General features: G+C 44.6%; 3 protein-coding genes across 4 annotated transcripts; 1 reads left to right on the top strand and 2 right to left on the bottom strand.

The window, feature by feature from the left end:
• Nucleotides 1-48,108: 48,108 nt before the first annotated feature.
• On the top strand, nucleotides 48,109-65,268 carry LOC115147128 (RING finger protein 122-like). Of its 2 annotated transcripts, none has more exons than XM_029689145.2 (6): nucleotides 48,109-48,678; nucleotides 50,023-50,208; nucleotides 62,736-62,781; nucleotides 63,162-63,203; nucleotides 63,979-64,058; nucleotides 64,193-65,268. In XM_029689145.2, exons 2-6 carry the CDS (start codon nucleotides 50,099-50,101, stop codon nucleotides 64,305-64,307), a joined length of 393 nt encoding a protein of 130 aa, XP_029545005.1. In that variant the 5' UTR covers nucleotides 48,109-48,678; nucleotides 50,023-50,098; the 3' UTR covers nucleotides 64,308-65,268. The 2 variants fall into 2 exon arrangements, with proteins under 2 accessions (XP_029545005.1, XP_029545004.1); XM_029689144.2 differs by having other exon boundaries at nucleotides 48,126-48,678; nucleotides 63,976-64,058.
• A 15,124-nt stretch (nucleotides 65,269-80,392) lies between these two features.
• ppiab (peptidylprolyl isomerase Ab (cyclophilin A)) lies at nucleotides 80,393-87,674 on the bottom strand. The gene is made up of 5 exons (XM_029689157.2): nucleotides 87,500-87,674; nucleotides 84,263-84,293; nucleotides 83,316-83,404; nucleotides 82,714-82,886; nucleotides 80,393-80,934 (listed from the first exon to the last, which is right to left on the bottom strand). Exons 1-5 carry the CDS (start codon nucleotides 87,566-87,568, stop codon nucleotides 80,802-80,804), a joined length of 495 nt encoding a protein of 164 aa, XP_029545017.1. The 5' UTR covers nucleotides 87,569-87,674; the 3' UTR covers nucleotides 80,393-80,801.
• A 1,144-nt stretch (nucleotides 87,675-88,818) lies between these two features.
• On the bottom strand, nucleotides 88,819-110,258 carry LOC115147129 (zinc finger MIZ domain-containing protein 2-like). Its single transcript, XM_065004598.1, has 19 exons — nucleotides 110,206-110,258; nucleotides 109,874-109,965; nucleotides 108,569-108,683; nucleotides 107,977-108,167; nucleotides 105,883-106,054; nucleotides 105,069-105,317; nucleotides 104,769-104,954; nucleotides 104,089-104,178; nucleotides 103,567-103,803; nucleotides 100,843-100,977; nucleotides 99,133-99,285; nucleotides 98,813-98,918; nucleotides 98,520-98,677; nucleotides 98,328-98,395; nucleotides 98,150-98,218; nucleotides 97,672-97,910; nucleotides 97,480-97,595; nucleotides 91,497-91,733; nucleotides 88,819-90,585 (listed from the first exon to the last, which is right to left on the bottom strand). Exons 2-19 carry the CDS (start codon nucleotides 109,921-109,923, stop codon nucleotides 90,478-90,480), a joined length of 2,679 nt encoding a protein of 892 aa, XP_064860670.1. The 5' UTR covers nucleotides 109,924-109,965; nucleotides 110,206-110,258; the 3' UTR covers nucleotides 88,819-90,477.
• Between the last annotated feature and the right edge of the window lie 2,054 nt (nucleotides 110,259-112,312).

Here is a 112,312-nt window from a genome sequence, read left to right as displayed (position 1 = left end):
AGAGAGGCTACCTAGGCCAGTGGGTGGGGCCCAGTTGAGCCACGGTGAGAGAGGCTACCTAGGCCAGTGGGTGGGGCCCAGTTGAGCCACGGTGAGAGAGGCTACCTAGGCCACCCAGTTGAGCCACGGTGAGAGAGGCTACCTAGGCCACCCAGTTGAGCCACGGTGAGAGAGGCTACTTAGGCCACCCAGTTGAGCCACGGTGAGAGAGGCTACCTAGGCCAGTGGGTGGGGCCCAGTTGAGCCACGGTGAGAGAGGCTACCTAGGCCAGTGGGTGGGGCCCAGTTGAGCCACGGTGAGAGAGGCTACCTAGGCCAGTGAGTGGGGCCCAGTTGAGCCACGGTGAGAGAGGCTACCTAGGCCAGTGAGTGGGGCCCAGTTGAGCCACGGTGAGAGAGGCTACCTAGGCCAGTGGGTGGGGCCCAGTTGAGCCACGGTGAGAGAGGCTACCTAGGCCAGTGGGTGGGGCCCAGTTGAGCCACGGTGAGAGAGGCTACCTAGGCCAGTGGGTGGGGCCCAGTTGAGCCACGGTGAGAGAGGCTACCTAGGCCAGTGGGTGGGGCCCAGTTGAGCCACGGTGAGAGAGGCTACCTAGGCCAGTGAGTGGGGCCCAGTTGAGCCACGGTGAGAGAGGCTACCTAGGCCAGTGGGTGGGGCCCAGTTGAGCCACGGTGAGAGAGGCTACCTAGGCCAGTGGGTGGGGCCCAGTTGAGCCACGGTGAGAGAGGCTACCTAGGCCAGTGGGTGGGGCCCAGTTGAGCCACGGTGAGAGAGGCTACCTAGGCCACCCAGTTGAGCCACGGTGAGAGAGGCTACCTAGGCCACCCAGTTGAGCCACGGTGAGAGAGGCTACCTAGGCCACCCAGTTGAGCCACGGTGAGAGAGGCTACCTAGGCCACCCAGTTGAGCCACGGTGAGAGAGGCTACCTAGGCCACCCAGTTGAGCCACGGTGAGAGAGGCTACCTAGGCCAGTGCTAAAATTGAAGTTGATGACTCTCAAAGATCCGCCCTTTTTTTTCCAATTTTCACCTTAAAATGACATACACTATTCTAACTGCCTGTAGCTCAAGGATATGCATATTCTTGGTACCATTTGAAAGGAAACACTTTGAAGTTTATGGAAATGGAAGGGAATGTAGGAGAATATAACCCAATAGATATGGTAAAAGATCATACATTTTTTTAAACGTTCTTTTGTATTTTTTTGTACCATCATCTTTCAAATGCAAGAGAAAGCCATAATGTATTATTCCAATCCAGGTGCAATTTCGATTTTGGCCACTAGATGGCAGAATTGTATGTGCAAAGTTTTAGACTGATCCAATGAACGTTTCTGTTCAAAATGTTGTATCAAGACTGCCCAAATGTGCCTAATTTGTTTATTGATAACTTTTAATGTTCATTATTGTGCACTCTCCTCAAACAATAGCATGGTGTTCTTTCACTGTAATAGCTACTGTAAATTGGACAGTACAGTTAGATTAACAAGAATTTAACCTTCCCTGCCCTTGCTTTTTTCAATTATTACAAACAACTGACTTTGAATAAAACCAGAGTGTCTATGTATGAGGATGACTCAACACTATACACGTCAGCTACTACAGCGACGGAAATGACTGCAACACTCAACAAAGAGCTGGAGTTCGTTTCAGAGTGGGTGGTAAGGAATAAGTCAGCCATAAATATTTCTAAAACTAAAAGCAATGTATTTGGAACAAAACACTCACTAAACCCTAAACCTCAACTAAATCTTGTAATAAATCATGTGGAAATTGAGCAAGTTGAGATGACTAAACTGCTTGGAGTAACACTAGATTGTTAACTGTCACGGTCAAAACATATTGATGCAGTAGTAGCGAAGATGGGGAGAAGTCTGTCTATAATAAAGCGATGCTCTGCCTTCTTAACAACACTATTAACAAGGCAGGACCTACAGGCCATAGTTTTGTCGCACTTTGACTACTGTACAGTCATGTGGTCAGGTGCCACAAAAAAGGACTTAGGAAAATTGCAACTGGCTCAGAACAGGGCAGCACAGATGTACACAGAGAGCTTATATTAATAACATGCAAGTCAATCTCTCCTAAATGAAAGTGGAAGAGAGATTGACTTCATCACTACTTTTAATTATGAGAGGTACATGTTGAATGCACCAAGCTGTCTGTCTAAACTACTGGCACCCAGCTCGGACACGCATGCATACCCCACAAGACATGCCAAAAGAGGTCTCTTCACAGTCCTCAAGTCCAGAACAGACTATGGGAGGCACACATGACTACATGGAACTCTATTCCACATCAAGTAACTGACGCAAGCAGTAAAATTAGATTTTAAAAAACAGATTAAAAAACACCCTATGGAACAACGGGGCCTGGGAAGCAACACAAACGTTGGCACAGACACACAGTGTGTTGTGAAATCTGTGAATGTATTGTAATGTTTTTAAAATTGTATAAACTGTCTTAATTTTGCTGGGCCCCAGGAAGAGTAGCTGCAGCTTTGGCAATGTGGATCCATAATAAATACAAAATACAAATAATGAATTATGTGATGGCATGCTCCTCATTCACACACAAATCAATCTAAGGATGATTAGCTAATGGCTATATTAATGTGTTTTTCTGGACGGTTGACTTCTAGCAGTTGCTGTACTCCCCTGTTGTGGAGTTGAGACTATTCAGAGCCCCATAAACATCCGTCCAGAGGACCATTTCCCATTGTTGATGAGTCTGTCTGTGTGTGTGGAGGGCTGGGAGTTGGAGGTCCCTTATTAAACTACATCAGTCCTCAACTGAACCACATCCTTCCAAAACACACATAGATACAGACACGAAGGAACATGTGCGCAAACACACACACACACACACACACACACACACACACACACACCCCATCCCTTCTACCCACACCCATACCGGCATAAACAACCCATCCTATTGTATATTTTTAAAGCTAACAAAATAACCCAGGTTATTCAGTTCCCAACTTCCCTGGGTCCCCTTACGGGGGTGCTGCTCGGCTTGTCTTCTTCTCATTAGCAGGCTGGACCATGGCAGCTGTGTGTTCCTGCTCAGACTAACACACTTCCTGCGTGTCTGGCCGAGAGTCTGCTCGGAGGAGCTCTGGCTAGCGGAGTTAGCATGTCTGCCACGTCGCCTCTACTTAGCCTCATGGCTCCTCACTTAAACATGAACCCAGTTAGCTTTGACTCGGACAACTTCAAGGCCAGGCTTATGTTCATTAGGGAACTCGACAGAAAACTAGGTTCAAGTCCTGAAACCAGAACCGTGTTCATTAGGGGAACACAATGGAAATAGTTCAATTGATCTATTCACTTTCTGTAAAAGACAATATGTATAATTAAATTGAGGGTTCATATAAATGATCATAATAAAGCATATTAAGTAGCGGAATAACATTTTGGGAAATGGGGTCTAGACTTTATTTTCATTATTATTATAAATTAAATAGCATATCTAAAAGATATCATTAGTCTTGTTAAACTACGTATAAATTGCAGGAACAAGATTGAAAACAACTACATTTTACTAGGTTCCTCAAATTAAACAAAATCAAACTGGTAATCTCAATAAACAATAATACAAATGTAAAAGGGGGTGGGGTGACCAAAAGGGGGTGGGGTGACCAAAAGGGGTGGGGTGACAAAAGGGGGTGGGGTGACAAAAGGGGTGGGGTGACCAAAAGGGGGGTGACCAAAAGTGTGACCAAAAGGGGTGGGGTGACCAAAAGGGGGTGGGGTGACCAAAAGGGTGACCAAAAGGGGGTGGGGTGACCAAAAGGGGGCCCTAGGGTTGGGAACCCCTGCTATACATGACATCAGAGCTCAGGGTCTCTGGTGCACAGCTCTGTAGGGGTTTTGACTGACAGCCGTTCTGAACTTGAGCACCGCGACAAGAAGTTGCCCCCATCCCTCCTGCTAATTGGGCAACTTCAGCAAATGTTTTGTTGTCTGAGTTAGGGAAATGCTGTAAATTAAGAGGACTCAATGTATTTTGAAAGATGATTACAAGCAACCCAAACAACAAAGGTGCACTTCACATTTCCATATCATAAAACTGATGTAATATACAGTGTCAATGTGTATGAGCACTATGTTTGATGTACAGTTACAAGATGACATGACGATAAACCCTGGGTTGTCCTGAATGAGCCTATGTTTATTGTATTGTGAAGGAAGAGCTCAAAAAAGCACCTAATAGTTGAAGACTCTTTATTGAGTCATAAAAGTGCATTGAAATGTTTGTACTGTTGAAAAGCGATATCCGAAGTATAAATACAGTCAAGTATACAAAAATATGTTTGAAGCAAAATACCGTTTTTTTTTAGACACAACTGCAAACTTCTAAAAGGTAGGACATTCAAAGGCGAAAGCAGAGAGGCGGCATTATGAGGAGCTAGCACAGCAGAGCGGCTGGAAGCCTGAGAGGCACCCCCAAAAATGTCTTGGGGGGGGTGGCACAGGGAGAGTGTGGCAGAGTCAGGAGTCAGACCTGAGCCAACTCCCCCTGTTTACCGTGAGGAGCCAAGGATGGAATCAGAGCAGTCGGCGAAATTGAGGTGTGCGTCTGAGAATGTGGAGGAGTTATTGGACAAATTGGAGGAGAGTGAATGCAGGGGAGATTATGAGACATTTGAGGAGTTGTTGATAAAATTGCAGGCGAGTGAAGAGAGAGAGCTGTTGGTTTGGCGTAGTATGCATGGCATTCACCCTGAGGAGCGTGTTAGCTGTCTGATGCCACATGTGTCGGTTCCTAGTATTCATCCTGAAACATGTGTTAAAGCTCCAGAACAATTGATGCCGGCTATACACACCAGGTCTCCAGAGTACATTCACAATCCGGGGTGTTCTGTTCCTGCTCCCCGCACTCGCCCAGAGGTGCATGTTCCCAGCCCGGTACCACCAGTTCTGGCATCACGCACCAGGCCACCAGTGCGCCTTCAGAGCCCAGTACTCCCTGTTCCCGCTCCTCGCCCTGAGGTGCGTGTCCCCAGCCTGGTACCACCAGTGCCGGCACCACGCACCAGGCCTGCAGTGCACCCCGTCTGTCCGGAGCTGCTAGAGTCTCCCGCCTGTCCGGAGCTGCTAGAGTCTCCCGCCTGTCCGGAGCTGCTAGAGTCTCCCGCCTGTCCGGAGCTGCTAGAGTCTCCCGCCTGTCCGGAGCTGCTAGAGTCTCCCGCCTGTCCGGAGCTGCTAGTCTCCCGCCTGTCCGGAGCTGCTAGAGTCTCCCGCCTGTCCGGAGTTGCTAGAGTCTCCCGCCTGTCCAGAGCTGCTAGTCTGTCATGAGCCGCCAGAGCCGCCAGTCAGCCAGGATCCGCCAGAGCCACCATTCAGCAAGGATCTGCCAGAGCCGTCAGTCAGCCAGGATCCGCCAGAGCCACCATTCAGCAAGGATCTGCCAGAGCCGTCAGTCAGCCAGGAGCTGCCAGAGCCATCAGTCAGCCAGAAGCTGCCAGAGCCGTCAACCAGCCTGAGCTATCTCTCAGTCCTGAGCTATCTCTCAGTCCTGAGCTACCCCTCGGTCCTGAGCTAACCCTCGGTCCTGAGCTACCCCTCGGTCCTGAGCTACCCCTCGGTCCTGAGCTACCCCTCGGTCCTGAGCTACCCCTCGGTCCTGAGCTGCCCCTCGGTCCTGAGCTGCCCCTCAGTCCGGAGCTGCCCCTCAGTCTGGAGGAGTTTGTTTAGTCCAGTGGGGCCCTTTAGTAGGGTTGCCAGTCCAAGGTCGGTGGCGAGGGTCGCCGTTCCTAGGAGGACACTAAAGCGGACAAAGACTATGGTGGAGTGGGGTCCACGTCCTGCGCCAGAGCCGCCACCGCGGACAGATGCCCACCCAGACCCTCCCCCATAGGTTCATGTTTTGCGGCCGGAGTCCGCACCTTGGGGGGGGGTTATTGTCACGTTCTGACCATAGTTCTTTTGCGTTTTCTTTGTTTTAGTGTTGGTCAGGACGTGAGCTGAGTAGGCATTCTATGTTTTGGGTTTCTATGTTGGGTTTGTTGTTTGGCCTGATACGGTTCTCAATCAGAGGCAGGTGTTAGTCATTGTCTCTGATTGGGAACCATATTTAGGTAGCCTGTTTTGTGTTGGGTTTTGTGGGTGGTTGTCTTCTGTCTTTGTGTCTATGCACCAGATAGGACTGTCTGTTGGGAGGGGTGGGGTCTGTGGGAGGGGGTGGAGTCTGTCTTTGTGTCTATTCACCAGATAGGACTGTTTCGGTTTTTCACAAACATGTTGAACTCTAACCACGCTGCATTTTGGTCCTCCTCTCCTTCAACAGAAGAAACCCGTTACAACAAAAGTGTTTTGAAACATGAAGGCTTTAATGCACTTGCATGTTTCTCCATGTTTCCCTCATAAACAGCGGAGCAAACAATTAAAAGTTCTTACATCACATAGCTCCCTCGGCCTCGCTCGTGAAGATCTCATGTTAAAAATAATAAAAACTGAGGAAAAAGTGTTTTTGGTGCACAACCAAACACAAGCCTTGGGAGAGTGACATGTAGGCTAGAAGTGAGAGACTATAAGAACACAACTGACACAACAGCAAGAAACTGACCCTTCCCCTAACCTTAACCAAACCCTTAATCATGACCCTAACCCTAAACTTAACCTAATTTTGATCAATTCTGAAATTAAATTGGTTTGGGCGTCAGGCGTGTCCTTATAGCCTTTTCCAGGCTATAGACTATAGAGCAGGGGATGGGCAACTGATGGCCCACGGATCAATATCCAAAACCAAATTTCCCCAAAATGTCATGTTCTATGATACTTTTATTTTTATTGTCTAGGAACTCACACAAGGAGCTATTTCGAATTTGGTTGTGCATCAGTAGTTTTTTTCTTAGCATTAAGCATGAAATAAATTAAAAATTCAAAATCTACTTGCTTTAAAACGGCTACTTTTTCTCTACGCCAGGGGTTGGTACCGGTTCAGAGAACAGAAAATTGAGAGAACGATGAATGGAGAAAAGCACAGAGATATCCTTGATGAAAGGTCCTGAGTGCTCTGGAGCAGGTTAAGACTGGGGCGAAGGTTCTCCAACAGGACGACAACCCTAAGCACACAGCCAAGACAACACAGGAGTGGCTTCGGGACAAGTCTCCGAATGTCCTTGAGTGGCCCAGCCAGAGCCCGGACTTGAACCCGATCTAACATCTCTGAAGAGACCTGAAAATAGCTGTGCAGTGATGCTACCCATCCAACCTGACAGAGCTTGAGAGGATCTGCAGAGAAGAGTGAGAGAAACTCCCTGAATACAGGTGTGCCAAGCTTGTAGCGTCATATTCAAGAAGACTCAAGGCTGTAATCACTGCCCAATGTGCTTCAACAAAGTACTGAGTAAAGGGTCTGAATACTTATGAATTGTGATATTTCAGTTTTTTATTTTGTATAAATTTTCACAAATTTCTACAAACCTGTTTTGGGCTTGTCATTATGGGTTATTGTGTGTATATTGAGGAGGGACAATAGTTTTAAAATCCATTTTAGAATAAGGCTGCAACGTAACAAAATGTGGAAAAAGTCAAGGTTTCTAAATACTTTCTGAATGCACTGTATAATTTATACATATACCAAGGCCATGATGAGTCAGCAATCAGCATATAGCAGCAATATTTATAATGAGGTCATACACTGCATATGGTAAGAGTTCAATTTGGAAGACTTTAAAGTCTACACTTCACGTAGAAGGCCATTAAAATCACTATACACTTACAAATAATACACTTCAATGTCCTGTAACACTAGATCGATGACGTCAGAATCATGACTCTTCGAGCAAGTAAGCAAAAAAAATTCTGTCAGCGTTACCATCGGTCATTTAATATCGGTCATTTATTATAAAAAGGACAGCTTGAACGGTGATAACTTTGCACCCAAAATGATGGAAAATCTGTCTCCAAACTTAATATCTGATCCCAGTACAACTTGCTCCACCGTTTAATAACGCTCAGACTCTATAATTGGTCAAAAACGTTCTCTCATCCAGTACAACGCTTTGCCAGGTCTTACTATTTGCCAGTTCAGCAGTGAAAGTGCTGTCAGTTTAGAAGGTGACACATACATTACAAAATCCGATCGGAGGAGACAGGAGTCCATTAATTTTTAAAGGTTATTATCAGAGTCGGATGTTTTATTCATAGATCCCAAGAAGAAAGAAAGAGTGCCGCCCGGAGTGGCATTTGGAACGAGCCTCTCTGGCATGAAAAGTCTATGAGGCATGAACCAATGGTATCATCCATTCACATTTTAAAACATCGTTAAAAGAAGTCTATGAGGCGTGAACCAATGGTATCATCCATTCACATTTTAAAACATCGTTAAAAGAAGTCTGTCAGGCGTGAACCAATGGTATCATCCATTCACATTTTAAAACATCGTTAAAAGAAGTCTATGAGGCGTGAACCAATGGTATCATCCATTCACATTTTAAAACATCGTTAAAAGAAGTCTATGAGGCCTGAACCAATGGTATCATCCATTCACATTTTAAAACATCGTTAAAAGAAGTCTATGAGGCGTGAACCAATGGTATCATCCATTCACATTTTAAAACATCGTTAAAAGAAGTCTATGAGGCGTGAACCAATGGTTTCATCCATTCACATTTTAAAACATCGTTAAAAGAAGTCTGTCAGGCGTGAACCAATGGTATCATCCATTCACATTTTAAAACATCGTTAAAAGAAGTCTATGAGGCGTGAACCAATGGTATCATCCATTCACATTTTAAAACATTGTTAAAAGAAGTCTATGAGGCCTGAACCAATGGTATCATCCATTCACATTTTAAAACATTGTTAAAAGAAGTCTATGAGGCCTGAACCAATGGTATCATCCATTCACATTTTAAAACATCGTTAAAAGAAGAGGGAAGAGGCTCGTTCAGTAAAATGAAGAAATGCCAATGACAACAGAGGAGATGCCGCAACAGTGTCTCAGGAAAAAGTATACTATTGTACTATCGTTACCTCGCAATCCAACCAAGGTGCCTGAATTGAGTTGAAGAACAAACTATATACAGGGCCTTCAGGAAGTATTCAGACCCCTCAATATATACAGGGCCTTCAGGAAGTATTCAGACCCCTCAATATATACAGGGCCTTCAGAAAGTATTCAGACCCCTCAATATATACAGGGCCTTCAGGAAGTATTCAGACCCCTCAATATATACAGGGCCTTCAGGAAGTATTCAGACCCCTCAATATATACAGGGCCTTCAGGAAATATTCAGACCCCTCAATATATACAGGGCCTTCAGAAAGTATTCAGACCCCTCAATATATACAGGGCCTTCAGGAAGTATTCAGACCCCTCAATATATACAGGGCCTTCAGAAAGTATTCAGACCCCTCAATATATACAGGGCCTTCAGGAAGTATTCAGACCCCTCAATATATACAGGGCCTTCAGAAAGTATTCAGACCCCTCAATATATACAGGGCCTTCGGGAAGTATTCAGACCCCTCAATATATACAGGGCCTTCAGGAAGTATTCAGACCCCTCAATATATACAGGGCCTTCAGGAAGTATTCAGACCCCTCAATATATACAGGGCCTTCAGGAAGTATTCAGACCCCTCATATATACAGGGCCTTCAGGAAGTATTCAGACCCCTCAATATATACAGGGCCTTCAGGAAGTATTCAGACCCCTCAATATATACAGGGCCTTCAGGAAGTATTCAGACCCCTCAATATATACAGGGCCTTCAGAAAGTATTCAGACCCCTCAATATATACAGGGCCTTCAGGAAGTATTCAGACCCCTCAATATATACAGGGCCTTCAGGAAGTATTCAGACCCCTCAATATATACAGGGCCTTCAGGAAGTATTCAGACCCCTCAATATATACAGGGCCTTCAGGAAGTATTCAGACCCCTCAATATATACAGGGCCTTCAGAAAGTATTCAGACCCCTCAATATATACAGGGCCTTCAGGAAGTATTCAGACCCCTCAATATATACAGGGCCTTCAGGAAGTATTCACACCCCTCAAATGACCAAATCGCTCTCTAAAGGCCTCATCGGTGGAATGTTATTCATATTTTTCATAATTTCATAATTAATAAACAATTGTTTTTTTAAGCCAAAAAATCTGGTGTTTCTATGTCAAATGATTTTGTTATATTTCTGTCTTCTGTGATTTATATAAAGTGTAATATTGGGATGCAAACTCAAAATGCAATACATTTTAACTCTATATCTGACATGGTACAGGTGTCTTCTTTAATTTGAGCCCGTAACCATGTGTTTGCAGTGTATACTAGTAGATTTGTTTAAGACTACCAAGAAACACTCAACTGTGGATCACACAACTGATCACACAACTGATCCTGATTTAGCCCACTACTGTAAAAAGTTTTTGTCAACAATTTTTGTCAACAATTTACACAAAATAATTTGTAATGTCAAAGTGGAAGAAAAAAATTGAACATTTGTTTAAAAAAAACTGTTTTCTTAAACATTTTAACAGCTATATCTTAATTAGATAAGTATTCAATTCCCTGAGTCAACACGTTAGAATCACCTTTGGCAGCGATCACAGCTGTGAGTGTTTGTCTCTAAGACCTATGATATTTACACATTATTATTTTAGAAATGATTCAAGTTCTGTCAAGTTGGTTGTGGATCATTGCTAGACAGACATTTTCAAGTCTTGCCATAGATTTTCAAACTGATTTTAGTCAAAAATGTAACTAGGCTAATCAGGAACATTCACTGTGGTCTTGGTAGGCAACTCCAGTGTATATTTGGCTTTTTAGGTTATTGTCCTGCTGAAAGGGGAATTTGTCTCCCAGCATCTGTTGGAAAGCAGACTGAACCAGGTTTTCCTCTAAGATTTTCAAAGGGAAATTCAGTGTCTACTTTCTTTTAAAAAGTGTACCCATCTACCAATAGGTGCCCTTCTTTGTGAGGCATTGGAAAACCTCCCTGGTCTTTGTGAGGCATTGGAAAACCTCCCTGGTCTTTGTGAGGCATTGGAAAACCTCCCTGGTCTTTGTGAGGCATTGGAAAACCTCCCTGGTCTTTGTGAGGCATTGGAAAACCTCCCTGTTCTTTGTGAGGCATTGGAAAACCTCCCTGGTCTTTGTGAGGCATTGGAAAACCTCCCTGGTCTTTGCGAGGCATTGGAAAACCTCCCTGGTCTTTGTGAGGCATTGGAAAACCTCCCTGGTCTTTGTGAGGCATTGGAAAACCTCCCTGGTCTTCGTGGTTGAATCTGTGTTTGTAACTCACTGCTCAAGATGAGATAGTTGTTCAAAAATAATGTTAAACACTATTATCGCACACAGAGTGAATCCATGCAACTCTTTTGTGACTTGTTAAGCAAATGTTTTCTCCTGAACTTATTTAGGCCTGCCATAACAAAGGAGTTGAATACTTATTGACTCAAGACATTTCAGCTTTTCATTTTTTATGAATTTGTAAATATTTCGAAAAACAATTCAATTTTTACATTATGTGATATTGATATAAAACCATGATTTGGTTAAACAGTGCATTATCTTCATGATTCCTGTAAGGAAAGTGTTTGCCCATGTGCCTGTGCCCTCGCTGAGGCACACTGTAGGGAAAACAAAGCATTTGAAGCTTCGCCCCTTGTCCCAGCTTTCTGTTTATTTCATTTTTATTTCTCAACTCTCAATATTCATTTTAAAAGCAAATATTTGACAACCAGGATGATCTGAGATATGGAGTGGACGCGTGTGAAATGCGTATGTATTGTGAGGGCATACAGTAGGCCTATAGGTCTCATGGGTAGAAGCCTACAACTGCAAAGTTTTTTTTTAGGACATCAAATGTACTGTTGGATGAATTCATGGCTACTAGCAGTGGGTATTATGTTTAGTTATTATATTTATATTTCGTTAGTGAAATTTAATTTAATATGTTCTGAGTTTCCACTTCCTCAGGTGTTGAACTGCACATTAAAATTAGCCTATGATGTTAGTTTGTGCACATAAAGATGTAATTTATCCATTAATGAAATCCTATTTTGACAGTAAAATACAGCAACTGTAGTCTAATTGTCAACCCAAAATTCAAGACAATCACTGGATTAGGTTGCACATACAAATATCTTGAATCATGCTTGGAAGTGTTAGATAAAACTATTTATTTACGCAATACCTCAGTAGTTAATTCATTATACTTTTTTTTTTAAAAGCACAGACTTTATAAGATGATTAGGTTACTCATGATTTGGGTCTGACCAAATCATGGGCTGGTGTCACCAACTGTAAAAGTGGAAACAGTGGAAACTGTTTGTCTGGAGCCCTGTATTAGTAATTCAAGCTTAAGGTAGGTGTTGATTCAGGGGAAACCATATGAAGAGTTTTTTTCCAAGAACGCTATAGCCACACATTTTTCACATTTGTGTTTTTTCATCACAAAAGATTACTTATGGGTACATTTGTGTGTGTGTGTGTGTGTGTGTGTGTGTGTGTGTGTGTGTGTGTTGTGTGTGTGTGTGTGTGTGTGTGTGTGTGTAAAATATTACTGTTCTCTGTTTTTATTCATATATTGTCTCCACCCCCTCCAGGTGTCGCTTGTTTTCCCCAGTGTATTTATCCCTGTGTTTCCTGTCACTCTGTGCCAGTTCGTCTTGTAGGTTTTCAAGTCTACCAGCGTTTTCCCTTGCTCCTGCTTTCTATCTCTTTTTGCTAGTCCTCTGAGCCTGCCCCCGACCCCGACCCTGCCCCCGACCCTGAACCTGCCCGCCGTCCTGAGCCTGCCCCCGACCCCGACCCTGCCCCCGACCCTGAACCTGCCCGCCGTCCTGAGCCTGCCCCCGACCCCGACCCTGCCCGCCGTCCTGAGCCTGCCCCGACCCCGACCCTGCCCCGACCCTGAACCTGCCCGCCGTCCTGAGCCTGCCCCCAACCCCGACCCTGCCCCCGACCCTGAACCTGCCCGCCGTCCTGAGCCTGCCCCCGACCCTGCCCCCGACCCTGAACCTGCCCGCCGTCCTGAGCCTGCCCCCGACCCGACCCTGCCCCGACCCTGAACCTGCCCGCCGTCCTGAGCCTGCCCCCGACCCCGACCCTGCCCCGACCCTGAACCTGCCCGCCGTCCTGTACCTCTGCCTGCCTTGACCTTCTGCTTGTCCCTGTTGGAACATTAAATATTGTTACTTTGACAGTCTGCATCTGGGTCTTAATTTGATCGCTGATACTAGCTATCTTAAGATTAATGCATTTACGGCTCTGGATATATCTAGAGCATCTGCTAAATGACTCAAATGTAAAATATATATTTTTTACATACAGCGCATTCGGGAAGTATTCAGACCCATTTACTTTTCCCACATCTCATTATGTTACAGCCTAATTCTAAAATTGATGAAATAGTTTTATCACCTAATCAATCTACACACAATACCCCATAATGACAAAGCAAAAACAGTTTTTTTAGACATTTTTGCAAATGTACATAAAAAAAATAATGAAATATCACATTTACATAAGTATTCAGACCCTTTACTCAGTACTTTGATGAAGCACCTTTGGCAGTAATTACGGCCTCGAGTCTTCTTGGGTCTGACGCTAAAAGCTTGACACCTGCTTGACACCTGTATTTGGGGAGATTCTCTCATTCTTCTCTGCAGATCCTTTCAAGCTCTGTCAGGTTGGATGTGGAGAGTCGTTGCACAGCTACTTTCAGGTCTCTCCAGAGATGTTTGATCGGGTTCTGGGAAACTCAAGGACAACCAGAGACTTGTCCCGAAGCCACTCCTGCGTTGTCTTGGATGTGTGCTTAGGGTCATTGTCCTGTTGGAAGGTGAACCTTCGCCTGATTCTGAGGTCCTGAGCGCTCTGTTAACTAACCTCCAAATGAGCTTCAATGCCATACAACACTCCTTCCGTGGCCTCCAACTGCTCTTAAACGCTAGTAAAACCAAATGCATGCTTTTCAACTGCTCGCTGCCGGCACCCGCCACCCGACCAGCATCACGATTCTGAACTGTTCTGATCTAGAATATGTGGACAACTACAAATACCTAGGTGTCTGGCTAGACTGTAAACTCTCCTTCCAGACTCATATCAAACATCTCCAATCCAAAATTAAATCTAGAATCGGCTTTCTATTTCATAACAAAGCCTCCTTCACTCACGCCGCCAAATTTACCTTAGTAAAACTGACTATCCTACCGACCCTCGACTTCGGCGATGTCAACGATAAAATAGCTTCCAATACTCTACTCAGCAAATTGGATGCAGTCTATCACAGTGCCATCCGTTTTGGTACCAAAGCCCCATATACTACCCACCACTGCGACCTGTCTGCTCTAGACCCACTGGCTCCAGGTCATCTATAAGTCTAAGCTAGGTAAAGCCCCAGCTTACCTCAGCTCACTGGTCACGATAACAACACCCACCCGTAGTACGCTCTCCAGCAGGCATATCTCACTGATTGTCCCCAAGGCCAGCAGCTCTTATGGCCGCCTTTCCTTCCAGTTCTCTGATGCCAGTGACTAGAACGAATTGCAAAAATTGCTGAAGTTGGAGACTTACATTTCCCTCGCTAACTTTAAATATCAGCTATCTGAGCAGCTAACCGATCGCTGCAACTGTACATAGCCCATCTGTAAATAGCCCACCCAATCTACCTACCTCATCCCCATATTGTTTTTATTTACTTTTCTGCTCTTTTGTACACCAGTATCACTACTTGCACATCATCATCTGCTCATCTATCACTCCAGTGTTAATCTGCTAATTTGTAATTACTTTGCTACTTTGGCCTATGTATTGCCATTCCTCCTCACACCATTTGCACACACTGTATATAGACTTTCTTTTTTAAATTCTATTGTGTTATTGACTGTACACTCGTTTATTCCATGTGTAACTCTGTGTTGTTGTTTGTGTTGCACTGCTTTCCTCGCAGTTGTAAATGAGAACTTGTTCTCAACTGGCTTACTTGGTTAAATAAAGGTGAAATAAAACAATTAAAAAAATTATTGTATTGAATTATTTTAACTCTTCATGTCAGGTACTAATCTGGAATATAGCCGTTAGCTTGGCTTTTATAATTTATAAGTCTTAAAAGAGAAGAGGACCATGTCTCACCTGCCACTTCAAGGGAAAATTACTCCTCCTGACCTGCCAAATAGAAGCCAACAATCTCACCCACCCGCCGACACTACTAGTCTGTTCCCTATCAGATGACACTACTAGTCTGTTCCCTATCAGATGACCAGCGGGAGAAGTATACATCACTTGAGTTTATCGATCTTCAGTCCGATGCAGTGATTGGAGAACTATTCAAAACAATGTCACTGATGAGGTTCTATGCATCTCTTGATGAACACAACTTTCCAAAGATTAGGAGTCGAGATCAGAAGACGTTTGTACTATTTGGGTCAACCTATGTATGAGAACAGACATTTTCACTGATGAAATATAGCAAGTCAATGCACAGATTTTCTCTTACTGGTTCTCTCCACTCAGCAATCCTGCGCATAGCGTCATCAGAAACTATACCTGACTTTGCTGCACTAGTCAATGCCCATCAGAGACTTCACTCCTCACACTGATTGAGTAGTTTAAATGTAATGTTGAGGTCTCTCTCTTTCTTGTGTTTTTATATACCCGTTAAGAGGAGTTCTGGCCGTGGTGATGAATGCACAGTGTACTTTTCCCTCCGTGTAGTTCATTGCATGTTGAATAATGAAAATACCTACCAGAAGGAAAACATGGATGTGGTTTATTTCTGTGCATGTTAAAAAAAGTAAAATAAGTAGCATATCTGGACGTGATTTAAAGTAGATATATCTGTCAACACAGTCATACACATACACATGTTGTTGTGAGCCATGACCAGCCTTTCATAGCACTTCATGGCTACCGACGTGAGTGCAACGGGGCAATAATCTTTGCTTACTTGGGCACAGTGGTGGCTATGGTGGTCTGCTTGAAGCATGTACAGGGAGAGGTTGGAAATGTCAGTGAAGACACTTGACAGTTGGTCTGTGCATGCTTTGAGTACACGTCCTGGTAATCCATCTGGCCCAGCGTCTTTGTGAATGTTGACCTGTTTAAAGGTTTTGTTCACATTGGCTACCGAGAGCGTTATCACACAGTCATCCAGTACAGCTGGTGCTCTCGTGCATGCTTCAGTGGTGCTTTGCCTCGAAGGGAGCATAAAAGGCATTTAGCTAGTCTGGTAGGTAGCTCACGTCTGGGTTTCCCTTTGAAAATCCATAATAGTTTTCAAGCCAAGCCACAAGGTGAACGGAAAGGCTCTGGAGCAACGAACCGCCCTTGCTGTCTCTGCCTGGCCGGTTCCCCTCTTTCCACTGGGATTCTCTGCCTCTAACCCTATTATGGGGGGCTGAGTCACTGGCTTACTGGTGCTCTTCCATGCTATCCCTAGGAGGGGTGCGTCACTTGAGTGGGTTGAGTCATGGACGTGATCTTCCTGTCTGGGTTTGGCGCCCCCCCCCCCCTTGGGTTGTGCCATGGCGGAGATCTTTGTGGGCTATACTCAGCCTTGTCTCAGGATGGTAAATTGGTGGTTGAAGATATCCCTCTAGTGGTGTGGGGGCTGTACTTTGGCAAAGTGGGTGGGGTTATATCCTTCCTGTTTGGCCCTGTCCGGGGGTGTCCTCGGTCTCAGCCTCCAGTATTTATGCTGCAGTAGTTTATGTGTCGGGGGGCTAGGGTCAGTTTGTTATATCTGGAGTACTTCTCCTGTCCTATTCGGTGTCCTGTGTGAATTTAAGTGTGCTCTCTCTAATTCTCTCTTTCTCTCTTTCTTTCTCTCTCTCGGAGGATCTGAGCCCTAGGACCATGCCTCAGGACTACCTGACATGATGACTCCTTGCTGTCCCCAGTCCACCTGGCCGTGCTGCTGCTCCAGTTTCAACTGTTCTGCCTTATTATTATTGGACCATGCTGGTCATTTATGAACATTTGAACATCTTGGCCATGTTCTGTTATAATCTCCACCCGGCACAGGCAGAAGAGGACTGGCCACCCCACATAGCCTGGTTCCTCTCTAGGTTTCTTCCTAGGTTTTGGCCTTTCTAGGGAGTTTTTCCTAGCCACCGTGCTTCTACACCTGCATTGCTTGCTGTTTGGGGTTTTAGGCTGGGTTTCTGTACAGCACTTTGAGATATCAGCTGATGTACGAAGGGCTATATAAATACATTTAATTTGATTTGATTTGATTTGTGTATGGAGTTTGGAATAGTTTTGAAGAATAGTGTGAGATGTGAGATGCAGGCAGACAATTACTTCAAATCAAATTAAATTGTATTTGTCGCATACACATGGTTAGCAGATGTTAATGTGAGTAGCGAAATGCTTGTGCTTCTAGTTCCAACCATGCAGTAATATCTAACAAGTAATCTAACAATTTCACAACAACTACCTTATACACACAAATGTAAAGGAATGAATAAGAATATGTACATAACAATATATAAATGAGTGATGGCCAAACGGCATAGGCAAGATGCAGTAGATGGTATAGAGTACAGTATATACATATGAGATGAGTAATGTAGGGTATGTAAACATTATATAAAGTTGCATTGTTTAAAGTGTCTAGTGATACATTTATTACATCAATTTTTTTATTATCAAAGTGGCTAGAGATGAGTGAATATGTTGGCAGCAACCACTCAATGTTAGTGGTGGCTGTTTAACAGTCTAATGGCCTTGAGATAGAAGCTGTTTTTCAGTCTCTCGGTTCCTGCTTTGATGCACCTGTACTGACCTCGCCTTCTGGATGATAGCGGGGTGAACAGGCAGTGGCTCGGGTGGTTGTTGTCCTTGATGATCTTTTGATGTCTTTTGAGACTTTGATGTCTCTCGATATGTGAGCCTTGGGCAATAGTCCAAGCAGAGGCATTCATAATGAATGTGTGACTAGGAGTTGCAACCCACACCGACCCACCTGATCACACATATGCACACACACACACATATAGCAGTGGCGGTCAGTGCCATTTAAGATGAGGACGATTTGTTTTTTCATGAGCATGGCCTTATTTCTTTTACTGCATATTGGATGACTGTCATTCATATTCCATTTGCCCAGTTCAATGTAATGTGGAAAAAGTCAACAACGAAAAAGGGAAAAAAGGGTGAATACTTTCTGAATATATAACGAGTTATTTGCTCTTCAACTGTTTTATACTAGTGTAGAGACACTAGTGTTTTATAAGCATCTTGTAGGATTAATCTAAAACCATTTCAAATATTAAATCATTAGGGCTATGTTCTGCTGTTTGGAAAACTCAAAATGGGAAAATGTTTTTATTTCATTTTTTTGCCTAGTTTTGAGAAATCAATTACCAATAGTTTGAGCAAGAACAATTTAAAGAACAGTCAATATTGAGTACTCTGGTGAGAGTAGGACCTACGGAGATGGAAGGAAATATGAATGTTTGCAGGTTTAGACAACTTACTGCTAGAAAGAATATCATTGGCTGTGGGGATTATTGATAAAGTATCTAAAGAATATCATTGGCTGTGGGGATTATTGATAAAGTATCTAAAGAATATCATTGGCTGTGAGGATTATTGATAAAGTATCTAAAGAATATCATTGGCTGTGGGGATTATTGATAAAGTATCTAAAGAATATCATTGGCTGTGGGGATTATTGATAAAGTATCTAAAGAATATCATTGGCTGTGAGGATTATTGATAAAGTATCTAAAGAATATCATTGGCTGTGAGGATTATTGATAAAGTATCTAAAGAATATCATTGGCTGTGGGGATTATTGATAAAGTATCTAAAGTCACAAGAAATAAGTCATGTCATCAGGCTACCACATATTTACAATTGTCCTGAAGTTAATAACGCAGCCATGTAATAAAGGAAACTAAACTCAACTCCATGGTGAAGAAAGTTTCTGATGAGTTTTTCATGCCCATTGGTAGAGTTAATCAGACATTTTATTCACCATGAAGTTGAGTTTATTCAACAACCCCGAATGAGACCTTTTCAATGATAACGTGACATCGGAACTGTTTCAAGATGTGCGATTGGAAAGGCAAATGTGTTAGTTCTATGGAGTGAGTAAATGTCTAAGCTATATAGGAAAAACATCAACAGGCCATAATTCTTTATCAAAGAAGATCTAGTCATGAATTTCACCTTCGCTTGGAAATGGATCCCGAGTTGGTACGCCTCTTCATTGTGGAGGAGGACCCGCGAATCCACCACATCATCCACCAGATTGTACCTATTCTGTCCAGGCATCTTCAGTTGTATTCCCCTGTACCTTCTAGGCTATCAAACGCAAGTGGAGAAAACAATACTGGGAAGAGATTTACACAAGGGAAAGAATATTACGAGGCGAATCCATGATGGCATAGAGCGGCCTGCCATATCTCTCTCTCATATCGGCCATATCTCTCTCTCATATCTCTCTCTCTGATATCTCTGCGAGAGTGGCGCGCAAAGCGCAGGGAGAGAGCACCTTGTCTTGCTGCTGGCATTCATTTTATCTGCTTAGAAAAACGAGACATCAGTAACTCCTCTCAATGCCCAGAAAGGTAGCCTTCTTAAAGCCAATTTTTGCTTGCTCTGGAAATGTGATCCGAAGGCTCAGTGCGGTGGTCCCGATTGGAAAAAAGTTCCAATACCTGACATAACCCAGTCTACGACGAAAACATTGCCCAATAAAGCTCAACCATAAATAATCGTACACCCCCCCCCTTTATGTCCAGTCAAGCCCATTCCTATAAAATCACATCACAGTGTAACATGGTTTTTGACTTCTATTGATTTCAGAGAGTTGAAACTAAGCCTGGTGAATAGCCTAATGAAGCCACATTTATATTGACCATAGGCAACCGCTTGTTTGGCTACAGTTTAACAGCTGTAGAGCCTAGGGTAAAATGGGTGCTATAGCGTTGTAACAATGTAGCACAGTGTGAACAGAACCAACTATGACATTAACATTCTAGATGTAGATGAAACAGAAAACCAATGATGTGAAGCTGTTTCCAGGATGACTAATTAAGAGATGGAGTGAGTTAATATGGCCTGCTTCCACACACACACACACACACACACACACACACACACACACACACACACACACACACACACACACACACACACACACACACACACACACAGAGAGAAAGAGAGCTCTAACAGCAAATATGAATTTACCATATTAATTTGAAATATGTGCTACATTTATCATAGGCTAACAAATAATTAATTGGACAGTATTTGGAACCAAGTCTTTTTATAAACTTCTTTATCAGATCAGGCACGAGTATAAATCATAATCAGGCACAAGTTTAATTAGGTGTCATATTCATGTATAGCAAGCCTAATTAAGTGATATCTGGAATTTTAGTTGCAGTGCTTTAGAGTAACTAGCTCCAGACACATTAAAGTCTGTGTCTAGACTTGAACGTTCATGCAGCTTTTGTATTCTGATGATGGGTTTCTGACACATCATGCATCTACACCTACATTTAAATGTGTCTACTGTAAACACATTCTTTCCATTGTTTCCATTGTTTCCATTGTTTCCATTGTTTCCATTGTTTCCATTGCTTCCATTGTTTCCATTGTTTCCATTGTTTCCATTGTTTCCATTGTTTCCATTGCTTCCATTGTTTCCATTGTTTCCATTGTTTCCATTGTTTCCATTGTTCCATTGTTTCCATTGTTTCCATTGCTTCCATTGTTTCCATTGTTTCCATTGTTTCCATTGCTTCCATTGCTTCCATTGTTTCCATTGTTTCCATTGTTTCCATTGTTTCCATTGTTTCCATTGTTTCCATTGTTTCCATTGTTTCCATTGTTTCCATTGCTTCCATTGCTTCCATTGTTTCCATTGTTTCCATTGTTTCCATTGTTTCCATTGTTTCCATTGCTTCCAGACTCCCTTCTCTTCTATTTTATAGGTATAACAGATCACATCTGGTTTCCATTGTTTCCATTGCTTCCAGACTCCCTTCTCTTCTATTTTATAGGTATAACAGATCACATCTGGTTTCCATTGTTTCCATTGCTTCCAGACTCCCTTCTCTTCTATTTTATAGGTATAACAGATCACATCTGGTTACCTTCTGATTCAAGGTGTAGTTTTGTAATACTGGAACGTAGGCCTGCTCTGAATAGGGAGGGACCCTCTAACTAACTAACTAACTAACTAACTAACTAACTACTATAATTAACTAACGAACTAGCAACTACTTTGCAGTCATCTGTGTAAATGCAGTACCTTATCTAAACACAAGATGGTGACATGGATCAATACAGTTTTGATCCTGAAATATAAACAGAATGCAATTGTGTTCAACACCGAATGATTTAATTCTGATAAAACCGTCATTGAAAATATGACAATTTTACGAAAACATCTGAAACCCTACCTCTTCAAAAAGCATTTTAAATACTCCCAAAGAATCGCCCCCCCCCAACATTTTTAGAATTACATAGCAAATATTGAATATTGTTAACAAAGTCACCCTGCAATGATAAACATACCTCATAATGCCAGTGAGTAGCCTATGCTGCAAAACCTTGTGTGTTTTCAAAGTCTAAAATGTTAAGTTCTACAAACAATCTGCATTTTGTTATAAAAGGTAGTATAATATAGGCTACTGCTTGATTTCTGCTGATTTTGTGATTGATTGCTTGCTTGATTCATTGATCAATTGAGTGATTGGCTTCTCTAAACACAACTGCATTGCAGATACATTGCGTCAGACCGGCGTGAGCTGGCACGGCTTGGCTTCACCAGGGGTATCCTGAATTGTTCCCAGAGTAAGTGGCGCAGTGGGGCCGATTACTACGCTGGCATGGACATTACCTACTAGGGCATTGAGGCTCACAACTCGCCCTCCTTCGACATGAACGTAACCTTCTACCCCGCTGCGGAGTTCATACACAGGGCCCTCAGCAGCAGAGGGGAGGGGGTGTGTGTTACTCCACAAACACACACAAATACATACACACACACAATCAGCAGAACCCAGGCTTGAGTCAGCACAATCGATTAACCTGCAACATTTCAGGCGGGGCCCCCCTCGAATGGGGTAATTCAAGCAGGCACACACATGCACACACCTACACACCTTCACATCTGCTCACATGTAGCGTCATCCCCAAACGGGGTTTCTTTAGCTCAACTGCCTGGACGCCATCCTGGCTCTGCACTCCCCCCACCTCTCCAACCTCACCCTAGTGCTATCAGGCTAACATACTAACAGCGCTAAAGGCACTACTGTAGAGTTGTCATAATGATAAGCCAACTAGAAAATAAGGATAATCCATTTTTTATTACCAGAAAAATATGTATTTATCTGGTTATAACAGAGACCAAATGGTCAGAATCTGGTTTTAGGACCAGTTTGCAACCAGAGGACATGTGCCAATATTTTGACAATAATTGTCGGTTTTCCTTTTTTATCTTTAGGTAAAAGAGTCTGCTAAAAATTTAAAAAAAAGTTTGTTTCAAAATCTGGGTGAAAGAGAGCGCCACCATGTGGTGGTCTCCGATAGAGGTGCTGGTTTAGATATAGATGCAACTGCCCTGGCTTCCCGATAGAAATTATCAGTAGAACACAGGGATACATTTCACACTTTATTTCCATACACCAAACAGACACACACACAGCAAACAGAAAGAGGACTGATGATAGTGAATAGTAATAGTGGTTTTCAAATCAATTGTTATTGGTCACATACACATATTTAGCTAATGTTATTGTGGGTGTAGCGAAATGTTTGTGTTCCTAGCTCCAACAGTGCAGTCATATCTAACTAAATGCTTGTGTTCCTAGCTCCAACAGTGCAGTCATATCTAACTAAATGCTTGTGTTCCTAGCTCCAACAGTGCAGTCATATCTAACTAAATGTTTGTGTTCCTAGCTCCAACAGTGCAGTAGTATCTAACAGTCCAGTAGTATCTAAAAACGATTCACAACAATATACAGGTTATTTTCCTGGCATCATTCTCCCAGGGCCCTCACCTCCTCCTCACCTCCTCCCTGAAGGTTACTACTGTTGTGTTATCTGCAAACTTGATGATTGAGTTGGAGGTGTGCGTGGCCACGCAGTCATTGGTGAACAGGGAGTACAGGAGGCGGCTGAGCACACACCCTTCTGGAGCCCCAGTGCTGAGGATCAGCGGAGTGGAGGTGTTGTTTCCTACCTTCGCCCCCGCCCATCAGGAAGTCCAGGACCCAGTTGCACAGGGCGGGGTTCAGACCCAGGGCCACGAGCTTAATGATGAGCTTTGGAGGGTACTATGGTGTTGAAGGCTGAGCTATAGTCAAAAAACAGCATTATTATATAGGTACATATTCCTCTTGTCCAGATGGGGTAGGGCAGTGTGCAGTGCGATGGCGATTGCATCATCTGTGGATCTATTGGGGCAGTAAGCAAATTGAAGTGGGTCTTTGGTGTCAGGTAAGGTAGAGCTGATAAAATCCTTAACTAGCCTCTCAAAGCACATTTACCATTGCTTTCTTGGGTACAGGAACAATGGTGGACATCTTGAAGCAAGAGGGGACAGAAGACTGGGATAGGGAGAGATTGAATATGTCCGTAAACACTCCCGCCAGCTGGTCTGTGCATGCTCTGAGGATGGTCAAAGACACACTGAACATCAGTCAGTGATTCCAGAAGAATGATTGTGGAAAGGTTCAAATGTGAGTTGATGTGGAGGACAGGAGTTTACAGAGGCTGTCTCAACCTGCCCTCCTCCTGGAAACAACTGGAGAGTTGAGAGGCACAGTGGGGTTCTGTTGCTCCCAGGCTAGGCCACTGATTGGCTGACCAGGTCACATGACACAGGTCAGGAGAGAGTTGACCCAATTATTTTCAATGAGGAGTTTTCAATATTTCAAATAGGAATGCCAATTAATGAATGGCAATTAATGAATGGCAATTAATGAATGACAATTAATGAATGACAATTAATGAATGACAATTTATGAATGACAATTTATGAATGCCAATTGAAGGAAATTACATGGACCGTAGCCCTGCATCCAGACAAAGTCCCAAAAAATACAAGCCCTGAACCAACAATGCAGTTTTAAGAAAAAAATAAGTGTTAAGAAGGTATTTACTGAATAAACTGAAGTAAACAATAAATACATACAAATGAAAAAAATAAGAAAATAGAAAAATATCAAATAATTAAAGAGCAACAATATAATAACAGTAGTGAGGCTATATACAGGCGGTACCGGTACAATGAGCGGGGGCACAGGTTAGTTGAGGTAATTGAGGTAATTTGTACATAGAGTAGAGTTAAAGTGACTATGCATATATAATAAACAGAGAGTAGCAGCAGTGTAAAAATGAAGAGGGGGGGGGGGGGGTGTCAGTGCAAATAATCCAGATAGCCATTTGTTTAGCTGTTCAGGAGTCTTCTTGCTTGGGGATAGAAGCTGTTAAGAAGCCATTTGGACATAGACTTGGCACTCCAGTACTGCTTGCCGTGCTGTAGCAGAGAGAACAGTCTATGACTAGGGTGGAAGGAGTCTTTGGCCATTTTTAGGACTTTCCTCTGACACCGCCTGGTATAGAGGTCCTGAATGGCAGGAAGCTTGGCCCCAGTGATGTACAGGGCCATACGCACTACCCTCTGCAGTGCCTTGCGGTTGGAGGCCGAGCAGTTGCCATCCCAGGCGGTGATGCAACCAGTCAGGATGCTCTCGATGGTGCAGCTGTAGATTTTTTTTGAGTATCTGAGGACCCATGCCAAACCTTTTCTCCTGAGGGCGTGTCTTGGTGTGTTTGGACTATGATAGTTCGTTGGTGATGTGGACACCAAGGAACTTGAAGCTCTCAACCTGCTCCACCACAACCCGTCAATGAGAATGGGGGCGTGCTCAGCCCCCCTTTTCCTGTAGTCAACGATAATCTCTTTTGTCTTGATCACGTTGAGGGAGAGGGGTTATCCTGGCACCCCACTGTCAGATCTCTCACTGTCTCATTTTGGTCGGTGATCAGGCTGTTGTGTCGTCAGCAAATTTATGATGCTGTTGGAGTCGTGTTTGGCCATGCAGTCATGGGTGAACAGGGAGTACAGGAGGGGACTGAGCACGCACCCCTGTTGTTACCTACTCTCACCATCTGGGGGCGGCCGGTCAGGAAGTCCAGAATCCACTTGCAGAGGGAGGTGTTTAGTCCCAGGGTTCTTACCTTAGTGATGAAGTTTGAGGGCACTATGGTATTGAACACTGAGTTGAAGTCAATGAATAGCATTCTTGCGTAGGTGTCACGTCCAGATGGGAAAGGTCAGTGTGGAGTGCAATAGAGATTGTGTCATCTGTGGATCTGTTTGGGCAGTATGCAAATTGGAGTAGGTCTAGGGTTTCTGGGATAATGGTGTTGATGTCAGCCATGACCAGCCTTTCAAAGTACTTCATGGCTACAGACGTGAGTGCTACGAGTCGGTAGTCATTTGCGCAGGTTATCTTGGTGTTCTTGGGCACAGGGACAATGGTGGTCTGTTTGAAACATGCAGGTATTACAGACTCGGTCAGGGACAGGTTGAAATGATCAGTGAAGACACTTGCCAGTTGGTCACCACATGCTCAGAATACACGTCCTGGTAATCTGTGAATGTTGACCTATTTAAAAGTCTTTCTAACATGGGCTACGGAGAGCGTGATCACACAATAATCCGGAACAGCTGGTGTTCTCATGCATGCTTCAGTGTTGCTTGCCACGAATCACGCATATAAGTGATTTAGCTCGTATGGTAGGCTCATGTCACTGGGCATCTTGTGGTTGTGCTTCCCTTTGTAGTCCATAATAGTTTTGATAGCCCTGCCACATCTGAAGAGCGTCGGAGCCGGTAAAGTAGGATTCAATCTTAGTCCTGTATTGATGCTTTGCCTGTTTGATGGTTCGTCGGGCATAGCGCGATTTCTTATAAGCATCCGGGTTAGACTCACGCCCCTTGAAAGCGGCAGCTCTACCCTTTAGCTCTGTGAGGATGTTGCCTGTAATCCATGGCTTCTGGTTGGGGTATGTACGTCCGGTCCTTGTGGGGACGACGTCATCAATAGACTTATTGATGAAGCCAGTGACTGTTGTGGTGTACTCTTCGATGCCATCGGAAAAATCCCGGAACATATTCCAGTCTGTGCTAGCAAAACAGTCCTGTGGCTTAGCATCTGCATCATCTGACCACCTCCGTTTTGAGCGAGTCACTGGTACTTCCTGCTTTATTTTTTGCTGTTAAGAAGGAATCAGGAGGATAGAGTTATAGTCAGATTTGCCAAATGGAGGGCGGGGGAGAGCTTTGTATCCATCTCTATGTGTGGAGTAAAGGTGGTCGAGAGTATTTTTCCCTCTGGTTGCACATGTAACATATGCTGGTAAAAATGAGGTAAAACAGATTTAAGTTTCCCTGCATTGAAGTCTTGTTTGCTTATGGCCTTATACAGCTCGTTGAGTGCGGTCTTAGTACTAGCATCAGTTTGTGGTGGTAAATAGACAGCTATGAAAAATATAGATTAAAACTTTCTTGGTAAATAGTGTGGTCTACAGCTTATCATGAGATACTCTACCTCAGGTGAGCAAAACCTCAAGACTTCATTAACATTAGATTTTGTGTACCAGCTGTTATTGACAAAATATACACAGACCGCCACCCCTTGCAGGTGTTCTATCTTGCTGATGCACATAAAACCCAGCCAGCTGTATGTTTGCCATGTCGTTGTTCAACCACGACTCGGTGAAACATAAGATATTCAAAAATGTTCATGTCCTGTTGGTAGGATAGTCTAGATTGGAGTTCATCCAGTTTATTATCCAATGACTGCATGCTGGCTAATAGTACTGATGGTAGAGGCGGGTTACCCACTCGCCGTCAGATTCTTACAAGGCACCCCGACCTACGACCCCTATATCTCCACCTCTTCTTCATGCGAATGATGGGGATTTGGGCCTTGTCCGGTGTCTGAAGTAAATCCTTTGCGTCCACCTCGTTAAATAAAAAATATTCGTCCAGTACGAGGTGAGCAATCGCTGTTCTGATATTCAGAAGCTCTTTTCGGTCATAAGAGACAGTGGCAGAAACATTATGTACAAAAAAAGTTACAAATAAGAAGAAAAAACACACAAAATAGCACAATTGGTTAGGAGCTCTTAAAATGGCAGCCATCTCCTCCGGAGCCATTATTATAAGGAGGCTAGTGTTTGGAATTTTGTATGGAATTGAGAGTGATTGATTGTTTAATGCTTATATTTACACCAATTCTGAAAAAAATCCTGTTATATGATAATGAATACCTCAAGTAGCCTATATGTGTGTGACACATGCTCTGTAATGTGTGGTCTCCTCTCATACTCTTTGGCTGCATTTACACAGGCAGCCCAATTCTGATATTTTGACAAATTTTTGGCAAACAAGCCGATCTGATTCGTCAAAAGACTACAGAAACCTTGTCAAAGCATAATACAATTTACTCAAATACCGTTTCATGAGAATGAATTGGCTTTGGTTATAACCTGGTTGTAACCTACCAGTCTGCTCTTCGAAGTTAAAATTGTAAATGTCTACAAGAAAAACTAATAGGAATGTGTGTTTAAAGCTATTCCAATCTATTCTACTCCACTCCTGTTTCCTGTGTTTGTGTGTTTGTGTGTTTGTGTGTGTGTGTGTGTGTGTGTGTGTGTGTGTGTGTGTGTGTGTGTGTGTGTGTGTGTGTGTGTGTGTGTGTGTGTGTGTGTGTGTGTGTGTGTGTGTGTGTGTGTGGCGTGGGATGGATTACAGTGCCGGATCGAGGCCAGAGTTGGTAACTGATATTATTTCATGGCTCTCTCCAAGTTGCATCTCTCTTCCTGACCTCATTGAAGACAACCCTGCCCAGTGACATCCAGATGTGGCAGGGTTGAGCCACATGCAGCAGTCATTATTTGTATCCCAGTTAGAGGAAAAATAGAACATGACAGATTTTTGTTTCCTTCCACAATTCACACTTCCTGTCACAGGATGGCACATACTGTATGCTTACTATGATTACATCACCACTACACAGAATGTGTGTATGGCTCTATTGTCCATTATTACAATTGTATTGTATGGATGGTTGCAGCTTTATCCCACACTAAAGCTGAGTGTGCTTGAAGGCAGTTTGTGTTGTGTATAATGGTTATTTTTTAGTGCCAAGGTCATGTATAAATTGCCTGGCTGGGCTGTGGAACAGTGGAATTGTTAACAGGCATTACCTGTGGGATGCGGGGATTATGGTGCTTTAACTCCATGCTATCAATCAATCAGCATCCAGGATCCAAACAACCCATTTTATAAAGTCTAATAATCCTGGCTGGATAATCATACCCTGTGAGGGCCTGTGTGGGTGCAGGCTTTTGCTCCAGACCAAACAGTGCTGGTTACACACTTGATTCAACTGATAAACATCTTGATTGAAGAATATGATACTTTAAAACAGGTATGCAGGTATGCTACTGCTTGGGCTGGAGCAAAAGTCTGCACCTACACCAGTCCTTTGCGCATAAGATTGGACATCACTCCTTTATAGGGTCACAGGCTACAATGTAAGAATAGATTGTACACAGATACTGATGTTGTCACGCCTTGGTCATAATGTTTTGTGTTTTCGTAATATATTTTGGTCAGGCCAGGGTGTGACATGGGTTATGTGTTGTGTTCGTATTGGGGTTTTATAGCATTGGGATTGTGTATGATTAGGGGTGTGTCTAGTTAGGCTTGGCTGCCTGAGGCGGTTCTCAATCAGAGTCAGGTGATTCTCGTTGTCTCGGATTGGGAACCGTATTTAGGTAGCCTGAGTTTCACTTTGTAGTTTGTGGGTGATTGTTCCTGTCTCAGTGTAGTGTTCACCAGATAGGCTGTAATAAGTTTCACGTTCCGTTTGTTGTTTTCGTCTTTCAAAGTTATTTCATGTATCGTTCCGTTTTCCTTAATTTAAGATCATGAGTAACCACCACGCTGCATTTCGGTCCGCCTCTCTTTCAACAACAGACGAACGCCGTTACAGAATCACCCACCACACACGGACCGAGTGGCGTGGTTACAGGCAGCGACAGCAGGAGCGAAAGGAGGCACTTACGAGAGCTGAGAGACGCTGTTATGAGGACGTTATGGACAGCAGTTGCATGGAGTATACGACGTGGGAAGAAATAGACAGGTGGGCGGCCGACCCAGAGAGAGTGCCTGAGCCCGCCTGGGATTCGCTAGAGCACGGCGAAGAGGGCTATAGGCGAATGGAGTTAGAGAAACAGACACGGCGGCGCAGAGCGAAACCCGAAAGTCACCCCAAAAAATGTATTGGGGGTGGCTCAGAGGGAGAGTGGCTGAGTCAGGAGATAGACCTGAGCCAACTCTCCTTGTTGATCGTGAGGAGCCAAGGAGGAGACCAGAGCCAGTGTTGGAGGTGAGCGAAGCAGAGACTGTGAAGGAGTTAATGGGGAAAGTGGAGTGGAGAGTAATGAGGGAGTTGCTAGCTTGGTGCTATAGATACGATATTCGTCCGACGGATCGTGTCGGGGATTTGATAGCACCTGAGTTAGCGCTCTATACTCAACCTGAGGTGCGTGTTACTCGGCTGGTGTAGTTGGTGCCAGCCTCACGCACCAGGCCTCCTGTGCACATCCCTAGCCTTGCACGTCCTGTGCCAACACGGCTCTCAAGATCTCCAGTACGCCTTCACGGTCTAGACCATTCTGTGCCACCTCCACACTCCAGTCCTCCGGTGGCAGCTCCCCGCACCAGGCTTCCTGTGCGTGTCCTCGATCCTTTAGCACCAGTTCCAGCACCACGCACCAGGCCTTCAGTGCGCCTCGCCTGTTCAGCGCAGCCAGCGCTTTTCTCCTCTCCTGCGCTGCCGGAGTCTCTCGCCTGCTCAGCGCCGCCAGTGCCGCCAGTCTGCCCAGCGCCGCCAGTGCTCCCAGTCTGCCCAGCGCCGCCAGTCTGCCCAGCGCCGCCAGTCTGCCCAGCGCCGCCAGTGCTCCCAGTCTGCCCAGCGCCGCCAGTCAGCCCAGCGCCGCCAGTCTGCCCAGCGCCGCCAGTCTGCCTAGCGCCGCCAGTCTGCCCAGCGCCGCCAGTCTGCCCAGCGTCGCCAGTCTGCCCAGCGCCGCCAGTCTGCCCAGCGCCGCCAGTCTGCCCAGCGTCGCCAGTCTGCCAGGATCCGCCAGTCAGCCAGGATCCGCCAGAAGTGCCAGTCAGCCAGGATCCGCCAGAGGTGCTGTCAGTCTGCATGAAGCAGCCAGAGCTGCCAGTCTGCAAAGAGCTGCCAGTCTGCAAGGAGCTGCCAGTCTGCAGGGTGCTGTCAGCCTGCATGGAGCAGTCAGAGCTGTCAGTCTGCATAGAGCAGCTAGATCCGCCAGTCAACCAGATTCTTCCAGATCAGACAGTCAGCCATGATCTTCTAGATCTGCCAGTCAACCAGATTCTTCCAGATCTGCCAGTCAACCAGTCTCTTCCAGATCTGCCAGTCAACCAGAATCTTCCAGATCTGCTAGTCAACCAGAATCTTCCAGATCCGCCAGCCAGCTAGGATCTACCGGAGCCTACTACCTGCCTGAGCTTCATCTCAGTACTGGGCTTCCTCTCAGTACTGGGCTTCCTCTCAGTACTGGGCTTCCCCTCAGTTCCGGGCTGCCCCTCAGTCCTGGGCTGCCTCTGTCCCGAGCTGCCCCTCTGTCCCGAGCTGCCCCTCTGTCCCGAGCTGCCCCTCAGTCCAGTGGGGATCTGGGTGAGGACTATTAGGCCATGGTCGGCGGCGAGGGTAGATTATCCCAGGACGCGAAGGGGAGGAACTATGATTTTAATGAAGTGGGGTCCACGTCCCGAGCCGGAGCCGCCACCATGGACAGACACCCACCCGGACCCTCCCTATGGTTTTGAGGTGCGTCTGGGAATCCGCACCTTAGGGGGGGGTTCTGTCACGCCTTGGTCATAATGTTTTGTGTTTTCGTAATATATTTTGGTCAGGCCAGGGTGTGACATGGGTTATGTGTTGTGTTCGTATTGGGGGTTTATAGCATTGGGATTGTGTATGATTAGGGATGTGTCTAGTTAGGCTTGGATGCCTGAGGCGGTTCTCAATCAGAGTCAGGTGATTCTCGTTATCTCGGATTGGGAACCGTATTTAGGTAGCCTGAGTTTCACTTTGTAGTTTGTGGGTGATTGTTCCTGTCTCAGTGTAGTGTTCACCAGATACATTTACATTACATTTCATTTAAGTCATTTAGCAGACGCTCTTATCCAGAGCGACTTACAAATTGGTGCTTTCACCTTATGACATTCAGTGGAACAGCCACTTTACAATAGTGCATCTAGGTCTTTTAAGGGGGGGGAGGAGGGGGGGGTGAGAAGGATTACTTTATCCTATCCTAGGTATTCCTTAAAGAGGTGGGGTTTCAGGTGTCTCCGGAAGGTGGTGATTGACTCCGCTGTCCTGGCGTCGTGAGGGAGTTTGTTCCACCATTGGGGGGCCAGAGCAGCGAACAGTTTTGACTGGGCTGAGCGGGAACTGTACTTCCTCAGTGGTAGGGAGGCGAGCAGGCCAGAGGTGGATGAACGCAGTGCCCTTGTTTGGGTGTAGGGCCTGATCAGAGCCTGGAGGTACTGAGGTGCCGTTCCCCTCACAGCTCCGTAGGCAAGCACCATGGTCTTGTAGCGGATGCGAGCTTCAACTGGAAGCCAGTGGAGAGAGCGGAGGAGCGGGGTGACGTGAGAGAACTTGGGAAGGTTGAACACCAGACGGGCTGCGGCGTTCTGGATGAGTTGTAGGGGTTTAATGGCACAGGCAGGGAGCCCAGCCAACAGCGAGTTGCAGTAATCCAGACGGGAGATGACAAGTGCCTGGATTAGGACCTGATTAGGCTGTAATAAGTTTCACGTTCCGTTTGTTGTTTTCGTCTTTATAAGTTATTTCATGTATCGTTCTGTTTTCCTTCATTTAAGATCATGAGTAACCACCACGCTGCATTTCGGTCCGCCTCTCTTTCAACAACAGACGAACGCCGTTACAGATGTCTGGTTGACATTATAGGTCAATAAGTTGGAAATGGATTCAGTACAGTCACTTACACTGTATGTTTGTTTTATATGTACAGCAGGTTAATTAATATGCCTGATATACACGTTTGTCTTAACAGCTGCACACTGAATATATAGAATCCGCTGTCTGAACTTCAAGCTGGTTCAGATTGGTACATGCCCGCATCTCTTAACCTTTATGGGTGGGGGTGGAGAGAGGATATGAAGCTAATTTGAGATCAAAAGATTTGGCTCAGAAGAAAAAGAAAAAAATATATATTTTGCGAGAGTGAAGTAATGCAAGTTGAAAATTAAAATAATAATAAAACAAATATTGAATTGTATGAAACGTATTGAAAATGGTTTTGAATGCATTCAATTGATGTTTGCATCAAATCTTAAAGTTTATTTGGTCAAAAAACTTATTTTGACTCTCGGTTCTTGGGGTTCCTTCTTGTCCTTCCTTTATCCACCTTCCTTCAAGTCATCTTTTCTCTCCACCAAGTTTGGGTACTCCATTGACGTGGAGGTGGAGTTAGGGGGGGATGTGTGTGTCCAATGAGCCACAAGGGACTGCATAATCAATAGATTACTTGCACCACATCATAAAACAGCTTCCTGGTAATAAAGGTCATGGTGATCTGCTTCCAGCTAACTACTTCCTGTTTTTAGCTGTTGGTTGCCTATATTGAGAAACACTCTTTTCATGACACTTCGATACAGCTATGACTGGAAGTTACTTTTACGTAAGCAGGATTTTTTGGCTCACTATTCCATGTAGAACTGGTTTAACTCAACAACATTTGTGGGTTTTCAAGCATGAACGGCTCATTTCAAGTCTTGCCACAACATCTCAATTGGGATTAGGTCTGGACTTAATTGTGTGTAGGCCATTCCAAAACTTCACATTTGTTGCTTTTTAGCCATTTTCATGTAGACTTCATTGTGTGTTTTGGATCATCTAGCTGCATGACCCAGCTGCGCTTCATCTATAGCTCACCAACAGATGACCTGACATTCTCCTGATTAATTCTCTGATACAGAGCAGAATTCATTGTTCCTTCTATTAAAGAAGTTGTCCAGGTCCTGAGGCAGCAAAGCATCCCCAAACCATCACATTACCACCACCATGCATGACTGTTGGTTTAAGGTTCTTACTGTGGAATGCAGTATTTGGTTTTCACCAGGCACAATGGTACCCATGTCGTCCAAAAGGTTATACCTTTGACTCATCTGTCCATAGAACATTCTTCCAAGAGCCTTGGTGATCATACAGGTGCTTTTTGGCAAACTTGAGTCGACTTTTTGGACCAGATGGGTCGGTTCCCATTATGTCTACTGAAAACCAAACACTGTGTGTCAGCACACATGGACATGGCGTGCGACGTGTGTGTAGGGGGGCTATGGAAAGCCTCTGAGCGGTTATGTATGACTCCTTTTGGGTTTCAATCAGATCAAGCATAAACACCCTCATTACTGGTGTTTTGGAGGGGTTGGAAGTGTAACTGCGTTAGACCTGTCAAAATGCTTCTCATCTCTGTGGTAGGCTAATAACGTTAGAGCTGTCAAACTGCGTTTGACCTGTCAAAATGTTTCTCATCTCTGTGCTAATAACGTGATACGCCTCTGCCTGTAATATTTGATTTTGATTTATAAGTGCGTGTCAAGTTTACGATTGAAGCTGCTTCACTCTTACCTAGCTAGCTGTAAATAGCGTTAGTGTTATTAGCCTTAGCCTATTTAGCTAGCTGTAAGCGTTAGTGTTATTAGCCTTAGCCTATTTAGCTAGCTGTAAGCGTTAGTGTTATTAGCCTTAGCCTATTAAGCTAGCTCTAAGCGTTAGTGTTATTAGCCTTAGCCTATTTAGCTAGCTGTAAAAAGCGTTAGTGTTATTAGCCTTAGCCTATTTAGCTAGCTCGAACCAGCTAATCTGTCATGATGGATATCAGAAATGTACTTCCCTAAGGTACCCAAACAAAGGAGGAGAGCAATGAGCAGCAGCACCAAACCACCAAGACCACCGCCAAGCCAAGCAGTGATGATGCTCCCGAGCTCCAGATAGTTCCGTGTGCAAAGCCTACCCACCCTTCCACAAGCGCAGCCATGATAATGGCTCCATTTGCAGCCTCCACTTCCGACTGTTCCTGATGATCTTGGAACAGAGGAGCCAGCCTAGGTTAGCCTAGAATCCTACCCTAGCCGCAGATTTACTGGGCTACACACAATACCCCATATTTTTCAAATATTTGCAAATGAATTAAACATAGAAAAACATGTTTACGCTGCTGCTAATCTCTGCTTGTTACGTATGCATAGTCACTTTACCTCTACCTACATGTACATATTACCTTAATTACCTCAACTAACCTGTGCTCTTTGCACATTGACTCTGTACCAGTACCCCCTGTATATAGCCTCCACATTGACTCTGTACCAGTACCCCCTGTATATAGCCTCCACATTGACTCTGTACCGGTACCCCCTGTATATAGCCTCCACATTGACTCTGTACCAGTACCCCCTGTATATAGCCTCCACATTGACTCTGTACCGGTACCCCCTGTATATAGTCTCCACATTGACTCTGTACCGGTACCCCCTGTATATAGTCTCCACATTGACTCTGTACCAGTACCCCTGTATATAGCCTCCACATTGACTCTGTACCAGTACCCCCTGTATATAGCCTCCACATTGACTCTGTACCAGTACCCCCTGTATATAGCCTCCACATTGACTCTGTACCAGTACCCCCTGTATATAGCCTCCACACTGACTCTGTACCAGTACCCCCTGTATATAGCCTCCACACTGACTCTGTACCAGTACCCCCTGTATATAGCCTCCACATTGACTCTGTACCAGTACCCCCTGTATATAGCCTCCACATTGACTCTGTACCAGTACCCCCTGTATATAGCCTCCACATTGACTCTGTACCGGTACCCCCTGTATATAGCCTCCACATTGACTCTGTACCAGTACCCCCTGTATATAGCCTCCACATTGACTCTGTACCGGTACCCCTGTATATAGCCTCCACATTGACTCTGTACCTGTACCCCTGTATATAGCCTCCACATTGACTCTGTACCAGTACCCCCTGTATATAGCCTCCACATTGACTCTGTACCGGTACCCCCTGTATATAGCCTCCACATTGACTCTGTACCGGTACCCCCTGTATATAGCCTCCACATTGACTCTGTACCAGTACCCCCTGTATATAGCCTCCACATTGACTCTGTACCAGTACCCCCTGTATATAGCCTCCACACTGACTCTGTACCAGTACCCCCTGTATATAGCCTCCACATTGACTCTGTACCAGTACCCCTGTATATAGCCTCCACATTGACTCTGTACCAGTACCCCCTGTATATAGCCTCCACATTGACTCTGTACCAGTACCCCCTGTATATAGCCTCCACACTGACTCTGTACCAGTACCCCCTGTATATAGCCTCCACACTGACTCTGTACCAGTACCCCCTGTATATAGCCTCCATATTGACTCTGTACCAGTACCCCCTGTATATAGCCTCCACATTGACTCTGTACCAGTACACCCTGTATATAGCCTCCACATTGACTCTGTACCAGTACCCCCTGTATATAGCCTCCACATTGACTCTGTACCAGTACCCCCTGTATATAGCCTCCACATTGACTCTGTACCAGTACCCCCTGTATATAGCCTCCACATTGACTCTGTACCAGTACCCCTGTATATAGCCTCCATATTGACTCTGTACCAGTACCCCCTGTATATAGCCTCCACATTGACTCTGTACCAGTACCCCCTGTATATAGCCTCCACATTGACTCTGTACCAGTACCCCCTGTATATAGTCTCCACATTGACTCTGTACCGGTACCCCCCTGTATATAGTCTCCACATTGACTCTGTACCGGTACCCCCTGTATATAGCCTCCACATTGACTCTGTACCAGTACCCCCTGTATATAGCCTCCACATTGACTCTGTACCGGTACCCCCTGTATATAGCCTCCACATTGACTCTGTACCGGTACCCCCTGTATATAGCCTCCACATTGACTCTGTACCGGTACCCCCTGTATATAGCCTCCACATTGACTCTGTACCGGTACCCCCTGTATATAGCCTCCACATTGACTCTGTACCGGTACCCCCTGTATATAGCCTCCACATTGACTCTGTACCGGTACCCCCTGTATATAGCCTCCACATTGACTCTGTACCAGTACCCCCTGTATATAGCCTCCACATTGACTCTGTACCAGTACCCCCTGTATATAGCCTCCACATTGACTCTGTACCAGTACCCCTGTATATAGCCTCCACATTGACTCTGTACCGGTACCCCCTGTATATAGCCTCCACATTGACTCTCTACCGGTACCCCCTGTATATAGCCTCCACATTGACTATGTACCAGTACCCCCTGTATATAGCCTCCACATTGACTCTGTACCAGTACCCCCTGTATATAGCCTCCACATTGACTCTGTACCAGTACCCCCTGTATATAGCCTCCACATTGACTATGTACCAGTACCCCCTGTATATAGCCTCCACATTGACTCTGTACCAGTACCCCCTGTATATAGCCTCCACATTGACTATGTACCAGTACCCCCTGTATATAGCCTCCACATTGACTCTGTACCAGTACCCCCTGTATATAGCCTCCACATTGACTCTGTACCAGTACCCCCTGTATATAGCCTCCACATTGACTCTGTACCAGTACCCCTGTATATAGCCTCCACATTGACTATGTACCAGTACCCCCTGTATATAGCCTCCACATTGACTCTGTACCAGTACCCCTGTATATAGCCTCCACATTGACTCTGTACCAGTACCCCTGTATATAGCCTCCACATTGACTCTGTACCAGTACCCCCTGTATATAGCCTCCACATTGACTATGTACCAGTACCCCCTGTATATAGCCTCCACATTGACTCTGTACCAGTACCCCCTGTATATAGCCTCCACATTGACTCTGTACCAGTACCCCCTGTATATAGCCTCCACATTGACTCTGTACCAGTACCCCCTGTATATAGCCTCCACATTGACTCTGTACCAGTACCCCCTGTATATAGCCTCCACATTGACTCTGTACCAGTACCCCCTGTATATAGCCTCCACATTGACTCTGTACCAGTACCCCTGTATATAGCCTCCACATTGACTCTGTACCGGTACCCCCTGTATATAGCCTCCACATTGACTCTCTACCGGTACCCCCTGTATATAGCCTCCACATTGACTATGTACCAGTACCCCTGTATATAGCCTCCACATTGACTCTGTACCAGTACCCCCTGTATATAGCCTCCACATTGACTCTGTACCAGTACCCCCTGTATATAGCCTCCACATTGACTATGTACCAGTACCCCCTGTATATAGCCTCCACATTGACTCTGTACCAGTACCCCTGTATATAGCCTCCACATTGACTATGTACCAGTACCCCCTGTATATAGCCTCCACATTGACTCTGTACCAGTACCCCTGTATATAGCCTCCACATTGACTCTGTACCAGTACCCCCTGTATATAGCCTCCACATTGACTCTGTACCAGTACCCCCTGTATATAGCCTCCACATTGACTCTGTACCAGTACCCCCTGTATATAGCCTCCACATTGACTCTGTACCAGTACCCCCTGTATATAGCCTCCACATTGACTCTGTACCAGTACCCCTGTATATAGCCTCCACACTGACTCTGTACCAGTACCCCCTGTATATAGCCTCCACACTGACTCTGTACCAGTACCCCCTGTATATAGCCTCCATATTGACTCTGTACCAGTACCCCTGTATATAGCCTCCACATTGACTCTGTACCAGTACACCCTGTATATAGCCTCCACATTGACTCTGTACCAGTACCCCTGTATATAGCCTCCACATTGACTCTGTACCAGTACCCCCTGTATATAGCCTCCACATTGACTCTGTACCAGTACCCCCTGTATATAGCCTCCACATTGACTCTGTACCAGTACCCCCTGTATATAGCCTCCATATTGACTCTGTACCAGTACCCCCTGTATATAGCCTCCACATTGACTCTGTACCAGTACCCCCTGTATATAGCCTCCACATTGACTCTGTACCAGTACCCCCTGTATATAGTCTCCACATTGACTCTGTACCGGTACCCCCTGTATATAGTCTCACATTGACTCTGTACCGGTACCCCCTGTATATAGCCTCCACATTGACTCTGTACCAGTACCCCTGTATATAGCCTCCACATTGACTCTGTACCGGTACCCCCTGTATATAGCCTCCACATTGACTCTGTACCGGTACCCCCTGTATATAGCCTCCACATTGACTCTGTACCGGTACCCCCTGTATATAGCCTCCACATTGACTCTGTACCGGTACCCCCTGTATATAGCCTCCACATTGACTCTGTACCGGTACCCCCTGTATATAGCCTCCACATTGACTCTGTACCGGTACCCCTGTATATAGCCTCCACATTGACTCTGTACCAGTACCCCCTGTATATAGCCTCCACATTGACTCTGTACCAGTACCCCCTGTATATAGCCTCCACATTGACTCTGTACCACCCCCTGTATATAGCCTCCACATTGACTCTCTACCGGTACCCCCTGTATATAGCCTCCACATTGACTATGTACCAGTACCCCTGTATATAGCCTCCACATTGACTCTGTACCAGTACCCCTGTATATAGCCTCCACATTGACTATGTACCAGTACCCCTGTATATAGCCTCCACATTGACTCTGTACCAGTACCCCCTGTATATAGCCTCCACATTGACTCTGTACCGGTACCCCTGTATATAGCCTCCACATTGACTCTGTACCGGTACCCCTGTATATAGCCTCCACATTGACTCTGTACCAGTACCCCCTGTATATAGCCTCCACATTGACTCTGTACCAGTACCCCCTGTATATAGCCTCCACATTGACTATGTACCAGTACCCCCTGTATATAGCCTCCACATTGACTCTGTACCAGTACCCCCTGTATATAGCCTCCACATTGACTATGTACCAGTACCCCCTGTATATAGCCTCCACATTGACTCTGTACCAGTACCCCCTGTATATAGCCTCCACATTGACTCTGTACCAGTACCCCCTGTATATAGCCTCCACATTGACTCTGTACCAGTACCCCCTGTATATAGCCTCCACATTGACTATGTACCAGTACCCCCTGTATATAGCCTCCACATTGACTCTGTACCAGTACCCCTGTATATAGCCTCCACATTGACTCTGTACCAGTACCCCCTGTATATAGCCTCCACATTGACTCTGTACCAGTACCCCCTGTATATAGCCTCCACATTGACTATGTACCAGTACCCCCTGTATATAGCCTCCACATTGACTCTGTACCAGTACCCCTGTATATAGCCTCCACATTGACTCTGTACCAGTACCCCCTGTATATAGCCTCCACATTGACTCTGTACCAGTACCCCTGTATATAGCCTCCACATTGACTCTGTACCAGTACCCCCTGTATATAGCCTCCACATTGACTCTGTACCAGTACCCCCTGTATATAGCCTCCACATTGACTCTGTACCAGTACCCCCTGTATATAGCCTCCACATTGACTCTGTACCGGTACCCCTGTATATAGCCTCCACATTGACTCTCTACCGGTACCCCCTGTATATAGCCTCCACATTGACTATGTACCAGTACCCCCTGTATATAGCCTCCACATTGACTCTGTACCAGTACCCCTGTATATAGCCTCCACATTGACTCTGTACCAGTACCCCCTGTATATAGCCTCCACATTGACTATGTACCAGTACCCCCTGTATATAGCCTCCACATTGACTCTGTACCAGTACCCCCTGTATATAGCCTCCACATTGACTATGTACCAGTACCCCCTGTATATAGCCTCCACATTGACTCTGTACCAGTACCCCTGTATATAGCCTCCACATTGACTCTGTACCAGTACCCCTGTATATAGCCTCCACATTGACTCTGTACCAGTACCCCTGTATATAGCCTCCACATTGACTATGTACCAGTACCCCCTGTATATAGCCTCCACATTGACTCTGTACCAGTACCCCCTGTATATAGCCTCCACATTGACTCTGTACCAGTACCCCCTGTATATAGCCTCCACATTGACTCTGTACCAGTACCCCCTGTATATAGCCTCCACATTGACTATGTACCAGTACCCCCTGTATATAGCCTCCACATTGACTCTGTACCAGTACCCCCTGTATATAGCCTCCACATTGACTCTGTACCAGTACCCCTGTATATAGCCTCCACATTGACTCTGTACCAGTACCCCTGTATATAGCCTCCACATTGACTCTGTACCAGTACCCCCTGTATATAGCCTCCACATTGACTCTGTACCAGTACCCCCTGTATATAGCCTCCACATTGACTCTGTACCAGTACCCCCTGTATATAGCCTCGCTACTGATATTTTATTGTTGCTCTTTAATTATTTAAAACTTTCTCTTTTCCTCTTTTTTATTATTATATATTCTTTTACCTCAGTTTATTTTAGTAAATACTTTCTTATGACACTCAAGAAGCATTATGATCATCATAATCATATGAGCCAGATAGGCTTATCATGTACATGCCCTTATGTCAGTTATCAGTCAAAAAAGAGAGTGTCTTGTCCTGCTCCTGCATTTATCCCAGTCATCAGCAACAGAGCACTGGGGTAGGTGCATGTATGACATTAATGTGTGTGCAATTACAATGATAATTGAAAATGTATTTTTTTTTTTAAACGGAGTTCCCAGTTGTTTTGAAAGCACCATAAATCCAGAGAATGACAGACTTTTATGACAACATTTGCCCACAGTGGACCGCCGTGCCACCTTCCTGTTCAAGTGAGCAGCACAAGGTGTATGTCTTGTATGCTGCTGCATAAATATGCCAGGGAGATATGTATACCGTAAGAAAGTAAATGTATGTTGTGTAGTAAGCTGTTAGTAGCCCATGTGCCTCACTCTAATAATTTGGTCTATTTACCCCTCTTAATTTCACCTACTGTTCTGACTTGGTGGTGCACATGTAGCCTATAACTTGTTTTAGAGAAATGTAATCATCAAATGTTGTAAGAGTTTTCATTGTCTGCTTATATGCCCCCATTATATATCCTATGGTTCTGATTTGGTGTACAGGGAGAACACTGTAAGAACGGCCCATGTTCTGAATTCTGTCGCTGTACATTTCAAACGTGCAGAAGAAATAGTTATATTGACTACGTCCGTCCTAGCTCGCTCTTCAATGTCTTAATCGAAATGACAGATTGCCTCTTATCTAGCCCGTATACCATAGTTTGTACATCATAATTGTCAGGAGAAACCACATTTGTTAAAGCAAGTCAGCCATATCAGCTATGGTTTTTCAAAAGGCAGTAAATAAGGTGGAAAGAAGTGTTTCTCTGCAAGACAAGGCTCCGCCAGGTGTAGCAGTGGTAAGGTGTTTTTACTGCTGTTGGGACAGCTTTATGTAGGATCTAACAGTTTGTCACCGCTATAGTGCAATTCATGTATTGTTTAGTGTTGTGTTGTGCAGTGCAGTGGCTTTGCTGGCATGCATCCCACTTTTATTGTATTTTTCTTGCCCCACTAAGATTTACGCAAAAAAATTGCCATTGTGTAGGTGTCATAACCAGCCATAAAATAACGCAATATATGTCACAATGGGTGCAAATATAAGGGTCATGACAGTGTTATGACCACATTATGACAGGTTATGACAAGTTATGTCAGCTGTAATGACATTATGACATGGTTATGACCATGTGAATCATGAATCGTGATTTTCCATGTGGTTTTTCCATAGGGGTTGCTTCAGCGTCGAGGGGAAAGGAGCGAAATCGGACTACTATTATCTTTATCGCTGCATCATGCCGAAGTCAAAATAGGCTTTCCTGACTCTGAAGTCAGGAGGACTTTGAGTTAGCCTACTAGCCTGGCTAATACCTACATATGTCCAGCAGAGCTTGAGTTAGCCTACTAGCCTGGCTAATACCTACATATGTCCAGCAGAGCTTGAGTTAGCCTACTAGCCTGGCTAATACCTACATATGTCCAGCAGAGCTTGAGTTAGCCTACTAGCCTGGCTAAAACCTACGTATGTCCAGCAGGGCTTGAGTTAGCCTACTAGCTTGGCTAATACCTACGTATGTCCAGCAGAGCTTGAGTTAGCCTACTAGCCTGGCTAATACCTACGTATGTCCAGCAGAGCTTGAGTTAGCCTACTAGCCTGGCTAATACCTACGTATGTCCAGCAGAGCTTGAGTTAGCCTACTAGCCTGGCTAATACCTACGTATGTCCAGCAGAGCTTGAGTTAGCCTACTAGCCTGGCTAATACCTACGTATGTCCAGCAGGGCTTGAGTTAGCCTACTAGCTTGTGTTGGTGTTTCATACTGGAGAGGGAATGCAAAACAACGACGCTGGACAGAGTGGAATCAGGTGTATCAAAAAGGCCGTTTATTGGTCAAAGATATCTTGTCCTGCCGTTTATCATGCACGGACCTAAGCAATGCGACTCTGTGAAGAGTCAGAATAATTAGGCTGCTCAGCCAGAGTTTACAGCAGAATGTATACACAGAATAATGTAGGTGGAGTCTCGTCGTGTTGGTCTTCTGACTGGTCCTGAAGAGTTGGAGGTGGGCTTTGCTCTAGCCAGAGCGGGCCCCATTGGTGCACAGCAAAGTCCTTTGCTCTTGGCACCCGACCAGTAGGGGGGGTAGAGTGTGTGTGTACAGTGCTCCATGAGATGTATGTGTGTCAAGGAGGCGTAGATTTAGGGACTGGTAATGTCTGCTTTAGGCCCAGGTGTTTCCTGTCTTTGCAGGAGTGCATGCAGGGTTCAATGTCAGTGAGATAGCTTGGCACTTCTAAGCTCGTTATTGTTGCAGGCTGCTCTTTGTAGTTTTACAGGGGAGTATATTTGCGTGATGGCAGCTGTGTGTCCTTCGGATAATCATGTTATTGCACACAGGCTCTAGACTTGACTGAGGACACTGGGCCCAGAGTTATCTGAGGGCATCCGGTTTAACCAGAGCTTTGGTCTGCTAGTAACGCTTTATATTAGAGTATTTATATAACACTTGGCTAATACCTACGTATGTCCAGCAGGACTTGAGTTAGCCTACTAGCTTGGCTAATACCTACGTATGTCCAGCAGAGCTTGAGTTAGCCTACTAGCCTGGCTAATACCTACGTATGTCCAGCAGAGCTTGAGTTAGCCTACTAGCCTGGCTAATACCTACGTATGTCCAGCAGAGCTTGAGTTAGCCTACTAGCCTGGCAGAGAAGCAGATTCTGCCCATCTTCATACTGTACTGTCTTGGATATCAATGCTTAAAACAATAAGCAAACAATACACAGGATGTTTAAGAAAATATATTGAATATTCTATTCCAAGACAGTCTCACTGTTGTAACAGTGTGGTGTATAGCTTCAGGCACACTCTATGCTGAGTAAAATGTATTTTGTCCAAATATGCTAAAGTAAGTGTTTCTTGGCAGTGACTTTTCTAAGTCACTCCCTAGTTATCTAAAGTAGCAGGCGTCAAAGAAACATGAAACTAGATCCCTCGCATTCTGGTCTTGACAAAAAAAGAAGTAAACTGTCTAGAGCAGTCCAATCTCGTTTAACCCAGAACTAAAATATTGTGTAATTTGGTCAGATGCGGGATTAAATTCTGGGTCCACGTGTCAGAAATTGATTACGGTAAAGTCTCCACCCTCGCAAAAGGAAAGTCTCAGCCAAAGCTTTTTTTTGTTTGACTTTTCAATCTAAACATTTCTAAAGTAGAAATAGCCCACTTTAGATGAGGCCACGCAAAAAGACAATATATCACTTTTTGTATTTTTTTGATGTACAAATGCTCCAATAAGTTGCTAGTGGTTATCCAATGTGATGCAACAGTAACACTAATGCACCCCTAGCCTGCACCCCTAGCCTGCACCCCTAGTCTGCACCCCTAGTCTGCACCCTAGTCTGCACCCCTAGCCTGCACCCCTAGTTTGCACCTCTAGCCTGCACCCCTAGCCTGCACCCCTAGTCTGCACCCCTAGCCTGCACCCCTAGCCTGCACCCCTAGCCTGCACCCCTAGCCTGCACCCCTAGCCTGCACCCCTAGCCTGCACCCATAGCCTGCACCCCTAGCCTGCACCCCTAGCCTGCACTCCTAGCCTGCACCCCTAGCCTGCACCCCTAGCCTGCACCCCTAGCCTGCACTCCTAGTCTGCACCCCTAGCCTGCACCCCTAGCCTACCCGAGAACCACTGTATTCACTGCTAGTCATTTTCCCAGTCAGGTCAGATTTCCTGCCAGGTTTTGTACAATGAGTGATGCGTTTTCAGTCCGTGAGAAGGCGGTGTGATAGAGGGCTGTATGCAGACTGCTCCCGTTATGCAACTTTTAAGCATGTACCGGAACAGTGTGTTGGAAGCAGTGTCAGGGTTGTATAATAAGGTGTGGAGGACTGGGGTGATACCTGCTGGGTGGAACATGTGGTGATATTGCCGTTTGTAAAACCAGGTAAAGATTCTGCTAGGGCGGGCAGTTATAGGCCTATCGCGCTGATATCTAACAAGTGTAAGTTGGGAAGGTTGATCATGTTGAGTGCATTGGGGGACATCTATATAACCCGATCATGGACTTCCTTTTCGATCAAGTCATACGGGTCAATGTGGTTTGAAGTGGACAATTGTACTCCTCAGGGAAATGTGGTTAGTCTGGTGTTGTTCACCTTGATGATAGAAGACATATTAAAGGAGATGAGACAGGGAGTGGGTGTGGCCTTGCATGTTGATGATGGGGCTGTATGGAAGAGAGGTGGGGATGTGAAATATGTGATGAGGAAATGCAAGAAGCTGTGGGAGTTGTGGAAGATTGGTCTCTAACATGGGGGTTTAGGATGTCTGTGGCCAAGTCCTACTTGATGATGTTTTCTAGGAGGGAGGTAAAAATGTTAGGCTGCAAATATAAGGTCAGGATATCTGAGTTTAAGTATTTCGGTATGTGGTTTGATGAGAGGCTTACGTGAAAGAGACATGTTGAGTATATTGAAACGAAGTGTAGGAAGGTGTGTGGAGAGATATATAGATCATCGGTATGTGGGAGCATGTAAGCAGTTAACGGATTATGTGTCAGTGTATGCGGCTGAGTTGATGGCCATGATTATAGGTTTGAGATGGGCGGAGGAGGTGAAACCACTCAGAGTGGTGATCTGCTCTGATTCGGTACAGTGCTGAGTGGTGTGGAGACGGGCAGGTCGGATAGGGGAGACTTGTTTGTGGAGATGATGGTGCTGTTAATGGGACTGAAGAGGATGGGAGGGGTGGTGAGCTTTGGCTGGGTTCCCGCCCATGTGGGTGTGGTGGTTAATGAGAAGGCTGATGTGGTGGCTACGAGTACGGTGAGGAGAGAGGGTGTAGGTATTCAGGTCCTGCTGGGCTGCAGGTAAGTCAAGTCCTTGATCCGAGCAAAAGAGCTCGATCTTTGGCAAAGGGAGTGGGATTCTAGTAGTAAAGGGGAGGCAATTTTATCACGTGAACCAGTTAGTTAAGGAAGAGGTGGGGAGTATGGGAAGTATGTGCGAGGAGGTTGTGTGGAGTAGACTACGGTTTGGACACACAGGTTGGAATGCCACGTGTCGGATGATAGGGAGAAATTAAACAGGTTTGTGTGATGAGTGTTTAGTGGAGGAAACAGTGGAGCATGTGTTGATATTATGTTCATATTATGATATAGATAGGGAGAGATTGTGTGAAAGGGTTAAAGAGGCTGGACGGGGTTTGGGTGGTGAAGTGGGGGGAAGTGGTGTTTAGGGATCTATTTCACTTTCTTAGAGGAACAGGACTAATGAAGAGGATTTCATGTAGGTAGAATATGACTGGCCTCACACTCCAGTACAGTATTTAACCTTTATTTAAATAGGCAAGTCAGTTAAGCAGAAATTCTTATTTACAATGACGGCCTACCCCGGCCAAACCTGGACGATGCCGGGCCAATGGGACTCCCACGGCCGAATGTGATACAGCCTGGATCCGAACCAGGGACATTTTATTGACGCCTCTTGCACTGAGATACAGTACCTTAGTCCGCTGCCCCACTCGGGAGCCCAAAAGTAGGTGGTGGTGTACGATTGTTTTGGCTAGCGAGCTACTTCAATTCACACAAGTGTACTGGCACGGAATAAAGCCCAGTTCATAAGATGAGAAACGATGCAACGGTTTGTTTGATCTGAACGGTCTAGTTTTAGAACGTCATTGGGTATTGAAGAAGTCAACTTTAGCCAAAAAGTTGCGACAAGAAGGATCCATTAGCCATTCAAAGAACAGTACGCTAACATTCTGTGTTCAGCTAAGCTAGCAAAGCAGAGAACTAGCTATTTTGCTGTACATACAGTTGAAGTCGGAAGTTTACATACACTTAGGTTGGAGTCATTAAAACTCGTTTTTCAACCACTCCACAAATTTCTTGTTAACAACCTACAGTTCTGGCAAGTTGGTTATGACACAAGTAAATTTTTCCAACAATTGTTTACAGACAGATTATTTCACTTATAATTCACTGTATCACAATTCCAGTGGGTCAGAAGTTTACAGATATTTTTATTAGGGATCCCCATTAGCTGCTATCTTCTTCCTGGGGTCCAAACACATTAAGACACTTGTATTACACACAAAACAAAATATAAAACCGCAAACACTGTCACATCACATATCCGCAACACAAAATGTATGATACCACTATACACCAATATTACAGTGTACATGTGTAGAGTGTGTGTGTGCTAGCGCCCGTATGTGTGTGCGTGTGCTTGTACCTGTGTGCGTGTGTGTCTCTGTACAGTCCCTGCTGTTTCATAAGGTGGATTTGCAACAGGCAAGGTGTATATACAAAACATGACCTGAATCATTTGAACTGAATCATTTGACCTGAATCATTTGAACTGACTCATTTGACCTGAATCATTTGAACTGAATCATTTGAACTGAATCATTTGACCTGAATCATTTGAACTGAATCATTTGACCTGAATCATTTGAACTGAATCATTTGAACTGAATCATTTGATCTGAATCATTTGACCTGAATCATTTGAACTGAATCATTTGACCTGAATCATTTGACCTGAATCATTTGACCTGAATCATTTGAACTGAATCATTTGACCTGAATCATTTGACCTGAATCATTTGACCTGAATCATTTGACCTGAATCATTTGATCTGAATCATTTGACCTGAATCATTTGACCTGAATCATTTGAACTGAATCATTTGACCTGAATCATTTGACCTGAATCATTTGACCTGAATCATTTGAACTGAATCATTTGACCTGAATCATTTGAACTGAATCATTTCAAACCCATTTTTAATAGGATTGAATTATTCATATTATCATACATTCAATATATTTTGTTTATCTTTTTTTTTTTTTAAACTTGCATTAACTACACTTTCGCTTTAAATAATGTTTATACGTTTACATTTCTTTTCATTTTGGTACAATTATTTTCAACTCAAATTGCCTCGATAAGAGAAGGCGAGGAAAATGAATTGTTTCCACTTTATACCTCTGCAGGGTTGGTGGGTTGAACTAACGTAGGTTAATGCGATTAGCATGAGGTTGTAAGTAACAAGAACATTTCCCATGACAAAGACATATCTGATATTAGCAGAAAGCTTCAATTCTTGTTAATCTAACTGCACTGTCCAATTTACAGTAGCTATTACAGTGAAAGAATACCATGCTATTATTTGAGGAGAGTGCACAGTTATGAACTTGAAATGTTATTCATAAACCAATTAGGCACATTTGGGCAGTCTTGAGACAATATTTTTTTTAACAGAAATGCAATGGTTCATTGAATCAGTCTAAAACATTGCCCATACACTGCTGCCATCTAGTGGCCAAAATCTACATTGCGCATGGATTCCTAAATCACATATTGGCCTTTCTCTTGCATTTCAAAGATGATGGTACAAAAAAAAAACTGCATGTTTTTTTCTTTGTATTATCTTTTACCAGATCGAATGTGATATATTCTCCTATGTTCATTTCACATTTCCACAAATTTCAAAGTGTTTCCTTTCAAATGGCATCACGAATATGCATATAATTGCTTCAGGTCATGAACGACAGGCAGCTAAATTTGGGTATGTCATTTTAGGCGAAAATTTAAAAAGAAAGGGGCGGATCCTTACATGAATAGGCTTCCCTCACGGAATTAGCTGTAACGTTAATGTTGTGTATGACAATACCAAGGCAGGACTTCTCGCGTTACGAAAATAACAACAGATGTAGAATCCAGAAGTAAAATTGCCTACAGATGTGGTAAGGTACGAGCCACGGTCGACTCCTTTTGCATCTCTATGTCAACTTTTTTCTTTGTCTTTTTTTAAAAGTGGCAGTATACCTCATGGCAACATTTTCATCTTTATGTCTGTTTTGGTTGGGACATTGGAAAATAAGGACCATAGAGAAAGAGAGAAATTCCTACTGAATGAAGAATGTATAGTCCAGCTGTGAGCCGCATCCATTCACGACGAACCACGGGTGTTTATGAAGAATCGACATGTTCTACCATCGAGGGGCAGTCTGTGAGCCTTCTTCGTTATAACGGTAAGAATTTTACGCATAACACATTTGTTTCTGTTAACGTTTCTTGTTTTTCAAAAGATTAACTTCACCACTGTGTGATATTGCATTGTTTTGATGGTTTTGCAAGAACAAGTTATGAGCTGACACCACTATGTGACTTTTTTAAATTTTATTGTATGATATGCGCAAATTTCGCTCATAACACCAGGTCTACTTGCATCACTTTATATAATCGTTTCTATTACTAACACATTGGACATTTTGACGACACATATCCTCCGGTGAAAATAAATGATATGATCGTCAGTAATGGAATGTCATTGTCCCTTGGTGACTTTACGTCACTGTAAGTATGCAGTGTGCGCAACTTCTCTTTTGTGCGCAAACAGTTCTTGATATCCAAGTCTGTTTTATGGTAAATTGAGACAACAGACAAGAGTAAACTTATTGATTCTATACTTTATATTACACACACTTATACATTTGCCTTCAAATTATCTTGGGAAAAAAGTGGATGAAGTGTTTGGAAATCACAGTCTCATATCCAGTGGCTCTTCTAACAGTGACCCACACCAACATCTGTGCTTCAGAGTGCACGCACAAGCACACACACACACACACTGCGCACACACACACCTGCAGTGTGATCTCTGTTCTCTCAGCCAACTGAACATGTGCTGCTTGACCAATAGAGTTTAGGAATATAAACAGTCTGTTGGCAAGGGTACCTAGGGCAGTGTGTACCGTGTGCATGCGTGTGTGTACGCATGTGAGCAGGTTGTTGTACTTGGACCAGGGCCTGAAAATACAGCTATTCTGTATTCATGCTGTACAGTCATACATCAGAAGACTAGGGCATCAGTAAGCCCATATAGATGTAACCTTGTGAAAAGGCTAGCTAGTTAGCAGTGGTGCGCGCTAATAGCGTGGGTGCTTCGTGGGTGGCTGTTGTCGATGTGTGCAGAGTGCCTGGTTCGAGCCCAGGTTGGGGCGAGGAGAGGGAAGGAAGCAATACTGTTACATAGACAATAGTCACAGATTTGGATCAGCTCACCTCCCCCAATCCCAGCTAACATTAGATACAAACTGCCCTTAGATCAGTGTCTATTGGCAACTTCATATCCTGCCAGCTTCACAGCACCTGAGCTACAGTGTGTCTCGCCACAGACTGCATCACTTCCTGCTTTGTCAGCGCCTGTTGTCTTATCCCTCACCCACAACAGAGACGGGCTGGGTTTCTTACTATTAGCGTGTGTTGTGTTATTCTGGCGTGAGTGCTGTGCGTTTGTTTGCGTGCTTGCATTCTTTTTTTGTAATCAACATTCTTAACGTGCTTTTCTGAAATCATTGTGTGTCTCCCTCCAGGGAGTGTGTGTCTGGTTCACTGTCAAAGGGGAAAGATCAGAGGTCACAGCAGGTCGGGGGCTAGAAGTTAGGGATCATGTCTGCCGTGGCGTTCCAGGACCTTCCTCTTAACATCTACATGGTCATCTTCGGGACCGGAGTCTTCGTCTTCGTCCTCAGCCTCATCATCTGCTGCTACTTCATCAGGTAAACATATCCCTCCAACTATTTACAGTGCCAACTGAAGTACAGTGCACATTTCAGGCTTCAAACATAAAGATATAAAACTGTATTTTTTGTGAAGAATCAACAACAAGTGGGACACAATCATGAAGTGGAATGACATTTATTGGATATTTCAAACTTTTTTAACAAATCAAAAACTGAAAAATTGGGCGTGCAAAATTATTCAGCCCCTTTACTTTCAGTGCAGCAAACTCTCTCCAGAAGTTCAGTGAGGATCTCTGAATGATCCAATGTTGACCTAAATGACTAATGATGATAAATACAATCCACCTGTGTGTAATCAAGTCTCCGTATAAATGCACCTGCACTGTGATAGTCTCAGAGGTCCGTTAAAAGCGCAGAGAGCATCATGAAGAACAAGGAACACACCAGGCAGGTCCGAGATACTGTTGTGAAGAAGTTTAAAGCCGGATTTGGATACAAAAAGATTTCCCAAGCTTTAAACATCCCAAGGAGCACTGTGCAAGCGATAATATTGAAATGGAAGGAGTATCAGACCACTGCAAATCTACCAAGACCTGGCCGTCCCTCTAAACTTTCAGCTCATACAAGGAGAAGACTGATCAGAGATGCAGCCAAGAGGCCCATGATCACTCTGGATGAACTGCAGAGATCTACAGCTGAGGTGGGAGACTCTGTCCATAGGACAACAATCAGTCGTATATTGCACAAATCTGGCCTTTATGGAAGAGTGGCAAGAAGAAAGCCATTTCTTAAAGATATCCATAAAAAGTGTTGTTTAAAGTTTTCCACAAGCCACCTGGGAGACACACCAAACATGTGGAAGAAGGTGCTCTGGTCAGATGAAACCAAAATTGAACTTTTTGGCAACAATGCAAAACGTTATGTTTGGCGTAAAAGCAACACAGCTCATCACCCTGAACACATCATCCCCACTGTCAAACATGGTGGTGGCAGCATCATGGTTTGGGCCTGCTTTTCTTCAGCAGGGACAGGGAAGATGGTTAAAATTGATGGGAAGATGGATGGAGCCAAATACAGGACCATTCTGGAAGAAAACCTGATGGAGTCTGCAAAAGACCTGAGACTGGGACGGAGATTTGTCTTCCAACAAGACAATGATCCAAAACATAAAGCAAAATCTACAATGGAATGGTTCAAAAATAAACATATCCAGGTGTTAGAATGGCCAAGTCAAAGTCCAGACCTGAATCCAATCGAGAATCTGTGGAAAGAACTGAAAACTGCTGTTCACAAATGCTCTCCATCCAACCTCACTGAGCTCGAGCTGTTTTGCAAGGAGGAATGGGAAAAAATGTCAGTCTCTCAATGTGCAAAACTGATAGAGACATACCCCAAGCGACTTACAGCTGTAATCGCAGCAAAAGTTGGCGCTACAAAGTTTTAACTTAAGGGGGCTGAATAATTTTGCACGCCCAATTTTTCAGTTTTTGATTTTAAAAAAGTTTGAAATATCCAATAAATGTCGTTCCATGTCCCACTTGTTGTTGATTCTTCACAAAATACAGTTTTATATCTTTATGTGTGAAGCCTGAAATGTGGCAAAAGTTCGCAAAGTTCAAGGGGGCCGAATACTTTCGCAAGGCACTGTATCTATCTGTCTGTCTGTCTGCTAGTGTTGCACGGTATACCGAAACTTCCATTCCTTTTTTATACTAAAATGTGAAAAACGGTTGGGTACTAGAATTGTGGTTACTCTCAGTAATTGTGCCAAATGTGTCTCACGGATCAAGTCTGTCTATCAGCGCAGCTGAGGCTGAGGGCTCTGGCAGGCGCATCTTGGCTCATGAATGAGTCATTACTGGTTAAAAGAAGCCACTTCTATGCAAATGTTGTTGATCAGTAAAATGAAATAAATGCCACATGGAAATCAATACCATGAAATCAGTTAAAATAAGCACAATAACTCAAAGTGACTTCAATGGCTAATTTCTCTGAACAGGGAGAAAAAAACAACACCAGATTCACATGGAATGTGTTACAGTACATAGGATAAAGAAGCAATACTCCAAGCAGCAGCTGCATATACTTGTCAGATATAGAGAACTGATACTGTATACTGGTTGTTGGTGTGAGATAGGCATGGGGTGTGGGTGGCTTTTGATACTTTTATTGGATTCCTCATGTCTTACTCGTTAGGAGGAATGATGGTCCAAATCGAATGTTAGGTACTGTATTTATGGAAGACTATATTTTTATTTGTTTTATTTAACTAGGCAAGTCAGTTTCTTATTCTTATTTACAATGATGGCCTAGCAAAAGGCAAAAGGCAAAAGGCCTCCTACGGGGACGGGGACCTGGGATTAAATATAAAAAAAGAAATACAGTCGTGGCCAAAAGTTTTGAGACACAAATATTAATTTCCACAAAGTTTGCTGATTCAGTGTCTTTAGATATTTTTGTCAGATGTTACTATGGAATACTGAAGTATAATTACAAGCATTTCATAAGTGTCAAAGGCCTTTATTGACAATTACATGAAGTTGATGCAAAAGAGTCAATATTTGCAGTGTTGACCCTTCTTTTTCAAGACCTCTGCAATCCGCCCTGGCATGCTGTCAATTAACTTCTGGGCCACATCCTGACTGATGACAGCCCATTCTTGCATAATCAATGCTTGGAGTTTGTCAGAATATGTGGATTTTTCGTGGTCAATCTTGAGGATTGACCACAAGTTCTCAATGGGATTATCACTTTTGCCTTATGGGAAGGTGCTCCATCATGCTGGAAAAGGCATTGTTCGTCACCAAACTGTTCCTGGATGGTTGGGAGAAGTTGCTCTCGGAGGATGTGTTGGTACCATTCTTTATTCATGGCTGTGTTCTTAGGCAAAATTGTGAGTGAGCCCACTCCCTTGGCTGAGAAGCAACCCCACACATGAATGGTCTCAGGATGCTTTACTGTTGGCATGACACAGGACTGATGGTAGCGCTCACCTTGTCTTCTCCGGACAAGCTTTTTTCCAGATGCCCCAAACAATTGGAAAGGGGATTCATCAGAGAAAATTACTTTACCCCAGTCCTCAGCAGTCCAATCCCTGTACCTTTTGCAGAATATCAGTCTGTCCCTGATGTTTTTCCTGGAGAGAAGTGGCTTCTTTGCTGCCCTTCTTGACACCAGGCCATCCTCCAAAAGTCTTCGCCTCACTGTGCGTGCTGATGCACTCACACCTGCCTGCTGCCATTCCTGAGCAAGCTCTGTGCTGGTGGTGCCCCGGTCCTGGCGCTTGCTGGACTTTTGTGGGGAATCAGTTCATTTGCATGGCAAAGAGGGACTTTGCAATTAATCGCAATTAATCTGATCACTCTTCATAACATTCTGGAGTATATGCCTATTGCCATCATACAAACTGAGTCAGCAGACTTTGTGAAAATTAATATTTGTGTCATTCTCAAAACTTTTGGCCACGACTGTACAAATAAATATAGGACAAAACACACATCACAACAAGAGAGACAACACAACGCTACATAAAGACAACAACATTGCAAGGCAGAAACACATGACAACACAGCATGGTAGCAACACAACATAACAACAACATGGTAGCAGCACAAAACAGGGTACAAACATTATTGGGCACAGACAGCAGCACAAAGGGCAAGAAGGTAGAGACAACAAAGCAGCCACAACTGTCAGTAAGAGTGTCCATGATTGAGTCTTTGAATGAAGAGACTGTCGGGTTTGAGTGTTTGTTGCAGCTCGTTCCAGTCGCTAGCTGCAGCGAACTGAAAAGAGGAGCGACCCAGGGATGTGTGTGCTTTGGGAACATTTATGTGACTGGCAGAAGGAGGATGTGGGCTGCAGTAGATATCTCAGATAGGGGAAGGGAGGCCTAAGAAGGTTTTATAAATAAGCATCAACCAGTGGATCTTGCAACAGGTATGCAGAGATTACCAGTTTACAGAGGAGTATAGAGTGCAGGGATGTGTCCTATAAGGAGCATTGGTAGCCGAATGGTAAAGAACGGTAAAGAACATCTAGCCGCTCGAGAGAACCCTTACCTGCCGATCTATAAATGATGTCTCCGTAATCTAACATGGGCAGGATGGCCAGGACAGCGGAGTCAATCACCACCTTCCGGAGACACCTGAAACCCCACCTCTTTAAGGAATACCTAGGATAGGATAAAGTAATCCTTCTCACCCCCCCCCCTTAAAAGATTTAGATGCACTATTGTAAAGTGGCTGCTCCACTGGATGTCATAAGGTGAATGCACCAATTTGTAAGTCGCTCTGGATAAGAGCGTCTGCTAAATGACTTAAATGTAAATGTAATGGTCATCTGAATCAGGGTTAGTTTGGCAGATGGGGTGAAAGAGGAGTGATTACGAAAACCAAGTCTAGATTTAACTTTAGCCTGCAGCTTTAATATGTGCTGAGAGAACGACAGTGCACCGTCTAGCCATACTCCCAAGTACTTGTATGAGGTGACTACCTCAAGTTCTTTTTACCAAACCACATGACCTTTGTTTTGGAGGTTTTCAGAACAAGGTTAAGCGTAGTGAAAGCTTGTTTGACACTAAGAAAGCTTTGTTGTAGAGCATTTACCACAAAATCCCGGGAGGGGCCAGCTAACTGTATCATCTGCATATAAATGGATGAGAGAGCTTCCTACTGCCTGAGCTATGTTGTTGATGTAAATTGAGAAGGGCGTGGGGCCTAGGATCGAGCCTTGGGGTACTCCCTTGCTGATAGGCAGTGGCTGAGACAGCTGATTTTCTGACTGCATTCTTTGAGAGAGGTAATTAGCAAACCAGCACGAAGACCCCTCAGAGACACCAATACTCCTTAGCCCGACCCACAAGAATGGAATGGTCTACCTTATCAAAAGCTTTGGCCAAGTCAATAAAAATAGCAGCACAATATTGCTTAGAATCAAGGGCAATGGTGACATCATTGAGGACCTTTAAGGTTGCAGTGACCCATCCTTATCCTGAGCGGAAACCGGTTTGCATACCCGAGAGAATACTATAGGCATCAAGAAAGCCAGTCAGTTGATTATTGACAAGTTTTTCCAACACTTTTGATATATAAATCTTGTAAATTAAAATTGAATGTTTCAGGAATGATAATCTTATCAGTTTCTAACTACAGAAATGATTTCAGAACAATATGAGACGGTGGGTGCCGACATACTCTTTCTTAATGCGTTTTGAGGTGGAATAGGCCAATAGGGTACATCTTTGATTTTACCAGTTTATCAATAGAGATTTACCATTCAAATACACTATAATCATTATGTTGTTATGTCGTTTGATTGGTAAAGACAAATTCAAATTGATAACATGATTGAATAATTGGTTAATTAAAGTATGCAGTATGCATTGAAGCATAAATACTGACGATCAAAAAATACTGACGTAAAACATTTAAAACGTAATGAAATTGAACTCAAAAGATGCCCAGTGATTGAATAGAGCTGAGTTTCTCATTCTGGATCAAGTGCCATTCTGTGACTTTGGCTGATATGCCTACTTTTTTTTACCGTGGTATCGTTTTGTTATCAAATCCATCCATCTGACAGGTGTGGCATATCAAGAAACTGATTAAACGGCATGAGCATTACACAGGTGCACCTTGTGCTGGGGACAATAATAGACCACTCTAAAATGTGCAGTTTTGTCACACATCACAATGCCACAGATGTCTCAAGTTTTGAGAGAGTGTGCAATTGGCATGCTGACTGCAGGAATGTTCACCAGAGCTGTTGCCAGATAATTGGTTGTTCAGTTCTCTACCATAAGCCACTTCCAACGTTGTTTTAGAGAATTTGGCAGTACGTCTAATCGGCCTCACAACATCAGACCACATCAGGCTTCTTCACTGCAGGATTGTCTGAGACCAGCCACCCGGACAGCTGTTGAAACTGTAGGTTTACACAATCAAATAATTTCTGCACAAACTGTCAGAAACCATCTTAGGGAAGCTCATCTGAGTGCTCATCTTCCTCACCAGGGTCTTGACCTGACTGCAGTTCGGCATTGTAACCGACTTCAGTGGGTAAATGCTCACCTTTGATGACCATTGTCACACTGGAGAAGTGTGCTCTTCATGGATGAATCCTGGTTTCAACTGTACCAGGCAGATGGCAGACAGTGTGTATGGCGTCGTGTGGACGAGCGGTTTGCTGATGTCAATGTCGTGAACAGAGTGCCCCATGGTGGTGGTGGTGGGGTTATGGTATGGGCAGACATAAGCTACGGACAACGAGCACAATTGCATTTTATTGATGACAATTTGAATGCATAGAGATACCGTGATGAGACCCTGAGGCCCATTATCATGCCATTCATCCACCGCTATCACCTCATGTTTCAGCATGATAATGCACAGGCCCATGTCGCAAGGATCTCTACACAATTCCTGGAAGCTGAAAATGTCCCAGTTCTTCCATGGCCTGTATACTCACCAGACATGTCACCCATTGAGCATGTTTGGGATGCTCTGGATTGACATGTGCGACAGTGTTCCAGTTCCCACCGATATGTAACAACTCAGCCATTGAAGAGGAGTGGGACAACATTCCACAGGCCACAAACAACAGCCTGATCAACTCTATGTGAAGGAGATGCGTCGCGCTGCATGAGTCAGATGGTGGTCACACCAGATACTGACTGGTTTTCTGATCCACACCAGATACTGACTGGTTTTCTGATCCACACCAGATACTGACTGGTTTTCTGATCCACACCAGATACTGACTGGTTTTCTGATCCACACCAGATACTGACTGGTTTTCTGATCCACACCAGATACTGACTGGTTTTCTGATCCACACCAGATACTGACTGGTTTTCTGATCCACACCAGATACTGACTGGTTTTCTGATCCACACCAGATACTGACTGGTTTTCTGATCCACACCAGATACTGACTGGTTTTCTGATCCACACCAGATACTGACTGGTTTTCTGATCCACACCAGATACTGACTGGTTTTCTGATCCACACCAGATACTGACTGGTTTTCTGATCCACACCAGATACTGACTGGTTTTCTGATCCACACCAGATACTGACTGGTTTTCTGATCCACACCAGATACTGACTGGTTTTCTGATCCACACCAGATACTGACTGGTTTTCTGATCCATGCCAGATACTGACTGGTTTTCTGATCCACACCAGATACTGACTGGTTTTCTGATCCACACCAGATACTGACTGGTTTTCTGATCCACGCCAGATACTGACTGGTTTTCTGATCCACACCAGATACTGACTGGTTTTCTGATCCACGCCAGATACTGACTGGTTTTCTGATCCATGCCAGATACTGACTGGTTTTCTGATCCACACCAGATACTGACTGGTTTTCTGATCCACACCAGATACTGACTGGTTTTCTGATCCACACCAGATACTGACTGGTTTTCTGATCCACACCAGATACTGACTGGTTTTCTGATCCACACCAGATACTGACTGGTTTTCTGATCCACACCAGATACTGACTGGTTTTCTGATCCACACCAGATACTGACTGGTTTTCTGATCCACACCAGATACTGACTGGTTTTCTGATCCACACCAGATACTGACTGGTTTTCTGATCCACACCAGATACTGACTGGTTTTCTGATCCACACCAGATACTGACTGGTTTTCTGATCCACACCAGATACTGACTGGTTTTCTGATCCACACCAGATACTGACTGGTTTTCTGATCCACACCAGATACTGACTGGTTTTCTGATCCACACCAGATACTGACTGGTTTTCTGATCCACACCAGATACTGACTGGTTTTCTGATCCACACCAGATACTGACTGGTTTTCTGATCCATGCCACTACCTTTTTTTTAAAGGTATCTGTGACCAACAAAATCTGTATTCCCAGTCATGTGAAATCCATAGATTTCCTTATATGAAATGTAACTCAGTAAAATCTTAGAAATTGTTTACATGTTGCGTTTATATTTTTGTTCAGTGTAGATCCCCATGGATCTTGAAATGTCCAAAATGTGTTTGCATGAGTGTGTTTGTGTGACTGTTATTACTGTAACTGTGACTAAGGCTTCTCTAAAAAGCTCTTTAGAATCAGGTCCAGGCTATTGTTGTCATGGGGGACTCCTCACCCGTCCCTCTGTTTCCTCTGTCCTTAAGTATTTCCCAACTCAAACAATCAGCTGCAGATGATTATCAGCCTGGTTTGTCCCTGAGTCTATTTAAGGCCTCAGGCAGCAGCCCCGCGGTTGGAAGTAAACATAGGGCCCTATAAAATCTGCGATGCAGAGAACGCGGCCGGGATCACGGAATCCTGACATTAAAACGTAATTCGACAATATTCAAAAATGTATTCAACTTAGTAAGGCTTCAACTAAATGTATTGAAAATGAATTAATTTGCCCAAGTTTATCATAAGACTATAAATAGTGATTTGTATTTCCGAGAATTGCTCTGGTCTGTGAATGTGTGGTGCGCGTGTCTACCACATTGTGTAGCCTTTAGCAATGATGCTAATGAAAAGTCTTCTGGTAGATAGAAATGTGCCTTTCCTCAAAACCTTCTCAATCAAATGTTAACTACAAAGTAACCTATGCTTACCTGGCAGAATTATAACATTATTATTTGCATGAATCCAGTGGGTATTTATTTTGCAAACTCTACCATCACAAAAAAAAACAACACTAGACAACAGCCTCTTGCTAGTTGCATGCTGTAATTAAAGGGTAACTACACACAAAAATCTAAATTTCTCTATTTATCGCAGACCTCAAAAAAGTGGTCTCCTGATGTGGTTTAAGCATTGTTGTGGACTCACAAAACAACTAAATTGGATGGTTTTAAAAAGTGTGAATTTGAGAGCAAAAAACTAAGAAAAACTGGAAAATGCAAACCTGAAATAACTAAATGGAGAAAACAGAATTTGGGGAAAAACTAAACGGAATCAAAAATAAAACTGATTTAATAGGGCCCTACACACACTTATACAAACACACACAGTAGACAAATGCACATTCACACACACTCACACAAACAAAACACACACATACACATTTTAAGACATGAAATGTCTATTATTTTCATCCGTGTTGTGACAAAGAGGATAATTAATGATGTGAGATTGAGGATATACCACAGTGGTAAATGGAGACTGCTCTGGGTCTGAAGGGTTATTGAGCCTTAATGAAGTGAGATTGAGGATATACCACAGTGGTAACTGGAGACTGCTCTGGGTCTGAAGGGTTATTGAGCCTTAATGAAGTGAGATTGAGGATATACCACAGTGGTAAATGGAGACTGCTCTGGGTCTGAAGGGTTATTGAGCCTTAATGAAGTGAGATTGAGGATATACCACAGTGGTAACTGGAGACTGCTCTGGGTCTGAAGGGTTATTGAGCCTTAATGAAGTGAGATTGAGGATATACCACAGTGGTAAATGGAGACTGCTCTGGGTCTGAAGGGTTATTGAGCCTTAATGAAGTGAGATTGAGGATATACCACAGTGGTAACTGGAGACTGCTCTGGGTCTGAAGGGTTATTGAGCCTTAATGAAGTGAGATTGAGGATATACCACAGTGGTAACTGGAGACTGCTCTGGGTCTGAAGGGTTATTGAGCCTTAATGAAGTGAGATTGAGGATATACCACAGTGGTAACTGGAGACTGCTCTGGGTCTGAAGGGTTATTGAGCCTTAATGAAGTGAGATTGAGGATATACCACAGTGGTAACTGGAGACTGCTCTGGGTCTGAAGGGTTATTGAGCCTTAATGAAGTGAGATTGAGGATATACCACAGTGGTAACTGGAGACTGCTCTGGGTCTGAAGGGTTATTGAGCCTTAATGAAGTGAGATTGAGGATATACCACAGTGGTAACTGGAGACTGCTCTGGGTCTGAAGGGTTATTGAGCCTTAATGAAGTGAGATTGAGGATATACCACAGTGGTAACTGGAGACTGCTCTGGGTCTGAAGGGTTATTGAGCCTTAATGAAGTGAGATTGAGGATATACCACAGTGGTAACTGGAGACTGCTCTGGGTCTGAAGGGTTATTGAGCCTTAATGAAGTGAGATTGAGGATATACCACAGTGGTAACTGGAGACTGCTCTGGGTCTGAAGGGTTATTGAGCCTTAATGAAGTGAGATTGAGGATATACCACAGTGGTAAATGGAGACTGCTCTGGGTCTGAAGGGTTATTGAGCCTTAATGAAGTGAGATTGAGGATATACCACAGTGGTAACTGGAGACTGCTCTGGGTCTGAAGGGTTATTGAGCCTTAATGAAGTGAGATTGAGGATATACCACAGTGGTAACTGGAGACTGCTCTGGGTCTGAAGGGTTATTGAGCCTTAATGAAGTGAGATTGAGGATATACCACAGTGGTAACTGGAGACTGCTCTGGGTCTGAAGGGTTATTGAGCCTTAATGAAGTGAGATTGAGGATATACCACAGTGGTAAATGGAGACTGCTCTGGGTCTGAAGGGTCATAAGCCTTAATGAAGTGAGATTGAGGATATACCACAGTGGTAACTGGAGACTGCTCTGGGTCTGAAGGGTCATAAGCCTTAATGAAGTGAGATTGAGGATATACCACAGTGGTAACTGGAGACTGCTCTGGGTCTGAAGGGTCATAAGCCTTAATGAAGTGAGATTGAGGATATACCACAGTGGTAAATGGAGACTGCTCTGGGTCTGAAGGGTCATAAGCCTTAATGAAGTGATATTGAGGATATACCACAGTGGTAACTGGAGACTGCTCTGGGTCTGAAGGGTTATAGAGCCTTAATGAAGTGAGATTGAGGATATACCACAGTGGTAACTGGAGACTGCTCTGGGTCTGAAGGGTTATAGAGCCTTAATGAAGTGAGATTGAGGATATACCACAGTGGTAACTGGAGACTGCTCTGGGTCTGAAGGGTTATTGAGCCTTAATGAAGTGATATTGAGGATATACCACAGTGGTAACTGGAGACTGCTCTGGGTCTGAAGGGTTATAGAGCCTTAATGAAGTGAGATTGAGGATATACCACAGTGGTAAATGGAGACTGCTCTGGGTCTGAAGGGTTATTGAGCCTTAATGAAGTGAGATTGAGGATATACCACAGTGGTAACTGGAGACTGCTCTGGGTCTGAAGGGTTATTGAGCCTTAATGAAGTGAGATTGAGGATATACCACAGTGGTAACTGGAGACTGCTCTGGGTCTGAAGGGTTATAGAGCCTTAATGAAGTGAGATTGAGGATATACCACAGTGGTAACTGGAGACTGCTCTGGGTCTGAAGGGTTATAGAGCCTTAATGAAGTGAGATTGAGGATATACCACAGTGGTAAATGGAGACTGCTCTGGGTCTGAAGGGTTATTGAGGATATACCACAGTGGTAAATGGAGACTGCTCTGGGTCTGAAGGGTTATTGAGGATATACCACAGTGGTAACTGGAGACTGCTCTGGGTCTGAAGGGTTATTGAGGATATACCACAGTGGTAACTGGAGACTGCTCTGGGTCTGAAGGGTTATTGAGGAAATACCACAGTGGTAACTGGAGACTGCTCTGGGTCTGAAGGGTTATTGAGGATATACCACAGTGGTAACTGGAGACTGCTCTGGGTCTGAAGGGTTATTGAGGATATACCACAGTGGTAAATGGAGACTGCTCTGGGTCTGAAGGGTTATTGAGGATATACCACAGTGGTAACTGGAGACTGCTCTGGGTCTGAAGGGTTATTGAGGATATACCACAGTGGTAAATGGAGACTGCTCTGGGTCTGAAGGGTTATTGAGCCTTAATGAAGTGAGATTGAGGATATACCACAGTGGTAAATGGAGACTGCTCTGGGTCTGAAGGGTTATTGAGCCTTAATGAAGTGATATTGAGGATATACCACAGTGGTAAATGGAGACTGCTCTGGGTCTGAAGGGTTATTGAGCCTTAATGAAGTGAGATTGAGGATATACCACAGTGGTAACTGGAGACTGCTCTGGGTCTGAAGGGTTATTGAGCCTTAATGAAGTGAGATTGAGGATATACCACAGTGGTAAATGGAGACTGCTCTGGGTCTGAAGGGTTATTGAGCCTTAATGAAGTGAGATTGAGGATATACCACAGTGGTAACTGGAGACTGCTCTGGGTCTGAAGGGTTATTGAGCCTTAATGAAGTGAGATTGTGTTCAGTGTGAACAACACAGCACTGTGTCTGGGGTATGACCATCTTTGCTCCACAATGTGGTCCTTTCAAAGTGGCAGAGAGGAGAGGAAAGCAGAGGCATTATGCCCATTGAAACTGAGTGGGCACAGCGGGCACGAGTCCCTTTATTACATCTGGTTGGTGAAAACGGGCTACCGTATATGGTCATTTTTACACAGAATTATTATTTGGCGATCAGTGCACTTTAAAAGTAAAAATACAATTTTGACTAGGGCCAATCGTTTCAGTTTATGTACCTCTAGGGTGATTACAGACAGGTGCATTGAAGAACCCACTGTCTGTCCCTCTGTCTGCCTGTCTTCTTACTCAGTTGTACTAAAAAAAGTCTCTCCTCTCTTTCTCCTCCCAGTAAACTAAGGCGCCAGGCTCGGCGAGAGAGGTTTGGATACAAAGCGGTAAGTCACGTCACAACACCACAAAAAAAGTCACGTTCCTGAAGTCTGTCTTCTATAAGTCAGTCATGTTCAACACACTGCACGTATAACACAATTACTTCATGACACGTCTGTAATATATATATTATGTAATTACATATAATCAGAAGCACAATGCCTGAAGAGTTGTTTAAAATCTCAGGAATACATTACAGAAATATATTGGAACTGCAATGAAGACCGTCCCACATCAATCCTCACAGTGTCTCCGGCCCCCTAGTGTTGAGAGAAAAACCATTCCAATGATCTTTTAAACACTCCTCCATCTTGTGAATAGAAAACCTGTTTCATTCCATGTTTGTCTCACAACTCTAGCGGTGATCACTGATGCTTTTTCACAGGTGGTTTTCAAAGGGGATACAAAGAAACTGAATCTGCACGGGGTAAGTTTGTTATTCTTCTTTCCATTATGCTTCTGTTTAGTGCACTGTTTTTACACTCTCCAACCACCTTCTCTCTCTCCCCTGGTTTCTCTCTCTCGCTCTCTCCCCTGGTTTCTCTCTCTTTCTCTCTCTCCCCTGGTTTCTCTCTTTCTCTCTCTCCCCTGGTTTCTCTCTCTCGCTCTCTCCCCTGGTTTCTCTCTCTCGCTCTCTCCCCTGGTTTCTCTCTCTCCCCTGGTTTCTCTCTCTCGCGCTCTCTCCCCTGGTTTCTCTCTCTTTCTCTCTCTCCCCTGGTTTCTCTCTCTCGCTCTCTCTCCCCTGGTTTCTCTCTCTTTCTATCTCTCCCCTGGTTTCTCTCTCTCGCGCTCTCTCCCCTGGTTTCTCTCTCTTTCTATCTCTCCCCTGGTTTCTCTCTCTCGCTCTCTCCCCTGGTTTCTCTCTCTCGCTCTCTCCCCTGGTTTCTCTCTCTTTCTCTCTCTCCCCTGGTTTCTCTCTCTCGCTCTCTCTCCTGGTTTCTCTCTCTTTCTCTCTCTCCCCTGGTTTCTCTCTCTTTCTCTCTCTCCCCTGGTTTCTCTCTCTCGCTCTCTCCCCTGGTTTCTCTCTCTCGCTCTCTCCCCTGGTTTCTCTCTCTCCCCTGGTTTCTCTCTCTCGCTCTCTCTCCCCTGGTTTCTCTCTCTTTCTATCTCTCCCCTGGTTTCTCTCTCTCGCTCTCTCTCCCCTGGTTTCTCTCTCTTTCTCTCTCCATTGCTCTCCCTCTTACTTCTCTCCATCACAGCAGACATGTGCAGTGTGCTTGGAGGACTTCAGAGTGAAAGATGAGCTAGGAGTGTTGCCATGCCAACATGCCTTTCACCGGAGGCAAGTGTCACCTCACCTCACACCAAGCAGATGGAATGTATGTGTCAGATGTGTGTGTCTGTGTGTGCGTGTGTATCTGTACGTGCATATGTGTGTGTATATATGTGTCACTGAATTGTTGTTTGTCCCTGCAGTTGCCTGGTGAAGTGGCTGGAGGTGCGCTGTGTGTGTCCCATGTGTAACAAGCCCATCACTGGACCACATGAACATCACCACAGCCTGGGCACACTACTGGATGAACTGGTGTAGCGCAATGTCATGGCGATTCAGTTGGAACGGAGTGGTGTGACATGTTGATATGACAACACAGTTGGAATAGACTGGTCTAACAGACTACACGTTGTTAAAGTGAATTTACCGGACAAACTGTTCTTAAGGTCCAGGGAGAAAACCACAACAATGGAGAAAAAAGATTCAGATTTCAGACCCTCATGTATTGATAATGAGACGGGACACAGAGCATTATGGGTACTGTAATATATCATACTACACCTTATCAAGTGGAGTCAGTCATTTAATGACTGACTGCCCAAACCTCTACAGTGCTCACTCAACCAGTTTCAGGAATGAGTGCAGGATTCCCAAACCAAACTCTGGGACTAAAATGTCCCTCTCAACCCTCAGTCACTGTCTGGACGAGGGGCTACCTGTTGAGGGAGAACTTCAGGTAACTCATGGGCCACATTGCCGAACGCCCAGATAAAAAAATATGATGTAGAACAGACATGCCTCTCTGAAATATAGGGTGAGGAATCATGTCAACTCTATTTGTGCCATTTCTATCTGCAACATCCAGTATGTTGCACCCTGGGGATGATGACATACATGTATTATTATTGTGACACGTTTCCTGCTGACTACACTGTGTGTGTGTGTGTGTGTGTGTGTGTGTGTGTGTGTGCGCGTCTGTCAGATCTGCATCCTGCTTATATTAAGTGGGTGTGACACACTCCTGTTTTGACCTGTAGGAGGAACCGACAACGACAGTGTATTTATTCTGACCAGTATTTCCTATAGATTTGCCAAACAAGCCTTTGCAGTTTATTGTATTGAGAATGAAGAGAGATTCAGACGCATTCCTTTCTGCATGGTAAACTGAACTGAAGCCCAATAGCTAAGTCGACAGTCCCTACGTGAACATCGCAAAGATTTTTCTATTGAAATGGAAATCATAAGACAATATCTGCTTTAGTAAATATGAGAAAAGGTCTATGGGTCCTGATTTGTTCTATGTCCTACCATGTCCTACCATGTTTGTGGTGTGTGAACAAACAGTCCTCTACTGTGTATGTAGAGCCAGAAGGAATAGAAACACACCTCACCTGCCTTAAACAACCTCTCACCTCTGGCTCTGAGATACGACATGGGCCATGACCCACTACTTCAACCACTTCCACCCTCCCTTCCGCAAAGTAATCACTGACCTTACAGGATGGGTAGAAGACGTTCCACCACATAGCTTCCGTCAATACAGTCAGGTCAGATGTGTGAATATTTAGTAAAAGAGGTTGAAAGGGTATATTTTTTAAGTATTGGAATTATTTTACAGTCCTGTTTCAGTTGCCATGTTTGTGCTCCTGTGAATGTTTCAGGGGTCACTTCTCAACACCATCCATCTCTTCATCACAGAGTGTTATTATGGACTGCCCTCATACGAACAGTTACACCATGAAGCCTGGAAGGGTCACTAGACTATAGTCACTAGAGGGCCAGTCTGTCTCTGCCCTCACCATGAAGCCTGAAGCGGTCACTAGACTATAGTCACTAGAGGGCCAGTCTGTCTCTGCCCTCACCATGAAGCCTGGAAGGGTCACTAGACTATAGTCACTAGAGGGCCAGTCTGTCTCTGCCCTCACCATGAAGCCTGAAGCGGTCACTAGACTATAGTCACTAGAGGGCCAGTCTGTCTCTGCCCTCATCATGAAGCCTGGAAGGGTCACTAGACTATAGTCACTAGAGGGCCAGTATGTCTCTGCCCTCACCATGAAGCCTGAAGCGGTCACTAGACTATAGTCACTAGAGGGCCAGTCTGTCTCTGCCCTCACCATGAAGCCTGGAAGGGTCACTAGACTATAGTCACTAGAGGGCCAGTCTGTCTCTGCTTTTACCGTACTTGACATGAATATTTCAAAGGAGTTGGCTGAAGCAAGCACCCAAGCTACTAAGTGGCCAGGCTAGTGGCCAGGCTAGTGGCCAGGCTAGTGACCAGGCTAGTGACCAGGCTAGTGGCCAGGCTAGTGGCCAGGCTAGTGGCCAGGCTAGTGGCCAGGCTAGATCGAACAAGTGACACTATTTAATGAGATGTGTGTGCCATCTGTTAGGGGTCAACCCTTCACACCCCTACCGGTATACCGGTAGAAAAGTGAGTATTTGGACACTGATAAACGCCTAAATTGGAACGCAGTGGCTGTACAGTAACTTCCTATACATGACATCGGAGCTCAGGGTCTCCACTTCACAGCGCTGTACGGGTTTTGACTGACAGCGGTTTGTCACGTGCTTCGTAAACGTTTACATTTGAGTCTTTGATGCAGAGCGACTTGCAGTAGTGAGTGCATACATGTGCATACCTCTTTCATACAACAGGTGTAGACTAACAGAGAAATGGTTACTTATGGATTCCAACCATGCGGAGTTGAGATAAAGATTAAAAAGAAAATATATATTTTTAATGAAATAGTGACATGAGGAATAAATACACACTGAATAACGAATAATGAGTAAAAAAGTAACATGGATTTATACAGGGAGGACCCGTACCAGGTCGATGTGCAGGGGTACAAGGTAATTGAGGTAGCTGTGTACATATACACTGAGTGTACAAAGCATTAGGAATACCTGCTCTTTCCATGACAAAGACTGACCAGGTGAATCCAGGTGAAAAGCTATGATTCCTTATTGATGCCACTTGTTAAATCCACGTCAATCAGTGTAGATGAAGGGGAGGAGGTTAAAGAAGGAGTTTTTAAGCATTGAGACAATTGAGACATGGATTGTGAAGAAGTGCCATTCAGAGGGTGACAAGATACATGTTTTTGCCTTTGAACGGGGTGTGGTAGTAGGTGCCAGGCACACCGGTTTGAGTGTGTCAAGAACTGCAACACTGCTGGGTTTTTCACGCTCAACAGTTTCCACTGTGTATCAAGAATGGTCCACCACCCAAAGGACATCCAGCCGACTTGATACAGCTGTATTTATTATGGATCCCCATTCGCCAACGCAGCAGATACTCTTCCTGGGGTCCAGCAAAATTGAACTGCGGGAAGCATTGGAGTCAACATGGGCCAGCATCCCTGTGGAACGCTTTAGACACCTTGTAGAGTCCATGCCTCAACGAACTGAGGATGTTCTGAGGGCAAAAGGGGGATGCAACTCAATATTAGGAAGGTGTTCCTAATGTATGGAACATTCAGTGTAGGTAAAGTGAGGCAACAGGATAGATAAGACACAGTAAATGTGTGTGTGGTGTCAGTATTCATGTGTGTATATGGGCGTATGTAGTGCGAGGGTAGAGTCCAGTGTGTGCAGAGTGCAAGAGAGTTAGTAGGAGGATCGGAGGGCCCATGACAATTCTTTATCTGCCTCCTGAGGGGGGAAGAGACGCTGATGGGCCATCTTCACAACTGTGAGGACCGTGCTAATTCCTAATTCCTTGACACCAAGGAACTTGAAGCTCTCGATCCGCTCCACTACAGCGCCATTGGTGTGGATGGGGGCGTACTTTGTTTCCTGTAGTCCACAATCAAGTCCTTTGTCTTGCTGAAGTTGAGGGAGAGGTTGTTGTCCTGGCACCCCTTACCAGATCTCTGACCTCATCCCTATAGGCTTCCAGTCTGTGCGAAACAGTCCTGTTTGAGTTTTTGTTCTGGTACTTCCTTCCTCCTCCCCCATTTGGCAATTTAGTTATTTTTTTGTTGTCTGAGTGAGGGAAATGCTGTAAATTATGAGGACTCTGTGTAAATACCGCTTTGATGCCTATGTTTGTTGTATTATGAAGAAAGATTGCCCAGGACCTTGCATCCGAACGCACTCATGATTCCATTCTTTTGCGCACCAAAATCACGTTCTGCTTCTTTGAATCGCCTTGTGAAAGCCTAACGCTGTATGATCGATCATATTTGATAATTTAGCTAGTCATTTTGGCAATAGAACGAGCTTTCAAATTATGCCCACCTGAACCAGATTTGGTTTTATAATGCACCGTTTTCTGAATTGCATAAACAACTACAGTAGTTGTGTAGAGGTGGAGACGCAGGGTTGTGTTCCAAACAAAACAACTACAAGTGCGCTTCCTCTGGTTCCTAGGCTACCCTGGGGCGGCAGAGTAACCTAGTGGTTAGAGTGTAGAGGAGGAGACGCAGGGTTGTGTTCCAAACAAAACAACTACAAGTGTGCTTCCTCTGGTTCCTAGGCTACCCTGGGGCGGCAGAGTAACCTAGTGGTTAGAGTGTAGAGGACGCAGGGTTGTGTTCCAAACAAAACAACTACAAGTGTGCTTCCTCTGGTTCCTAGGCTACCCTGGGGCGGCAGAGTAGCCTAGTGGTTAGAGTGTAGAGGCGGCAGGGTAGCCTAGTGGTTAGAGTGTAGAGGACGCAGGGTTGTGTTCCAAACAAAACAACTACAAGTGTGCTTCCTCTGGTTCCTAGGCTACCCTGGGGCGGCAGAGTAGCCTAGTGGTTAGAGTGTAGAGGCGGCAGGGTAGCCTAGTGGTTAGAGTGTAGAGGACGCAGGGTTGTGTTCCAAACAAAACAACTACAAGTGTGCTTCCTCTGGTTCCTAGGCTACCCTGGGGCGGCAGAGTAACCTAGTGGTTAGAGTGTAGAGGACGCAGGGTTGTGTTCCAAACAAAACAACTACAAGTGTGCTTCCTCTGGTTCCTAGGCTACCCTGGGGCGGCAGAGTAGCCTAGTGGTTAGAGTGTAGAGGCGGCAGGGTAGCCTAGTGGTTAGAGTGTAGAGGACGCAGGGTTGTGTTCCAAACAAAACAACTACAAGTGTGCTTCCTCTGGTTCCTAGGCTACCCTGGGGCGGCAGAGTAACCTAGTGGTTAGAGTGTAGAGGACGCAGGGTTGTGTTCCAAACAAAACAACTACAAGTGTGCTTCCTCTGGTTCCTAGGCTACCCTGGGGCGGCAGAGTAGCCTAGTGGTTAGAGTGTAGAGGACGGCAGGGTAGCCTAGTGGTTAGAGTTGTTGTGTTCCAAACAAAACAACTACAAGTGTGCTTCCTCTGGTTCCTAGGCTACCCTGGGGCGGCAGAGTAACCTAGTGGTTAGAGTGTAGAGGAGGCAGGGTAACCTAGTGGTTAGAGTGTAGAGGCGGCAGGGTAGCCTAGTGGTTAGAGTGTAGAGGAGGCAGGGTAGCCTAGTGGTTAGAGCGTTGGACTAGTAACCGAAAGGTACAAATCCCTGAGCTGACAAGGTACAAATCTGTCGTTCTGCCCCTGAACAAGGCAGTTAACCCACTGTTCCTAGGCCGTCATTGAAAATAAGAATTTGTTCTTAACTGACTTGCCTGGTTAAATAAAGATCAAATAAATAAAACATTCCAAAGCTAGGAAAGAGGGGAAAAAAAGCACCTTACAGTTGAAGAATCTTCTTTGAGTCTTAAAAGTGAATTTAAATGACTTAAGAATATTCTCGAAAGTGTGCACAGTTCCTATGTTACTGAATGTCTCCATCGTATTTTCAGTTCCTGTTACTGAATGTCTCCATCGTATTTTCAGTTCCTGTTACTGAATGTCTCCATCGTATTTTCAGTTCCTGTTACTGAATGTCTCCATCGTATTTTCAGTTCCTGTTACTGAATGTCTCCATCGTATTTTCAGTTCCTGTTACTGAATGTCTCCATCGTATTTTCAGTTCCTGTTACTGAATGTCTCCATCGTATTTTCAGTTCCTGTTACTGAATGTCTCCATCGTATTTTCAGTTCCTATGTTACTGAATGTCTCCATCGTATTTTCAGTTCCTATGTTACTGAATGTCTCCATCGTATTTTCAGTTCCTATGTTACTGAATGTCTCCATCGTATTTTCAGTTCCTGTTACTGAATGTCTCCATCGTATTTTCAGTTCCTGTTACTGAATGTCTCCATCGTATTTTCAGTTCCTGTTACTGAATGTCTCCATCGTATTTTCAGTTCCTGTTACTGAATGTCTCCATCGTATTTTCAGTTCCTATGTTACTGAATGTCGCCATCGTATTTTCAGTTCCTATGTTACTGAATGTCGCCATCGTATTTTCAGTTCCTGTTACTGAATGTATCCATCGTATTTTCAGTTCCTATGTTACTGAATGTCTCCATCGTATTTTCAGTTCCTATGAATGTCTCCATCGTATTTTCAGTTCCTGTTACTGAATGTCGCCATCGTATTTTCAGTTCCTATGTTACTGAATGTCTCCATCGTATTTTCAGTTCCTGTTACTGAATGTCTCCATCGTATTTTCAGTTCCTGTTACTGAATGTCTCCATCGTATTTTCAGTTCCTATGTTACTGAATGTCTCCATCGTATTTTCAGTTCCTATGTTACTGAATGTCTCCATCGTATTTTCAGTTCCTGTTACTGAATGTCTCCATCGTATTTTCAGTTCCTATGTTACTGAATGTCTCCATCGTATTTTCAGTTCCTATGTTACTGAATGTCGCCATCGTATTTTCAGTTCCTATGTTACTGAATGTCTCCATCGTATTTTCAGTTCCTGTTACTGAATGTCTCCATCGTATTTTCAGTTCCTGTTACTGAATGTCTCCATCGTATTTTCAGTTCCTATGTTACTGAATGTCTCCATTTTCAGTTCCTATTTTCAGTTCCTATGTTACTGAATGTCTCCATCGTATTTTCAGTTCCTATGTTACTGAATGTCTCCATCGTATTTTCAGTTCCTATGTTACTGAATGTCTCCATCGTATTTTCAGTTCCTATGTTACTGAATGTCTCCATCGTATTTTCAGTTCCTATGTTACTGAATGTCTCCATCGTATTTTCAGGTTTCATTATCAACAAATGCGGCGAAAGAACAGTAAATGCAAAATGCACATAAAAACAACAGTGTAATGTTTGGATTCAGGCTTGTGTCAGGTGAACTGTCGTGTCCTCACCTTTAGTCTAATAATTTTCAGATAATCTCCAAACTGTTCCTTTTTTTTCTTCTTATCAGTACTGCTGAGGTTTGCATTTCTTCTGTAAGAATCATTTCAATATAGAGTGTAAGGGGTTACAATTATAGTAAGCTCTTTACTTCAATACACTCTGCCATAACCAGATAGTGAGTTGTACTTTCCTGTGGCTTACAGGAAAGTGTCTCAAGAGGACAGGCCTATTGATGCACAGACAGTAGCCTAGTAATGTGTGTATGAGTCATCTGATTCATTCGGGGGTTTAAGATTAGAACACTTAGCACCAAAAACCAATGCATGTGGTAAATGTGTCAGAAATGGCACCCTATTCCCTATAGTACACAAACAATAGAAAGCATTTTAGACTTTTAGACCTCTTTCAGACGCAGTCTTGCGGGAGGCTACAACAGGACAGCAGCTTGAGAGACGTGGGACTGGGGTGGACGTCACTATCTGGTCATGCTGGCGAGGACAGAGCTTTTCAAATGCAATGATTTGAACCATTTGGCCTAAACCTTTACTCTTAAAGAGGTTCTCTGGTACTTTTGTATACTTTTAAGCCAGTAGTTCTGAAAGTGGCACTCATGAGCGAAAAATGGTCCCAGAAAATGGCGTACTACATCACATACTGTATATGCAGATATAGTGCACCATGTCATTGCTCTCTCTCTCATGTCCGCGGAGCCGTTGGGCCCGCCCTGCAACCTAACGCTGGGCAGGCCTCTTGGCTAGCTGTCACTCAAATGTGAAGGGCTGAAACTCATTGGCTAGAACTGAAACGTTGGGAGCAATGTAGAGAAAATGGAGTGGCACGCCGTCAAGAAAAACAGTCTTCATTATAGAAATATCCCATTGGCAACAATCAAATCTCTACAAGAAAACAGTCTTCATTATAGAAATATCCCATTGGCAACAATCAAATCTCTATAAGAAAACAGTCTTCATTATAGAAATATCCCATTGGCAATAATCAAATCTCTATAAGAAAAACTGTGATATGATCCTCTGAAACGACTAATAAGTATTCATGAAGTTGATCAATGGTGATCGATAGTGATCAATAGGAGCTTCACATCTCCCATAACAATGACAGAATATACAGACTAGACAGGACAGTGACAGGCCGCCCTTCAGTGTCTGGTGCCGCAGAACCACGATCCCTGTATGTAAAGTGCCTAACATTTGCAATGCCTGTGTGTTTGTTGCCACCTCACCAAATAAGATTATTAAAACAGGAAATGGACAAATCTTTGGTTGTTACCAGTGGCTTGTAAACAAGGAAGCGTCTTCACATTTTATATCTCCTCATCCTTTCTCAGTACAGTACTGATAAGCTTTCATTTCTTTGGCCCTCTTTCCTACTGATCAACCTTTTGGCCTCGATCACTCTGCCTCCCTTGACATGTTCTTTAATATCATCTATAGATATAGTGTCCCCAGGAATGTCTCCCCTCAATTTAGCATAAGCTCTGAGGACAAGGCTTTTGGTCTTCTTCTCATTGAGTTTCCAGTTGAAGAATCTTCCCATGCAGAGCGTGGCTAGCACAGAATATTAGCATTCTACCATTTCCAATGAACCGGGTTAGTTTAACTTCGCCTCTTGTTTTAAGTTAATCGGATAGGGTGTAGCTGCGTCCCTGTGGGCACATCAAACACCTTCGCAACTTTCCACTCCAACACATCATTATTCGTTCCCTTCCTTCCCGCTCGACACTAGAAGCGCCACTGCTTTCAGTAGCATCATGATCTCTTTTCAATGCGGGCAGTATATAGAATGGTGTCGTCTGCGTAGTCAGGGAATCGCCCGCAGCAGAGCAACATTGATATATACAGATTGAACCTGCCCTATTTGACACACTGAACTCTGTCTGCAAAGTGGTGGTGAACCAGGCATAAACCGAGGCTATTGTGCACAGTACCCGATTACTTTCCACTACAGACCATTCATGTCCTCCCCACCCATATCATCAGCACTATCAACCATATTGATCGCATTCCGGCACAGCTGTTGCTACTCCAAATCACACTATTCGCCGCCATCACCACCCGCTGCCAGACTTGCACAGGCACAGACGCCCATTCCTAGACACTAAATGCACACTAAATAGTAACTCTATAAATAGTTAAGACTATGCTGACCTCTGGTGGTGAAAGGTGTGAATTGCTACAAAGTTGCACACAAAAAAGCAATGTCAATGATGCCCATCTCATCTAGTCCAGCCTACAGATTATTGTAATGTATTAATCTAGACAACGGTACGTCGCCAAATAATAGTCTACGGGTTGAAGAGTTCAAATGTGAAAAGCAGTCCAAGTAAAAACATTTGCATTACTCTGCATCATTGGGAAGGGCTCGTAAAGCAAGCATTTCACAGTAAAGTCAACACAATTTGATTTGCCTGCCTTGATAGCAGTGCATTGAAATGAGTTGTTACATTTGTACTGTATTCATTAGGGATCCCCATTAGCTACTCTTCCTTGGGTCCAAACACATTAAAACACACATTCTTTTGTAAATAATTGTAAATCATAAAACATTTCAACAACAAAATGTATTATAAACTGGGTGGTTTGAACCCTGAATGCTGATTGGCTGACAGCTGTGGCATATCAGACCGTATACCAAGGGTATGACAAAACACCTCAGGGGGGTTGTGTTATATGGCCAATATACCACAGCTAAGGGCAGGCACTCCATGATGCGTCGTGCATAAGAACAGCCCTTTTACAAGAGAGCCCTGTACACATTACAATAAAAACAGAATATTTAAATATACGTGTATAAAACAATATAATTCAGCACAAAATAAACAAAGATAAACATTTAATAAAAGCAATCACATTCAACTACATAGAGGTCCTCAGTCAATCACATTCAACTACATAGAGGTCCTCAGTCAATCACATTCAACTACATAGAGGTCCTCAGTCAATCACATTCAACTACATAGAGGTCCTCAGTCAATCACATTCAACTACATAGAGGTCCTCAGTCAATCACATTCAACTACATAGTCCTCAGTCAATCACATTCAACTACATAGAGGTCCTCAATCAATCACATTCAACTACATAGAGGTCCTCAGTCAATCACATTCAACTACATAGAGGTCCTCAATCAATCACATTCAACTACATAGAGGTCCTCAGTCAATCACATTCAACTACATAGAGGTCCTCAGTCAATCACATTCAACTACATAGAGGTCCTCAGTCAATCACATTCAACTACATAGAGGTCCTCAGTCAATCACATTCAACTACATAGAGGTCCTCAGTCAATCACATTCAACTACATAGAGGTCCTCGGTCAATCACATTCAACTACATAGAGGTCCTCAGTCAATCACATTCAACTACATAGAGGTCCTCAGTCAATCACATTCAACTACATAGAGGTCCTCAATCAATCACATTCAACTACATAGAGGTCCTCAGTCAATCAATTCAACTACATAGAGGTCCTCATCAATCACATTCAACTACATAGAGGTCCTCAGTCAATCACATTCAACTACATAGAGGTCCTCAGTCAATCACATTCAACTACATAGAGGTCCTCAGTCAATCACATTCAACTACATAGAGGTCCTCAGTCAATCACATTCAACTACATAGAGGTCCTCAGTCAATCACATTCAACTACATAGAGGTCCTCAGTCAATCACATTCAACTACATAGAGGTCCTCAGTCAATCACATTCAACTACATAGAGGTCCTCAGTCAATCACATTCAACTACATAGAGGTCCTCAGTCAATCACATTCAACTACATAGAGGTCCTCAGTCAATCACATTCAACTACATAGAGGTCCTCGATCAATCACATTCAACTACATAGAGGTCCTCGGTCAATCACATTCAACTTCAACAATCACATTCAACTACATGAGGTCCTCAGAGGTCCTCGGTCAATCACATTCAACTACATAGAGGTCCTCAGTCAATCACATTCAACTACATAGAGGTCCTCAGTCAATCACATTCAACTACATAGAGGTCCTCAGTCAATCACATTCAACTACATAGAGGTCCTCAGTCAATCACATTCAACTACATAGAGGTCCTCAGTCAATCACATTCAACTACATAGAGGTCCTCAGTCAATCACATTCAACTACATAGAGGTCCTCAGTCAATCACATTCAACTACATAGAGGTCCTCAATCAATCATTTCAACTACATAGAGGTCCTCAATCAATCACATTCAACTACATAGAGGTCCTCAGTCAATCACATTCAACTACATAGAGGTCCTCAGTCAATCACATTCAACTACATAGAGGTCCTCAGTCAATCACATTCAACTACATAGAGGTCCTCAGTCAATCATTTAAACTGCCTGAGTGGCACCAGTACGCCTAGCTGCAGTGAACTCTACATATTGTTCCACAAATTAGGGGCAAAGAAACTAAACGCAGATTTTCCTAAATCTGTGGAGACTGAAGGGATCTAGTCTAGATCTATCTATCCATTCCTATGAACGTGTTTGGTAACTTATTATTCTTACCAGAATGAAGTTTCATACGGACGGAGTCTCTGTCAGATTGCTTTGTCAATAAATAAGAGAATGCAGCTCTCTTCTTGCAGAAAGATCCATCCCACATCTTCTACAGGCAACTACATAGAGGTCCTCAGTCAATCACATTCAACTACATAGAGGTCCTCAGTCAATCACATTCAACTAGAGTCCTAAAATGGTCCCCTCAGTCAATCATTCAACTACATAGAGACTCAGTCAATCACAGGATGATAAAACGTATTGCTGAATGGTAGACTTGCATCCAAGGGTTTTAAAAAGGTTGCAGCATGTAAACATCACCACCAACATCCAATACAGGGAGAAAGTGTTTGAACAATGTTCCTACTAAAGGCATCATTCATTTCGATATAAAAAAATGATTGGATTTTAGCTTCTTAGTCAGATTTTTTTTAAAATATGCGTTACGAAGGATAACTTGTCATCAATCCAGACACACAGGTACTTATACTGAGAAACCAGCTCGAGTTGGGCTCCGTGTATAGAACAGATATGCAGGTCCTCAGGGTCAACATTTTGTGACCTAGGGAACAGCATGAGCTTGGTTTCACTTGTATTTAACACCAATTTAGGATCTGTAAGTGATTTCTGAACGGAATCAAAGTCATGCTGAAGTTCACAAATAGCCTGCTGCACTGAGGTGGCACAGGAACACAACACTGTGTCGTCTGCATAGAGATGAATAGCCTGCTGCACTGAGGTGGCACAGGAACACAACACTGTGTCGTCTGCATAGAGATGAATAGCCTGCTGCACTGAGGTGGCACAGGAAAACAACACTGTGTCGTCTGCATAGAGATGAATAGCCTGCTGCACTGAGGTGGCACAGGAATACAACACTGTGTCGTCTGCATAGAGATGAATAGCCTGCTGCACTGAGGTGGCACAGGAACACAACACTGGGTCATAGAGATGAATAGCCTGCTGCACTGAGGTGGCACAGGAACACAACACTGGGTCATAGAGATGAATAGCCTGCTGCACTGAGGTGGCACAGGAACACAACACTGGGTCATAGAGATGAATAGCCTGCTGCACTGAGGTGACACAGGAACACAACACTGGGTCATAGAGATGAATCATGCTGTGTCGTCAGAGATGAATAGCCTGCTGCACTGAGGTGGCACAGGAACACAACACTGGGTCATAGAGATGAATAGCCTGCTACACTGAGGTGACACAGGAACACAACACTGTGTCGTCTGCATAGAGATGAATAGCCTGCTGCACTGAGGTGGCACAGGAATACAAAACTGGGTCATAGAGATGAATGGCCTGCTACACTGAGGTGGCACAGGAACACAACACTGTGTCGTCTGCATAGAGATGAATGGCCTGCTGCACTGAGGTGGCACAGGAATACAACAGAGATGAATAGCTGTGCACTGAGGTGGCACAGGAATACAAAACTGGGTCATAGAGATGAATAGCCTGCTGCACTGAGGTGGCACAGGAATACAACACTGGGTCATAGAGATGAATAGCCTGCTGCACTGAGGTGGCACAGGAACACAACACTGGGTCGTCTGCATAGAGATGAATGGCCTGCTGCACTGAGGTGGCACAGGAATACAACACTGGGTCATAGAGATGAATAGCCTGCTGCACTGAGGTGGCACAGGAACACAACACTGGGTCATAGAGATGAATAGCCTGCTACACTGAGGTGGCACAGGAACACAACACTGTGTCTGCATCCTGCATAGAGATGAATAGCCTGCTGCACTGAGGTGGCACAGGAACACAACACTGTGTCATAGTGAATAGCCTGCTACACTGAGGTGGCACAGGAATAGAGATGAGATGAGCCTGCTGCACTGAGGTGGCACAGGAATACAACACTGGGTCATAGAGATGAATAGCCTGCTGCACTGAGGTGGCACAGGAACACAACACTGTGTCATAGAGATGAATAGCCTGCTACACTGAGGTGGCACAGGAATACAACACTGTGTCGTCTGCATAGAGATGAATAGCCTGCTGCACTGAGGTGGCACAGGAACACAACACTGTGTCGTCTGCATAGAGATGAATAGCCTGCTGCACTGAGGTGGCACAGGAATACAACACTGGGTCATAGAGATGAATAGCCTGCTACACTGAGGTGGCACAGGAATACAACACTGGGTCATAGAGATGAATAGCCTGCTGCACTGAGGTGGCACAGGAATACAACACTGGGTCATAGAGATGAATAGCCTGCTGCACTGAGGTGGCACAGGAACACAACACTGGGTCGTCTGCATAGAGATGAATAGCCTGCTACACCGAGGTGGCACAGGAATACAACACTGGGTCGTCTGCAATAGAGATGAATAGCCTGCTGCACTGAGGTGGCACAGGAACACAACACTGGGTCATAGAGATGAATAGCCTGCTGCACTGAGGTGGCACAGGAACACAACACTGGGTCGTCTGCATAGAGATGAATAGCCTGCTGCACTGAGGTGGCACAGGAATACAACACTGGGTCATAGAGATGAATAGCCTGCTGCACTGAGGTGGCACAGGAACACAACACTGTGTCATAGAGATGAATAGCCTGCTACACTGAGGTGGCACAGGAATACAAAACTGTCATGTGCATAGAGAATAATTAGTGTTTCTATGTTCTTAATATACAAAGTGAACAATAATGGACCCAAAATCAAACCCTGAGGAACACCTTTTTGAACCTCAAGAAATTCTGATTTTAACCCCCTCTATCAAGATGGCCTAAGCTCTGTCGCTAAGATATGACTGGACAGTAAGTCCAGGTGCGACAAAACTAAGGACTGGTTTTGTTGATAGCAATGTCAAGAAAGCCGAGCAGTGCTTTATTACGGACAAATCTCTCCATCATAGCTACCATTGCAGCAATATGTTGACCATGACCGTTTACAATCCAGGGTTATACCAAGCAGTTTAAACTCAACTTGCTCAAGTTCCACATCACAAGATTTATTTTAAACGGTTTGTCCCCAATACAAATGCGTTTCATTTTTGAAATAGCTTCTTGTCACCCATTCTAAAACTTACTGCAGCTATTTGATAAGCATTGCTGTGATTTTAATTGCTGTGGCCCAATCCAGTAGATGCAGGTCACCTAAACATGTGTAGACCATGAGGTAGTAAGAGGTCCTCTTTATTGCAGTCCTGCTGTGCATCAGTTACTGAGAAGTAAAATCTTTAACATCCGATCACCCAAAAAACCCAGAAGTCACCATAGTCAGCAACGTACCATCAGATAAACCTCCTGAATGTATGGTTAGACAAACCTCTTGGTTACTGGGAGGGTCAAATCATTAATACCAGTCACATTTTCTATTTGGTGGAACCATTTACAAATATTTGGGAGAAGTGCTTTTACACCTGCATTGCTTGCTGTTTGGGGTTTTAGGCTGGGTTTCTGTACAGCACTTTGAGATATCAGCTGATGTACGAAGGGCTATATAAATAAATTTGATTTGGTTCACGCCAGCTGTGTGATATACGCCAACCAGGGAAGCAGTAACATGCTTTTGTCGAGACCTCATTTGGGTTGTTGAGTAACTTCACATTACCAGAACAAAACCCACCCCCGGCAGTGACCATGCAGTGCCATATAGAAGGGTTGTTTAACTTCACATTAGCAGAACAAAACCCACCGGCCCGGCAGTGACCATTTGTATGCAGTGCCATAGACGGGTTGTTGAAGTTCACATGCAGTGAAATACCTTCCTTGCCCTTCCCCAACAATGCAGTAATCAATATCAGTAGTATACAGGGTCAGTGCCAATACCACTTTTACAATGTGGAGGGATACTGGTGTGGTAGTTATGTATAGGGGTATGGTGACTAGGCATCAGGGTATATGATAAAGAGTAGCAACAGCTACTATGATGATGGTATCTGAGTGTGTGTAGTCAGCATGAGTATGTATGCACAAGTGCGTGTGTGTGTGTAGTGTGCAGAGTCAGTGATAAAAGACAAGGTCAAGGAATATAGCCTGAAGCCATTTTGTTAGCTATTTAGCAGTCTTATGGGTTAGGGATAGCAGCTGTTCAGGGGCCTGTTAGTGTCAGACATGCTCCGGTAGCGTTTGCCATATGAAAAACAGTCTACGGCTTGGGTGGCTGGAGACCAACAAGTCCAGGCCTTCCATTCACACCGCCTGATAAGAGGTCCTGGATGGCAGGGAACCCAGCCCAAGTGATGTACTAGGCTGTCCTCACCACCCTCTGTAGCACCAAGAGATTAATGGTGGTGCAGTTGACATAACAAGCAGTGAGGCAGTCAGTCAAGAAGCGCTCAATGGTGCAGCTGTAGAACTGAGGATTTGAGGCCCAGTACCAAACCTTTAACATTCTGAGTGGGAAGAAGCACTGGTGCACATTGTTCACGACTGTTTGCATGTGGACCGCTGAGTCCTTAAAGATTTGGACACAGGAACTTCAAGCTCTCGACCCACACCACTGCTACCCTGTCAACATGGATGTACCCCAACCAAAACCTGGCATCAAGAAGATATAACTAGCCACCTAAAATCCCCCACATGGCACCTTAATTGTTGCCAACCATCCAGAGTCACAACACAGCCTTCTGCCCCATTGAAGTGTGTGCATCGTTTGTGACCTCAGCTCACTGGTCTATACTGGAGAAAAAAAAGACACTTAAAAAACGTACACATTTGATCCACTCTTACTCAATGACACACAGTTAAGGAATCTTTTGCCACTTTATTCAGAATTTGCTAAACAAATGTGGTCCTGATGGAACAATCCAAAAAATAAATTACAAAAAGCCAAATGAAACTAGTTCAAGACAGGACAACCCGTTCGGTAAGGGAGAGGAATGGTTAAACAAAACCTCACTTCAAGGGAATGTTTCTGATTACGGGGAGGGGAGAGGTTAATGCTTAGAGCTGTGTGGAGGGAGGGACCAAGGGACGAAAACCTCACTTCAAGGGAATGTTTCTGATTACGGGGGAGGGGAGGGTTTAAGGGAGGGATAGAAGGAAGGAGAGCTGTGTGGAGGGAGGGACCAAGGGACGAAAACCTGAAAGCTGGGTGAAAGGAGGCAGGGTGGGAAGGAGGGATGAAAGCAGAAAGAGCGAGAGGGAGGGTGCTCAGAGCTCTCCACAGTCAGCGATGACGACCTTGGCGGAGCATTTGCCACTGCTTGAGCCCTTCTTCTCCATGTTAGCGATGATGCTCAGCCCCTCCACGACCTTGCCGAACACGACGTGCTTGCCGTTCAGCCTACGGAGGGAGAGAGCAAGATCAGTGCCTCTACGGAGTAGTTCCTAACAGACAGAAGTCATCCTGAGGCTTAGGGCAACCAGGAACACAAAATATGTTTGTAGTCACAGGTTGTGACAATCATGGACTTATGGGTAAGGATTATTTGTTAGTCAAATAACGGGCGTCGCTATAACCGTTCAAAACACTTTCTCCGGTCCTTCTGGCACTACAGCGGGGCCATTGGGTAAAGTATACTGAACAAAACCGACTTTAAAAAGCAGCATGCGACAATTTCAAAGATATTACTGCGTTACAGTTCATAAGGAAATCATTCAATTGAAATCGATAGATTAGGGCCTAAATTAATCTATTTCACATGACTGAGAATACAGATGCATCTGTTGGACAGATCGCTTAAATAATTAAAAAGTGGTGAGGATCAGAAAAGGAGTCAGCCTCTGGTGTGACCATTTGCCTCATACAGCACGACACGTCTCCTTCGCATCGAGTTGATCAGGCGGGTGATCGTTGCCTGTGGAATATTGTCCTATTCCTCTTCAACGGCTGTGCGAAGCTGCTGCATGTTGGGTGGTAACTGGAACACGTCGACCAAGAGCCTTCCAAACATGCACAATGGGTGACATGTCTGGTGAGTAGGCAGGCCGTGGAAGAACAGGGACATTTACAGCTTCCAGGGATTGCGTACAGATCCTTGCAACAGGTGACGGCGGCAGATGAAATCCACAACAATGGGTCTCGTCACCATCTTTATCGATGGCAATTGTGCTCATTGTCCGTAGCTTTTGCCTGCCCATAACATACGCCCACCGCCACTATGGGGCACAACGTTGACAAACTGCTAGCCCACAACACCATTACACGTGGTCTGCAGTTGTGAGACGTAAAAAAACTACGCTGAAGCAGCTTATAGTATATAAATTAACATTCAATTATCTGGCAACAGCTCTGGAGGACATTACTGCAGTTCGCATGCCAATTACATGCTCCCTCAACTGGAGACCTCTGTGGCATTGTGTTAACAAAACTTTACATTTTATAGTGGCCTTTTGTCCCCAGCACAAGGTGCACCTGTGTAACAATCGTACTGTTTAAATCCGCCTCTTGATATGCCAAACCAGTCATGTGGATTATCCTGCAAAGGAGAAATGCTCACTAACAGGAATGTCATTTTAATGACATTGGAGAGAAGCTTTGTGCATATTGAATTTCTGGGAGATTATTTTTTATAACCTTTTTTAACTAGGCAAGTCAGTTAAGAACAAAGTCTTATTTTCAATGACGGCCTAGGAACAGTGGGTTAACAGCTCATGACACCAACATTTGACATGTTGCATTTATATTTTTTGTTCAGAGTAAATCTACTTTAAGTAGTTATTTTATCATTTTATATCTTATCAGTCTTCAGCCATGATCAGCTACACAATTACTGTACCAGACCCACCATTGGTAAGAACATATTCACAGACCAGTGGTGCACTGCCCTGAAGGGCACTACTTTACAGTTGTTGGCCACATCACTAGTGAGGATGAGTCTTAGTTTCCGCAGATGGTGTGCGCATGTATCAGAGAGAAACCGTTGAAGGGTCTGAGGCATGTTGGGAAAGGTGGACAGCATCAGTTGTGTTACCATTAGGCAGTGTCGGCACAACCACAAGGTTAGGAAGACCAGATAAACATCACTTGCAGAGTATGCATGTAAATTATTCACTAGATTTCAAATGAACCAGTCTCACCAATCAGTGTCAACTTTGTGTGTGTGTGTGTTGTGCCCCTCACCAGTCGGTGTTAGCAGTGCAGATGAAGAACTGGGATCCATTGGTGTTGGGGCCAGCGTTGGCCATGGACAGACAGCCCATGCCCGTGTGCTTCAGGGTAAAGTTCTCGTCGGGAAACTTGTTGCCGTAGATGGACTTGCCCCCGGTTCCATTGTGGTTGGTGAAGTCACCACCCTAGGGGAAGGCAAAGCGTAAGGGACATCGTTTATTTTGTACAGCTTTCCGCTTTCTCTAACAAGGCCACTTGTTAGGCATTTGAGGCATGTTGGGGACTGCTTCAGTGTTGTCGCCATTAGGCAGCGTCATCACAACCACAAGGCTCAGAAGACCAATGAATAATATGGCTGGTAGGGGCCCAGCATTGGGCCTGGTTACACCAGTCAGATGTAAATCAGATCAGGGCCCATATTCAGAAAGTCTCAGGGGATAACTACCAATCTAGGCCCCCCCCCCATGTAATTCATTATTCTCTAAAAGGCAACTGATCCTAAATCAGCACTCCTTGTCTGAGACACTATGAATATCAGTGCAGAAGCACTCGTGAGTTTAGTCTGGAAACAGTGACCTAGATTCTGCTGCCAACCACCCAACCCCCCCACTCACCTGGCACATGAAACCGGGGATGATGCGATGGAAGCTGGAGCCCTTGTAGCCGAACCCCTTGTCCCCGGTGCACAGGACACGGAAGTTTTCTGGGGGGGGGACAGGTACCTTGTTATGATCAGCGATGTGTGCATAGCTGCTTAAAGCGGTATTTCCAAATGTTGCCATTGAGGCCCTTTAGCAACTTCCCCAGAGTCAGATGATCTTTATTTTATATCTCAGTGTCCACTATGACTAGCATTAGCACAATGACTGGAAGTCTATGACTAGCATTAGCACAATGACTGGAAGTCTATGACTAGCATTAGCACAATGACTGGAAGTCTATAGGTACAAATGCTAGCAACTTCCCCAGAGTCAGATGACCTTGGATATATCTCAGTGTCCACTATGACTAGCATTAGCGCAATGACTGGAAGTCTATAGGTATAAATGCTAGCATGCCGATACCACCAGCTTCCTTCATACTGGACAGAGACAAAACTGGTAATCCACAAGTTCAGCAGACTCTGGGGAAGTAGTTTATTAAGGGCCTCATTGGGATTTTGGCAAAAGTATCCCTTTAAAGGCTGCAGGAAGTCAAAATAGTGGTTCTGTGCCTGATCACTGATAGGTAGACCAGGGCCACTCAATGCTACTTAATTACAAACAGGAAGCAGCCTCGCATCAGCTGTTGCATTGTATATGATATCTGATCACGCAGCGATGTGTTATTCTCATGTAGAGTAGATGGATCTGAATGCATCCTGCTGGCCTTTGGGGACCAGGGCTCACAGATAAGGTGCCATTGAAGGGGGTGAGAAGTGTGGGGAAGGTTGGACAGCATCAGTTGTTGCCATTAGGGGTCATTCCAACCACAAGGCTTGGAAGACTATCGTGAGATAATCACTTGTAGAGTGTGTGTTTGTTAATTATTCAGGAATTGTCAATCATTGAAGCCGTCTTACCTGCAGTCTTGGGGACCACATCAGCAAAAAGCTGAAAGACGAGGAGAGGGTTTTTCATTAGTATACTCAATCAATGAAGGGGAAACAGCATGCAGATCAATGGAGGTAGAGCTCAAGTTGTCACTAAAGAATAACATGATTATAAAATCAGGGTAATAAAAGACTACCGCTAAAGTATTGAACACAGGACCCAGAGCAGACCGAGTCTAACCCGCTTCGGTTCTAGGTGTTGCTTCTAGACTTGTTCTGTTCCAATCTAGAACAACTCCCATGTGAGAACCACGAGACAGTAGGCAGGTTGCCATTGACTAAGGTTAATTAGACAAACGCAACATCAAATTGTGACTTGTGTAATGGAATCAGCAGATAGAGAAATTCTAAAGAGCAACAATTTCTGTTCAACAGGGATGGATCTTTTGACCAACATAATTCTGACAAATGAAAGTGTTCTTCCAATAAATGAATACTATCGCGTAACTATAAACTCTACTCCACATTTCATTCTAAATGCCTCCTGCTTGCAAAATGTGCAAAAATCCATCTATAAAAATAGTTATATGCAGGACGAGGATTGTCCCGACTTTCTCAAGAATGACTGAATTGCTTACTTTTCTGGTAAGCTGGCAAGTTTAAACCAATTATTTCAGCTCTACAGGTGTCACCATAGCACAGACCTTGATGTGTTCCCACAAATATTAGATTATACATTTACATTTAAGTCATTTAGCAGACGCTCTTATCCAGAGCGACTTACAAATTGGTGCGTTCACCTTATGACATCCAGTGGAACAGCCACTTTACAATAGTGCATCTAAATCTTTTAAGGGGGTGAGAAGGATTACTTTATCCTATCCTAGGTATTCCTTAAAGAGGTGGGGTTTCAGGTGTCTCCGGAAGGTGGTGATTGACTCCGCTGTCCTGGCGTCGTGAGGGAGTTTGTTCCACCATTGGGGGGCCAGAGCAGCGAACAGTTTTGACTGGGCTGAGCGGGAACTGTACTTCCTCAGTGGTAGGGAGGCGAGCAGGCCAGAGGTGGATGAACGCAGTGCCCTTGTTTGGGTGTAGGGCCTGATCAGAGCCTGGAGGTACTGAGGTGCCGTTCCCCTCACAGCTCCGTAGGCAAGCACCATGGTCTTGTAGCGGATGCGAGCTTCAACTGGAAGCCAGTGGAGAGAGCGGAGGAGCGGGGTGACGTGAGAGAACTTGGGAAGGTTGAACACCAGACGGGCTGCGGCGTTCTGGATGAGTTGTAGGGGTTTAATGGCACAGGCAGGGAGCCCAGCCAACAGCGAGTTGCAGTAATCCAGACGGGAGATGACGAGTGCCTGGATTAGGACCTGCGCCGCTTCCTGTGTGAGGCAGGGTCGTACTCTGCGGATGTTGTAGAGCATGAACCTACAGGAACGGGCCACCGCCTTGATGTTAGTTGAGAACGACAGGGTGTTGTCCAGGATCACGCCAAGGTTCTTAGCGCTCTGGGAGGAGGACACAATGGAGTTGTCAACCGTGATGGCGAGATCATGGAACGGGCAGTCCTTCCCCGGGAGGAAGAGCAGCTCCGTCTTGCCGAGGTTCAGCTTGATTATTGCATTCTATGGCCGGGCATACAGAACCACCACCAATTTATTATGGCGCTGATTAAGGATCAGTTGGGCTATATTCTATTCCTGCCAAGTGTCAACCACCTGTGAAACGTGAATGTTGACATAGGCCCTTTACAACATGCCTTTCCCTCCACCAGGTTCCAGCCGACAGCCACTATTCTCACTTCCCTCCTCCAGCCTGACACACCCCAGTACTTTTCCACTCCTTAGATGAGGAACAACTTAAGGAAAAAAGGAAGTCACCATTGCGGTCATCAGGCCAACGCTGTAGAGGCTGGTCTGAGGTCAGTTTTGAGTCTCAAATGCCTTAATGTGGAAGGTAAAGATTTAGGGAGCATAGACTTCTCCTGGATCTGTGATTTTGCCCAACCTCTGTACTACACTAGGCTGGATAGGCTACAATGTTTAGTTTAGCAAGCAGCACCAGAGCTACTGGCATCATGGCCTATGGGTCATAAACAATGGAATAGTCTGCACGGCCACGTGCTCCCTCCCAAGTGATGACAAAAGGCTTGAAGATCAAATTGTCAAAAAGGAATCAAAAGGAAATGCGACAATCACCAAGTACTCCAGTACATTTTGCTATTTGGAAGCTACTGTGTAATGTTTAATCTTAAAAAGGGAAAGGCAGATTAGAGTTTTATCATCCTGGATTTCGCGCTGGCATTAAATGATTTTCGTGTGCGCCACAGCACCTAGTCAACAAAATCTGAGATTAATACCATTCACAATATCCTTACTATTTAGGAGGGAACGGGCATCCTGGCTCTCTAGTGCCACATGCTGTTTGAATGGAAAACATGATTGCAGTAGCTAACAGCAGCAAGGTTTTACCGCATAGAGAAATGCCAGGCAGCTGAAAATGTATGACCTTTACAGCATATTTCATAACAATAAACAGTTAAATAACGTAACACCGCAGTACATTTGGTTTGCAGAGGGACCCTGGTCCACATTCTCCCTGGTGCCTTAGAATGCTAATGGAGATGGGTGAATTACCAGATTAATCAAGTCATTGATCGAAGCCAATACTTTGATTTGGTGCAATGTGCATTTGAGGTACATTGGTTCCCGGCCTTCCAACCCCACATCCCTTCTTTCTCAAAATGGCATCTGGCGCGATGAAAAAAAAAATATGCTGAAAATGGCGACTGGTTAAAAATGGCATGTCCGGAAAACGTCAGTGAAACAGAAACTAACGTTATCTAGCCATGTTAATATAAACAACTCAATTGACAGCGCGCATTTTGGAGTTCCAAGATCGCAGTAATCGAAAACTTTGGACAAGACCGTTGTTTTACGTCACGATTTAGAAACCGATAAGAAAATACCAAAGTGAAACGTAAGAACAGCAAAAAAACAAACCACAATCAGTGTGGAACATTTTTGCAGATCAACTGAGGTTGGAGCAAAATTGGGGAGCTTTCAATGAAACGAAATACAATAGCAAGCTAACATGAACTAGTTAATCAACATGTCAAAGATGAAAGCACGTGGACCGGAGTCTGACAGCATCCCGGTTGCATGCAACTACCGCGCAGCTAGTTAAAGCAGACCCGAACGAGAATTAAAGCAATAATTTTAAAGTTAAAAAGCACCTTTACTCCCAAACAAGACGAGTTCTACTCCTTACCTCAATTTCAATCCTGCCGGCGGCGGAATCGCCGATAGTGATGTCGAAGAAAACTCTGGGGTTAGGCATGATTGGGATGAAAGCTTTTTAATTTCGTGACAATACACAAGAACAGGCCAAGTTTACTGGACTGTGCCGCAGCTGACTCGGAACAGAAACACTGCTGTGTACACAAAATATATATGTGCACCCCAGGGAAGCCTCAGGAGCCAATGCAAACCAATTAGAAGACTGGGACCACTGAGTGGCATGAGTTTAAACCAATTAGATGTCTCGGGGGGAATAAATTAGAACAATGGTCCCTTCCCTGCACGCCGGTTTGATCAGCGAGGTTTGGGGACGTACTCGTGATTGGCTCATTATGGTGCATACAAATGACGATAACACATACTGCCCAATGTCCTGCCAGGGAAAGTCTAGGCGTGTACTGTCGCTGGCTGGATTGTACAGGGCGTCTCCCGCGGAATAAAATCGCCACTATGGCTCAAATATAAAACTGAGGTACTTAATGGCATTGTATGGCGCAATGTATACGAACTGGCAAGTGTTTGTCTTTTACCACTGGACAAAGCGCTCGTGGAATGTATGCGGCATGATCACGAATTATTGCAGGTTTAATAAAATACACCGCTATTTTGTATGTATGCCGGATTAGCAAATGTTGTATGTGTGTCTGGGTAAACTACCGTGTGTGGGGGGCACGCCTAAAATGTTGCGGTTGTATCGTGTTGGTAATATCTAGATGGGATGCAGTTGATCAAATTTACGCTCAAGTTTTGTTTATTTGCATTTTAGCTAACCTTAACCTGCCGCTTAAATTCTAAACCTGCAGTAGAAATTAAATGATGACAAAAGCTGGATCCTTTCTAGCCATGGCCAATAGAAGGGTTTTGTTTACTTTTGTGAAACTGATGTCGCTGGTAATTCAGTAATTCATGTGTAGTCATTTGTATTTTTTTTTGCTTCATTTATTTTATGCTTCATAATAAAATATATATTTTTTGTAGCGATGTCCTGTTTTGTGTTGTAATATATAAAAAAGGGATGCTGCTAATGTCAAAGTAACAGGTTCGAGTCGCGTCAGAGTACATTTTTGCATTTTAGCAAACCCCAAACCGTTTCCTAACATAATTTTCCTAACCTGCAACATACATTCTCATAACCTGCTACGAAGTGTCATTGCTGCATCCTATCTAGACAAAACCTGGTTTCTGCTCTCTGGTTCTGCTTGCACATGGGATAAGTAAGGGTGTTCCTTCCTGTAGCCTGCACCTGCTAGCTAGGGGGACCAAATACAGTAAAGAACTAGGGAAACATGATCAGAAGTGACATTTTTTACTTATAAAACATAATGGAAATATTTCACATTTTTAGAAAAACTGGTGTGCAGTTAATAGGACAATTTAACAGTGTATTAATTGTATTCACTGACATGGGCCTCAAGCATCATCATCTAGACAATAAAACATGAACAATTGTTACCTAGCAGATGCTGGTGTCTCTGAAATCCCTTGTACAGTCTCATATAGTAACCAGGGCCTGTATTCACAAAGCATCTCAGAATAGGAGGGCTGATCTAGGACCAAGACCCCCCCCCCCCCCATGGTCTGAAAAGGGAAACTGATCCTAGATCAGGACCTTGAGACATTTTGTGAATGCAGGCCCCCGTAAGTCGACTGACATCATGAATTTGACATATTTCTGAACTCATGACCTCTGCTAGTATAAACAAATATAGGACAGATGTGCACAGCTTCACCACCTCTGGAATTACCCTAATAACAATACGGTCATGATTATAAAACAATTTATATCGTACAGATTAAAAAAAAAAACATTGCACATCCAACTTCTGGTGCCATGAACAGTAAGGCCTATCATACAAACACTTTACAAACCAATGACAACCTCGGAAAGGAGTGGGGACAGGTAGATAAAGACCAAGAGAGAGGAAGCAGAAAGGTCATTTAGACCGTGGTATTGTTTCAAATGTGTGTTACGGGGCTGGAAAGAGATGGGCTGGAGAGGAGGAAGAGAGAGAATACACATTCACTCCCTGACATAAGGGAAACAACTTCTCCCCCTCTCCATCAACGCACAGGACTTTACTGGGGATCCCTTCTTGAAAGTGTATGTGTGTACAATTGTGCATGTTTAAATGTCTCAGCAGTATAGTTGTTATCTTGAAGGAGGGAGAGAAAGAGAGAAGGGAGGATTACCAGAAACAGGGTGTGAATGGAGGTGAGAGTTCCCCATCTGGCTTCGGACTCATCCGACTAACCCTCTTCTCCTCCCACCCCCCCTTTCCTTCTCTTTGTGCCCTACCCAGTACAAAAATAACACCTCTCCCTGTATCTCTTGCTCTACAAGTCTAGATCAGTGTAAGTAAGTATAGATACAGTAATCCGAGTACTGTATATACTGCCCAGGTGTGAGGCTGCATATCCTGATTTCAGCATTCATAACTCCCCTTTAGGATGAACACCACCTCTTACTTTCTTTATGACAAGTCATGTCAACAGAGATCCACAATCATAAATACACAATGGAAAGTCAACATTACACTTTCTTTTTCTCGTTTCTAAAAATATCCTTTAAAAAGTTAAATCCTTCGGCTTGTGATTTTTTGAGAACATTGAATTACAATTATAGTGGCTGGCCTGTGCAGGCAGTCCCATGTGTCAGACAGTCATTCTCTATCTCAGCATTTTAAAAAACGTACTTGATGGATCCAGAGTGCAATGGGACGCTTTACATGAAGTCTAAAAACACTATAGTCTTGACAGAGTTCCCAGACAGAAACAGTCATGTCTCTCTCACTACCTACACCTTCCCTTGGAAAGCCTGTTGGTCTGGTCCACAGAGAGTATACAAACATGGATCCCTCGGTCTGTACCCGCTCTCTTCTTTTTGCCCCCCTCTCCTCTGCTCTTCCCCCTCTAGAAGGATGAAGCTGTCCCTTAACGAGAAGGGAGTCTTCAGTTGTTCTCGAACAGAGAGAGCAGGTCATCGTTGTTGTTGCTAGGTAGATCTGGAGGACCTAGGTAGGACAACAGCTCATCTGGATTGGTCAGCTCAGGGAGAAGCTGGAAAGGGCAAAGAGAAGAGGGAGAGAAAGTGTTATTGTTGTCATTGTTTTGCTTTGACATGTTCCTTCGCTTTTCATGCCAATAAAGCCTCTAGAATTGAAATGAATTCATTTTAAGAAAAGCAGAGAGAAAGGGGTAGAGAGGGAGAACAAGAGAGGAAGGTTTGTTTGTGGCACATGGATGTGGCAAAAAACAAGCTCTTTCCAAGAGTGAAGGTAGCTTCAGATAGCTTCAGTTCCACATGCCCAATATCACTCAATCCACATTATCGCTGAACGAGCAGCGAGCTGGCTCTGTGGGGTTGCCTTACAGTAGTCTAACGGTTGTCTTACGGTTGTCGTAGTAGATTGATCTGTGGAAGTTCCTCCCCTGCACCCGGGTCGCCCCGTCCCCAGTAAAAGAGGGAGGGTGGGGGTTAGTATAAGACCACCCACATGGGCACAGGGCCACAGCCCAATATCCACACTAGAAATATCACTTAGGATGCATGCGCTGGTGGTTGAAGATATCCCTCTAGTGGTGTGGGGGCTGTGCTTTGGCAAAGTGGGTGGGGTTATATCCTTCCTTCCTGCCCAATATAGGACTTCAGTCTAAGTGATATTGCTAGAGTGGATATTGGAACAGAGCCCACGGCTAAAAATCATAATGGCATCGCATGCATCATATGTACAGTCTTCACTCACACCTGCATGAATTATCACCACTTCGTCAATGGTGTTGAATCTTCAAACTGTTTGTGTAAATTTGCAAAAAAAGTGACTGTTTGCTATCGCGGCTGTTGCCCGAATATCACAAGGAAAAAACGTGGTTGTGCCATATCTGTATTAGCTACCATGGTCAAGAACATATCAGTATCGGACCGCATTTCCATATGGGTGTGTCTAGACAGGGCTGAGGTGGTGACTTACATCCAAGGCGTGATCCGCTCCCTCTCCTCCTCCCGCTACCCCCGTTCCTCCTGGACCCCCCTGGCCGAACGAGCCCTCCGCCTGTAGCCGGGCATTCTGGGTATTGGAGTTCCGCTGCTGCATCTGCCCGCCAACGCTGCTTCCGAGACTCTGGTTACCGTGGACACCCTGCTGGTGCTGCTGCTGTTGTTGCTGCAGTGCATTATGGGAAGGGTCCATACGGCCAGAATGGGACATCTGATGGTGAGAGAAGAGGTAGAGAGAGACAGGAGAGTGATAGGAAGGGGGGGAATAAAGGGAAGAAAAATAGACGATATCGAGTTTCACATTGTATGACGTTACATGGAGGTTAAGTTCACCGCTGAACAGTTGTGAACGCGTTCAAAATGGTGCAACAAAGTGCAATCCTGTTCAACTCCAGCGTGTGTGTGAGAGTGAGAGAGTGTGAGTGTGAGAGTGAGTGAGTGTGAGTGTGAGAGTGAGTGAGCGTGAGAGTGAGTGTGAGAGTGGAGAGGGTGGACATTTTGTGTTCCTCTAAAAAGCTTTCTTGTACAACTGAGCGCCTGTGTGTGTAAGAGGGTGTGTGGGTATGAGTGTAAATGCTGTCTCTTCCAGGCCCAGTCAAAAGGCTCTTTACTGTGCATATAAGAGCAAGGGCATGACAGTCACTCTTACATAACTAACATAGATGAATACATCACTTAAAAACAACACAGTAAGTGGCTTCAGGAAAAACAAATGTAATAACATGGTCAATCAGCTGATGCTTTTATTCAAAGTCACTTATGGTGAACACAGACACACAATCTTTGCTTTAACCAACTGTGCCACTGGAACCAAATTAAGACAAAATGTCTCTGACTACTCTGACTGTCCTTGACACAGTAATGGTTGGATCCCAAATGGCACCCTTTTCCCTATATAGTGCACCACTTTTGACCAGGGCCATAGACCTCTGGTTAAAAGTAGTGTACTTTTGGGAATAGGGTGCCATTTGGGACATAAACAATGTGAGTAATTGGAAGCACGAGACGGTAATCTGATATGGGACACATTCCTAGGAGTAACTCCATTACTATACTAGCGTGTGTCTACCCTATGTGAAGTGCCACTTTTACTCATTGACTGTTAGGCACTTCAAGATGCCCAATATGTTCATATTTTAAAAAAGTGTACTATGCAAATATAAAGTATAGAGGATTCCTAAGCCCTAACAAGTGTGCATCTGATAAGGGAACAATTCCATTTAGGTTTTGGGTTGTGTGCCAGTATCCATGCAAATATATTATTTCATGCGTCTGTATAATTATATGCTTCGGTTAAGTGAATGTGTCACTAGGGTTTCTTATGCACATGATTTAAAATACCAGGTAAAGAAGTAAAATGAAGCTGAGGTACCCAAAATATTGTGGTTTGGTTCACAGTCCCAACACAGGAACAAATGTGTATGTTTTACTTATTTCAGTACAGATAATTTTATTTGGTAACTTTATTTGCATTTGAAATGTAACTAATTCCAAAATAAATAAAAATATTTCAAGTGCTTGATCGAGGATGAAAATGTAGCCAACGCTTTCCGAGTACTCCAGAGTCCATTTGCACATGTTCACCATTAAACTTTTATTTTTAATTTTTTTAAGTGACCTACTTGGGAGTCTGTGATAGGTCTCTTTATAGAGACAAGAGACGCCCGATGTAAGAACATCAGGTGAGTACTTTGGCCCTGTATGTGTGCTCATTCCCTCCCTTTCTCTGACTAGAAATGGAATTGACCCCTGAACCGAGTCACTGTATGTGTTTGTGGTGAGCTGATCAACCACATTTCAGTTATTTCTTGTTTTTTGAACAACTAATTGACCAATGTCTGTTCAATTATTTGAATTCCATATAGATTTTTTTGTGAGCTAAAACTGCAGTTTCTCTAGTCATAAATCAGATCAAGCCCCAACTTTGAAATGTAATAGGGAGTTGTATTCTACATAGTTTAGCGCAGAAAGGGTGGTAATTAACTGAACAAAAAGAATAATGCAACATGTAAAGTCTTGGTTCCATGTTTCATGAGCTGTATTTAAACAAAGACACCAGAAATGTTCCATAAGTGCGAATTTCTCTAATTCTGTGCACATCCTTGTTAGTGAGCATTTCTACTTTGCCAAAATAATCCATCCACCAAAATTGCCCTCACTAGAAGCCTGTGTTTCAGACATAAGGAAGTGGATGGCTGCAAACTTTCTACTTTTAAACTCGGACAAAACAGAGATGCTTGTTCTAGGTGCCAAGAAACAAAGAGATCTTCTGTTGAATCTGACAATTAATCTTGATGGTTGTACAGTCGTCTCAAATAAAACTGTGAAGGACCTCGGCGTTACTCTGGACCCTGATCTCTCTTTTGACGAACATATCAAGACTGTTTCAAGGACAGCTTTTTTCCATCTACGTAACATTGCAAAAATCAGAAACGTTCTGTCCAAAAATGATGCAGAAAAATTAATCCATGCTTTTGTTACTTCTAGGTTAGACTACTGCAATGCTCTACTTTCCGGCTACCCGGATAAAGCACTAAATAAACTTCAGTTAGTGCAAAATACGGCTGCTAGAATCCTGACTAGAACCAAAACATTTGATCATATTACTCCAGTGCTAGCCTCTCTACACTGGCTTCCTGTCAAAGCAAGGGCTGATTTCAAGGTTTTATTGCTAACCTACAAAGCATTACATGGGCTTGCTCCTACCAATCTCTCTGATTTAATCCTGCCGTACATACCTACATGTACACTACGGTCATAATATGCAGGCCTCCTAATTGTCCCTAGAATTTCTAAGCAAACAGCTGGAGGCAGGGCTTTCTCCTATAGAGCTCAATTTTTATGGAATGGTTCTGCCTACCCGTGTGAGAGACGCAGACTCGGTCTCAACCTTTAAGTCTTTACTGAAGACTCATCTCTTCAGTGGGTCATATGATTGAGTGTAGTCTGGCCCAGGAGTGGGAAGGTGAACGGAAAGGCTCTGGAGCAACGAACCGCCCTTGCTGTCTCTGCCTGGCCGTTTCCCCTCTTTCCACTGGGATTCTCTGCCTCTAACCCTATTACAGGGGCTGAGTCACTGGCTTACTGGTGCTCTTTAATGCCGTCCCTAGGAGGGGTGCGTCACTTGAGTGGGTTGAGTCACTGATGTGATCTTCCTGTCTGGGTTGGTGCCCCCCCCTTGGGTTGTGCCGTGGCGGAGATCTTTGTGGGCTATACTCGGCCTTGTCTCAGGATGGTGCGTTGGTGGTTGAAGATATCCCTCTAGTGGTGTGGGGGCTGTGCTTTGGCAAAGTGGGTGCGGTTATATCCTTCCTGTTTGGCCCAGTCCGGGGGTATCATCAGATGGGGCCACAGTGTCTCCTGACCCCTCCTGTCTCAGCCTCCAGTATTTATGCTGCAGCAGTTTATGTGTCGGGGGGCTAGGGTCAGTTTGTTATATCTGGAGTACTTCTCCTGGCTTATCCGGTGTCCTGTGTGAATTTAAGTATGCTCTCTCTAATTCTCTCGCTCTCTCTCGGAGGACCTGAGCCCTAGGACCATGGTGCTGCTCCAGTTTCAACTGTTCTGCCTGCGGCTATGGAATCCTGACCTGTTCACCGGACGAACTACCTGTCCCAGACCTCCTGTTTTCAACTCTCTAGAGACAGCAGGAGTGGTAGAGATACTCTTAATGATCGGCTATGAAAAGTCAACTGACATTTACTCCTGAGGTACTGACTTGCTGCACCCTCGACAACTACTGTGATTATTATTATTTGACCATGCTGGTCATTTATGAACATTTGAACATCTTGGCCATGTTCTGTTATAATCTCCACCTGCATTGCTTGCTGTTTGGAGTTTTAGGCTGGGTTTCTGAATAGCACTTTGAGATATCATTTGATGTATGAAGGGCTATATAAATCAATTTGATTTGATGTGTGGCACATCAAGAAGCTGATTAAACAGCATGATCATTCAGACTCAATCACGGACACTCTTCCTGACAGTTGTGGCTGCTTTGCATGACGTATTGTTGTCTCTACCTTCTTGCCCTTTGTGCTGATGTCTGTGCCCAATAAAGTTTGTACCCTGTTTTGTGCTACCATGCTGTGTTGTCATGTTTGCTACCATGCTATGTTGTCGTCTTAGGTCTCTCTTTATGTAGCATTGTCTCTTGTCGTGATGTGTGTTTTGTCCTATTTTTTTAATTCAATACATTTATATTTTAAATCCCAGGCCCCATCCCCGCAGGAGGCCTTTTGCATTTTGGTAGGCCGTCATTGTAAATAAGAATTTGTTCTTAACTGACTTAGCTAGTTAAATAAAAAGTTAAATAACAAAATACACAGGTGCACCTTGTGCTGGAGACAGTAAAAGGCCACTAAAATATTACGCTTCGTCACAACACAATGCCACAGATGTCTCAAGTTAAGGAAGTGCTCAAATTGGCAAGATCCACCAGAGTTTCTCATTTCTCTACCATAAGCAACATCATTTTAGAGAATTTGACAGTACGTCCAACCGGACTCACAACCTCAGACCACGTGTAACCACGCCAGGCCAGGACCTCCACATCCAGCTTCTTCACCTGCGGGATCGTCTGAGACCAGCCACTGGGAAAGCTGATGAAACTGTGGGTTTGCACAACCGAAGAATCTCTGCACCATCTCAGGGAAGCTCATCTGCATGCTTTTAGTCCTCACCAGGGTCTTGACCTGCAGTTCAGTGTCATAACTGACTTCAGTGGGCAAATACTCACCATTGATGGCCACTGGCACGCTAGAGAAGTGTGCTCATGGATGAATCCGGGTTTCAACGTTGTGAACAGAGTGCCCCATGGTGGCGGTGGGATTCGGGTATGGGCAGGCATAAGCTACGGACAACAAACACAATTGCATTTTATCGATGGCAATTTGAATGCCGAGAGATACCGTGACGAGATCCTGAGGACCATTGTAGTGCCCTTCATCCACCGCCATCACCTCATGGTTCAGCATGGTAATGCACAGCTCCATGTCGCAAGGATCTGTACACAATTCCTGGAAGACGAAAATGTCGCAGTTCTTCCATGGCCTGCAAAGTCATCCATTAAGCATGTTTAGGATGCTCTGGATAAATGTGTACGACAACGTGTTCCAGTTCCCGCCAATATCCAGCAACTTCGCACAGCCATTGAAGACGAGTGGGACAACATTCCACAGGCAACAATCAAAAGCCTGATCAATTCTATGCAAAGGAGATGCTGCATGAGGCAAATGGTGGTCACACCAGATACTGACTGGTTTTCTGATCCACGCCCCTACTTAAAAAGAAAAAAAAGAAGTAAATTAGGGCCTAATGCATTTATTTAAATTGACTGATTTATTGTCCCCAGCACAAGGTGCACGCGTGTAATTTATTTTATTTTATTTAACTAGGCACGTCAGTTAAGAACAAATTCTTATTTACAATAAAATCTTTGAAATTGTTGCGTTTATATTTTTGTTCAGTGTATAATGACCATAATCCATTGCCCGCCTACTTGTCCCGTCTGTTTCTTTTACGCCTGCTACGTAAAAGAGAGAAAATATACAGCAGATAGTTGATCAGTTGATTCGGGATGCATCTCTACCTGAAAATACACAATCTAAGTGATTGATAGTTGGTACTCAGCAGTCATAAACGAAGGCCGAAGTGATTGTCAGGCATCAGCTCAAATGTAATTGAACTATTTTATTAAAGTAATGTGAAAAAATGATGGTTAATAAGCAGTAAATGGGTTGTCACTGCCATCATGGGACTTGTATTAATTGTTTTATTCTGTGTTGTAACAGCATTCAATCCAGACATTTTTAAAAAGTGCACATTTAAAAAAAATAATCGAACAGACCTCAAAAAGCACTAATCGCTCAGCTCAGGACTACTGCCTGTTTATCGCTGTGAGTGTTATCCTGTGCGTCTGTGCATTAGTGTGTGCCCACCTGTGGGTGTGTTACCTGGTCCTGTTGGTAGATGTTAGGGGGCCCGGGGGAGGTGAAGTCTCTCAGGGTGGGAGTACCAGGGGTGTTGGGGAAGTCAGAGAAGCCTGACTGGCTGGAGTATCCTGTGCCTGCTGGATGAACAACACAAATATAAGGACACTTTTGTGTGCGTGTGTGCGCACGTGCATCTGTCTGTCTCCTCCCTACCTTGGCTGCTGTAGTCAGGTGTGTTCCTGCCCCCTGGTGGTTGACCCTGGTAGGGCGAGGCTGGTCCCAGGGCAGCGATCATCTCCATGACGCTGGGCATCATCATGTGACTGGGGCTGACCGTCCGGCAGCGTTTCAACACCGGTCCGTCTGCTTCCTCCTTTATGTGGATATCTGGTTTGACGGGCACCGGCCTCCAGCCACACACTGGGTCAATGGTGATCTCCTCATAGTCCGAACTGTGGGAAGAGGTTAGACAAGGAAGAGCAAGATAAGGCAAACTGTAGACCTAATTATGGTTAAGCTAAAGCAAAACTAAATAGGGCAGGCAAAATCAGTTGATTTTCATTCTTCCTCTCGACACCAGGTGGGTTCAATTAATTATCAGGTAGAACAGAAAACCAGCGAGCAGTACTCCGGACCTCCAGGCTCAGATTTAAATACCCATGTAGTAGCGGATTTGCAGACATACACTTACTTCTGTATGTATATTAGAATGCCCAGCATGTACTGGTCCACTTCTAGGCCCTCCAGTAGCGCCGTCTTACTGTGGTGGAGAGATACACAAGGTCCGGATGACTAAAAAAACAACAGGTCTTTGTCTATGGGAAAGATAAGGCATGCTAAAAGATGTGGAAATTGTTGCGTTAACATACTTGCACACAGGGCATCTCCAGGTCCCTCTCTCACAGTTCAACTGCAGGTACGACTCCAAGTCAAAACACTGCCGAGAGAGAGAGAGAGAGACAGAAAGAGGTTTAGTGTGTGTGCGCGCACGTTTGTCTCTCACAATATGTTAAGAGTGATGATGTGCACGTGTGTATTTGTGCGTGTGCCTAGTCTCTCACCTGTATGTGTCTACAGTCGTGTCCGCGTGCAGGCAGCTGGATGCGCCTGAAGGTGATAGGACATTTCAGGGAGACTTTGATCGCAGTCTGTTCCACACCGTCCTCTCCGTTCAGCCCTGGGGTCCCAGGGATGGTCCCACTACTGAAGTTCCTCTTAACTGAGGAGGGGGAGAGAAAGAGAGAGGGAGAGGAATAGACAAGAGAGAGCAGGGAAGAGAACAGGTGAGAATTGCAGTGAGAAGAAGTCTGAGAACCAACCAGCCGGTCAGACGTGTGTGTTGTGTTCCACTCACTCTTAGTGACACAGTGCTCTGCAGGCAGTAGTCTCTTCTTCATTAATCCCTGAAGAACGGAGCGTACTGACGGCCTGTGGACCAGCTGCAACACAAACAGGTGGGACTAGAGAGGGCGAGAGAGAGAGAGAGAGAAATGGGATTACAAACTAGTAAATATGTCCTTTTCATGACAAGATAAAGATATGGGAAAGAGGGGATATTTTGGTTGCTATCAAAGACCAGAACCAGATGAAGACTTAACGAAACATCTTTATACAACCAGCACGCAACCAGACTAGGACTTCATCAAGCATTTTTGCCTGTATGGTTCTACTTACGCAGCAGCAGGCGGTGACAGTGATCTGAATGGTGTTGCGTCCCGGCTGACACACCTGCTTGAGGTAGAGGGGCTTGTGGGACGTCTTGTTGTCGCCCCTCTCGATGGTGAGCGGTGTGGCGTTCACACTCACCTGTAAGCAAGGACCAGACACCTACATGACAGACAGGTGAATGGAGGGTCGGCTAACACGCTAGTCACAGTCGTCACACTGGGCTCAGAGTAGGAGTTCTGACCTAGGATCAGCGCCCCGTCCCCGTCCATATAATCTTATTTGTTATGATTCAAAAGGCACAATTAATCCTAGATCAGCACTCGAGAACATTATGAATACAGGCCCTGGGCCACCTTTAGCATAGGGTGCAATATTGTGGAATGTTCAGATAGAAATACGTCGTGTAGAAAAGCCATGCAGAATGGAGATGTAGAGTTTATTTTATTTTACCTTTATTTAACTAGGCAAGTCAGTTAAGAACAAATTCTTATTTTCAATGACAGCCTAGGAACAGTGGGTTAACAGCAGTGGAGGCAGCAGAGAATTGAACTGCAGGAAAACTGAGTCAGCTAAATATAGCTACCCTGCCGCCCTCAGTTCTATTGATGGGATTGATCCTCTGTACAGCACTTTGATATATCAGCTGATGTAAGGGCTATATAAATACATTTGACCTAAATCGTTCAGTATGTTGCACCCTCCTGAACGCAACCCTGTCTAGCCAATGAAGTACTCAACTGGCTAGCCAATCAAGTTCATAGTCATCACTTTGCTAACCCAGATATACATTTACATTTAAGTCATTTAGCAGACGCTCTTATCCAGAGCGACTTACAATATAAGGCTGGCTCTCCACTCCACTAGTTTTAAAGGCTTCATGACTTGACCAACTGTATGGAGGGCTCCACACAGAGACGTCAGTGCATGGTAGAATTTGTGACTTTACGCAAGAGAGCAGTGAGAGCACTTGGGGGAGTGTAAACCCAGCCTAACCCATTGTGATACTGTGTGTAAATGCTCTAACCACTCTTGGGAACCCTCTGTAATAGTTCTTGTTGATGGGCATTGATCATCTGTGTGCACTTTGATATATCAGCTGATGTAAGGGCTATGGATAAATACATTTGACCTAAATGTAAATGTAAATGTAAGTGTGATTGCACCTCCTGAACGGGCCAGTTAGTGTGTGTGTGTAGTGTGTGAAGTGTGAGTGGCTACCAATCAAGATTGTCACCTGTTTACGGAGGCGGGCCAGTTAGTGTTCATCTGTCTGTCTGTGTGTGTGTGTGTGTGTATGTTAGTGGGAGCGACTACCTGTAAGGCTGGCTCTCCACGGGCCACTAGTTTTAAATGCTTCATGACTTACCAACTGTATGGAGGGCTCCACACAGAGATCTGTCTGTGTGTGGTAGAACCTTTGTGACTTGTACCTGCAAGAGGCAGGAGTTAGTGTTCATCTGTCTGTGGTGTGTAAACCCAGCCTAACCCATTGTGATAGGGGTGTGTGTAAATGCACATCTAAACGGAGGCACATCTTCTGTGGAAAGGTCTGTGTGTAGTGGGTTTTGTTTGATGTTGGAGGCGGGCCAGTTAGTGTTCATCTGTCTGTGTGTGTGTATGTGTGTGTGTATGTGTGTGAGTGGGTACCTGTAAGTGTGGATTGTACCTGTCTTAGTGTTCATCTGTCTGTGTGTGTGTGTGTGTGTGAGTGGGTACCTGTAAGTGTGATTGTACCTGTACGGAGGCGGGCCAGTTAGTGTTCATCTGTCTGTGTGTCTGTGTGTGTGTGTGTGTGTGTGTGTGTGGGTACCTGTAAGTGTGATTGTACCTGTACGGAGGCGGGCCAGTTAGTGTTCATCTGTGTGTGTGTGTATGTGTGTGAGTGGGTACCTGTAAGTGTGATTGTACCTGTACGGAGGCGGGCCAGTTAGTGTTCAACTGTCTGTGTGTGTGTGTGAGTGGGTACCTGTAAGTGAGATTGTACCTGTACGGAGGCGGGCCAGTTAGTGTTCATCTGTCTGTGTGTGTGTGTGTGTGTGTGTGTGTGTGTGTGTGAGTGGGTACCTGTAAGTGTGATTGTACCTGTACGGAGGCGGGCCAGTTAGTGTTCATCTGTCTGTGTGTGTGTGTGTGTGTATGTGTGTGTGTGTGTGAGTGGGTACCTGTAAGTGTGATTGTACCTGTACGGAGGCGGGCCAGTTAGTGTTCATCTGTCTGTGTGTGTGTGTGTGATAAGTGGGTACCTGTAAATTGTACCTGTACGGAGGTCAGGCCAGTTAGTGTACATCTGTCTGTCAACAGTGTGTGTGAGTGGGTACCACACATGCAGACCTGTACAGAGCACCAGTTAGTGTTCATCTGTCTGTGTGTGTGTGTAATGTATATGTGTGTGTGTGTGTGATCCAAACTGTGATTGTAAAACATTGGATCACAGTCACAGTGTTCATCTGTCTGTGTGTGTGTGTGCTGTATGTGTGTGTGTGTGTGAGTGGGTACCTCATCATGATTGTCTTGTACGGAGGCGGGCCAGTTAGTGTTCATCTGTCTGTGTGTGTGTGTGTGTGTATGTATGTGTGTGTGTGTGCTGGGTACCTGTAAGTGTGATTGTACCTGTACGGAGGCGGGCCAGTTAGTGTTCATCTGTCTGTGTGTCTGTGTGTGTGTGTGTGTGAGTGGGTACCTGTAAGTGTGATTGTACCTGTACGGAGGCGGGCCAGTTATGCATCTGTCTGTGTGTGTGTGTGTGTGTGTGTGTGTGTGTGTGAGGGGTACCTGTACGCCGATTGTACCTGGGAAGGTCAGGCCAGCAGGTACATCTGTCTGTGTGTGGTGTTACCTGGAGGTGTGGGTGGGATGAGAGTATTTAAAGTACGGATTTGGCCCAGGTCCATCTGTCTGTTAGGGAATGCAACAACAAAATGTCCCTTCCCATTCGTGGGTACCTGTAGGGTGATTGTACATTAGGGAATGCAACAACAAAATGTCCTGTCTGTGTATTTACCCAGGGTCCTGTGTATTAGGTGTGTATGTGAGTGGGAACAACTGTAACAAAATTGTCCCTTCCCATTCGGCCAGGTGTCCTCTGTCTGTGTAGGGAATGCAACAACAAAATGTCCCTTCCCAGGCGGGCCAGTTAGTGTTCATCTGTCTGTGTGTGTGTGTGTGTGTGTGTGTGTGAACCAAATTGTCCTTCGGAGGCCCAGTTAGTGTTCATCTGTCTGTGGTCCTGTGTGTGTATGTATGTGGAATGCAACAACAAAATGTCCTTCCCATTTGGCCCAGGGTCCATCTGTCATTAGGGAATGCACAACAAACTGTCTCCAGGTCCCATTTGGCACACAGGGTCCTCCACATTAGGGAATGCAACAACAAAATGTCCCTTCCACCAGAATCGTTGATTAATAAATATGAAAAACATCCAAACTATGGTATTAAAACATTGGATCACGTCACAGTGACTGCTGCTTTGATTGGCTGAGGCGGTGGGCTCGGACCTCATCATGAGGGTCTTTCCCATCTCGCAGCTGGAAGGCAGGGTCCTCCAGGTTATTTCCAGGGAACGCAACAACAAAATGTCCCTTCCCATTTCAGGCCCAGGGTCCTCTACATTACCTGGAGGGGAGGGAGAACAAAATGTCCCTTCCCATTTGGCCCAGGGTCCTCTACATTAGGAACGCAACAACAAAATGTCCCTTCCCATTTGGCCAGGGTCCTCTACATTAGGGAATGCAACAACAAAATGTCCCTTCCCATTTGGCCCAGGGTCCTCTACATTAGGGAATGCAACAACAAAATGTCCCTTCCCATTCGGCCCAGGGTCCTCTACATTAGGGAATGCAACAACAAAATGTCCCTTCCCAGTCGGCCCAGGGTCCTCTACATTAGGGAATGCAACAACAAAATGTCCCTTCCCATTCGGCCCAGGGTCCTCTACATTAGGGAATGCAACAACAAAATGTCCCTTCCCATTCGGCCCAGGGTCCTCTACATTAGGGAATGCAACAACAAAATGTCCCTTCCCATTCGGCCCAGGGTCCTCTACATTAGGGAACGCAACAACAAAATGTCCCTTCCCATTCGACCCAGGGTCCTCTACATTAGGGAACGCAACAACAAAATGTCCCTTCCCATTCGGCCCAGGGTCCTCTACATTAGGGAACGCAACAACAAAATGATTTCTTATTGGACAAGTCCCGTTTCAGTCCTTTTTTCTTCCATTAGCCGTCTAATGAACACGACTCCGGTCTGATCCCTATATACATTAGCGTTAGAGCGCCATTGAAATTGAAATGCAATGTTCCCGCGTCAGTGGATATTCACGGTAAACGCTGCATATGTCATCTCAAGTGGGGGGGGTGACGTTTACATTTCTCCAGCGCGACCTGTACCGCTTCAGGGAGTTGATGTTGGGCTTGACGACCTGTAACACTTCAGCGATACAGGTTGAATAGAGCCTTTCATAAAGGAGTGTTGAAGTAAGTGGGTCTCACCAGTGGGGGGCTGAAGGGAGTTGATGTTGGGCTTGACGTCGGGGCCTTGGGGGAGGTAGGGGGGCTTGGTGTCTGGTCCTGGCCCACCGGGGGAGAGGTAGGGGGGCATGCTGCCCGGAGTCATGGGAGGGGTTGGGTTACCACCCAGAGGAGAACTGGGGTACCCCGGCATCCCCCGGCTACCCTGCTGAAAGAGGGAGGGAGAGAGAATTTGAAACATAGAAAAACATCATCCTATATAAGGCTAGGGCCAAAAAGACGTACGGACACATGAAATTGTACATGAATTAATCAATTGTCGGTTTTTGTCCATCAAAAGTTCTCCAGTTAACCATTTTCGGACATGTTACATTCGGCATGAGGGCAGACATAGTTTGTTTGACGGACAATCGTCTCGGTCCATTATATGTCAACGGATGTCAACGTTTGTATCAAGCCGTAATTTGCGGACACACACACCAGGTTGGCTTACCGCATTGACAGCAGCCTGTGTGAAGGTATTGTAGCCTCCTGATGCTCCTGGTGGCATGTTACCCTGCTGCCCGTTATACTGCTGCTCCTGCTGAAAACACACACACACACACACACACACACACACACACATTAACAGGCTAAACTGTTCCTAGATCAGCACTCCTATTCGGAGACTCTTTGTGAATACAGGCCCTGGTCAGATTTGATGCTAGATCCTGTCTCTACACTACAAACATGTCAGGGAGGAGTCTCTTTGGGGCCGGGTTCATACTGGCAGTGTGTTAAAAAGGCTATAGTCCTTTGAAATACATAGCTTAACGCTGCAATCAGCAGTAGGAACAATAAAGCATTTTTTGTTAAAAGCTGAGGGCTGGAGAAATATAACCACTCAAATTCACAGACAGCGCTATAGATGCAAGGACCGACCATCCATGACATCAAAATTATAGTTTTAACCAAGTTTTGAGGATATATAGTGTTTGTTTACATTTGCTTTGTTTATAGACATTGGAGTAAAACAAGTTTATATTTTGAGATTTGATGGATTACAACAGCTGAACTAAGACCGTGGGGCATTTAGAAGTCATGTTCTTCAAGAAACAAATGGGTAAATGTTTTTTAAGTATGTAGCAACTGCTGATTGCTCCTTTAACTAGTGTTTGTGGTCTCCCTGCTTACCTTGTAGTACTGTGCAGGATTGGGTGGACCTTGCTGGTACTGCCCCATTGGGGGCATACGCTGGCTGGGGTGGTACGAGGGGGACTGGGGCTGGTGCTGCTGGGGGCCAGGGGGATACTGGAGGGGCTGGCCACTGTGGTACGGAGACATCCCCCCTGAACCATACTGCTGCTGCCCTGGGAAACCCTGGAGGAGGGACGGAGGAGAGATGGAAGGGATGAGTGTGTGGCAACTAGTAAACAATTTATGTGAAGTGTGTTAGTGTGTTTGCAGGCACCCATGTGTTTTCCAGCTCTGTACCTCTGATTGGTAGGGGCGTTTGAGCCCTTGTTGTTGGCCTCCTGGGTAGCCTGGGTGTTGCTGGGGCATCCTCTGGCCCTGAGCCTGGGAGGGGTGCGAAGGGTACACCATGCCACCCATGGAGGGGTGCTGCCCGGGCCGGGATTGGACCATCCCACTGGGGCTCATGCCCGGGGGGCCGCGGGGGCCACCCTGCTGGGGGCCCTGGTGGGAAAGGAACTGGGTACTGTAGGAGGGGCCTCCACCCATCTAAAGAGAGAAAAGAGGAGGAGAACAAGAGGGGAGAGAGGCTAGATGCTATAAAAATGCAGAGCACACACACCCAGTGGCAGAATTGGTGTTCGAATTGAAGTCAGTTAATTCAGGAAGTAAACAGAAATTCCAATTCAAATATAGAAAAAAGTGCATATATTTTCAATTAATTCTCAAACTGAAAAGGAGGAGCTATTTATTTGAAATGTGTTAGCATTTTTACATGAAAATCATGTGTGACTTCAATTAGAATTGACACCAACCCTGATACACAAAACTGTGTCAGGGAGAGGAAAAAAATGGAAGACTCCTTGTAGGATTTACAGTGTGGTTTTTCTTCCTAGAGACAGAGACGTGTCAACAGTCTGCTAGAAAAGACTTATGTTCTCTCTCTAATCAAAGCCATGTCTCTGGAGTCTGAAGTGTGTGTGTGTGTGTGTGTGTGTGGCAGAGCTAGTGAATGATATCAGCAAAATGTTGTGGTCTTTTTGATAATTTGGGGTTTATCGTCCCAACTATAACATGCATGCGCACACACACACAAGGCGGCTTAGCCGCATACCTGGCCATAGTTCAGTTCCTGGTTCTGCTTCTCCTGGATGGCAGCAACAGTAGCCGTAGCAGTGGCGGTCGCCGTGGCAGCGGCAGCAGCAACCGCGGCGGCAGCAGCCTGGGTGAAGTCAGAGGGAGGGCGTTGGCCCATTCCTCCTCCGCCACCACCATTATTAGAGTAACTAAGATACACAGACAGGGAGATTATTTGGAACTCACTCCCAAGGACTATAAACAGTGGCATTTCCTTGATTCCTTGAGTCCTCTCTCCTCGCCTCCTTTTCCAGACCCATTGGATGAGAAGGTCAGAAGGGAAAGACCTCAGCTTCTCAACGAATGGTTTTGGAAAAGGATGCAAATTGAGAGAACGTAAGGAATGAATTAAATGCAATTGACATTATCCCCATGTGCATGACCGACTGAATGGAGCCCTGGGTTGTTTTCATTCAGGCAAAGAAAATGAACAACTTTAGCAAAATTGTTTGCAAACAAAAATGTGCGTTTCTTATATACAGTTGATGTCGGAAGTTTACATACACTTAGGTTGGAGTTTTTCAACCACTCCACAAATTTCTTGTTAACAAACTATAGTTTCGGCAAGTCAGTGGGATATCTACTTTGTGCATGAAACAAGTACTTTTTCCAACAATTGTTTACAGACAGATTATTTCACTTATAATTCACTGTATCACAATTCCAGTAGGTCAGAAGTTTACATACACTAAGTTGACTGTGCCTTTAAACAGCTTGGAAAATTCCAGAAAATGATGTCATGGCTTTAGAAGCTTCTGATAGGCTAATTGGCATCATTTGAGTCAATCGGAGGTGTACCTGTGGATGTATTTCAAGGCCAATCTCTTTGCTTGACATCATGGGAAAATCAAAAGAAATCAGCCAAGACCTCAGAAAAATAGTTGTAGACCTCCACAAATCTGGTTCATCCTTGGGAGCAATCTCCAAATGCCTGAAGGTACCACGTTCATCTGTACCAACAATAGTATGCAAGTATAAACACCATGGGACCACGCAGATGTCATACCGCTCAGGAAGGAGACGCATTCTGTCACCTAGAGATGAACGCACTTTGGTGTGAAAAGTGCAAATCAACCCCAGAACAACAGCAAAGGACCTTGTGCTGGAGGAAACAGGTACAAAAGTATCTATATCCACAGTAAAACGAGTCCTATATCGACATAACCTGAAAGGCCACTCAGCAAGGAAGAAGCCACTGCTTCAAAACCGCCAAAAGGGTGAGGTTTGCAAGCCGAAGAACACCATCCCAACCGTGAAGCACGTGGGTGGCAGCATCATGTTGTGGGGGTGCTTTGCTGCAGGAGGGACTGGTGCACTTCACAAAATAAATGGTAGGACAATTGTGTGGATATATTGAAGCAACATCTCAAGACATCAGTTAGGAAGTTAAAGCTTGCTTGCAAATGGGACTTCCAAATGGACAATGACCCAAGCATACTTCCAAAGTTGTGGCTTAAGGACAACAAAGTCAAGGTAATGGAGTGGCCATCACAAAGCCCTGACCTCAATCCTATAGAACATTTGTTGGCAGAACTGAAAAAGCGTGTGCGAACAAGGAGGCCTACAAACCTGACTCAGTTACACCAGATCTGTCAGGAGGAATGGGCCAAAATTCACCCAACTTATTGTGGGTAGCTTGTGGAAGGCTACCCAAACGTTTGACCCAAGTTAAACTATTTAATGGAAATGCTACCAAATACTAATTAAGTGTATGTAAACTTCTGACCCACTGGGAATGTGATGAAATGAATAAATTACTCTACTATTATTCTGACATTTCACATTCTTAAAATAAAGTGGTGATCCTAACTGACCTAAGACAGGGAATTTTTACTCTGATTAAATGTCAGGAAATGTGAAAAACCGAGATTTAAATGTATTTGGCTAAGGTGTATGTAAACTTCTGACTTCAACTGTATGTTCAAGTAGTCTGACCCTCTTTCAGTCCATTTTCTACCATTTCGTGCCTAGTGAACACTTCCCAGGTAGTACGTCTACATTTCACTCTGTTTGGTGCCCAATAAACAAGACCCTGGTGAACATATACCACAAAAACAAGTCAAATGTTTACCTCTGTCCATATGGCGGTGCTTGGTTATAGGCGGTGTTGGGGCGGCCGTAAAGGCCTGGTTGTCCGTAGCCCTTGTCACCGTAGCTCTGGTACTGGTGGCTCATACCGGGACTCATCCCCCCACCCCCACTGCTGCTCTGCATCATGTGACCTCCAGAGTTCCCGCCCGGACCCATGGGCGCTCCAAACACCTAGACGGGGAAACACAGAAAGTGGACAGAAGAAAGTGAGGTAAAAAGTGAGGTAGTGGAAACAGTAAATTGTTAGAGAAGAAGAAAAAGGCCATGTGACATCCCAGACTGTCTGCTTTGCATATTAAACAATTAATGAATGTCATGTCATATATTGCAATACCATTGATGCAGATTCTGATAGTTATACACTTCATTCAGGCCTTGTGAGTTTTGGTGCACAGCTGCTATATAGACAACCTGGAACGTGGCAAAATATATTTGCTCTCCTTGATAAATCAAGGTTACATAAATAGATGGACTGGTTGAAAGGAGGGGATGATAGAATGATGGATTAGAGACAGTTATGAAGGATGGGTGAGAGAAAGGAAGGATGAGAGCCATGATTGACTGGTTGTTACCTGGCTGTGCGAGGGATTGGTCACGCCCCAGACGGTAGTTACCACGGAGAGTGCTCCTGGCTGTTGATTGGTGCCTTGTTGCCAGGAGGCAGAGTCATACAGGAAGTTACCGTCACTAAGGAAGATAGAGCCAGGAAGCAAAGGCATTATGGGATGGATTCATGTACAGCAGTAGGGTGCATCTCAATAGTGAATGTGGCTTCCTCTCCATCTGCACTGATCGTGAAAGACCCGGGCCTTGTGCTTCAAGCATGTCAGAATCCAGGTGCTGATTTAGGATCAGTTTTGCATTTTAAATCAAAATGAATAACATGGGGGAGGGGGCTGATCCTAGATCAACACTCAATACTCTGAGACGCTTGCTACATACAGACACTGGACAGGTGGAAGCAAATACCTGGTAGGTGGAAGTATACATACCATAGTACTCTCACCTATACAGTTATTTTCAGATTAGTGCAGATAGAACAAACTTAGTCCAGAGTTTGAACTTTCTCTTGAAAGTGGTTTTAGTAGAAAACACTAGTATAATCCTCATCGTGTTAGTCATAGCAGACCTTAGAGTTATTTATAAATTGTCAGAAATGTCCAAATCAACTAGCCCATGTCAGTTAACGTTTTTTTTGCCCATATATAAGACTATTAAAAGATGGGTGTCAACAGTTTGTGTCATGAACAGTGCTGGAAGGGAGGCCTGAGTGGAAAACTTTAGGAACCTCTGCATTAGACAAGGGTAGCCCTGCTGACAAGAGGAGGCCCCTGAGTGTGTACGTGTGTGTGTGTGTGTGGGGCTGAGGTTACCCTCCACTGAAACTGGTAAGGGTAGCCCTGTTGACAAGAGGAGGCCCCCGAGTGTGTACGTGTGGGGGGGGGGGCTGAGGTTACCCTCCACTCCCTCAACTGAAACTGGTAAGGGTAGCCCTGCTGACAAGAGGAGGCCCCCGAGTGTGTACGTGTGTGTGTGTGTGTGGGGGGGGGGGCTGGGGTCAACTGAAATCACAGGACATAATCTCGCTGGTACAGGAAACCAGCGATCCAGCGCCAGCAGCAACCATTGAGTCCCAGAGCCCAGCAGCAACCATTGAGTCCCAGAGCCCAGCAGCAACCATTGAGTCCCAGAGCCCAGCAGCAGCCATTGAGTCCCAGAGCCCAGCAGCAGCCATTGAGTCCCAGAGCCCAGCAGCAACCATTGAGTCCCAGAGCCCAGCTAATAGCGAGAGAGGTGAAGACAACTAGCGATTTGTCTGAGGACGATGCACTCAGCACTTCCTCTCGGAGTCATTCAGAGTGTGTGTGTGTGTGTACCTGTGCGGAGTGGGAGGCAGACCGGGTTTCATGGAGTTGAGGGGGTTCATCGGAGGAACGGGGGGGGGATCAACGAGACCCTGACAGGCAGCCTGAGAGAGAGAAGTATTGAAACGGTATGTTGTGTTGTGTTCTTATTATTTTAATCGTGCCAATTATTCATTATGCCATGTATTATCATGTTCTTGTTATCAGCAATATCATGTAAATAAAGCTGATCGAATCGACTCATGGCATTGAACTGAAGCAGTGACTTCACCACCATTATTGCCACACACACATGAACTGAAGCAGTGACTTCACCACCATCATAGCCACACACACGTGCTTACCTTCCTCTCCCCTTTAGCTTCTGCTCTGTGTGTGTCTCGGTCTGTCTGTTGGTCTGTGTGTGAGAGAGCGAAAGAGTTAGCCTATTACTGCCTGGCATAATGGTTCTCATAGAAGGGAGGGGCAGGCAGCAGGGTCTAAATTTAGCTCTTTGATTTCTACAGGAATTCAAGAGAACAGCAAATGAAGCTGCTGCCTACACACGTAATAGCCAGGCTTTTGGGCCCCAAAAAATATATTAAGAGCTGATAAATAAAATTGCCAGGGAGAAGAAAATAAATCCCATTGCAAAAAATAGATTTTTGCCTATTAATTGATTGAAATACCAGTCGATGTAGCGCGAGAGCTGCTGCTACGGTTTGTTTACTGCTGGAGAATAAAACGTGCTTTTATTAGCCCCTTCATTGCGCAACAACTCTAAATGCAATCGTGTGTTAAAAACACTGATTGAAGCGAGCTACTAGTTTTATTTCTCAACTGGTAATTGAAGCTCGCTTCCCATTTGCCATTCAAGTGCTTAGGCAAAGGTAGGCAGGCTTCAGCTCATCACACAACACTTTGCAATGAGCTGGGGGGAAGTATGCATTTTCAAAGAATACTTGTTTGAAACCTGCACGTTTTACTACATGTTATGAAGCATGGCTTACCTTGCTTCAAAGTAGCCTCGACAAAATACAACCAAACGTGAAGGAAATTATTTTATAGGCTGCAGAATGCCATTGAAACCAGTATAGCCTATTTCTCTCATGTTCTATTGGTTTTCAAATCAACTTCCATTGTCCAGTAGCCAAAGGCACAATCCTAGTCATATTAGAAACACATGCTAGTTGTCGCACCTTTAGAGCTCCCCTTTATCCACATTTCTAAACAGATATTTTAATCTCAGTCTCATGAAACAGCTCGCATGGTGCCGTGCGCTTTTGACAAAGTTTTCCCGCTAATTGCATTATGGAACTACCATTTATGCGTAGCCAATTTACTGCCTTGTGCCAACCGCTGCGCTTATAATGTGAATAAATAATAGTTTATCAACATTTTAAGCTAAATGTTCTGATCTGTTGCATGAGCCTCATTGCTTCTTACGTTTTCGTTTTGTTTTACTTCGTTCACTGGTTGTATGAATATGGGCTCTGTCGTCCCACAACTGTCCAGAGTTTGTTTGAATAGGTTATTTCTTCCTCGCACAGAGCAGCAAGCTAACCAATAGAATATAGACATGTTTCTACTATGGGGGATGGTAGACCGACATTGACATCGGCTAGTGATTTTCCTGTTCCTTACTCTTGTTGGCTGAGGAAAAGTAAACGTGGACAGATATTCTAATCTCTAAAATTGCGCAACAGAATTCGTTGAATGCACACGTTGCGTTTGTCTGGCGCAACATTTTACTCATAGAAACCCTGACACACATACAGCTCGTTAACTGCCCAGAGATCACAGGCTTTCAACACAATTTCCCCTCAATCACCCTCTCCCATCCCGCTCTCTGTTTCGCAGTAAATTACGCTTCATCTCAGAGTAAACTCCTATGAGGGAAAAGTCCATAGTTGTGTTTTTTACGACACTCCGCTAATTGACAGGCTAAAGTGGCGGCAGGTAGAGCATTGGGACAGTAACGTGGATGTGGAATAAGGCAGCAACCCGCACCTCTGATTCAGCGGGGCTGGGTTAAATGCGGAAGACATTTCGGTTGAATGCATTCAGTTATTCCCTTTCCCCCGAATTAAAATTATGCAAATATAAAAGTAACTTCTATTCTAAATCAAACAAAGACATTGCAGACTGCAGGTAGAAAATATCCTGATAAAACAAATCACATTGGCTACGCATGGCTTGTCTGCAAAGAAAATGAAACTATCAATTTGATCCAGCCAGTTTATGATAACACTTGCAACATTGTATAAAATATTCTGGACCCTCAGTTTTCTGCACCACTGTGCTCCATACAGACACAGCTGTATTTGAGCGAGGGATGAGAGGCGCTATTTTATGACATTTCCACCAGATCAGAGCATGACATTTTTCCCCCTTTCAAATGGAGTGGTTATTGAAAGGGAGAGAGCTCTAAAATATGTTTCTAATAGGCTACATTGAGGAACTATTGTCATT

This window comes from Oncorhynchus nerka, linkage group LG19, assembly GCF_034236695.1.
Source record: "Oncorhynchus nerka isolate Pitt River linkage group LG19, Oner_Uvic_2.0, whole genome shotgun sequence".
NCBI classification, from domain to species: domain Eukaryota; kingdom Metazoa; phylum Chordata; class Actinopteri; order Salmoniformes; family Salmonidae; genus Oncorhynchus; species Oncorhynchus nerka.
This window is presented reverse-complemented; position numbering and strand designations above follow the sequence as displayed.

Excerpts from the sequence above, each read along its gene's own strand:
- ppiab (XM_029689157.2), bottom strand. The coding sequence starts at position 87,568 with ATGCCTAACCCCAGAGTTTTCTTCGACATCACTATCGGCGATTCCGCC. Across the intron at positions 84,294-87,499 it reads CCGGCAGGATTGAAATTGAG|CTTTTTGCTGATGTGGTCCC; the intron begins GTAAGGAGTAGA and ends CTCGTCTTTCAG. Across the intron at positions 82,887-83,315 it reads TCCCCGGTTTCATGTGCCAG|GGTGGTGACTTCACCAACCA; the intron begins GTGAGTGGGGGG and ends GCCTTCCCCTAG.
- LOC115147128 (XM_029689144.2), top strand. The coding sequence starts at position 50,099 with ATGTCTGCCGTGGCGTTCCAGGACCTTCCTCTTAACATCTACATGGTC. Across the intron at positions 63,204-63,975 it reads AGAAACTGAATCTGCACGGG|CAGACATGTGCAGTGTGCTT; the intron begins GTAAGTTTGTTA and ends TCTCCATCACAG. Across the intron at positions 64,059-64,192 it reads CAACATGCCTTTCACCGGAG|TTGCCTGGTGAAGTGGCTGG; the intron begins GCAAGTGTCACC and ends TTGTCCCTGCAG.
- LOC115147129 (XM_065004598.1), bottom strand. The coding sequence starts at position 109,923 with ATGAACCCCCTCAACTCCATGAAACCCGGTCTGCCTCCCACTCCGCAC. Across the intron at positions 98,219-98,327 it reads TGGAGATGCCCTGTGTGCAA|TAAGACGGCGCTACTGGAGG; the intron begins GTATGTTAACGC and ends TCTCCACCACAG. Across the intron at positions 90,586-91,496 it reads GAGCGGATCACGCCTTGGAT|CTTCTCCCTGAGCTGACCAA; the intron begins GTAAGTCACCAC and ends TGCCCTTTCCAG.